This window comes from Enoplosus armatus, chromosome 22 (assembly GCF_043641665.1).
Source record: "Enoplosus armatus isolate fEnoArm2 chromosome 22, fEnoArm2.hap1, whole genome shotgun sequence".
Taxonomy (NCBI): domain Eukaryota; kingdom Metazoa; phylum Chordata; class Actinopteri; order Centrarchiformes; family Enoplosidae; genus Enoplosus; species Enoplosus armatus.
In genome coordinates, this window is record NC_092201.1 from 3,049,620 (window position 1) to 3,161,983 (window position 112,364).

Sequence of the window (112,364 nt, forward strand, 5' to 3'; positions counted from 1 at the left end):
CTGCTCTGACAAGATTTAAAAAAAAAAGTCATATTCTGCAACACGTTCAAATGAATGAGAGCCGAAATGAGTCCATTAATCGATCGACAGGAAATTTATCCGCAACTATTTTGATAATCGTTTTGTGTCAAAGTTTGACTGGATCCAGCTTCCCATGTGTGAATATTTGGCGGTTATTTTCAGTGTTTATGATCATGACGGTAAGCTGAATATCGTTGGACTCAACAAAACAACATGAACATCCTTCTGCAACCCAAGAAATAATGCATTTGATGGTTTGCAACTTGTTTGGGATACGAAAAGCGGTTGGTTAGCATTAGCATTGATAGCCAGGTATACAAGATGCCAACAGAGGCAGCTGAAAGCATCAGTACAGGCTACACTGTTTTGGTAGCCTTGACAGCGCAGCTACTCACACCCTAAAATTTAGAACTGTAAAAAAGCTAAAGGATCAGACCAGAAAGAAAGAAAAACAACAACATAGGATTCACTTTATTTCATACTTGTAAGTGTGAATTGATTAAAATTTGTAATAAAATACAGTCCCTGTTTGTGCCTCTCGTGTACTGTAATCATTTTGAAGTTTGAAACTTTACAGTGGAGTTACAGAAATCAGCTACAGCCATGTCTTCAAAAACATGCAACAGAGTTTTACCTCTTTAAAAAACACAGAATACAACTGGACCAGACATTTACTGGAAGCATCGAGTACTCAGCCTCCCCTAATGTGTACCAGGAGTTTCAAACCTTCAGCTAATTGTGGTCTGTGTGCTAACAGTAAAATAAAGCCTGGCTAGCGCTAGTTAGCATGGCTACCCCCCTCAGGTGACACTCGTCATCTTGTTGGCCAAAACAGACCAAAAGCACCGCATTCAAAACCTCAGCAGAAAATTGGAGTAAAATCAAGACATGTTGAGAAAAGATGACACGTCAGTAAGCAGCTGTTTGGGGAGTTACAGAGCAGAAACGTTACAGCAGAGCGCTCTGGAAAACAAAAAACATGATTTTCATAGGATGACCATATTACAGATACTGAACAGTGGCACTAAATATCAGTATCTTTATTAGCCTTCAAAAACCAATACTCTTCTGACTGGTTAGGGTCCCCCTCCCAGGCAGACCACTTCACAATCAAGCCTTCAGCCTGAGAAAGTGCCCCACTTCATTTGTAAAACACCCCCTGTGAATGATACAAACCGCCACTTCCCCTGTCTAAATCTCATCCTCTCCCTCAACAGGCCTCACCACTCACGGCCCCTCTGAAAGCCGCCGAGAGGGCCAGATTGATGGGAGGACGGCTCTCATTTGGTCCAGGAGAAAAGTGGCCAGTTTAAGGCCTGATACTGTATTTTAAACGCCACAGGCGTTAAAGAGACTGATGAGCCTGGTGGCGACGGCCTCAGCGGTGACCCTCCCCTCCCGGCTCGGTGCAAACCCCCATTGGGAGAACGAGAGGGAAGAGGGGGAACGAAGGAGGGAGGAGGGGAATAAATCTGCGTGGCGGCGGGAATCGATCGTTTCTCCCTCCTTCCCGCGCTATCTCATCTGCAGGGGCTGAGAGAGGCAGAGCGGTTTAAACGATCCTGACCTTGTCCGACATAAATAGTCAGAAAAGTCCACAGAGCAGATAGCTTTGTGTAAGGCTTGGGGGGGGGGGGGGGGGCAGGAGGGTGGAGGAGGAGAAAAGAGAGGGGAATGCATTGAGATAAGAAGGAGGGGGGGGTTGAATGAGATAATGCCCTGGCGTTACTACATCAGAGTCCGTGTCGCTCACACGTACAGACGTCGCCGTGGGAAACAGCCTCGGCCTCGCACCCCGTCCTCTGTCCTTCATCGCTATCACCCCCCCCCCCCCAGAAGAAGTGAGCCGAGAATGAAGAAGAAGAAGAGAGGAGGAGGAGGAGTGGAAAAGTCTTTCCCCTCAAAGCTCTCATCTTTCTTGCTGTGATTACCTGAGAGACGGATGGAGGGATGGAGGAAGTCAATTGGCTCCCATGAACACTCATTCTGCACTCCTGAAGAAGACGTGAGTGTTTTAAAGTAAGAAAGGAGCTCTTTTGTGCGGCGCCCCTCTTCTTTTCTTTTGAGTGTAATGCTGCTGTACCTGACAGTGGCGCTGCCCCGGGTAAAGGCAGAAATCTCTGCCTCCATTGTCACCTGTTCCTCTAATCATTTTCCGCCCTTCATGCCACAATGGAGGAGGGCGATAACGATAACGAGGTGAAGCTAATACAGAGCGGCGGCGGGGCCCCCGAACACAATGTTCAGATGTCTTCACTCGTTCGCACATACACACCTTTATACCTTTATACACTCCTTAATGCAGCAACGCACACACACACACACATTTAGTCTTTTTTCTTCAGTCACTCAGGCGCAGATGTTTGAGTCATTTTAGTCGGGTGCCAACCGTCAAATCTCCCACACATTACACACTTACACACTTTCTAAAACACAATAACAGGTGAATAACAGCGTATCATGTTTTTATTTCTCTGCTTTGTCTCGTTAGCGGTTTCTAACCGGCTGCTGGTTTCCATCCTGGTACTGGGGAGCAAAATGAGTCCGTTTCTCCTCTCTACACTCAACATTTGAGCCCTTATTTTCTCAGGTTTAGCAAAGACACTCTATAACAGAAGATGGCGCATTACAAGCTGCGCCAACGGTATGAAATCCTAAGTGGGCGCGGTCGCCCCTCCCCGCCGCCTTATTTTGCCGCTCGTTTTCTGTTCTCCAAAAACAGATAATAACGATAATAGTATCGTTAAGAAAAGAAACACACGTTTCATTTCAACTTTTAATTCACTTTTCATTCAGCACCAGCTCCTGACGGGTCCGTCTGAAAAACGCCATTTTAGCGTCAGAATGTTCAGAAGATATGTGGCTCGTGAAAAATTGCTCCAATATTTAATTCTGTGACTACGGGACGAAAGACTCGGCCACAATCTGTGCTCACGTTCACTTCTCCCTTTGCAGTGAACAGACTCAGGAGCTGCCACGGGGCCAGCGGCGAAACCCACGAGACGAGACGAGAGTTGAGCCGCTTCCTTTCTAAACATCTGACTCAATGTTGACCCACTGTACTTGCCATAGTTGTCTGTGTGGCGTTACTTTAGGGCAGAGATTCTCAGCCTTTTGTTCCACTGGTTTTGCTCTTCCCAGGTTTGAGAGTCACCTGGGGAAGGAAACCTTTATCCATATTGCAGGAAATCTTAAAATCATAAGCAGCTTGGGAGGTTTCAAGCTGGCAGTACATTGTGTATGATAATAAATGCAGCACAGTACACAAATCGTGTATAAAGTTTTATAATTTATATTGTTTTTTTTGGCCAAATCATATTGTTTCCTCTCGGCCCAGTAAAAAATGTTCCGAGGCCTGGTACCAGTCCACAGCCCGGGGGTTGGGACCCACTGCTTAAGAGAGTCCAGTGTTATCAGAACTGATAGAAATGATGGCCAAAAAAACAACCGAATCGTCCTTTAAGTGACGCATTTAACTCTCAGCTGCTTCAGTGCCCACAAGTATACAATCAATCAAATACATAGAAGGCGACTTGAGTCTAAGTCAAAGTTATTAAATTAACTTATTAACTTGGACTTTCAAGCTGCTGTTTCTAAGATTAAGAATAAACTCCGCAAGCCAAACTATTAATACAGCGTTGAAAGGATTTTTTTAGCTTTATTCTTTGTCACTTTAATGGCCGACATTCAGACCAGAAGGATTTGCATCCTGACTCTGACTCGCCTCCAAAGCTCTGCTACCAGGTAGAATACCCTGCAGCGTGTGACTCGTATCACTGTGTTAAATTTACCGTTTGCGTTGCAAGCATCAAGACAGAGAAGAAAATTATTACTGCCGAGATAACTTTGCAGACGTCGTGCTCTCCCGCCACGAAGGAGAATGAACCGAGAATGAATCTCTGTGCTTGATAAGACTTTTAACTGGACTTCCTGGTTCCCATTTCTCCTTTTCACTGGGACCCTGCACCACAAAATAAACATTAAAAAAAAAAAGACAAGAGAAACAGACGATCCGCTCTCAGCCTCCACAATCTATCCATTTTGACCTAGGCTCTGCAGAATTCCCAAAATGACAAAGCCCCCTCCTCCTCACCCTTCCTCACCCACGTCCATGTGACGTTGAATTGCCGGGGCCTCGCCAGCAAGGGGGAGATGAGAAGGTTGCTGCTCTCCGACTGCGTTTATCAGAGTCTGGCATCGCTGTAATTTCAGTGTTCAGATGCAATCGCTCCCCACTCCCCTCAGGAGTAAACAATAACAAGCACAAATACAATAGACAAACAAGACCTGCAGGACATGTATGCACACACACACACACACACACACACACACACACACACACACACACACATCTACATGCACACACAGATACACTTCGGACACACAAACAATAAACACAAACCCCTTCTGTCTTGTTTTGTCTTTATTTAGCAGTAACTGTTGACAGGAACCTAAACATCTAATCTTTGCATTAATATGAAAAACCACGAGCTCTATCCGAAAAGGCTGGACTCAGATCAGATATTGAATCTGAATATTGTGGCTCATTTGACCAGAACCAAACTCTTCCGCATACACTGAACCAGAGGAACACACTGTTTCACTGACGCGCAGGTTATCGTTTCATTTGTTATCAGACAGCGCAGCCTGGTGGACACTTCATGAACTGCAAACCACCGGCTTCAACTGAGGAGTGAGTCAATGCTCCCGTTACATGATGAGGCTACAAATGATTAAGAAATAACTGCTTGATCCCGGTCTATAAAGTCTTTTCCATTTGCACACGAGGGTCAGAGGTCAGGGTCATTGTTTCCTTAGCTGTGAGGATGCTTCAGTGTGTAACGGTTTGTTTTTATGACCCTCAGTAGTTACCTACCTTTGGATGCACTTCGCAAGACAAAGGCTTGCAATATTTACTGAATAAATGCAGACAAAGCAGGAAGGAAGTAGATTGGATTACTGACTGGTTGCTGCAAAGTTTGGACTTCTGAGCACGAAGAGCAACAACAACAAAAAGTTATTCTGATATTAAACTCAAAGACATTTGAGAAAGAAATCAGAATGATTTCAACCAGAAGTTAAATATTGTGTGAAGTCAATTTAAGTCATGTGTTTTCTGATATTATCAGATATACAAGTCCTGATTTTTGACTCTTATACTGTCTAGTAGTTTTCAGTAGTTTGAACTCATCTTGTCAGATTTATGTTGACTTGAAGATATTTAACCCAGTTTACTTTTTATAGTTCAGCAGCTTCTGCGGTTTCAGTTGCTAAAACCTACAATTAAGCCCGCCTCAACCCTCCTCCTGCAGAGTTGTACATCAGGATGAACCTATAGAGCTTTTATAAGTCTAGATACATCCAGGAATTTGGTTATTGTAACATGATTGAGCTCAAATGTCTTTTCATGGCCTCAAAAGATGCATTACAATAAAGTGGGACAAACAGTTGAACAAAAATCAGTTAGTATTGGATTTTCGATATAGGTTTCACAGCACTGCAGGAATTGATTTTATGTCTCTTACATGAGGCCACTGTGACTGAATGAACGTAACCGACAGCTCAAACATTGAACTGTATAACGACGGGGAGAAAGAAACTAATGTGGATTGGTTACATCACGGCAGATAACCAAACTACTTAATAAAAGGTCAGTATCGGGGTTGATACTGATGGATCAAGCAGCCCTAATAACAATCAGTCACCTTTTTAAGTGTGCTCCAGTAAAACAAAATGTACAGCCTCAAATAAAGATCTTTTAAAAACACATTACTGGCTCCACAAAGGCTCACAGCATTTATTGAAGGAATAATAGTGTTTAATATATTGAAATGCGTTTCTTCTATTTTGTCCATCCTCTCTATATTTACACCACTGAGGAAAAGAAACAACTGTAGTACAATCCACATTAATTCTTTACTATTGGCCCAAGAGATATGTTCTCCTTCAGCACCTCAACAACTTCATTTCTATCTAAACAATTCAAACGGATTATCTATTAAATGCCTTTAAAGTCATTTTTGGGAGGATGAAGTCCATAAGAGTGAAGCATAAACATTCAACTTTCTCAGTCATCAGCGTTTATTGTGAGGAAAGACAGATACAGGGACTGATGAAAGTATGAGGAATCAATAAGAGGTTTATTTTCTCCATATATTTTACAAATAGAAGCACAAATGTTCATAGACTCTCGACAACACCTGTCTGAAGTACTCTGAAGGGCTGTGGGCGATGGAAACGAGGATCTCGCCCGTTTATCTGTAAAGAAAGAAAAATTATGAAAAAAAGTGAGAACACTGAACATAAACAGGCCTTTCGACAGGATCTGAACAAGCTGGAGACTCTGATACACTCTGTGACCCTAAAGGGCATCTAGACTATTGATGGTACACTCTTCTACGCAAGATGCTGGTCAAGAAGGGATCCTAACATTACAGTCTACTCTACAATGTTACCTCCTTTGTTAAAACAAGCCTCAGGTCCTGAGTTCAGCAGAGGATGAGGAGGAGCAGATTAGGTCAGAGAGGAGAATTAGTCACAAGAGAATGTGACAGCTTTTGGAAAATTTAAAAAGACATGCATGGTTGAGAGGGAATCTTTTGAGGGAGAGAGACAAAAAAAAAAAAAAAAGGGAGGTCTCAAAAGGTCAAAACAAGTTTAGCAGAGTGATGGAGGAATATAATGAACGGGGTGAGTCACCGAGGAATAGAATAAAAAGACGGAGGGTGAAGCAGAGGGAAAGAAAATGGACTTACAGAGCAGCAGCTCCAGAGATGATCTCAATGAGCTCCTTGGTGATGACGGCCTGTCTGGTACGGTTGAAGGTGAGGGTCAGCTTGTCAATCATCTCAGCTGAAGGGGAACGAGAGAAGTCAGTCAGTCGACGTCAAAAGTAAAAGAACTGTATGAAATCTAGGAGCGTGGCGCAGCATCGAACGCTTCACACTAAATCATAACAAGATGTGAAACAAGATTATGGTCCATTAAAGTGACAGTAACAAAGTCAGACTTAATATTGGACCAAAACCAGAGTGCAACACATTTTCTACACAATGCAGTTTGTTTCAGTCAATACATCGATCAATCACTGAACACAATTGCCAAACATCAACTGATTCAGCTTCTCAAATGTGAGGTTTTGCTGCTTGTTGTTCTGACAGAACAAGCAAACCGAAGACGTCATCTTGGCCTCTGGGACATTGAGATGGACATTTTTACAATTTTCTGACATTATCCAACGTGAACTAGATTATCCAATGATAATCGGCATTCATCAATAATAATAAAAATAATCTGTAGTTGCAGCACTAATTATACCTCATGGGTATAGGGAGCACTTAACCAAAACTAATGATTTCTTTCATTGCCAATTAATAGTTAAGTATATAAAAATGTCCATCCAAGTTCCAAGACACCCAAGTGCTGTCTTCAACTAACAGACTAAAGAAAAAACAACATTGTAATAGTCAAATATAAATATACATATCAGCACATCCTTTCCCAAAACATCTTGATCTGTGAAACGCGTTAGCCAGGAAGTCCAGTGTCTTACAGGCGTTCTTGCTGGCGCTGTCCATAGCGGTCATCCTGGCACTCTGCTCACTGGTGGAGGACTCCCTCAGGGCCAGGTAGATGATGTTGACCAGAGTAAACTCCTGGTAGTTCCTCAGCACGTCAGCATCAATGTCATCATAGACACCCATGCTCTCTGTACACAGAACACACGTTCAGTATAGCGGTGGCCGGGACACCTGAAGATCTGTGTAAAACCTTTCAAACAACAAACCATCATACCTGCGTTAGCAACTGTGTCTGTGGAAAACAAAGGCTTCCTGTCCGTCTTGTATGAGATAACAGACCTGCATCAGAGAAAGGGGAGATTTGTCAAGACAATACAGTATTTGACCCATTTAAAAAAAACAGACGAGTCAATCTCTCAGCTTATGCAACTCAAATAAACAAAATCTGAAAGTATCGTACCTGAATTGGTTGAAGATGACAGAGCCCTGGTCAAATTCATATCCAGAGTTGAGCAGCTCGGTGGCGACGACTGAAGCGTCGCTGAAGGAGGGGGGCTTGCGGCCGATTTCCTTACAGTTCATTATGATGTGACTTCCATGAGTTCTGATGAGGAACAGTTGATATTATTTATTATAGGTCATTCTATCAACTACATTTAGATTTTTGCTCAATATGATTTGTGATTTAAAGTCCAATGGTGATCTGAATCAGGTTCTCAACTGTTTCATGCCCATAACGGTTCTCATGGGGAAGACGTAATGAAACTCAGAGCTTATCATCGTTTCACCCGCAGAGAATACAGTTATAGAAAAGACGATGAAAACTTGTAATATTAGGAAGAATTTAGGGATGAAAAGAAATTAATTTCACATCCTTTTCAAAAAAATCTGTATCAAAAACCGTCCATTAATCCATTAGGGTTCGATTGAGTAAAGCATGCTGAGCTTCCAGGCTTTTATGCTACCAGAGGCTGCTGCTACTAAACAGAGACATCAACTAAAGAGCTGCTCAGTAAAGCACAACACTGAACCAGGACCTGACTCGTGTCTTTGGGAGGAGGCTCCACTTCGATCCGTACCTGTGCAGCAGGCCTCTCAGCTTGTCTCCCACGTTGATCACCATGACCTCCTTGCCAGCGCTGGTCAGGGTGGCGATCTCACTCTTAATGGCCTTGGCCACATTAGAGTGGATGGCACCACAGAGTCCACGGTCAGAAGTCACACCAATGAGCAAATGCTTGCTGGCCTTCTCCTCCGGCACTTGGATGTCGGCCTTCTCGTACAGGGCTGGAGAGCAGACAGGACACAGTGGAATCTTAGTTCAGTCAAACAAAATTTAAAAAAACACTATCAAGAGTTAAATCCTAGTCATAGTGAGAGACAACATGGAGGCAAGGTGTACATACCCAGAGCACCAGTGCCGTAGACTCTGGCTGGCTTCAGCTGCCGCTCAGCACGAGCATACTTGGCAGCGGCCACCATTTTCATGGATTTGGTGATTTTCTGGATGTTCTTAATGGACTTCAACCGAATGGTGACTAGAGAGAAGAGAGGATATTACTCACTCTGACACCTGTATGGATTATACAATCAACTGCAATAATGTAAATGTGCAATCTGCTACACACATGAGAAAACAGCACACTGAACTACATTCACATATCTGGCAACTTGATGATCCTCTCTTTACTGGCAAACAGGCACACTTTGTTGAACACTTAACAACCTTTTGTGAATCACTATGATTCAGCATAGTGAGTTCGGCATCACTTATTTAAATATATTGTCTTATATCATTTCTTCTCCAGTTGCCTGCATAATCACCTTCCACCAAAATAGACCACAGTGGGTATCAGCCAGTGAAGCCGACATTTCCTTCAGAATGTACCAGATTTCATTCAGATATTGAATTTGGGGTGTAAATGTGATCAGTCTATAATGTGTTGATATGCTGTCGTCTCTTCACATTAAGAGAGTAGTATACAAATGTACTTACTGTCCTTCAGGGTAGCCATGTTCCTGACCTGCCCACTGTGAACAGAAATAGTGTATGTGAGCTTTAGCTGCAAACATTTAACATGCAACAGCATTACTGACAAAGTCTAACAACAGTAGCTTCTACTTAACGTCACGTTAGCATAGACTAACTTCAATTAAAAGTATTAGTACAGACAGTATAAAGTCTGTTGATTGCTAGCTCTGCAAGTGCGCTAGCATCAGTTAGCTTAGTTACTCTCTGCATAGAAAAGGCTTTGACAGTTAACCCTAGCTAACGACAATGCAGTTAGGTAACTTGCTCAAAGTCATTAATTGGTGACATGTTGTTGTTCTGTCTTTAGCTCTAGCTTCTCGCACAATGTCAGAACGTTTTAGCAAGTATGTCATCTTAGCTAGCATTAGCTTCTATCAGGCTGAACTTCACAGTGCAGCACACCGCTGTCATTCATTAGCCGCGGCCTCCACGTTAGCATGTCCTTGCGTTCAATAACTGCGTGCATTACAGACTTGACGTTACACATTCTAATTACATATATACAGCGATTACATACAAAGAAGGTACAATTAAAGATTGTTGTGAAGGTATTTAAGTATTGTTGAATTTACCATTGTGGGGCGAACACCAACGCGCTGGTCCTGGCGAACATGATTACTCCTATGAAGGTCAGACACGCAGGACTGCGCAGGCGCAAAATAAAAGCAAAATGGACGAATGCTGCTTTCACGGACTACCAAAAATGTCGTTAAGATGCCACCCACTCACATCAACGAAATCCACAGGAAAAACTTAAATGATCATTTTAGTGCTTTCATTTTTACATTATATGTCGAATAAGTTACTATATAAAAAGCCATTAAAACATGATACATTTAATTATATTCTTTATGTAAATTATTATAAAGTACACCAGAAGGCCGTTTAGTTCATGCTTTATTGACCGACTAAAAGTGTTACATTTCCCTCCAGACTTTACTAACTCTTGCTTTTACTCTTGCTTCCAAGTTAAACAGTGCGTCAACATTAAAATTATATATATATGTCATCCCATTAGACAGTAAACATGTCTGTAGCTGCTGCTGGGAGGTGAAAAGTGAAGAGCAGGAGAGTCGTCAAATTAATCATTTAAAATACACGCCTAAAAAAGGTAAAAACAAGCCCAACTTTGAAAACCCCTACAGGTCGTTTCAAAACACTTACCTTAGTTTTGAAGATATGTCCAGGAAACTCAAACACTCCTCTGTCCATCTCTTTCAAAGAGTTTTCCTGCTCAGCACAGTGAAAAAGATTTTTAACTTGTTTCCAAAGTTGCAATTCTTCAAATCAGTCAAGATGGCGGCCGGACGTGATATGTCTTCGATGCTTATTTTGTAGTGTCGACAGTTAGAGTTTTATAAGCAGATTCATCAAAAATCCATATTTTCATATGTAACATATTTATCTTGTGTATATAGGTTCTTTGCTAAATAAACAAAAAATTGCAACATGGGAAATGGATGAAAATATTCCTAACTGTGCAGCAGACAATGTTTTTCATTACATTACAACAGGACTTTCTCAAGCTTTCATTTATCATTGAGGGGAAAAAAACATTTTTAAGTTCTGCGATTTGAATGTAATCATCACTATAAAAATCACATCACATAGGAGCCACAAAGTGTAGCTAAGTTAAGTTTTATCCCATCATTTAATATAATGTTTTAGTATCTATCTAATAATGAATCAGTGACACGTTGGTAAAATACGAAGCCTACAATGAGTCCGTGAACGCAGCAAGAGTTATCGCGTGTTTGAAGCTTTCGCGCGAGATTATGACGCTAAACACGCGGAAGCTGTTTACGTTAGTAGCGAGAGTTCGTGGTTTAGCCGCGTTTCGAGACGGTTTTCTCTCATTTGAAGTGTTATTAACCGATAAACAGAAGGTCTTGTATGTTTATTGTAGCTGGTCAGAATGGGAAAAGCAGATTTTCTCTCCCCCAAGGCAATAGCCAACCGGATAAAATCCAAAGGTCTCCAGAAGTTGAGATGGTATTGCCAGATGTGTCAAAAACAATGCCGAGATGAGGTGAGATGTCCGTTAAATCTGACTTCCTTAGTTGTTATTATTGTTGTTGTTGTTGTTGTTGTTGTTGTTGTTGATTATATTATGAAGTCATTTGTCTTTGTTTGTTGACAGAACGGATTCAAATGTCACTGCATGTCTGAGTCTCACCAGAGGCAGCTGCTGCTGGCCTCAGAAGACCCAAACAAGTTCATGGACTATTTCTCTGAGTAAGTTCAGTTATTGTGTGTGTGTGAGTGAGTGAGTGAGTGTGTGAGAAAGAGAAGCATGTTAGTGGCGTACTTCAGATGGTGCAGTTCATTCTTGTTTCTTTTGTCCCAGTGAGTTCAAAAGCGACTTCCTGGAGCTGCTCAGCAGACGTTTTGGTGAGCACTGATTCCCCGCAGGTTAATCCAGATGTTAGCATAACAGCAGCTGTTTAATAGCAACACTGAGAAACTCTTTCAGGTTGTTCTTTTTCCTCGTCTGCAGGGACCAAGCGAGTGCACAACAACATTGTCTACAATGAGTACATCAGCGACAGAGAGCACGTCCACATGAACTCCACACAGTGGGAGACTCTCACTGACTTCACCAAGTGGCTGGGCAGAGAAGGTAAACGGAGCGAATGGAACTGGTTTCCTCCCATAACATCCACCAACACACCTTTTCTACCAGCCACAGTGATGTGAAACGTTCTACCTGAAACATTTAGGAAGGGAACTTCTCTTCTAGGAGAAAAAGAATTGCAGTATTAATACAATATTATTATACATTTGTCTTTCTGTCTCTTTAATTAAATCATTGAAATACAATTGATTTGTAGAAATGAAATGTCAGCCCAGATTTTTAGTATATAATTTTTGCCATCTGACACAATATTTAGAAACCAAACTGAGGAATTCTTTTGAATGAATACTAATGTGCTGAATGTTGCTGCTAGGTTTTTGTAAGGTTGACGAGACCCCTAAAGGCTGGTACGTCCAGTACATCGACCGCGACCCGGAGACCATCCGCCGCCAAGAGGAGCAGGCGAGGAAGAAGAAGCAGGACCTTGACGACGAGGAGAGGAGCGCCAGGTTCATCGAGGAGCAGGTCCGCAGAGGCCGCGGCGGCAAGGAGACGGAAGTGAGTACCGGCAGTTCAGCTGAACGAAGGTCAATAGAGACTTGACTTTTCAACACTAAAGTTATATTTTGCTCTGCAGGAAACTCCAGTTTACACAGAGCTGAAGCGTGAGAGTGAAGAAGAAAAAGGTCAGTTTTCTTCTTGCTTGTTACGTTTCCCTTTTACTTTTTCTCTCAACAAACATTTTCAGGTTAAAGAAATGGTTGCACATGTTTTTTCTCCTCGGTTATTACGTCTTTGGTATGTCATAATGAATTGGGGATCAAAATTTAGCCTTTAAGTTTTCATTTCTTATTATATTATATTCCGCTCACTCTCATGTTTTTCTGCAGTTGCTTTCAACATGGGCGCCTCTACATCTGTAGCCGGTCCTTCCAGGTTGAGGTACGTAGTTTCACGTTGCTAATTATGAAGCGGGTATCATGAAATTACTTTGTTTGAAACTGTTTGTGTGTCCCTGTAGTTCTGCCCTGGGTGCTAGTGCTCTCAAAGCTGCAGCATCAACCAAGAGGAAAGACACATCCTCCGGTTCAGACTCCAGGGCGGAGAAGAAGAAGAAATCTGCTCTGGAGGAGATCATGGAGGTAGAGAAGAGGATTTTATCTCGTTTTCTATATGAGTTTGTGTTCGTTCCTGACGGATGTTGCGATGCTTTTTGTTCAGATGGAGGAGAAGAAGAAGCAGCAGCAGCAGCCAGTCAGAACAGATTACTGGCTGCAGCCCAACATTGTGGTCAAAGTTGTCACCAAGAGACTCGGAGAGAAGTACCACAAGAAGAAGGCCGTCATCATGGTAACAATGCGCTGTATTTATTTTGGGTGAGTGTGTTAATGTGCGTGTGGGGCAAAGAAAGAAGACCTATATCCTTTTGTTGTAGGAGGTGCGGGACAAATATGGAGCGGTGGTGAAGATGATCGACTCCGGAGACAAACTGAAACTGGACCAGAATCACGTAGAGACGGTCATACCTGCACCAGGTGAACCACCAAAACCCTTTAATCCTCAAGAGACTGCAAAAAACGTTTTACAGATTATTGAATATCAAGAGGTGGAAACATGAGCTGTGTTTTTCATCTTGTTATCAAACCTCCGGCAGGTAAACGGGTTTTGATCCTGAACGGTCCGTACAGAGACACAGAAGCTCTGCTGGAGGGAATAAACGAAAAAAGCTTCAGCGCTGCGCTCACACTCGACTCGGTAAGTCACATGTTAGTCATTGGTTATTACATTATTATCTACTGTATCTATCTGTAAATGTTATGTACTTTGTCCTTAAACACAGTTTCCAGTCAAAAACGTAAATGGTCAGTTCACCCCAAATTACAAAAAGCATATTTTATCTCATATCTCAACATGCAGACAGTTGTGGTTTTGTTTTCCCAGATTTTTGATATCTAAGTCTCTAAGATTTCTGCCTGGTTTTGTTTGTGGTTCTGAAAAATCACATTCAAAAGATGTGTCTTTTCACAGTGTCCCTGAATGTGTCAACGGGGACACATTCCTGGAGAGAGAGATGTTGATGGTGAATTATTTTAATGTGAAATTGTCAATGATATTGAGCACCATTAACAAAACCTGGGGCAGATAAAAACTCACCACTGATGAGTGAGAAAATATGTTTTTACTTAATCTGTATGAACCAACCCTTTAATCTAAATCAGCGGTGGTTGAACTGAAATGTTTTCACCACAGTTTCATCTTCTCTCTTCTTTAGGGTCAACAGAAGGGGAAGAGAGTGGACATCGCCTATGAGGACTTCTCAAAACTGGCCTGACCCAGCGACCCCCCCCCCCCCTTTTCACCTCTGAGGGACTCTACTGTGTCAGAGTTACTTCCCCAAGATCCACCTGTACATATACACATCCCACACACACACACAGAGAGAAACTCAGAGTGAACGTGTTCAATCTGTTTTTTATTTTGTATTGACGTTCAAGTTGATCTTTGTCCACTTTTTCTCCAAATAAATTCAACAAAAGTGACTTCTGGTGTTCTTTGGAAAATAATCAGGAAAGAAACGTTTATGATTTTTAAAAGGAAATGAAATCAAGAAATGTAGATGCACACAGAGACATCAGTGGACAAAAAGTTACACATTGTCTTCCCTTCTTTCTTCTTCTCCTGTTTCTGTTTTAAATGGGTGTAATTTTCTTTATACCCTTGCTGGCCCAGGGGATTAATAGCAGCGCGGGGTACTTGAATGTGTCTCAGAGCGTCTGGAGGAAGCTGCTGAGATTTGGGACGATGTAGTCGGTGTAGTGACCATCGATGAAGCCCTTCCCACTGTTGTGTATGAACCAGCAGAAGACGTTTGAGCCGCGCTTCTTATCATGCCTGTAGTCCTTCTGCCAGCCCCTGATAAACACACACACACACACACACACACACAGTTTATGGTTTCAATAAGAAACAGGTTTGTTCAGATGTCAGTTTGAAATAAGACGTACCTGGTGACTGGCAGCCTGTTGCCCTTCACCTCCATGGTGGCCTCCTTCTTCAGAGGGTCGACTCCTTCGCGCATGTCGTACACGCTCACCTCAGGCTCTCTGGAGAACTGCCCTGGGAGATCACACACACACACACACTTTCAGCTTCAAATATATTACTTAAATGGGATCAGTGTGAAGTATAGGCTGTGGTTCAAAAATCAAGCTTTGTGGAGTTAATGTGTCTACTAAAGCTGCATCATCCTGTCACAAGAAGTTAACGTTTCATTGTCTGAAGGCTCGAAAAGGTTTGTCTTATTTCAACAAACATGAAATACCACTCAAGTCCATGATAAAAGATGATCTTCCACACACCTTGATGGATGATAGGACTGTAAACTGGGAGGTCACAATGGTCATATTTCAAAATATTGACTGTGCTCACAAAATATCAAATTGAGGCTAAAAGTGAAATAAAACAAGCTTTCTGTTAATTTAACATGTTATTTGCTTATTAGCCATGTTTCCATGGTAACAGTTCAAATGATATGAAAAATAGAGGAAAACATGGCTCATAATTTGTGGTTGATTGACAGGTGTCTCATCCTATCACAGTTATCACGTACCTATGAGTCCATGGACCAGAGGCGAGTACTGGTTGTCGTTGGGGATGTAGATACCGAGGAAGTCGACATTGATTGGATGTTTCTTCCAAACGCGGTGAAGTAGCACCATCACCTGGGTGTTGTTATTTATTGCGATGGTAACGTGAGAGTTCTTCACGATGGAGATCCTCACGCTGAAACACAGAAACATGACGACATGAGACCAAATGACCCCGATGTCGAGGCAGACGCTGTAATTACAGGCGTGACTGTTACCCATCCTGTGTGATCTCAGCCGTGGCCCCCCAGGTGAAGGAGTGGTTGTTCCTGCCGTCGGTCATGGCGATGTTGACGGTGCTGACGGTCACGCTGACACCATCAGGCTGGTTGTAGACTGAGATGATGCCGAAGTAGGTTCTCAGTTTGCTTTTGTGAGCCTGCTTAGAGGCAATCAACTGGCCGTTCACCACCACACCTTCGGGACAAGAGGGGGGGCGACACATGAAATACAAAGTCAGCACCTTTAATAAGAAAGGTGTTCAACATGGATCATTACTAAACAACTGAATCTATGCTAGAGATTATTAGAGGCCTCTTGTTCACAGTAATTTCCCTCAAACATTACCGTCACCCCCTCCACACTAAGAGCAGGTTGCTGCCTCTTGTTTAATTAATTTAAAGACACAAAAACACTGAAGTAATGAGTCCCCACCACGCCACAAGACAAGAAGGTGATGGATGCAAAAGATAAAAAGCCATCACTCATCCAGACATCATCTCCACTGCCGTGTGCTGTAAAGCGACCACGCAGGTCTCCCTGTGGACAAAACAAACGCCTTGAATGAGCCTTTAATCCAGTCCAGTACCTGTTCCGCTGTCAGACACCAGGTTGAGAATGTGACCTGGTTTGGAGTCGATGTTGAAGCAGACGTCCATGTTGCTCGTCGGCAGGTGGACGATGAAGTGCGGGTCGTTGTCCACTGGGAGAGAAACACTGAGCTCGTCACACGTTTACAGCTGGAGGACCTTTCAAGGCTTTATGGAGCTCATCAGAAGTGTGTGTGTGTTACCTAAGTTGACCTGTTGAGGCAGGGTCCACTCCTCCGGGCCCTGCCTCCCTTGACTCGGAGGGGCCGGAGTGGTCATCTGGACCCAGGGTGGAGGCTGGTAGACGACACGCACTGGAGGCAGACCAGAGGACGCCGAGCCTCCTCCTAGTCCTCCTCCTACACACACACACACACACGACGTAGCACAGAGGCAACCAACACGTTTCACCAGCAAATAAATATCTTATTAAATTCTTATTAATATTGTCATACATAACTACTTTATGATTTGGTGTGATTTTGGTGTCAAATAAGATAAAAGATAAAAGATGCTGCCGAATCATATCCATCCTTTAAATTTAAACCAAACGCAGTAAAAATGAGTTTCAGACAGTGGCATCCATCAGCAGTAAAAGGTCTTTTCCTGGAGGCACCTGAGCAGCAGCCGTGCTTGGGGTCCTTCGGGGAGTCCGCCAGCAGCCTCTCCGTGCCGTCCTCGCTCTCCACCAGCAGAGCGGTGAGAGGAGTGACGAACTGATGCTCCACAGCCAGCGCCATGATCCGCTGCGTGATCTTCCTCTTCTTGGCAGCTGTCGGAGCCAGAGACCTGCAGGGGGGCCACACTGCGGCATCAGACACTGACAATAACATAGATTCACCAAATGTTTCCTGTTAGAGGGGATATATATATATGTATGTAAGACACTGTAGGATTTCCAATTGAGGTTCTTGTTTTCTTGATTTTTGAAAACTGTTCCTTCTGATCAACCTGCCATGTTTTCATATGCTGCAACAGTTCGTCCTCTCACCTTTCAGAGATCAGCTGTTTGACGGTGATGTAGGCCCACAGCTGTCTGGCGAAGCCCGTGAACGAGTGCTCATGCTTGGCCAGCTCGGTGTCCAGCTCCGTGATGTCTGTCTCCGTCTCCAGGGAGATGTCCAGGCGGGACTGCAGGGCGAGATGGCACAGAGGAGGACGGTGGTAGCAGCTCTGTAGGCCTCACTTCTTCCCCTTACCCATGGCCTTTAACCCTCAACTTCTGATTTTGCGTTCATGTGACACATATTTTCCCAATTTGGTTGGTTGGCCCTCCGCTCCCATAACGCCTCACAATCAGGTCCAAGAGGAAATGAATCGAATAAAGATTTAGGAACTGAAGTATTCAGTGGAAAGTTGTCACAGGTGTAGTGATGTAAACATGGTTGTAAACACGGTTGTAAACACGGTTGTAAACCTGGTTGTGTACTCACGGCAGACGCGGTGGTGAAGCTGGTCAGGGCGTTGGTCTCGGACGGCAGCACCTTCCCGGCCACCACCAGCTCTGAGCCGCTGAAGTACTTATCGAAGCGGTTCTGGGTGACGTCTGACACCGTGTCCTCGGGGAACTGAATGGTGATCCTCCTCAGCAGAGGGGAGGAGACCTGGCTGTAAAACGTCTGCGGGGGGGGGGGGGGGGGGGGGGTGTAGAAGATGCTGTTAATCAAGAGACAAACTAGGAGAGTTTCTGCATGTCACAATAAAACATCCAACATCTTGTAAACTAAACCAACCTTTAATCCCCACTTTCTGTTTAAAGTAGAGAATTATGACCAGGTTCGATATTGGATTTAAATGAGCTAATAATGAGCCCTACGTTCTGACTGCCAGGGAACAATTGTACCTTTTAAGACAGTAAAGTTTGGCCAGTTCAACATCAGTGAGTGGCCGCCGAGCAGAAGATTAAAGGACTTGCACTCTCACTTGGACTCTTGCAATGGCACCTTTTGAATTTTTAACAATTGAACATATGGAAGCAGCAACACAGGTTAAGATTATAATGCATAAGATGGAGTCAGAAGATACGATGAGCTAATTCCACTTTCATAAAGGAAACGAATACGTTTCAGGTTTTTCGTCGGTTGAGAGGAGATGAGCACAAACATCTGAGTGATGCTGAGTTGTTTGCTGAAGTTTTCCTCAAAGCTTTTTCGTACCCGCAGCTGTTGTGCGGCATCGTGGTTAACGTAGATCCTCTGAGCCATGCCCCTGTTCTCCATGGCGATGCGCTCCAGGAAGTCATAGTCCACGTCGAAGCCGATGCCCAGCGAGAAGAGAGAGAACTCCTCCCTCATCACCCGCTTCACATTCTTCTGGATGGTGCTGAGCTTGATCTCACCTGCAAAGATCAGCGCACCATCTTACTGACTACAAAGATGAGACCGTGTATCATCTTACATTCACAATCTGTTGGCCTTGATGCGTTTTTACTCACCTCTTTCTTTAAGCGTTATAACTTTTTAAAAACTTTCAATCTGAGTTATTTGGGGATAAAAATCAGCAAACTGCAAAGGGAACATGAAACCGACTGATTGACTGTCGTCCTGCGGCTGGATAAGCTGCTAAACCTGACAGTAGAATTTAAATGTAAAGTCTTTTTAATAGCAGTTGAATCAGTCTTACCCACAGTGGGGTCTCCATCAGACACCAGAATGATCATGGAGACGGAGCGGGGGTCGATGAGCCCCTGATTGGACGCCTTCACCAGCATCTGAACTGCTCGCATCAGTGCCTCGTTGATGTTGGTACCTGGGGTCAAAGGTCAGTAAAATACAGCCATTAACAGACAGATTGTTTGTAGGTTATCAGAGCCTCCTACTTGATTCATATTTTCTCACACCTCCGTTGGGTTTGATGTTCTGGATGTATTTCTTGGCATCTGCGATCTGAATGGAGGAGCCGTGGACCAGGTCCTCGCTCCAGCAGCGCACATTGTGGTTGAAGTCAATGATGCTGAAGCGATCGTCTATGGTCAGGTCATCCAAAATAGCCTGCATGGCCTCCACTGTCTGTGAGACAAGTTTGGATTTAAATGCATTCTGCAGAATGACCACACGGCGGCAGCGTTTTACAAAGGAGGAGTGAAGAGTGAGCAGGGAGCAGGAGGAGGGCTGGAGAGGTCAAAGTCCCCGTAAACAACTATCTCTTACTTGCTTCATCTTGACTCCCCACATGGATCCACTGACGTCAATGACAAACACGATGTTTTTAGGAAGAGGTGAGAGGTTGGAAGGAGCGAAGAATTGGACAAAGTGGCCATCGGAGACCTGGACGAAACGGTGAAGGCTTGAGCGATCATCTTCAAACAGTTTGTAGCTGCATGCAACATTAAAACAAGTTAATAAATGAGGCACTTGGGTGACGGTGTGATACCTGTAGCTCCCCGGCATTGCTGTCCCTGTTCACGTCGTATATGACGGTAAAGACGCCGTCTATAGCGCTTTCGGTGCAGTTTGGACACTTTTTCTGCTGCTGCAGGTTGGGCTTGAAGACAACATGAGCCTGGGGACACGGACACAGTGCATGATACAACTTCAGGTGCCTGCCTACATATAAAACATTATCATTATTATGTCAGGGGGATGTTTTTGTTTGTAATGTTCTTTAAATATTTGTTCATTTTCATAATATCTCAGATTTCAGCAAAAGTTGGTGGTAAATTTGGTCACAAATCAAGGAAGATGAGATTCTTTTTGATGCAAATAGCGCCATCACGTGGCCATTTATAACAGACTTTACATTTTGGCTAATAATTCCTGGATCAGGACACACAAACATGAAGCATTTTTAAGTGTATTTTGTGTCATGAGTTTCTTGGTTAAAGACAAACATTTCACTTTTTTCAACATTTCTAATTTCATCCAGCGAATTTCATCCAAACTGTCCCCAAAAGGGGGCACATCCAGATCTGTAAGTCACATGACAAGACATTTAAATGTCCATAACTTAGTGGTTGTGAGTCTGACTCATTCATTCCTTTTACAAAGCCCTAATACTCCCACACGGGGTTCATCATCCCAACAGCTACGTGTACATTTCTAAATATGTTTTATTACTAAAATAAGACAATGGTGCAGCTTTGGCGTACGTATTGTGGCCCGCTGGGTCTTACCTTGTCTTTGGATGATGTAACTTTGATCAGGTCTGCAAACTGCTCTCCGAGGGTGTTTGGTGTTCGTACCATGGAAATTCCCTTCGGCTCAAAGATGTAGACATCCACCTAAAGAGAGACCGGGTCAGGGACGATTGCAAGAACACATACAGGCACGCAAAAAGACACATATGTGATGATGTTCTTACCTGGAACTGTGGCACCAGCCTCCCAGGCTGCACGTGCAGCGTGTGCTCGTAGAAACCCAGCTTCCTGTGCATCATCTCCTGGTAGTGGAGCTCAAACTCGATGTTACTGCCAGGAGGAACGTGGACTTCTGTCTTGAAGGTCTCCATGTCCTGGGAATTAGCCCTGTAAAGCAGAAACATTTCATTCAGTATGAAGCTGTTGAGCTCCACAGGGGACTGAAATCCAAGAGGCTGGTCCAGTACCTGACGATGCCCGCCGCCTTGCCTCTGGCTCTGGCCTGGGCGTACAGGTTCCTGGCCACCGTCTTCTCCTTCACTGAGCCCACAAACGTTATCCCGTTCACATTCCTGCGACAGAAAGTGTGAAAGGTTAAAACCCTACAAGCTCTATTTTAAAGGTCGTTAGGACGGCATGAAGCTGGGCTCACATGGTGAAGTTGGTGATGAAAGCTCGTTTGGGGATCTGGACGTTGAAGCCGATGCTCTGGGCTTTGGAGCCCGAATTGACCACCGAGCTCCTGACGGTGGTGTGGGCGAAGCGCGACGTGATGCGGCTCTCCACCTTGTAGCTCTTGACGGTGATGTCATCTCCACGGATGGCCTGCGCAGACAACGACAGAGTAACTGAGGGGGACATTAAGCAGAAAGGAGTTTCCGGAAAACTTGGAATTCTCTCCTTTTTATTCGGGGCTTAATTTGATTTTTTTCCATACTTTTCCCCCCATCTTAATATTCACGAGATGTCTTTCTCTCAGTCGTTTCTTACTGTTACTGTTACCAAACTGTGTTTATTCTGCATCTACTCGTCTCAACACTTCGCTGAAATGTTGACGCTTAGAACAGGCGAACTTTCCAAACCCAAGACTCCAGATGGAAACGTTAGAGATACCGTGAGCACAATTTTGCACATACTTCCACTTCCTGAAATTCAGCCATGTTTGTTGCAGTCTCTCTCTCTCTCAACTTACATAGAGTTAGGGTTGCCTGCACAACACGAGTTTCTAAAGTCCGAGATGTTCAGTAATTAAAGGAACAGAAGATTGATACCACTTTCATAACTGTTGACGGTAGATGCTTAGCTTAGCTTAGCATAAAGACTGAAAACAGGGGGAAACAGCTAGCCTGTCAGCCAAACAGCACCTCTAAAAATCACTAATTACCACGTTTTATATCTATATTAAATAATGCAAATATATACTGTATGAAGGCATTATTATTTATTTATCAGTTGGTTCTCAGTTACAGCAATAGTACATTGAGTATCAATATGCATATATGGTTGCTTTGGTTTATAGCGATTTAAATTATATGAAGACAAATAAAGGTAGAGAAAGACAGACAAAAAAAAGGAGGCAGCGCAGGATTAGTGCAGAACAAAGTCAACAACCTGTCAGTCATGGGAATCTCTTCAAACAGCAGCATATTGATTACTAGATAAGGTTAAACTCTGTCACACTGCAGAGGGCTCATACCTCAAAGTCTTCCTGCTCCTCGCTGGTCAATATCGCTCTCTGAAACACACACAAGTCATCAGCCTCACACTGTCTCAATCAGCTCTCTCTGCCAGAAGATTGTAAATCACAAACGCTTGTTATTAAGACTCAGATGACACAGGATCGCAATCAGGATCAGAGTAGGTTTGTTTGATGATGTGTAATCAGTAAGATGCATTCCATGGATCGATGATTGCAGTTATTGCAACATCACTGAGAGAAGCAAACTGAAAGGCTCGTGCTCTGTATTATACATGTGTATGAATAAGAAAAGCCCGGTGGTCTCACCTTGTGTCTCTCCCGATGATCCTGTAGATGTGACTGGTGGCAGAAAGAACATTTTGATGAAAATCATAATTAACCGTCAGGCTGGTAAAGTGAATGCGATTTTTATTTTCTGCAACAATTCAAGAAAAAGTGTATTTTTCATGTGATTTCACCAAAAAAAAAAAAAAGATTCTTAAAAAAACACTGACTTGTCAGCAGTACAAATGTTTTAAAGGTCAAAGGTCACAGCAGGTATTTAGATTCAAACTTCAGTGATCGTGAAAAAAAAGCACGTTTTAAAGGTCAGGGCAAGAATTTAGATTTCATTTAAAAAATGTATGTATACTCAAAATGATATACAGTTCACTGCTCTTACAATACTTGGTGAGAAAATAAACTTTTTCTTTTTGAATTGTTTTTTTTTTCTCAGTTTCACGTCATATGAAAATCAAAAAAATCCCATAAATCCAATAATGTAAGAAGATTGTCGGTGATTGAAATAAGCCCAACAACCACAAACAGATGCAAAATCCATGAATATACATCAGTATAAATGTATATTTCTAGTTTTCTTTCAATTCATAAATCACAGCCAATTTGATCCTTACTCTGATTTAAGATTATCAAGTCTAAACTGTAAATATTCTGTAAATACTTCAGAGACTTCATCCTTCTTTCAGTCCCTGTTAACAGCCTCTAACTCACCGTCTCGTCCTCCCATTCTCCATCTATCACGAACTCAAAGCAGCGGCCCCGTTGGACGACCAGGAGCCCCAGAAGCAGCAGCAGCAGACGCCTCATGTTTCCAGGCCTGTGGGTTCAAACACACATACCCTCTCACACACACATACAAAACAAAAAAACAGCGCTGGGAGACAGGACCGTCTGTCTGCAGGGAGCCTCGTGGAAACACAGCAGAGCCGAAAACTAAAGGTTAAAATCCACTGAACTGATCGACTCCCGGCCCCAGTCAATATTTGTTGTGTTTCATGTAACCTACGGAGGAGAAGGAAACTTTGAAACCTGACCTGCAGTGTGGGCAGGGTAAATAGGACAGATTTGACACATTCATAGAGTAAACAGAGGTTACAGATTGTTTTAAGATCCGGGGACAGACAAACTGTCCAACACGGTGCACATTGGGACAAATATCCTTCTGATGACACAGAGATGAACGTTATCACATGTCCCCAGCTCACATGAGACAGGCGTGATGTTGCATTTTGCTCAGTTGCTCACAAGATGGCACCAGAGTAAACCTGCTGAAGTCACGCTGTCAATTTTATTTTGACTAAATACTTGATTTTTAGGGAAATAATGGGCATGAAATTATTGGGTTGTTTTTTTTTAACTCTGTAACCAGAAAGAAATCATGTAAATGCAAAGTGTGAATAACCAGAAACAATAAAAGCTATATAATAAAAAGTGCCTAGCAATAGCTGAGCCCTGAGGTGTTTCAAATGTTTTCAAATTAAATAAACAAATGAAAGTATTTCAAATATATTTTCCTGTGTATATTTATGTCATGCGTAGTTTAGAATAACAGTAGTCATAGCTGAACTTTGCAAATGTATATTATTGATTATGACACTGACGGAAGGTCATGGTTAATGGAAGGGGCATGCTGCCTTCAAGTGCTCCTTGTAAACTCCAGTGTCTACAGTATATCACGCTGCAGAATAAGAATGATCGCTTCAATGTAAATAAAATAAGAAATGAAGGCTATGCATTGTAACACAGCGCATGAACAGCCTTCTAAACAGGCTCCATAGACTCCATCTATGTGTCCATATACCTCCTTCAGTGTCATTGTGAAGTAAAGATACTGTATTTCCTGTCACTGTCTGTCAATTACAAATCCAAATTTCTACAAAAACAATACAAAGAAAATCATTAAAGCTACATAGAGTAATGTAGAGTATCAAACTACAGCAAAGAAACACAGCAAAATGTTCAAATAAGTTCAAATAGCATGTAATCCTTATCGCTGCTCCTTCTGACACTTTTAGGGACAGGCTTCTTATTTCGGGTTTTAACTCGTAACTGCAAAGATTCCGACACTCCCTGAAGGCAGCAGCCCTAATTGCCGCTCACTCAGGAGTGGGACTGAAAACACTGCATCTCTCTCCTCCAGTGGGTGGGCGTATTTTCCTTCCCCACACCGTGTCACTCCTCCGTCCGGTCACTGGGATCTGGACTGACGGAGACTCGGAGACGCTGGAAATAATGTCCCAGTTATCTTCGTGAGTTTTACCGGAGGAGGACTTCAAGATGCTGCTGCTGACTTTACTGATGTGTTTCAGCCCGAGTGTACTGGGGCAACTGGAGGACTCCCAGTTTGGAGATGGCATTGACTCCGACCTCGCAGATTTTGATTTAGATATTGTAAGACATTTAAAACACGAAGGTGTTGCACATTCTGGTGTTTGGATTTCCTTCTCTGACTCCTTTGTTTTTGTACACAGGCGCCGCGCAGGGTCCCCCGGCAGGTGAAGACTATACTGACCAAGGTAAAGACAAGGTGTGAGTTGGGTTTGAGTCCAAATAATTATTTAAAATGGAGGATGAGAAGCAATGCCTTCTCTTATATCATTTGGCACAGCGGATAAATATTGATACCCTCTAATCTGTCAATACTAATATAGAGTTTATGGTGAATTGACCTCTCTGCCATGAAGGAAACAACTTTAAATGTTTTTTAATAGTGGCCTAGAGCTCATGACCTAGTTTAAGATATTTAGAAACAAATATTTTGTCAGCCGAAACTTGTGCGCTTCGGGCGTGACGCGCAGGAGATCCGCCAAGCGCGCAGATGTGCCAGAATATCTGTAATGAGTCTGAGCTCATGGGAACAAAGTCATCTGCCTCAGTTTGCTTCTTGTAACTATGGGGACATTCAGGTTTCCTTTGGATAATATATCTTGACTAATCAAAAACAAACTGAGGAATGTTCAATACGCGCAGCACAGCTGCGTAAAATCGTGCCAAATTACCGTTTTTAGTCCAGGTGATATTTGCGTGCTGGCGCTTCTGCAGTGATGGTGTTTTCTCGTTTCCTTTGCAGGAGACTAAACCTCACATCCAGGAACTCTCCATCAAGACCACCATCATCTCCCGCTACGCCTTCACCGCGGTGTACTGCGCCATGCTCAACCGGCACTCTGCTGCCTCCGAGGGCGTCTTCCAGTTCCAGATCCCCGCTAATGCCTACGTCTCCAACTTCACCATGTAAGAGTCGTGCAGGTCACCCGACAGTGGACCTAAAACCACAATAAGATGATCACAGCATGATTAGGATAAAAGTTTATTGTTATTTATTGTTAGGATATTGTATCATACAAAGTTTTCACCGAGATACAATCAACATACAAAGCAACAGAATAATAAACATACATTTCCCTATAATCTTCCTGTGAGCCCTCAGTTTTTATCTTGGGTCGCCCTCCCCAAGGGGCCTGACCTCCACTTTACAATTACTATTTAAATTCTACTTCTGGTGGATTGTCGGTGAAGTTTGACAAAGTTTTAGTGAAGTAATCGCTCCAGTTTGTCCCCAGAAATCAGTCAATCTGAGCAGGTTTGGACGTTTTTCTTTCATAGAAGAAACAGGATTTAGTGGCTGCAAGGATTTATGACGGTTGCTATGGAGATGTTAGCAAGAAGACAAGAAAGGGTCAAAACTTTCATGCTGCTGTTAAAACACACACACACACACACACACACACACACAGTTTCATTCATGTGCAGGACTGTTACCCATAAACAGGTAACAACAGGATTTTGTCCATGAATTCGGCCTTTTGTTTGAGAAAACCCAGTTGAAAACGTGACAATAGGTGGTCCTGAACATGAGCGCCGCTCTAATCCTCGACCTTTGACCCCGTGAACCAGGATCATTGGAGGGCGTGTCTACCAGAGCGAGGTCAGGCCGAAGGAAAAGAGGGTCAAACAGGAGAACGGCAAACCCAAGAACAAAGAGTCAGGCGATGCAAGGTAAGGTGTGTGTGTGTGTGTGTGTGGCCACTATGGCTGGCTGTTAATTACACAGCAGCACACGTTCCCCTCTAATATTCCTATTTTGCAAACAGAGATTGATAACATCCCAACTAAAACCTCTTTTACCACAACCAGGCGGACGCACAGAGGGAGTGTGTGTTCTGAATGTCTGAAATAAGCTCATTGCTCCAGAGACGACGACTGTCATATAAATCTGGGACCCAAGAAGTGACATATGGAAGAAGTGACATCAGGGTTTCCAGCTGTCATATGAAAAGAGACATTTCATTAAATGAGATTTAGTGATTCACTGACGCTGCTGTAAAGGGCAGAGCAGGGCAGGAAGGAAAGGAGTGAAGAGGAAGATGTGAGATTAGACAGCGGCAGGACTTCCATATTCATGATATCACCACTTGGACTGTTCACTTCGACACTCCACCTCTTCTTCCCTAATTTCTCCAGAATTTGTCTTCTTCGCTCATCTAATGTTTTCCTGTTTACAGCTGCTGCTCTTCTGATTTCAGTAAAAGATACACATAAAGTACATTCGTTAATGAGTAAAGTCAAAGTACAAACTTTTACATTTAAATTTCTCATGTTAAAGTCACTGCTAAGCAATTTCTTAAAACAGCAGTTTTGAGCAAATTTATTCAAACAAAAAAAATAATGCATTTGTTGGGGACTACTTTTAGGGGCGGATTAATCCACATTCGGTGCTCTAGTGAGTTTCTCCAGCAGCAGGACTGTTCATGTGGTAAAAGCCAACTTAAGTCACTATAAGTCACTTTTTACAGTTCAAATATTAATTTGAATGCAACCCACTAACCTAATCCTAAAGCATGTTGTGGAAAATTACTGACTTTCATCTGACAAATCCTCCAGTGCTGGCATTACTCACACTGTCTCCACTTCCCTCCGCTCCCCCCCCAGGCCTGAGCCGGAGGTGGAGGTGTTCAGGATGGCGGCCAGCATCCCTGGTCGGAACCGGGCCGTCTTCCTGCTGACCTACGAGGAGCTTCTGCAGCGGCGGCTGGGGCGCTACGAGCACGTGACCAGCCTGCGGCCGCTGCAGCTGGTCAGCCGCCTCAGCCTGGACGTCACCATCGTCGACCACTCGCCCATCGTGGACCTCCAGGTGCTGCCGCTCCGCAACGGCAGGAGCAACAACGGTGCTTCCAATACTGCAACTGGGCCCACTGCACCCAAGACACCAGGTTTACACATACATCTGATTACTTCATCAGTTATTTCTATTACATATTTGTTAATTTTGTAGTTTTTTTTTTATTTTATTTTGCTTTAATTGTTGTTTCCTTACTGCTGTTATCTTGATGGTGCTGCACCAATAATATTCTACACAGAGATCAGCTTTAGATCCACCGTGACAACCTTTTAAATCCACACGGTCACGGTCACTTTACATGTTTCGGGGATTCGTTCTTGAGCCAGTTAAAAACACAAACACACTTCCTGTCTTTGTGCCTCAGCCAAGCCGGAGCCTCCCGTCACCACCGTGATCAAAACCGAAAAGAACGTCTGCAAGATCACCTTCAGCGTCAACATCGTCCAACAGGCCAAGATCACCACCAACGGCCTCCTGGGAGACTTTGTGATCCGCTACGATGTGCAGAGGGACATGGGGATAGGAGACATTCAGGTGATCTCAAAAACAACAAATCCTTCGATAAAACCAGATAAGCAGCCTGTGAAAGGGCATAAAAATTGTTTTCATACTTTGTATGTGTGCACATCCAACTATACACGCACACACACACACACACTCATCCACCCACCTGTTAGTCATTCATTTCTCTGGTTTCCTGCCACAACAGTAACTCCGCTGCCAAACTCTGACAACTACTGCAACTGATCTCGCTGCCTGTTGCGTCTTTCTTTCCCAGGTTTTAAATGGCCATTTTGTCCACTACTTTGCCCCCAAAGACCTGCCCGTCGTGCCCAAGAATGTGGTGTTTGTGATCGACACCAGCGCCTCCATGCTGGGGACTAAGATCAGACAGGTACAGCAGCACACTCGGTGGATATCTGGAAAAACTGTTGTGAAGTTAAAGCTACAGGAGTGTGGCACCGATTGTTTAGATATCCGGTGTCACAGGTTTACAGATTAAGGTTTAGGTTGTAAACAACTGCATTTTTTCTCCTTTTAAGGCAGACATTAGTTTCAGATCATGCAATTATTGCTTTAAAGTAATCATTTGACATTCGAGGCTCGACTGCTGAAGGGCGTTGAATTGTTAAGTTGTTAAAAAAACAATCAATCCCAGAAGATAAATAATCAAACATAAACTGTGAGGAAACAATTAAGTAAATTTGGTGCCTTTAATTTCAAGTGTCAGATGTCAGAGCCTTCAGTAAGTACCTGAAAGCACCACAATGGAAAAGGTGCTTTTAACTGCATCACTACTCAGCATTAGCATTAATTTAGGCAACAGAACGTTAACTGAGATGTTGAGCATGAAAGCTGATTCTTGAAAAAAGGTCCATGTACTAGCTTTTTGTGGAGGTTTCCACTGCATCTCATGGTCTTCATCAGTGGATGGGGTTCTGCTGACAAAGATGATATGAGGGTTAAAATGTCTGGAAAAAGCTGGTAAGTGTCAAAAAGTTGTCAAACGTCAGTGATGGATTAAATCAAATGTCTCGTTGGGGAACTATGGTTTTGAAAAAGGTCAGGATTATTGTCAAATGTACAGTATTAGCAAGAAATGGGATAAAACACTGCCAACGGTGTCCTTTAACAGTATCAAAACTCAACTGTGGGGACGATCTATGCTTCATTATAATGCATTAGCTGAGGCTGAAAACGACGGGCAGTTTTCTGCTCGTGCTGTCCCTGACTCCACAATTGAATTTGGTCCAATCTGAGGGACACTTTTAACTGATGCAACAGCAGTTTTGGGATTTAGGCTGATACGTTTGGTGTATTTTCACATTAAAATCTTACCTATTGCAGCCAAAAGTTCCACCTTGGACCAGAATTACCAGATAATAAACTCACTCTCTCGCTTTCCCCCCCCCCCCCCCCCCCCGAGTGTGTCAGAGAAATTCTGATGAATTTTCTTGCAGAACTTCAATGGCTATATTGGATCAGAAACGCGACACCCCACCTCCTCACTCCCACACTGGAATATCAATATCAGACCCTTTTTCCTCCATCTGCAATAGCAGGATAATCCCCTCGGCCAGACTCAGAGCTGATCTCTGCAGCTGCCACAGCGAAGAGCACAGAAACAGAAAAGAGGAAGAGAAACTGGAAAACAGATTTTCACTGAGAAAGAAAAGAGACATACAGCACAAGGCTGCGCTGTGAGGAGGAGGAAGGTCAGTGTCTATGGGGTAATGGAACTTTTTAGACAACAGCACCCTCGACCCCTTGATCCGTCCCCCCACCCATCGCCTGCCCCCAGCGGGCCGCAGGAACAGAACAACAAGTGTGTTTTGATTTGGCTCCACAATAGAGGGTTTCACTGTAGGGCAGGCCGTGGTTCTGACCTCTGCTGTATACAGCCCGTATAGACATCTATAAACCCCTCAGCGCCAAATTATATCTGACACCCACGCACAGGGCTGCAGAGATGCTCCACAGCAGAGAAGCAGGACGACGTTTTTCAGTCTACGTACTTTGGCTCGTCTATTTCCTTACATGGATTTCTCATGCTCGACACCTTAAAGGTCTGGAGTCAAATTTCATAGTTACAGCTAGAAATGAAAGCAGTATAATACAATGATTAAAACCCATGAATCACCTGCAAGCGGCCAAAACCCCACCGTACGTATCAAACACATTTCACGGACATCTGAGAGAGAATCACACCAACGCAGGCTAAAACATAATGTTCTTGGAGGAAACTGCTGTTTTCTCTAGAAAAAGGTTTCTGGTGGATTATTGTGTCAGCATGAATGCAAGGATTGTGGAATATGGCATATGGAACCCATTCAAAGCCCGTTGGATAGACTGAAAGACGCGTGACCAAAGTCAAGCTATAAAAACGTTGTTTAACATACAAATGAAACAACAAACTCTTTAACATTTTAAGACGTAATTAGCTTAAGTGTTCAGATTAACTGATAAACATGCGCTCGCCACCACCCTCCTGGGCTCGATTCATGGGTGGAGTGTGTGTGTGTGTGTGTGTGTGTGTGTCACCACTGCTGGTCAAAAGGCCGGGCGTTTGATTTATGATATGTGTGTTTTGCTTCCAACCACTTTAGCTCCAGCGTTATAATACAATAAGCATGAGACCAGGACCACAATGTGCATTCAGCTTTCTGTTGACACAAGAGTGAGAAATCTTGTTGTGTCTGTTGTAAGAAATTCAACACACAGTTTGAGAAACATCACAACATCACAGTCTATAGGGTTTTCTCTCAGTAATCCATTAAAGCTGCATCTGTCCACCAGAGAGCTGCTGTCAGGAAGGTATGTCGAGCAGCGAAGAATTGTTGGATTGGATTCACATGTGGAAGGTTTTGAAATAATTTCTCGTTCACGCGCTCTTTCTTTCTCAGACTAAAGACGCTCTGTTCACCATTCTGAAGGACCTGCGGCCGGGCGATCACTTTAACTTCATCAGCTTCTCCAATAGGATCAAAGTTTGGCAGCCGAATCGCCTCGTACCGGTGACGCCGCTTACTGTCAGAGACGCCAAGAAGTTTATCTACATGCTGGCGACCACTGGAGGTGACACGCGATTGTCCTAATGGCTTGTCTTCTTCACTGTTCCTATATTTTGATAGAAACTTGAACTGACTCTTGTGCATGTAAATGTTTTATTCATGACTTAAGTGCACTGTTAGAAACTGTATACACATTTTCTGGTTTAATCTGGTTAAGGATCTAGGCAGAACGTGGTTATCTGCTTTGAATAACCCTTTAATGAGCTTTTCATTTTCTGGCCTCAGGGCTATAAAATCTATAAAGTTCGACTAATTCACTGTATTTCCATGTCCTTGACGTTTCCCTGAGCAATAATCTGTCATGGCGTCTCTTCACTGCAGGCACAAATATCGATGGTGCCATCCAGACTGGCTCCTCTCTGCTTCGGGATTACCTCTCAGGCCCTGACGCCGGCCCGAACAGCGTCTCCCTCATTATTTTCCTGACTGACGGACGGCCCACGGTCGGGGAGATCCAGTCCGCTGCCATCCTGGGGAACACTCGCTCGGCCGTGCAGGACAAGTTCTGCATCTTCACCATCGGGCTCGGGAACGACGTGGATTACCGGCTGCTGGAGCGCATGGCTCTGGAAAACTGCGGGATGATGAGACGCATCCACGAGGAAGCCGACGCCAGTGCTATGCTCAAAGGGTAAGAGGGCACTTTTTGTGTGCTATCACGTTTTCCCAGATGGCAACATGGCAGCCATCTTGGATTTGTAAAAAAAAAAAAAAAGAGGCGACCAAATGGGGATTGCTCTTTATCTCAGCTTCTAGATGGTCCTACACTCAAGATGCTGGTGATTAAGACCAGAGAAATTAAGAGATTATATCAGAAACTGGGTTCAGCAGATCTAAAACAGGCACGAAAGTGACCTAAGACTGGCTTAACAAAGTGGTCTGAAATCACTTTTTAAACCTGTGTTGTTTAGTCTGGTTGAATCTGGTTCGTAGTCCCCTTTGGTATGAGTCATGTGGGCAGATCTGAACTCAGCAATCGTACAGCAGACCAAAAGAACCGCACCGCTGAAACTGGTATAAAACTGGTCTGCAACTGATCTAAATCTGCTCTAACACTGGACTGAAAGAATACTAAAAGTAACCATTATAAAATGTCCCCATCATATATGTATAATCCTCCTCTTATTAAGCAATTAGCTTTCCTTAATCCCTCCCCTCCACCCCACTGACACGTCCCTCCATCTCTCATCGAGCTACGAGGGAACGACGACCGCAAATGTGACAGTGCTGACAACAGACCTCTTTAATGAACTTCAACATGGGACAGCCGCCCTCTTTCTCTCTCATACCGTTTTTTTTTCCTTCCTCTATCCTTCACACACAACCCTCTTCTCTCTCTCTCTCTCTCTTCCGCACTCGGACACACGAGGTGTTTGTTCAGTCGAGCAGGAATGTGTGTGTGTTGTGAAACCTGCATCTTAGTACGTACGTGGGGTTAACAGATAGACTCCACAGATAATAGCCCTCGTCCTGCTTGAACAAACACGCCGGCTAAGAGGTGAGGAGGTTTACTGCGGTGTGACAACAAGGACAGGACGAAGGACTTATACACACACACACACACACATTCACAATCTTTGCTTTATACACACTCTTTTATGAATGTGTGCACAAACTCTGAAGTGGGGTGGCAGTAGCTCCGAGAGGTTAGACAAGCAGATTTATGGCCGGAAGGTGGCTTGTTTGAATAAACAAGACATTTGATGAAATCTGTAATAACAGCCTTCTTTTTCTACCTCAAAAACTACCGCTGATGTGCCCCGGAGCAGAGTCAGAGTCTGGAGGTTAGAACTGCCCCCCAAAGAAATACAACAATCTGTACTGGTAATGTAATGGTTGTCGGGCGAGGTTGTTACAGCACCGCAAAACCTCAAAAGTGTCTGAGTTTAACCTGAAGACAGTTGTTTGAATGCTGGTTTCTTTTAGCCACGATCACAACCTTTATCTAACCTTTTAGACCCAAACATTAACCATAGGCACCTTAGAGAATTTACAAAATACCTTTCAGCTGCAATCCATCCCTGCATAGACGTCTCCTTGTTCCTTTCTAGGTTCTACGATGAGATAGGAACCCCTCTGCTGTCTGACATTAGGATCAACTACACTGACGACGCCGTCCAGTACGTCACTCAGCATCTGTTCACCAACTACTTCAACGGCTCTGAGATCGTCATCGCCGGCAAGCTGAGCAACCAAAGTGCAGAATCCCTCCACGTCCAGGTTACAGCCAGCAACAGCGACAAGAGCATCATTTTGGAGACCGACGTTCCACTGCGGCACCAACAGACTGAGACTGAGAAACATGTGAAAGCAGCCACAGCAGCAGTCGCGGCTGGAGCTACGGCTCCAGGGTCAGGGGTCACACAGGGATTAGGAGTTGCTTTGGGTTCGCTAACGGAAGACTTTGTGGAACGCATCTGGGGTTTCCTGAGCGTCAAGGAGGGGCTACGGTCACGGCTGCGCAGCCAAACTAGCAAGGAGAGGGAAGACCACATCCAGCAGGCCACCAATCTGTCTCTGACCTACCACTTCCTCAGTCCCCTCACCAGCCTGGTGGTGGAGAAGCCCGAGGTCCTGGCTGACGGCACCATGGCACCGACGCCCACCATCACCCCAGCAGCTGGTGAGACTGTCTCAACTGCCAACGAGCTGCCAGGTGACGTAGAGGACGGAAAGCCACAGAAACCCAACGGGACGCCAGGCAGCCAGACTTCAACCCTGGGCAACAAGATTGGTGAGGTTGCGTCTCTGAGATTTGGTTGTACAGGGTGTCCGAAAAGTCTGCTATCACGGGTAAAGTGACAGCACGAGGATAAAAACTGATGGTCACAATAACAATGGATCTTCTAAAACCATTCCTGCTCCATAACTAATGGGTGGTCATTTAACTGGGTCACCTTCGGAAGCCATTGTAACTGTTGTGAATCCAAGCTGACTACAGCTGTTGTCCTCTGCAAAGGCGCTAACTACAAACTTTTCAGAGCCACATTTCAAACCTACAAGGGGTGATACTGATTTTCGCTGGAGTATTCCTTCAAGAGAGCATGCAGGCCATATAACCATATCACTTTTACACTAATAACTGACGGACAAACAGTTCATGTCACTCATGTGGAAGATTTTAAGAGCAAGCATTAAATAATGGTCGCCCTCTGACTCAATGCAGCAGATAATTATTCTCTTCCTTGTAGGTAAAGTTGAAAGAAGACCAGCCAAGAAGTCCATCACCATCTCCAAAACATCAGGTGACTCCACATTCTCTCTCTCTCTCTCATGTAAACAGTTTTAACCTGCCTGTTTCATCTGATAACATCTGAACCCTATATACTGCGCGCATACATGCAGCGGTTACAAGACTCCATAAGGAGACTTGAAAGAGAGGAGACGGGGAATGTACAGTAGACTCTCTCTCTCTCTGCGCTCTCTGCGTGGGCGGCCTGTAATTTGGATGCTCGTCAGACGGCCGGCAGCTTCGGCGATGCCTCTGAACATGACCTGCAGAGAGGAAAGAACACAGAGGGTCTAATTGAAATACCAACACAAGCACTACGTGGCACTTTAAACATGCAAGTGCGTGTTCGTTAACACACACACACACACACACACACTGTTGGCGAATGAGTTAAGAGATGAGAAGTGGATGTTTGTGCATGTGTTACAGTAAAGAGAAGGACCCCATCAGAGGCAGTTAGTGAGGGCTAATGACCCTGTCATTACCGTTGCTCTATCATCTCCTCTCATCTCCTCTCATCTCATCACTCCTCTATTCATCTTAGCTGGTTCTCACAAGCCCGAGGAGACTCCGGCTGAAGATGTAAACTATCACACAGAACCCGGTCTGAGTCTGTATACAGAGCAACAGAAGTCCTAATTAAAGACAGCTACTAATCAAAGATTGTAGCTTAAGTTTGAAGGGTTTTTTGTTTCATTCATTTGGAAAATTAACAAATTTTCTTTGTAATATAAACAAATGTTCCACCTACCTCCTAGCTAGCCTATGTTGCACTAGCATCTGTAACTCAATTTCTCAAACAGGGCTTTTTTAAAATCTTTTAGTCTTTTCTGAAAGTGCAGCAGGTTTCCTTTCCATTTCAAAGCTGACTGGGTATCTAACTGCACCTCTTCAGCTCATTATAAACCCTGTTAAATGTCCTGAAATAACACCTTTGTGTCCTCAGTGAAAGCTACAGCCCCACTGGACAGTCGCCTAATATTTGGACAAGATAAACGACGAGTATCAGTCAGCAATTAGCATGCTACCATTGCCTAAAAAGTTTAGAATTACATACATACTTACAACTCCATCTTTCTGCATACTATTAAATAAAACTGGCTTCTTCTTAATGACTCCTAAATCGCTGGTTCGCCGTCACTTTGTAAACATGATGCTCTCAAAATGGGTCATTTTCATTTTTAAGAAATCTACTGTCAGGGCTACTTGTGATATTCCTGATTCTTGTCGCTGTGTTTTTAAAGGCCCCGTTATGTTTTTCTCTCTCTTAACCTTTAAACTACCTCAGCGGACGGTGACCCCCACTTTGTGGTGGAGTTCCCACTCAGTAAACTGACCGTGTGCTTCAACATCAACGGAGAGCCTGGACACATCCTGCGCCTGGTCTCTGACCACAAGCACTCTGGTGAGACTCATAATGCTGTTAAACCTCATTACACTAAAACTTATTTCACATCAAGATTTTCATTTTTTTTTTTGTTGGGTGGGTCATTTACGTTATGTGTCTCCAGGTGTGACAGTGAACGGTAAGCTAATCGGTGCCCCAGCTCCACCGGGCAGCCACAAACAGCAGCGGACCTATTTCAGCACCATCACCATCGTGGTGGATCGACCCAAACGTGCCTACATCGAGGTGACACCTAAGAAAGTGATCCTGGACGGGCGGGACAGAATGGTGCTGCCCTGCCACTCCACCGTCTCCGTGGACAGCGGCGCTCTGTCAGTGTCCATCGTGGGAAAGTCCAACGTGACTGTGACGGTCGGAGGAAACATCATGTTTGTGATCCTGCTGCATCAGTACAAGAATCCAGCCCCCTACCAGAGAGACCATCTGGGCTTCTACATCGGTCACAGCAAGGGGCTGTCACACAACTGCCACGGCCTGCTGGGTAGGTGCTAATGAGGGGCTGACATTCAATAATTGGCTGAGTGAGTAAGATAAAGGTTGTGAGTTGTGTTAAAATGTTTTTGTAATGATCCCGTGGGACGGTGAATACCAATCCAAATATACAAATACAGCCATTCGCTTGAGATATATACAAATGTCGGGGTTATCAGGCCAACAGTTCAAAAGGCACTGTTCTGTTGGACTCGGTTAGTGGGGTCAACATTAGTGTCCTCTTTGCTTTCACGTCACACCGCTGAGTAAAAAGCCAAAAAACATCATTTTGAGGAGATCACTGCACTTCCGACACAATTTGCAAATAGACCGAAACGTCTAATATGGAGAAAAAGAAGGCTCCGCACACTGAGGCTCAATTTAAGCCAAGATTTTGGTGAGTAGACCATCATCTGGGTAAATTTGCTGCGATGAAGATTTAGTGGTCAAAACCATGAAGTTATCCTTGAATTCTGATTTCTTGCCGCGGCTGAAAGTCAGAAGGAAATTCAGCATCCCTGTATTTTTGTGCAAAGAAATGGTCACATTGTTGACTTCTTAACATCAAGAGCTGCTGGCTGCCCTTCAAAGACTCACATCGAACTCGGAGACTAAAATAACTTGAAACCTTTGATTCGTTCTTTCAGGTCAGTTCCTGTATGAGGAAGTGGGACTGGCACAGCTTCCCGCACAAGGAGACATGAAACCCTCGTCCGTCCTGAAGGTGAAGGACCGCTCCGTGCCGGTGGTTCAGAAGAGCAGGAGGATCTACAGCGGGACTCAGAGCGTGGACTGCTGGTTCGCCCGCAACAACGCAGCCAAGCTGATAGACGGACAGTACGAGGACTATTTGATGTCGCACATGTTCGACACAGGGGACTGGACACACGGGACTAACAGAGTGTGAGACGGCGGCCACGAACTGTAGCTGTGGCATTTATTTGACTTAACTCATATTTTCCTCTGTATCCACATCACATCCAACAGAGTTCACATTTCAGTTTTCTTTTTACCTACAGTCTCTTTTGAATATATTTTTTTACTATTTCTAATGAAAATTAAATGTTTTTTTATTATATTGTGTGTATTGTTTTTTTACATTAATTGTAAATAAAACATTTAAACCCACATTTTGAGGTTGTTTTCTGAGACATAAAAACACATAACCACTGACTTTGTGTGTCACGTATGTCAGACGTGGCAACCAGCTGAAGTTCACACCTGGTTACCACGGAAACCAAGCCCGGTAACTAACCCCTTGTCCCAGCAGCAATGACTAGATGCACACCTAACGCACAAACACACACCTGTCATCAGCTGGAGGTCACAGGGCTGCTGGCCCCGCCCACACAGGTGTGCTCTGGCCAGGTCCCGCTCAGGTTGTCTGTCATCGCGCTGCCTCGCCTCCGGCCAGCGCAGGAATTCAAACACCAAAACATCGGTTCATGTGTCAATCATCTTTATTCATAGTACAGATTAAAGAGATACATTCGGTCAGGAGCACCGCGGCAGTTCACGGCCCGTTAATGACACTTCAGGACGTGCTGTGCCATTTTATACACATGATCATAATTTGGTTTATAAAAACAAATACATACGAGATACACTGGAATACAAAATTAAACATTACAGACGGAATATGTCAAACTAGATCTTTTGGCATTAAACCGTAGATGTTAACAGGAGGATGGAGAATATATTAAGAAAAGTACCTCAATCAAATACTGAATCCAGAGCTTATCTACCACCTGTAGTTTGGCAATAACTCTCAAAATTCTCCCATTTGCTTTACTCACTAAAAACTTCCTATTCCAATGTTGTTACCACAGATTGGACCACAATATATAAAGTCAAATACATATAAAATATTACCAGAATAAATAAAAGAAATGTGCCATAACTTGCAAACGTTTAATCCACAGCTACTGTATCAGCCCACTGAGAGTATTGCTATGAGGGAGTAGTGGGGACACTCTCATGGGAAATTAAAATCTGAGGTCTTGAGAGAGAATAAAGTCATAATATTTTGAGGAAAAAATAAAAAATAAAGTAAGTTTGAGAAAAAAAAATTAAATAAAATACTTAATTTTAAGAAAATGGTAACAACAATAAAGACATTTCAAGAAAAGGGTTGTTATATTTTGAAAAATACCACAACCACGTTCATATGACAAAACGTCATTTTAAAAGGAATAGTTTCATTTTCAAAAAAAGTATTCTCGATAAAGATCAATAACACACTGATATTTCTCCGTTAAATGTTAATCTACAGCCAGGACATGGTTAGCTTAGCTTAGCACAAAGACTGGAATCAGGGGGAAAATGCTAACCTGCCTGAGTGCAATGGTATAAAGTTGAGGAAGTCACTGCTCCCGACCAAGAAATAGTCCCCCATATAACTCCTCGTGAAACCCCACCATGTCATTTTTCCACTTCGTATTTTGCACAGATTACACATGCAAGATATAACACGTCAATCAGTGAGCTTTAGAGGCACTAGTAAGTTATGTTGCCTTTATTCGGAGCCAGACTAACTGTTTCCCCCTGTTTCCAGTCTTTATGCTAAGCTAAGCTAATCAGCTGGCTGTAGCTTCATGTTCAGCGTAGAGACATCAGAGAATGGTATTCATCATCCCAGCTAAAAATAAAATTGTGACTTTATTCTTGTAATATTACTACTTTTTCTCTTAAAACTGGGACTTTTTCCTCATTTTTCTCAAAATATTCAGACTTTATTCTGAAAATCTCAGGGTTCCCCCCCAACCAACAGTGGCTCCAATACTCCATCATATACAACAAATACACAAATCATTGCAGAAACATGGTGCGTCCTGGTCCTTTAAACCATTTCCTGCCCACATGTATTGTTTCCATGTAACCACAGATGTCAACGTGTTTGGTCCGTCATGACTGCAGCAGCCAAAAAAAATCAAGTGCGTGGTTTTAAAAAAAAAATAAGACCATTAACGAACTTTCAAACTTAAAATAAGCAGCCAGAGGGAGAATGTGCAGGAATGACTATAATTACAAATTAAAGAGGTGGATCTGAAGTGATTATATCAGAGACAGAGTAAAATCTTAGAGTACTTTTATATATACTTTACTCACTTGCTCCTCTTTGGAATATGATAGGCGATAAATGACTCTCTTTAGAGCAACATCAATCCCAAAAGTCCCCAGAGCGGAGAAAAGACGGATTTATTTCAGTCTTTGTCGTTACCACCTGCACATTTTGCCCTGCGGGCGCAGCGCTCCTTGATAGTCTCTCTCGGCACACGTTCAGTTGCGGTTGCTCTGATGTTCTCTTGCAGCAAACGGAGGCAGCAAGGTGAGAGGATAAAGACGCTACTTGATTTACATGCATACAACGAGTCACAGGAGTCCAGTTGTAACTATTCGCACCTTGAGTGCAGAGGAAGGCAGGTAAGGCTGTCGTGTTCACATTTACAGGTTATATGACCTTTAATTGTGCCTGCGCTTACAAGGAAGCTGACATTTAGACCTTTAATCAGAGGAGTTTTTTGTGTTTGCTCATATTTAGGCTCTTTAGAGTGTTTTGTCTGTTGTGTGTGGACAGCGGACGGACGAGTAGGAGGTCACATCACCTGGGTTTACACCATCACCCAGCTGGGTCTCAGTGGTCCTCCAGAATACTGCACATTAGGGACTGGCCCGACATCGCCGGGATCTTCCTCCCCCTCTGAAGCCTCGTCTGTGTCTGTCTCGACGGTCAGCAGGACCTGAGAGAAGACAAAAGATGTTAACGGATGCAACACAAGCAGCACGCTGAAGGTACAGGGAAGTAGTTATCCACTGTTGTACGTTTGGATTCTGCATCATCGACGAAAAGCTGGGAAACATCTCAGTTCTGCATTCCCAGCCTAAAGTGGAAAATATCCCGGTTTATACGGAGCCTGGAAGACGTTCTCCAGCAGCAGCAGGGATTCAAATCCCAAAGGAGCAAAATTCCACAACTATATGACATTTACGGCACTATAAACCTCCATATGTTGCTTTATATTAGGCCTTGACAAGATGATGAAAACACCCCTTTGAAGAGCAGAACAGATTCCGATATTGGGACAAAGACAGGGCTAGCTGTGTTCTCGCTATTGCCACTAGGGGCGCTATAGTCCGAATTTTCCGAATTCTACACATAGTAGCTGTAAAAACTTTGATAATCTGTAAACTTTTACACACCAGTTTTCAAAGGACAAAGTTATTATCCCACTCTCAGTAGTTGGATGACACCGCAATGCAAGAATCTGATCATCTCCACTATAACCTGGATGTCACAGGCAGCAGCAACAACAACAGCATTGTGACTATAGCTTGGACCACCACCCCCACCAAGACCTCATTTAAGTCAATGCCTCTCTATCCGTCGTCCTCCTCCACTTCGCTCTGCTTTCCATAACATCAGCGCGTGGAGACGAATCCTAAATGTCACTTTTATTCCCGGGATGAAGGCTTGATTTATGTCCGCCTGGCAGACGACCAGGGAAAAGGGAAGAGGAGGGAGTTATAAACACTCTCATCCCACTGAACACGAGGGTCGTGCACCCCAGCTGTCACTTGTCCTGAAGTCTGTCAGTTAGATCTGAGAGAGGGAAAAAAAGAAATGACCCGGGCTTCTGTGCTGTGTGGAGGCGGCGGCGGCGATTAAACTGATTCTCTGAACACAACAACAGGCCTGTTACAGTGTCATCAGTCCAGATAAACCAGAACTGAAAAACTCACACGAGACGAGTAAAGACTCATCGTGTGGGCATCCTCTCGGGCGAGTGGTTGCATCCCTCTTTCCCTTCGTTTCTCAGCTCTTTACTGCCTACAAGCAAATAAAAGCTGTAAAAATGATTCTCTGATTCACCTAAATTACAAACAAAACGTGTGAACACCTTTTGGACCACATTACATGGCCAAACGTATATGGACACCCCAAAAAGTATGTGGTAACTCAAAAATGACACCCATAATGTGAATGTTGAACCAAAACCACGTGCATTCATCTGCTGAGCTCTACTTTCATCCAAAAACTGATCCAGGGGGGCTTCTGCAAGGACTCACTTTTTGCCGTGAAAACAAAAAAAAAGTAGATACTGTACAAAAAAGAAAGAATCACATTTTTATTCTTAGGATATAAAAATAAAACCACCACAGGAAAACCAGGATCCACCAACACCAACAGTAACGAGGGAGGACAGGACAGTCTGACTCAGTATTTCTGGGACTGAATTCATCTGGGTTTGTTCCTCATTAGATCAAGTGTGTGTGTGTGTGTGTGTGTGTGTGTGTGTGTGTGTGTGTGTGTGTCTACGCTGTGCTCATCCCCCCCAAAACAACAGGTGCGGTTGACACCCAGCGTGACTGCGTGGGCACATCAACCATCAACACCCATTTTCACACACACATTAAAGTCGGGCACATTCTTGTTCGGGAACAGGCTTTAGCGAACGTTTTGAAAAGTAATCCCTTCAAAAGGCCAAATGAGTCACTCACAGAGCAGGAGGCTCAGTCTGACACCTCTCACTGGTCTGGGGAGCAAGAGTTTAAGGTTAATTGAGGGTTTTTAAAGTGTTTTGTTTAAACTTTTAGACATTTCAATGCTCCCTGGAATTTAATTCTGTTAAATGTTCGAGACATGGAGCTGGAAAAGATCATCCAATCTTCTTCTTCTACGGCTTCCAATAGAGTTCATAATTAATAAAGATGTTATTCTTTCTTTGTAATAAAAAAAAGGGGAATAAAAGCACTTTTTAATTTGAATGCAGTGGACGTTAACCTTTTTATTTTGAACAGAGAGCTTTCGTTTCTAGAGTTTGGACCACAGTCATGATGTGACCCCCTGTTTGTTCAAGTTCATTAGATCTGTAACTGGGATCTGATACAGAGATTATCTGTAGAACGAAGCAGGTGGTTTAATTACATAAGTGGCTGAAAACGATAAGCAGCTGTTCACCAGAGCTCACGCCGTCTTGTGGACTCTTTCGGTATGAATATCGGTTATTCTCACCCGCGACTCCTCGCTGTTCGCCCAGGGCAGTGAGTCAGCCTTCTTCACCGAGCTGTCGCAGGAGTCATCCAGGCTCTTCATCGTCTTGTACTTCCTCATCATCAGGCTGTCCACCACCCAGAACATGATGGACTGCAGGGGGAGCCAGAGAGACTGGGGGTTACTAATGCTGCAGAGATAAAAGACTCAGCCCCCTTCTGCGACAGCTGGATCATGACGGCACTACTCACGTTCACTATGAAGGGCACGATGAGCATGACCAGCACCAGCTCCACCTGAGGGTTCGCAATGTAGCCCAGCAACACCTCCTGCAACTGGAGCAGAAGAAGGGAACGTTTAACTCACTGACATGTTGATAACAGTCACTTTAAAGAAAAAGCTGCTGAGTGAGAAGAAAAATTAACTGCTCTTAGTGTCAATAAAGAGCTTTTGAATACCGCCATCTAAATGTGTCTATAAAACCTCTAATTTTATGTTATGTTTGGTATAAAAATGATCACAAACAATAAAGAAATACTTGTGTATTTATGTATGTATGTATTAGAATTTCATATGTTGAAAACATTTGATCGTTTCTACAATATAAGATCATAAATATGTTTTGTTTTTGCCTTACATGGTTATGGTTATTCATGTAGATTTTGTAGAATATTACACTTACATATCTTTTGTGTATAGCATGTAGGACACATGCTTATATTGTACTGTATTTTCATTTTATTGTATTTTATATCTAATTTACTCTGGTCTGTACATTTTTCAGACTATGTCTCTGTAACTATTAATAAAACAAATATTTATAATCAGAGTTTGTCAAAGAGCGCGGAGACGATCTTTAAACAAAAGAAGTATAAACAAAACAAAACTCCATCTATCTGGAAATAAATAAATAATACACAGATAAACTCCCTCTTTATTCATTAGAAAGGCATCTGTTGCTATGACAAGGGCTAATTTGAATAAACAAATATGATCCCCAATGTCATGCAAACAAACTGTCCTTCAAATACATTAACATTGCCTCTATGTTTCCATTAGAATCAAAAAGCAAGTCATGTTTTATCCTCCACTTGTTTATTCTCTCTGTAGTCTCGATGACTTTCATCTAACAGTGCTGCCAGAGAATTTCAAACGACAAACCAAACAAAGCCAGAGCCAACAAAGAGAAATGAGAGAAGATTGTTAAAATCTGCTGTTTTTTTCATGTAGTCTGGTTGACCAGACCAAGAACAGTTTGGGTTTCAGTTGTAGCGAAGGCGGGTTCATTTGTCGACCAAATCACATTATATTCTATCATTTCCTCCTGTGTTTTTGGAAAATCTACGAGATTTTTCCCCATGCAAAAAGTATGATAATGTCACAGCTTGCCATCTTTCCCACAGGACCTGAAAGCAGCAGCACAAGCAGCTGTACGACTCTCTTACTTTGGACCATCCGGGGACGAGCAGCACCAGGCTGATCACACCTTTCTCCAGCACCATGATGAGCAGGTAGATGCCACACTGACCCAGCCATGCTGCTGCCTGGGGAGGGTCACCTGGAGGAGAAGACATCAGTAAAGTGGCCATCTCATATAAACACTTCATTATAGAAGATTTCAAGCGCTTTGGGAACCTTCTACCATTTCAGTATGTTTTGTAAAGTAACAACGTCATAAGCTTTCAATAGTGGAGCGACCTGCAGAAAATAGTAATCTGGCTTTGCTTTATTTTGTGAAATTATTCATTCATCATTCAATTCAACATTTCATCTCATAGTATTATTTCATTTTGTTTTCTTTGAATTTTAGCTTCTACACGTCTCGGATTGGTCGTATTGTGTTCTTTGTATTAAATGTTTGCACGACACAATCAGTCTAAAGGTTGAGTTCATGGTTTCAATAAATAACTCTGCCTTCCCCTAAACCTTTCCAAAGGTCTGTTACACACCACAGCAGACACAAAGGGGGGCGAGTCTGTCATTAAGACAGGAAGAAGGCGAGGAGGAGGACACCCAGACAGACTGGAGCTCACCTCGTGCATTTTTCATGAATGCACAAACAATTTGTAACACACCTTTCTGAAAATGTTTCAAACACAAAGAGAGAATCAAACATAAACTTGACCATGAAAGAGAAGTCAGGTGGTGTTCTGAAAGTTGTTTTGGTGATATTTTCCATCACACAAGGAAGGAAAGCAGAAGAAGAAAAAAACCAAAAAAAACACCAGCAGAGTGAGTGTAATAACTGGCGTGGAGTTAATCCCTCTCTGAAGCCACCGGGAATGTTTTCCGGGCGGGGTTGCAGCTGGAGATGCTGGCTCTCCTCCCACGTCTACCTCCAGAGGGTCTTCAGCGCCCTCCAGGGGCGGAAACCAGAGCTGCATCTTACCAACATTTTCCTCACATTCATGAATACGACTCCTCAGGACTTTCATGTTTTAGAATGACCAAAGAAAAGCAGCGCAGAGCATTTTTTCACTCACCATATTCTCCAAACATGAGCAATGTCCACTCCTTGTACTCCACTAGTTTGGACACCAACTTCACAGCCAACCAGATGACCAGCATCCCCAGCGTGGCGTCCAGCAGGAAGTTCATCAGATACCTTTTAGTAAAACGGGGAACCTCGGTGAGACGCCCCTGACAGCAGAACCTCATCATATCATGACTTGTCAGCGTTAATCAGTAACTCACAGGGAGCAGGGGTCCTCTTTGGTGAGCGTGGACAGGAAGACGTTGGCAAAGTGGATGAAGAGAGCACCGATGGCCTGCTTGGATGTGTCAAAAAACCTGGAAGAAATAACATGGACTATGTTAAATGTCTGAATTTGACTTATTTATTCTATTGTGTTGCTAAATCTAAAAATGTCTTTCTAAACATGTTAATGTCAAGAAACCCCAAGATGACATTCACAGACTAGACAGCAGGCCAGTATGAGACAAGTATTTTGAAGGAAACTTGAAGCTTTTCATTGTCCCGGTTCATTTAATCAATCAAGATTAGGGTTTTACCAACATTTTCTGTATTTTAATAGTTTTTCTTCGTCCATGCAAGTGTGTAAAATGTGAGGATGTAGGACAGGATATGTTAGAAGAAGGGAAAAGAAAAGATTCTGACCAGATCCTCCACGGTCGTCTGATCCCTACAGGCTCCCGGAACCTCTTCACTGTCAACAAAACAGGAAGTCAATCAAACAATCAATAACGTTTCCCACTAGACTTGTGTTTAACCTGCAAAACCATAACATGTCACACAGATTCTTTGCAGTTTGTTGCAGAGAGTCTCATCTGTCTGCAGGGCTGCAGGGCTGCAGGGCTGCAGGGCAGCGAAGACAGATCACGCATCGTCCTCGCTATCACGCCACCACAACACTTCATTCCTCCCCACCGGGCTCAGGGTGAACAGACGCCCACTGTTCCTCTATCTCGCCATCTCACAAGGTCAGAGAATGTGACTCTGCATGTGAAAACAGGATCGAGGCTTCCTGTGTTTTACATCTGTAAACTTTTGATGCAATTTAACTTGGTGTTTAGTCTGAAGTATGAATAAATACAATATTTGAAACAGCATCCACAACTACATAATAGCACAGTGTAATTGTTCATACTTTTCTAGACTTCTTCCTGCACTTTTCAAACTTTTTAAGCCATTTAAAGTGACTTGATCCAGATTGCTTTAGGGCTGAAACGATTAGTTGATTATTCATCAGCAGTTTTAATAAACAGTTCATTCATTTAAGTCATTCGTCAAGCAAAAATGCTCAACATTAGCTGATTCCAGCTTCTGAAAAAAATTAAGATTTGCTGATTTTCTCTGTTCTGGACACACAACAAACTGTATTAAGTATATCCAACGTGTGTCAAATCTCTCACATGATAGACTGGAAAACAGGCACTGCTGGAACCAGACATCAGAGGTGGCTAACAAACTTTTCAAATTTAAATATAAAGCTTTACCTTAAAGAACTGTGGTAGCTTTACTGGATATTAAGCCTTTATCTGAATTATGTGAGTGCAAGAATAATGACAAGTCAACGGGAGGAAACTCTCAAAAATAGCTTTGAGGAAGAGGACTCTGAACACAGATCAGCAGAAGGGATTCATGGTGCAGGCTTGGCTGTGACTTGGCATACTGCCACTGTGATCATAGCTGAAAGGCTCTTAATGCTCCGCTGCACACAAATAATGTGGTGTAAATATTAACAGATGCATGTGCTTTGACGAAGAACAGCACTTGTGCTGAGAACAGGAAAGGAGGGGGAAAAAGGGGAGGGATATCGATTCCTCCTCTAATAAGTAACTGAGTGGAGGTTAGAGCTCATTGATCTCACACACCCTCAAGGCCTGGCCTAATTCTGAAACACTTCACTGCTCTGTGGCTTCAACTGCTCTGAACCCGCCTGCTTGATTAGCTGATGAAATCAACATGACTGCATTGACCTTTCAAAACTACACTCTAATTATTAGATCATATGCCAACACACTCGTGGAATATGTGAATACTACACAGGATGCACATATTCATCATACCCATGTAGCATTGTGGCATATCAGTGGCCTTTAAGTTACGCCATACAAAGGTTCATTGACAATATTAGCATTTTAACAACCTCTGAATTCAGACAAAAACATAAAGCACATATAATTCAGTAAACTATAGTATAAATGTAATCCAGGAAGCCATGATTGGAGTTTTTAGTGTTCCTACTTGACAAGTACAAATCACCCCCTTCAGCTGCTGCAGAAGCATTAAACATTGCCTGTGGTGCAAAACTGGTAAGACGCCCAACATTCTTCCGGTCAGCTGCCACAGAATCACAAGTTATTTAGCAGTCAATAGCCATTGTTCAGACTGAATAAATCCTCTCTGGCTGTAAAGGAGCATCTTGTTTTCTTGTTAAGGCATGCACTCAAAAACTGTGAAAGTGGCTGAAATTCTGATATATTTCACTTAACTTCAGACATCAACTCTGAAGTTCAAATATTTTTAAATCAATGATGACATATTCCTTGAACAGCAGCCAGTCTCTTTCGGTTTGCTGCATATTAATATTATGTACATAATATATATTACTGAATAAACATATGGAGATTATATCAGTATACTTTTGGCAAGCCTTTTGGTTATTAAAAGGACAACAACAACAACGAAGCCCTGGATCCAAAACCTGCCATTCTGCCATGGGGATCCTGACGACACTTCCTTTAAAAACATCGCAATTAGTGATGCTGCTTTGCTTACAGGCACACTTACCGGTGAGGTATGGTATACCTTAATTATTTATGGTCCATTCGGGTGTTAACGGCAAATTCGGTACGTAGGTATGCCACAAACCGCACGTCATTTTATTAAAATATGTATTGAAAGTAAAGATGTACACAGATCGCTACTGCTCATGGCAACTGTCTGTTTTGTGGACGTGGAAGACGTTTGCGGTGATCACAATTTAAAAAAGGTAAAATTCCATAATAATGTGTTTTGCTTCCAGCACATAATTCACGCCGAAATGAAGAGTGAACCTTATTAACCAAGTAATGTTTCAATAAGTGTTCGATTTGTGTATGTCTTCCTGTTGAAAAGCAAGGCAATATTAAATTAGCATATTTTTCAGTGGGATTTGGTGCCAAGATAATGAGGCTCTGTGGAACAAATGTCAACAAAACGCCACGTGGACCAGTGTAGACTTTTAAAAGCACGTTGTTGTTTTTTTTTGCAGTTTGTGTTTCGTGCATCCTCTCCCTGAATAAACACAAACAGACTGTGACAGTGAAGATGTTTTCAGGAACAAGAACTTCGAGGGTCTGATGGATCCGATACTCACACATCAGCGTGCTGAAGGCGACGACAGCGAGGAGTCCCTGGATCAAGACGCCGAACCTGTCCGTCAGAGCTCCGTTATCGCAGCCGTGAGGATTCGCCTTGTTGATGTCAGACATGTTCGTCACTTCAAAAACGCCATTCTCCAAGAACCTTTTCACCAAGAAGACCCCGCTGTATCCGTACATGTCCATGTCGACGCGACAAAAACAACGCCGAGACAAAAGCAGCGCTCCCTCGGCGGGCAAAGAAGGGCTTAACCTTTCTTTACTCGACAAAAACAAACCGCCAAATTTACACTTCCGGTGACAGATTCGAGGCAAAGTTTTCCTTCAGTGTTTCCAGAGGCCGATGCTACATCTCATGATGCAAAAGCAGACAGGGTAATCGATTATCTGACTCACATCCATGTTTGTGACAACGAAAACACGTACTGTCAAGTAGCCCGAACGGAAAGACTAGCTTCCGGGAAAAGAAATATTTCAAAATAAAGGACATCAGGAGCAGCTTGGCAGAAATACAAAAGGACAGGCTACAAACTGTCATGTCAACATTTTAACAGAATTTGGTGAGGCCTCTCTTCAAGCAAAAATATCTGTTTCGTTTCATTATTATTTAATAGTTGAAATGACAAAATAAATAACAATTATGGGCAGATGCAGGATGACTATGGAAAATTGTCTTGAATACAGATGACAATAGCCAATATTTTTTTCATTTTTAGGTGACGCAGTAAATGCAGTTTTTCCAAATTATCTGTTAATTATCACACATCACAGGACACATATCTGCTGTTTGTCCCTCGTGTTCGACCAGAGACGGGAAAGAAAGCCGTCATGTTTTCTGCCACTTTCCAAAACAAGTTTGCAATTTGGAATTGAGGAATATGACATCTCTGGTCAAATTACTCAGATTTCAATTGACTCTGTTAGCTTATTTTTCCAATCTTAGCAGGCTATTATCTGATTTCAGCTGTTACCTTTTGTATTGTTTTGTCTGCAACTGTTTATGCTGCTGTCTTGCCCAGGTCTCCCTTGCTAAAGATTTTTCCATCCTCACCTCACATCCTCAAATTAAGCCATCTTCTCCAACCGGTACCATCCATATCCTTTTGTTCCCCTCTTGAGCACGTTTTCCATAGTTTTATTTTGAAGTACTTAGACCTAACTTCCGGTCGTAGCTCGGCTACCTTGACCGCGCGGCTCCCGCAGCAGAATTCCTTGAATGTGCGCGAGGCCGCTTGAGAGCTTCACAGCCTTTTTTTTTTTGTTCGCGTCAAAGGCACCTGGCCGTGCGCGCGAGGGCCCACGAGGCAAATCGGTGCCTCACGTGAAGATGTAATAAAAGGAGATCTTGAGGTACTGTCGGTGAGTAATCGCGAGAGGTGATTCCTAATTACAAAATGATGTGATGTATGCCAGGTCAGAGACTTCAGAGGATCGTGTACCTGGAGCCTCACAGGGGGGCACAGAGCCAACAGGTGTCCCTTCAGTCTCCGACTCAGAGGCTGGTCTGTTTTGCTGTGAGACGACTATGTGCAATATGAAACTCACAGAAGTCAACGTTGTACAAATGTTGTGATTTGAATAAGAACTTGAAAATAAAGTATTTATTTGGGGGGGAAAAAATAAAAGAGAGTTTTGAGAGAGTGAGTTGTAAATAAATAAATGGCCGTTTATTATACAATAGATTTGGTCAAATTCTGCACTGAGTTTGGCTCTGAAATGTCACTTATAGATTGAAGAGCTTGTACAGATTGAGCCTGTCAACACATCCACATTCAGAAGAGCAAAACATCACCTGCGTGTATCCACGTTAACGTTATTAAACTGACATCTCAGGCAGCTGCAACTCAGACAGAAAGTGTTTCAACAGTAGCTAGAAGATCTTCCTCATGAACTGACCTGCTTTGTCTTAAATAATTCACATTTTTCCTCCTTATTGCCTGTTTGTGCATTGGGGCCAATGATTCCATCAGGTTGGCTGGATGTCTTGGATTCAAGCACGAATAGACACCCTAAATAAATAAATAAATAAATAAATAAATAAAGGAGTACAAAAACCTACACAGAGGACGAATAGGACAATAACTGTGAATCTTTTCAGCTTTTACTAAAAGGTTCATTGAAGCTTCAGAAGATGCTGTGATTCAAGAAACCTGCGTCCGAAACCTGAATCACTTATGAGTGCTGCCAAAACAAAAAACGGTCCTCTGCCTCGTGCAGGGATGCATGTGTGTGTGTGTGTGTGTGTGTGTGTGTGTGTGTGTGTGTGTAGCCTTTAATCCTTTCTCGCGCGCCCTTGGTAAAGCTTCTTCCCTGGCAGATTAATGGAGCACGGCGCACGCTCCAACCATCTGTTCCTCCAGCGGCATCACACCGGCACGAGCGCCTCTTGTCCTCTCTCTACGGGTCCTTTTGTGTATATTTGTGTCTTTACGAATCAGATCCGCCGCCGTTAATACAACACCGAACTTCCCGTTACAGGTTTCAAAATAAAATCCTTATTGCGAACAATTGCGCCACTCTTTGTCATAACGGCCGAACACTTATTTTGTAGGTTATTGCAAATATGCCCCTGAAACATTTGGCGATTTCGGTGTTTTAAGCCTTAAACCTTTTTGTCTGGTGGTCCCTTAAAATTAAGCAAATGTCTACTTATGATTTGTCTTTCTCAGATTGTTTAATTTGAAGGCTGTGAAGCGATCCGTCATTTTACTTTAAAAGAGCAAAACATAATTTGGCGGAAAATAAGTTTTCTTTGTGCCTCTTATCCCTTTAATCATCTGGTGAGCCCTCAGATTAAGAACCGCATGCCTTAAAACCACAATTTAATCAGAAATACCTCGCAGAGAACTCTTTAATTTCATATTTAGCAAGTGGGTTTAGGTTATTCATGTGGATCTATTTATTTATTTATCTCGAGTCGTTTCACGCTTTCCATTTTAAAGATGTCAGTTATGACATACGGTCTAAATGACTCTTCAAACATCCACATAAATTGATGATTTTACCCGCCCCGCCCCCTTTATTGCAGTTCACTTTCATGAACTTGGGCACTGTGGGGATTTTTAAGGGGATTCCCGGTAAAATAGACTATGTGTAACAAAACCATCTATGCCCAGTGATACAATGGACAAACAGACCTTTGACTTTATTCTGTCACACACACACACACACACACACTGTTCCCAAAGGTCAAGAGTGAACCTCCATGCTTAAAGAGGAACATGCTGCTTTAATTTCACTGAAGCCTAATTTAGAAATTGCCCCCAACAAACCTCGTGTTGTGACGGCGGTGATCGTGGAGCTGATGTAGGTTTCACTTTCTGAGAGGTCAGCTCGGGTCAGCGCCAGAAACCTTTCTGCATGTATTGCATCTCCCTAGCTGGGACTAACTCCCCTCGGCTCGTGGTGTTAATATCTGTCTGTTTAGAGGTGTTTATGGAAGCACGTGCCAACCCTTGAACCAACCGCCTGCCTGTCAAAAGTGGTGCAATGCGCTCCCACCACTAGAGGATACTGTTGACTTTGATAAGAGATGCTCCCTATAACAAATAATAACAAAATCTCAGGCGATTTCTCAAGAGCCGTCTGGAGAAAAGAGATCACAAAACAAACAAACAGGACGCCCAGTGGGACAGAAGGAAGTGGTCAGAAGAGCAAACGGTTATTAGAGATTAGAAATTATTCACGCACAGCTAAAGGTGCTGGGAGAGTTGTGTTGCTGCTGTAGTACTATATATTTCCTTAAGATATGACCACTTTTATTGTTATTAATGATTATTGGGGTCATAGTTTTCCTTCCTATTAATAATAAGACTGTAAAGTAAAAAAAAAAAAATATGGATTTTGGATCAAATGACAGCCTGTAAACACTAACAAAATACTGATTTAATGTATTTTTAGCTACCAACTATGACTAATTGATGTATATTGATGTATACATGTTTAGGTTAATACCATTAGGCCTATATTAGAATAAGCTTTAATCCGCATAAAATTGATGTTTCGTTGTGTAACACACGGTTTTTCCGCTGTGGTGTGTTTGGTTTTGTAGGCGTCGACTGAACTTCAGTTCTCTATTTATAACAGGCTGAAGAAATACTTTTTTTTTTTTTGCTGCTGAACTAAAATGTCTATGAAGGAGTTGGCTTGAAAATATCTGTAGATGTTTCTGGACATGCGCAGATGGGAGATGCCATATTGGAACGGGGGCAGCAGCAGCTGAAAGACGTCGCTCGCGTTGCTTTGCTCGGGCTCACGCGAACGAGGAGAAGAGAGAGAGAGAGGGAGAGAGAGAGAGAGAGAGAGAGAGAGAGAGGGGAGAAAAAAACAGAGGGGGTCTCGAGGAGGAGAGGCGACAAAAAAAACTTGGACAGGTAAGACAGGTGACGGCTCGAGCGGTCCCGGGAGGCTTTTCCGTGGTTGCTGCGTTTTGTTATTTTCGTTATGTCGACGAAATAAAGACGGGGAGAGTTATTTTTCTCCTCCTTCGCTATAAAAAACCCCGAAGTGCTCCCGAGGCGGTTTCTGTTGAACGAAAGAATAGTCGCGAGCGTTCGTTCGCGAGCCCAAGTTGCTCAAAGTGTCTCTCACGCGCTGTAATTAACAGCTTTCACCGGCGGAGAGGACGCTGTCTCGTGGCATTCGCGGTAATACGGTTTATTGTGTTGTTTTCTCCCGCTGTGTGTGTCTGTCATGTAATTTACTGTTTAGGAAATAACGTGAATTTTAATAATGTGCACGCAAAGACTCGGAGTGTCAGTCGGAACGTTATTTGAAGGTGTTTTGATGTTGTGTTTCAACACCACGACGCAATTTTGTTTGACGCGAACACGAAGTTGTTTTGTAGATTAACGCCAGAAATGACTTATTGCAGTCATTTGTCTACAGATGAGTCATGTGGGATTTTTTTTTTGTCACCCTTAGGTGCGTAAAAGCCATCGGAAAATACCGGACACTGCCAAAATGTCAAACCACTTTCAACATGGCGGGTTATGGTGTTCAGGGGGGAAAACTGCGCCTTAAAATCTTTGAACGAGGAAAAAATAAAATGATGGCAGATAACGCGCCCGGTTCTGTTTCTTTTGATGGACACACACGAGGTTTAATCAATTAAATTTAAAGTGTGCATTTGGCGATTCCGTGGGAGTTTTTTTCCGCTGCAGTTGTGAGTGTGCAAAGTACATGACCGGAGTGGCAGTCAGCCTGCTGGTCGGCTACACCCCTTACAGCCTCATCTTCCTTATGTGCACTTAACGTTTCCTCTTTCACTTTTATACAAAAATGCCCTCGCTCAGATACGATACTGCTGTTTCTAGATCACATTATATCAGATTAATATCGTGTTTTCTCCAGATAAAAACCGACAGCGGGGTGATTTAATTCCACCTTTTGCCTGCAATCTCAGATTAATATGTTGATGACTGCACAGCCGGACGATGTATTTTTCCCAGTTTATTGTTTCTCTGTGTGTAAATGTGCAATGATTAAGCAGATAATTGGATTGAACCGCGTGTATCTGTTTAATTATTTCTCTTTTGCGGGCGGTCTGTAAATCCGGGGGTTTACAGCTTTTGCATTATTCGAGGATTCCTCCTCCAGATTAAATTCGTCACCATAATGAACAGAAACGATAAAGACTGCACGTTATGGAGCCGACGATAGACGTTCACGTGCGATGAATAAATCATGCTTTTTAGACTTCTTGTTGCTCCAAAGATATTTTTTTCCCCCCATGGAGCTCCGAGTGGGGATGGTGGGGAGTGCAGCGTGGAAAAAAAAGGAGCACTTTTAAGGGGGAAAATGAAAACGTGGCTATACAGATAAACCATACATGATCTATTTTCTCCACTGGAGAGATCAATATGAGTCCTGCTGCACATTATTGATGTTTTGGACTGTTGGTTCTTTTTTCTTTTCTTTTTTTGCAAGAGCCACCCAACGGCCATCTTTTTATTATCATTTAGCTGTTTTTGATAAGGCATTGTATGTTAATCTCCTTGAGAATGTTTCCTCAGAAAGACAATCACACAGTGAGCAAGAGAGGAGGAGAGATAAGCAGAGAGAGGAGGTCACTTTACAGGAAATAATGAAGTCAGGATCTCTGTCTGTCTTTCTGTCTTTCTGTCTTTCTGCTGACAAAAACGTCTCTCAGCTGCAGGTCTTGCAGGACGTGTTGTGCACATGTGTGTGTTGTGGGACGTTGTTTCCAATCGTTGATGTTGAAATAAGAAAGGCTGAGGGAGTCTGCCCCCCACCCCACCCCCCACCCCCACCTCCTCCTCCTCCTCCTCCTCCTCCTGGCTGCTGCACTGTTTTCTTCTCCTGTCTTTTGGTGGTCCACCAGGGGCAGTTCCTGTTTGCAGTCCATCATTTTATAGTTAGCTGATCTCAGTGAGCGTCACAGGCTGTCGTAATTAGGCATGAAACACACATTGTGTGCACATCTATGTTAAAAAAAAAAAACCCTGTAGGAATCAAGAGGAAGAGACAGAGGACAAATTGTTATATCAAGGCCTCCTGTTGCCAAGAGGAAACAACTCTTGGATGGGTCTAAAAGAGGAGAACCTAATAGGGAGTAATGCAATAAAACCCAAGCCCATGCAGTGGTAGTTAATCTCCTAAATCCCCCATTAAATCTTTGGCATGGATGGGTTTAGGGAAAGGCAGGAGGACAACATGTGGATGCCCAGCGCCCCACCAGGGGCTAATCAATAAAAAAAAAAGAACCTCCTCTCAATCTGAGACCACAGGGGCACAAATGTCCCGCGTCTGGGATTAACTCAAACCAGCTTAATCCCCCGGTGCCCAATCTGGGCTGTTTCCTCCGGGACGCTGCAGGCCAGTAAGCTTCATCAAGTACAAATGCTGAACTCAACAATGGAAAAACTGCTCCAGAAAGTCTGCTTGTTTCAGAGTCGAACAGTCGACGCTGACGACCACTTTCAGAACAAAAGCCTGTGGATGGTTTTCTGTCCCTGAGGGTTATTTAACTTGTTTAACCAGTGACGGACCAAATCAAGAAAAACTCTCACAGCTCTCACAGGGAGCTGACCGTGTAAAAAAAAAAAGCTGATCACAGTTGACTTTTTTTGTCATGTTTATGATTAATTATAGCTTTTTTTTTTAAAGTAGGTTGAGGGATTTAGCTGTAACGTTTCAATTATCTTGTTTCCAGATAGTCTTAACCTCTTAAAACCTGCTGGATCCACCCACAGAAAGTCTCTTTCATAGGCCTTATAATGGGAGAAGCCATATTTGTTTTAATGCCTATGCCAATAAAATGAAAACGTTCTTTAAGAACTCGGGGGAAGTGTATTAACTTGATAAGAAGAGTACAAATATGTGACCTTTTTAAATTCCAGGGAACATCCAAAAAGTTTGGAAAGACAATAAATATGTCAGGGTGAATTTTGGGGAAATGAGCAACGCAGTCCATAAGTGTTTGGACCATGACACATTTCCTGTTTTTTTGGCTCTGAACTCCAGATCCAAATCCAGCAACATTGGATTTGAAATGAAACAGCTTTAAGGTTTTGAGTAATCGGTGTGGGACCAGCAGCCCCCCCCCTTTTTTTATGCATATTGCCTCCAACTTCTGGACAGCGCAGGAGGACAATGATATGTTTACAGCTCCTACACTTTTCATCTGATGTGGTTGTTAAAACCCTCAAATTACAGCTCAAAGTCAGCACTTTAACCGCACAGTCTTCAATGTGCAAGAGGCAAAACAACACAGAACGTCTTGAATGTCCAAGTATGTAAGGGCTGCACTGCAAGACCCCGAGAATACTTCAATTAGGGTTGCAATTAAGCATCATTTTCATTCATCGTTTAGTGTATAAAATAGTGAAAGCTCAAGGTGATGTCTTCAAATTACTTGTCTTCTGTGATCAATAGTCCAAAACCTTAAAAATACTCAATTGAAATTATATAAAACCAGTGAAAGTTTTGCTTTATAGAATTATACATTTTTCTGCTGTTCAATTAATTTACCAATCGTTTCAACGTATATTGTTTCTGCTTGATGTAACTATAAAAACATGGCATCTTAGGTTTTAATATGTCACTCAGTCTTCAAATATCTACTTGTGTGACGCAGTCAAACAGTGTGTGGGGGAAAAAAAACAGCCTCTTCAGGGGGAAGTTTTAAGGGGAAAACCAAGTTGAAGAGCTGCTGTGAACTTACTCCTCGCACTATTTGATACCAGCGTTTGAGTGCACTTTAATGAGTCCTAATGAGCGCTGTGGAGGACTGCCTGCTGACGACAGCAGTGTGTCAGTGCTGCTGGAGATTGTAGGGCACTTAGGCAAGAAACACTGACAGGCTGTGAGGGAGGAGAAGGGCGGCGGACAGCGTCATGTGAGCCAAATTAGCTCAGCTTGTTGTTTACGCAGTGGATGTTTGCTGGAGCCACTGTGGGACGTCAGGGGTCTGTGTGTGTGGGGGGGGGGGTGTGTGGGTGGGATGGGGGGGTTGGTTGTGGAGACTGTCACAGCTTTTGTGGCCACATAGTTCTGTAAATACACTCAGCTCAAACAGCAGCTTGAGCAAATTCTGTGCGTTTTAATTTCCTCAGGATTTCAAGGATCTTCTGGACGCAGGATCTGTTTTCATCAGAGGATTGTTGGATTTTATTTTTTTTTAATTTTTCCTGCCTGGGAACATCTCAGGATGGGTGGCTCGCCGAATCACAGAACACGGATATTTTCTGCTCTTTTGGATATTGATTTCAGAGTTGAGAGCGACAGCCTGATCCTGGAGTTGTTTTTGGCTTGATTGGGGGTCGATGTGTGAAGGCAGCGTGCCTCCGAGTTGATTGCCAGGTTGATGAAAGTGGGTGGAAGTCGGGGATTGAGTCACTGGTTGTGTGACTGCGTGACTTAGGACAACCGCCAGGCAAGTGACAAACAAGATCTGTTGTTGTGAAGATGATTATTTTCACATATTGTTGCATCGATTATTGATATTTGTCTTTTTCATTCTGTTTTTGCTTTGTGATTATCTGCTGTTTCTTTATTAAATAATAGTTTCTCTTAACATAAGTTGTAGGATTGTGACGCAACCCGGAGACAAATGTGTCGTCTTGATTTTTGTTATTTTTGGCTTATTGATTAAACCTTAATGATGCAGTACAGTGAGTGAAAGTGCTGAAGTATGAAGTAAGACCTAAAACAAATACTGTGAGTTCAACTTGAACTTGATTAGTCAAGCCACAACAAAATAATCTGCAACTATTTTGATGATCGTTTAGCCATTTCTTAAGCAAAACGTGAGTTTCTGCTTATATCATTGTAAAGTGAATATCTTTGGGTTTCGGACTGTTGACTGGACAAAACAAGACATTTGATGACATCAAAAAGGACTGGAAGGTGTGCTTTTTCTCAGTATTTTCAGACATTTTGTTGATTTTTGTAGTTGATTTATTAATCTGTGGGGTCACGAGATGCTGAATAGGTTGGGTCTTTTTATAGCGGAGGCGTCTTGCCTGAAATAAAGAGTGCTTGACTAAACAATTATCACATTTTTATGTTGTTTACTGTTCAAACTGTCATCTTGTAACTAACAAGATGAGAAGCATCTCAGTCTGTGTGATTGATTGATTGATCACGTCGTACGTTTGCTTCACAGTAATTAATCAGAGTGGCAGGCAGAACCCTCCGAGTTGTTGAGAAACGGAGAGACAAGCAGCTCAAGCAGAGAAAACTAAAGTGACGTTAGTTTAAAGCTTCTTTTTGAGCGATCACAAGCCGACAATGTAGGGAACAGCTGCTTTACAGGCACAAGAATTGTACTTTAAAGAAAGCAAGGAAAAATAATGTCAACAGTGATCTTTGCATGATGAAAAACTTGGAAAATGCTACTAGAATTCATATTAATAGCCTATTACCTTTTGTTATTTCAAGAAACATTTGCTAATTGATACATTAATTAGCTTACCTAATGGCCTCATTAGTAAACGGATTGTGTTTAATATATCATGATAGTAGTCCAACATCACACGGCTCAAGTCCTCGTACAGCTTGTATACGTCACAAATACATGTTTATGATCACATTTCCTCCGTCAGCTTCCACATTAAGCCACAGAAACGTTATTCTGCAGTTCTGTATTATTCTCTCTCCACGCACTCATTTGTCCTCCTGTTGTCTGGCTCGTGTCATTCCAGTTTTTCTACTTTGTTTGGCTCTGATTGGTTATCTGATGGAGTTTTTGCTGCGGCATGCAAATACAGGCAGCCGGCAGACAATATCCATAACCTGATATTACGGAGCGCAGGCTGAAGAGGCGGAGGCGGGTCTGCAATTAGACGGAATAACAGGCTGTCTGCTCGTCTTTAATGATGCTGAAAATTACTTTGAGTGTTGAAAACGGCAAGATCTTTGTTTTTTGTTTCTGTTCTTACACTTTGCCTCTGCTTCGGCTGCTTAAGGCTTATTGCTGCAGAGTTTTTATGCTCCGGACTTCCCCAGAGATCAGCTGTCTTTTCCCTGGTTGAGTTAAGGTTTCTTGGAGGTGGCATTCTTCTCTTTTTGCCCATCGTTTTGCCGTCGCTGTTCATGCTAACCGCCCACTTCTTCTGTTGTTCGTTGTAAAGAAACTGCAAATGCAAAACGTGTCATTTCCTGTCAGCCAGATTTGTTTTCCAAGGAAATTCTGAACAAATAGTGGGTGTTTATCTGAGCAAATGCCAAATCTTTTATGAACTGTTTGTAGTTTCAATCTTTGTTGCTGTTTGGGGAGCTGGACTGAAACAAATTGGACAGTTTTTCTCAAAACAATGGGCAGTTTTTATTATTTATTATTTAATATTTAATGAATAAGCACGTTAACTCTCGTTATCTTTTCTGTCCCAGGGCTGTCGAGGAAAGTGAAAGATGCAGTGAAGAAGAACTGACACGCCTCGGGTCAAAGGTTAACGCTCACCAGGAAGTGGAGGTGCAGGATGCAGTCTCGCACACAGGAGCAGCCACTGGCCCTCGCTGCAGTGAAGTCGCACTATCCGACCAAGAAAGAAGTGAACACAGGTGAGGCCCTGCTGCGTTTATATTTACCTTTTTTTTAAAGGGCGGTTCCAGGAAGCAGCCCTCATCAGTTCGACAGATTGGTGTGGTAGACATAGATCGGATGAAAATAGCTGATAATAGAGGAATTCTGGAAAGACAACTTCTGGATTTGGGAATGTCATTGTTTTCTCTGAAGTTCTCTCTGAAGTTTGCAGTAAGGCTATTATGCATGTTAACGGGAGCATTTCTATGAAAAAGGTTTCACACAATTTGAAACCACACACACACTGCATGCTATGTAAACCTGCACACCGGTTGACACAGATCATTGCACATCGACACGTCGGGATACGCTACTGGCCGATATCCCAGCACCGCGGATCAGCACATCCCAGCAACTGACTACCTCCTCTGTCCGACTGCATGACACGATCAGTGTGCGTTACAGGCATTGATTGCTGCGCGTCACGCCACGTGACAAAGCCAGTGTGTGTTGCACCTCAGTACTCCAGAGATGTAGCAGCCCTGATGATACGACGCTCAGAGCTTTAGTTCTCTCAAAAAATGTTTTATAGTGTGAAATGAAAAGAAGAAAACTTTCTTTTTTTTCTTATTTCCATTTGGGCTGAATATGTTTTGAGTTTTGGCACTACAGTTCCCATCATGCAACATTACCCTCACAAATAGAAAGCCAGTGGAGCCAGTGAGTTAGCTGTGACCTACACCTTTTTAGCCTTTATTTCTTTACATGTTGGCAATAAATGTCTGTTTTTGACAGTAACTAGTTATAAATGCTGAATGTTTCTGTACAGTATATGATCGTGAGCTGTCCAGAGATGTTATTCAGGTATAAAACACTCAGCACCGTCAGACCTGTAGCAAACACGGCCTCTCTTGCTAGCTACTATAGCTAGTAAGCTCATCGTCTCACAATGGGCAAGTGTTGAATAGCAAAAATAGCAAAAGCGTAAATTAATGGAGCATTCTTTAATTGAAAAAGTAAATAGTGTTGATTCCAGCAGCATGTGTGTGTCACTGTGTGTGTGTTCTGAAATGGTGTGATATTTGACACAGAATGTGTCAGTTGGGTGTGAAGGGTTAAGCTCTGTTTGTTAACAAGTGTGTGTGTGTGTGTGTCTTCATTAGAAGAAGCGAGCAGACGTTACGATCCATCAAAACAAACTCCATCAAAAACATCAGCTTCCTACCATCCCCTCTCATTAGACAGAGCAGGTTCAGTCCCGCAGTCTCCACACTGAGGAGTCTCCAGAGATGCAGCACACACACACACACACACACACACACACATATAAGACCTCAGATGCATCAGCCTCCCACAGACAACGCTAACACTTCTCACCTTCAGGAGAAACATTAGTGGCATGACATAAGAAGACTTGCAACATGTCGTGCACACAAACACTCCAGATCATTTCCTGTTGTGTTTTGGATCACTTACATCCACAAAGCATCACACCTGTGTATTTAATTGCCACCCTTAAATAAAAAAAATGCATGTTTAGCCTCAAGACAAGACGGCTCTTTTTCATTGCGGATGAGTGACGGGTGATTTCGTTTATTCAGACGCAGACTCCATGGAGGAAGAGGCAGAGTTTAACTGGGAGGAGTACATGGAGGAGACGGGGGCTAACGCCGCCCCTCATACCACCTTCAAACATGTGAGTGACTGATCTTCACCTCGCACTTTAATCCCATCCCTCTGTGATCCTTTAAATACAGCCTCATAGATAAGTACCATATGCAGAAATCCTTTAAAGACACAGTGGAGAGAGCCAGGCCTCGGCATCGCAGCGCTCTCATCGGCTTTGTTGCCCCGATGACGCACAAGTTGTCAGACGACTTTTGCCGGTTTTTGAAAACACAATCGAAGGTAATTGTTGCTGCACAAAAGAATAGGTACCACAGTGTTTCATTCTTTGCTTTTATGGAAAGAATATTTTCACTAAGCAAATGGTGACAGAAATGTAAAAAGTGAGTCAAATTATTAAGCAAAGTCGTGGTTATTCACTTTCTTAATTTCAATCTCAAAACTACGTGTCTGTTTTATATTTAGTATCTGATAAAAGCTCTTTCCAGGGAATCTATTTGGAAATTATTAGAAAATTCAGCAGAATTAAACATTTCCATTTTCTTTCCCAGCATGAAAGTCAAAAACATGTTTCAAAGGACTCTCCACGCTGCCAGAAATAAAAATCCTGGTGGGAAAATACAGGTTCCAAAATTACTAGAAGCTGCTTTAAAAGTGTGTCAGTTTTTAATTGTAGAATATAAACTTTCCCCGGCATTGCTAAAAGCCCTGAATCACCAGAAAACATACCGAGGACATGCCCTCAGTGGTAGCCACAGCCCTGCATGAGACCAAACTCCATGCGTAAAACAAACACTTCAAGGGCTAATTTGGTTAGCTTTTAATTACAGCTTTCAATGATTCATTCACTTGAATAGAAAGTTGCTAGCACGCAGTTTTATTTAGTTATCTCAGAGATCTGAGTCAGGAAACTAAGCTGTCTAGAAAACTGAATCATCAGATTTAAAAGAAACTGGGGCACAACTTGTTTAAAAGGTAATCTACGTGATCAGGTCGATGCCGCACAGACTGTGGCACGAAATGCAAAGGTGCGTTTTTGGCAGCGAGTCTGCCGGCCGGCTGCGCTCTGCTCTGCTCTGATTCGCTGGGTTGAAACTCATAACTGATACCAAAGTGAACTGAAGCACAGCCTGCCGAGTCACTTCAGACAGACAATCATAGTCCAGGTCAGCTGAGAGGTCAGCTGAGCTGCATGTTGCCATCACCAACTGGGCGGCCGGTTTAACGTGTCAAACTCACCTGCTTAATCTCTGCCTGCTGCTGCTGCCGCCGCCTCGGAGGGATCGCACACATCTATAGCAGCAAAACAAAATCTTTTTTCAGCTGAAACGTTCCTGCTCAGTATCTGATTTGATTGACCTGATAGCTGCTGTATGTTAACACGACACGTGGCTGCAGAGTAACTGAATTAAAGGGTTTTTCCAAAAATAACACTGAATCAGCCGATTGATTTTTCCAGTAAATGTCGTCGTTCTTCATGCTGATACGAAGCTCAGCAGAAGTGCTGTGGTGCCAAAATGATGATGAATTTATTTTCTAATGCAAAGATAAAGTGGATAGAATACATTCATTATGGCCAGGTGTGAAATTGACTCAGTTCTTTTCTACTTTTCAAACTAAACACACAGAAAACAACAAAGTTTAGAAGTGAACTGGTATCTTTTTTAGCACCAAAGTACCAAAAGTTGGCATTAACTGCATGATCACGTCTTTATGCTCGTTTATTTAGCCTTTGATCAGATATTTCCTGATTTTAATGACTTATGTTTTTGTAATTTCACACTTTCAGCACAGTTATTGTGCGGCTGTTGTCTTCTGAGTCTCCGGAGGAGCTTCATCATGTCTGAGAAACATGACTCATGTAACATCATTAGAGTACAAAGGTTTAAGAAGGAGCCTCCACTGCAAACACGTGGGTGTTAATCAGTTGGGGAGGGTTTAATGAAAGGCACTGTCCTGTTCAGGATCCAGTGTTTTTGGTGCTAAAAATCAGAACACCTTGTTGTCTGCTGCATCAGTGTTTGTCTGCAGTGGGTTGGTTATTACATATTGATGGTGTTCAGCCTAACATTGATTAAACTCACAGAGCTTCAGTGTGGAGAAAGATTCTTTTTTTTAGCCCCTTTAAGAGGAAAACAGGGTTACATTCAGGACTTTTGTGTAATAACGGAAAGTTTTTTTTTGTAGAGAAACATGTTTAGACTCGGCAAACTAGATATCAAATGAAGTATTGTTTTGGTAATCTCACCAGTATCGACAGACGCTTTGAGCTGCAGAGTCTCGAAGAGTTGTTTGTTTCTGCTTTGTTGGGATTTGTGGCTTTTTTTTTCTTCTTGTGCATTCGTGTCCAATTGTTTTACTGTTTATATTTGTACTGTCTTGTTATTAGCTCTTCTAACCTGAACGAAAGGTGCCGTACAAATTAAGTTTGACTTGAATGACGTAAAGCATAATCTTGTTTCACTTCTTATCCACACAATAGTTCTAATTAAGTGTTACTAACCTGCTGCAGTGCCTTTTTTTATAAGAGCTCTGTTTACTCGTGCCAGTTTTCAGGATTTCTGTGCGTTCACACGTCTGAACCAGTTTCCTCAGGAGACGCAAAACGTCCTGAATATTACTCAAATAGTGTAGATAGAGCCGTGCTGTTTATGTGACAGCTGTGTGTAAACAATCCTTAATTAATTTCAGTAAAATGTCTGAATTTTACAACTAGGGCAGTGATACTCGACTTGTCTGGCCCTCGATAGGGTGCCAGGCTGCCCGTTGTCTAATTCCCAATGAAAATAAACTGATTCACACAGGGGACTTCTTTTGTTTGGTATAACAGTTAGTAAATGTTCAATAATGTCCTTGGCTGTTACTTGAGAAGTTGGATATTAGCCTGTCAGTGATCTGTGCAGTGCGCAGAGGCGGTCATACTTCAAAAAGGTCACGTAGACCTGACCCGCTCGGGACACGTGGGACAAGTTTTCCTTCAGGACTTTCAGGAGAGTGCTGATCTTTTCCTAAACCTATCCAAGTATTTTTGGTAAACCGAGCCAAACTACGACTGTTTCACAACATTAACCACGTGTTAGAAAGGCTTTCTGGCAGAGAGGCCCGAGGACTATTAATGTTTGTTTATTAACTGGCCCCTGGCCTCGTGTCATCTTGCAAAAGTGGCCCCCTGGCAAAGCAAGCTGTGGATCCCTGATCTAGGGTATTGTGGGTAACAGATTATTGATCTGGTGTTCCTGTTCTTGAAGTGATGCTTTTCAGCATGTAATTACAGCCTTTCCAGACGTTTCCGCACACACTTGAAGTCATTTACCCCCCCCCCCCCCAAAAAAAAAACCTCAGCCTTGTTACCAAACAATTACAAGGCTTATCCTCCATTAACATGTTACATCACAGCAGAGGGCCAGATGGGCAGAGTGCAGCTGATCCTGGATGCGACGGTCTTTATCCTCCTCAGCTGACTCTGACCGGCGGAGCAGCTGCCGGCAGAGCGGCCTGCAGAGGTGGAGACGTCTTTAAGGTTTAAAGAAGTGTGTCGGCGTTTCAGCTCCTTACATCACTCGGAGCGATGAGCGTAATAAGTGCGAGATTAGAATACGTGGGGTTTTTATGAGCGAGCCCCCGATGTCGGACAAACTGCCTGTGTGGTGATTTGAGCCGCTGAGGTCTCTCGGGAAGCTAAATTGCCTTGTTGGTAAGTGGATTGAGTCACTGGGAAACAGACCATGAATTCCCCAGAAAAATGTGATTCAGTAAAGTGCAGCCCTCATCTCTCTCTCTCTCTCTCTCTCTCTCTCTCTCTCTCTCTCTCTCTCTCTCTCTGCCTGGACAAATTGAAACAGTGATTTCTCTTGGGCCTGCACACACACACACACACACACACACACACACACACACACACACACACACACACACACACACACACACACGCGCGCAGTGTTTGCTGCCCGTAGCTCTCTTACATAAGCCAGCCAGAGTGATACAGCACGTTTGCATTGTTGTAGCAGGAAGTCACGGGGCCATTTGTATTGTGTTTATTTCTAAGATGTTGGCTTTTTCCATTCACTTGCGAGTGTGTGCGTTTGTGCGAGTGTTGAATGTGAACATCCTGTTGGGCTTGTTGTGTTCTCAAGAAATTGTATAGCAGCCTGTGGCTACGGTGGAAACGCATTATGCTGTGCTGCATTCACTGTCGTACAGATTTATCACTTTTCTCTGCACAAGGACGAACTAGAAGAAAGGCTGTAGTTTAGTGCAGAGGTTTTGTTTCTGGCTGTTTTTTTTAATTTAATTATTCTTGATACTAAACCTGTTTTTCTGTCGATACTTAAAACGAAAAATCTCAAAATTACTCACCTGCTGCTAAAACTGTCAGTAAAATATTGTGATATGAGACTAGATATTATTTTTGGTTTTGGTTCTCATGATTGGGGCTGCAATTATCAATCTCTTGATTCTTTTCTTCAGTGGAAAACCCTTAAAAAAAACAATCACAGTCTCCTAGAGTCCAAAGGACGTCTCCGACATGCTTGTTTTATCCAGAAAACGGTCCTAAACCCAAAAATATCCAGTTTCAAATAATAAAAAATAGTGAAAATAAGCAAAAATCCTTACATTTGAGAGGCCGGAGCCAGCAAATGTTAGGCATTAAATGACTTATATAATTACACGATTATCAGAAGTGACACATTTTTCAAAGATTTCTTAACTGCTGTAGTTTAGTGGAATATTAAAGGGGTACTACAGCAATTTGGTATTGCTTTTCCATAAAGCAAAGGAGAAAACAATCTAAAACAGTAGTGCCAGTGATGGAGATATCCACCTGAGCTGCATATTCCCCCAAATGCAGCTCACTACTATCTTTTTGTTCAAAACTTGTGATTGTCTGATCCATTGTGTTCCTGCTGCTTGCTGAGTAAAATGTTATTATAACTTAAAAACTACAAAAGGCTGTAAAAACAAAAGACAGAATATTCCTTTGATGTCCTGTCGTGCCCCCCTCAGGTGGAGATCAGCCTGCAGAGCAGCTTCCAGCCTGGTATGAAGCTGGAAGTGGCCAATAAGAGCAGCCCAGACACGTACTGGGTGGCCACCATCATCACCACATGCGGCCAGCTGCTGCTGCTGCGCTTCAGCGGCTACGGCGACGACCGCAAGGCCGACTTCTGGTGCGACGTCATGACAGCCGATCTGCACCCGGTGGGCTGGTGCACCCAGAACAACAAGACCCTCATGCCCCCTGAAGGTAGGAAGAAAACCTTTGACACGGGCCCGAACCTGAACCTGGTCTTTTACTCGCACTTGACAAGGAGAGATCAATATCAGCTAATTCACACATCAAATGGACTTCACTGAAAGGGCATGAGGTCTCTGATGTGAAATAAATAAATAAAAGCTCTTATCATGAATACAATGGAAAAGGAACCAATCGGAAAACAGTTAAAAACACAAGGTTTCACTTTCCTTGTTTCAGTCATGAAGTCAACAGAATCATGAACTAATGTTACTAAGCAACACACAGTGCTTTTTGTATCATGATACAATCAATCAATATCGACTGAGGGTACAGAGATTTATTATACTTCATTAAAGGCTCTTTATTTTCAGCTTCTATGTTTATATTTAACATTGGAAAACAAGTAAAATAAAGAAAACAAAACTTACATACTGGGATTTGGGATTTTGGGCAATATAAATAAACCTGACTTGACTTAACAATTTTTTTGGGGCATCTTCTGCCTTTTTTAAGCATAAAATATCAGAAAGATGGAGACTGACATCTCGACTTGGACCGGGGACGTTGCAGTTCGTGGTTGGCGCTGTAACCTTTAGGTCACCAGGGTTCCCTGTTAAAACAACTATTTTTGAAGCAAACCAGATTTTCAAACATCTGTTAAAAAATGAAAATGATGAGCTTTATAATTATATTTTGTCTCGCAATGATCATACGCAAATATGAAATGGTGAATTAAAAGAGAGAATATTATGCTCAAGTATTTAATCTAATTTCATGGGATTGTGAGTGCAGACTTTGTTTTTCCATCCTGAATGTAAAGAAATCTGATTGAAAACCTTAAAATCTTTGGCATGAAAGGACAAAAACACTTCTATTGAGAAGAGTCAATTTCTTTCAAAGCAAAGTTTAACGATGGGAGTTGTTGATGTGAGTCTTTGTGCGTTAAGGTCAAAGTGAGTGGAAAGACAGGTTTCCCTCAAAGAGCTTTGATTGTCAAGACGGCCCAACTGCCATTTATCTAACTGACACTTCAAACCCTCTCCATCACAACTCAGCCAGGCTGAATGCAAGACGGGTGGCCTTCTTTTCTAAAACCTCTTCTACGCCGGGTCTCAACCTCTCTGAAATAAAGCGTCGTCCTGAGCTTCTCCAGCAGCCGTTCCTCCTGCTGTCACCCTCACAGTGTCTCAACTTTTCCAAAGCTTTTACAGAGGAGACATTTCCACCTGCAGCCGGCCCTCAGATAGATGACTCGCCGTCCCCGGCCTTGTTCAGACCATTTATTTTTCTCGACACTTCCCCGCTGATGGATAGCACGTGCCTCTGTTGTTGTGGAGACGACCTGGATATGTTTCCACCTGACTCGGGTGTCCTCGCCCTCACACACTATGTCCTTTTCACTCAGCGCCGGTCTTTTCACCGACTTCCTCTTTTTTTGCAGCAGCAGATGGTTTATAAAATGTCTGTATTCACAAGCTGCTTTATTCACGTCTCAGAGGATTATCCATCAAGCAGGGAAACAACAGATTGACTTTGCTTTCAATATCGCAGCAGAGAAGCTTTTTCTTCTGCTCGTTTTGCTTTTGTGTTACAAGTCACCAAACATGATACGAGTGAGGAAAAGCTGCAAGTAATTATTGTTTTCTCCATTAATCGTCCATAAAAGCAAAGAAATGTCGATAAAAAATCACGATCTCCACAAGCCCAAGCTAACACTTCAAAACCCAAAGATATTCAGTTTACATTCATAGAAGACAAAGAAATCCAGCAAATGTTCACATTTAAGAAACTGGAACCAATTTCAAAATCGTTGCCAATCAAATTTCAAACAAAGACTGTTTGTCTGTCCAACAGGATTTAGTATTAGTTTCTTCAGGTGTGCAGTTTTTAATATGTTTACATTCAGCAGAGATGATTAATGTGGCTCTACTTTGTGTTTTCTTTCAAAAAAGTATTTTAAAAACTAGCAAATGATCAAATTGTTGCTGTTAAATGAAACTTTGATGTTTAGTAAAGTAACTTCGTCTCATTCGTATACAAAACATTTTAATGTGCAAATACATCAATAGGAACCATAATGCTTTGTATATTACAATTTTTATGTACATAACAGGGAAACGTTTAAATTGAATGTATCTGCAAAATGTTCACTGTCAACACATTTTATTTGTTTTGCCTAAAATATTCGCTTGTGGCAAATAAAGTCAACGCTGACGCAAAGCACTTCATCAGTATTTAACCAAAACAACAATCCTAACTTGAGTTTACCAACGTTAGTTTCAGCCGTGTAAATCTAACTTTCACATCCGGGTCTTTAATGTCCTGAGGTTTGTATGTCCAGCCCCCCCCCCCCCGACCTCCTTTCATCTTCATCTGATCCAAAATAAAATAATCTCCCTGTCAGGCATAAACAAAACAGCCATGCCATAAAGATAACGCACATTAAGAACATATTTGTCAGAGGAAGTAAGTAGTATATAAGAAAGACTCACTCAGTTCGATAGTAAGTTCGATCAGATTTACATCATCCCAACAACTCAAAATACTAAAAATAACTTTAAAACAACTTTTACTCTTGTGTGTCTGAATGAGATATTGTGTTTTACTTCAGTACACTTTTCTATCCATCATACTTGTGTTTGATCATAAGTTGAGAAAAGCTGAAGTTAATTAAGAAATAAGTCGTATTTTTAAACTCGCTAAATTATGTTTTAACTGACTGAGCTTCCATTAACCGTCCCTTCCCGCGCCTCTCGGAAAACTCATATTTCAAACGCCTTCCCTTTTTTCTTTTAATGATGACTGACAGCTGACACCGCCGCATGTTTAATGATGCAAACTGGAGCTTAAATCATGTAACGAAGGCAGCTCAGTGTTCCCTGAAGAGGCTTCTGCAAGACACTGTCAATTTGTGAAAAAAAAAAAAAAGTACTTCATTTCAAGGCTTTGCATCATGTTATGCACATTTCCGTGTGTGTGAGTGTGTGCTTAGTCAGCAGGAATATGAGCGCAGAGTAAAGAGGGAGTGTGTGTGTTTTGAGTGCTTACACCTGTGTTACAGTTACCTGTTTTATTTGTTTCCTTTTTTTGTTTTTTTGTTTTTTTTTTGTTTGTTTCTCAGATAACATTTACCTAAGAAAAGGTAAGCCGCTCTAACAGTGCCTCTGACTAACTCGCCTGCCCGGCTCACTAGTGGCTAACATGAACTCAACACTGTGTCAACGTTAGGCCTCAGAGCTGCATGTACTGTGTGATTCCTCCTCCTCCTCCTCCTCCTTCCTCCTCCTTCCTCCTATGACCTCTCTACAGGAAATGTCCTCACACAGCTCAGTTGTCATGCCTTGCCTCCTCTTGCATGTGACTCCTTTTCTAGCTGAGTGAGTGTGTCTTAGCAGAGTGATAACACACACACACACACACACTCACACACACTGTTAGTGCCTGCTCCAGTAAGACCAAGCTGTGCTCGTATGATAACTAGTGCAAAACGCAGCAGCTCAGTGACAAATGTGATGCTTTGATAAACAGGCCTCCTCTCCTGTGCAACAAACAAACTGCGTCCTGCATCAGAAAAGTCTGCGAGTGTGAAGCGAAGAGAGGTCACGAGTTAAAGACCTGCCGAGTGTAAAATTGTCGTTAGCAGATAAAATCAACGTGCGTCACCAAACTGGCCAGAAACCTTTAACTGCTGACGTTTGATCCAGTCTGAAACAGCTAAACGTGCGCTGTCTCTGATAAGGAGCCAGTTCAATCAATGGAAAACATTCGTTTTTTTAATATAAAAATGTTTAGAAAAATGTTGAATTACATTATGCAGGGTGCTTTGTTGAGACTTCCCAGACTAAATGTTGTAAAACTACATTTTAGGACTCACTGTGAATTGCAGGAATACTCAACTTGCTTTGCCCGGGGGCCACTTTTGCAAGAGGACACGAGGCGAGGGACCAGTTAATAAAGAAACACTGGCAGGCCTCAGGCCTTTCTGCCAGAAAGCCACATTAACATGTGGAAATAGTCACAGTTTGGTTCAGTTTAGACACCAAAACTACTTGGTTAGGTTTAGACAAAGATCATGGTTTGGGTTAAAATAATAAGTCAACGCTGGCTTTTGGTTTCACACGGGACACAAACCCGTCATTGTTACAGAATGAAAGAAAAGATTTGTAAGAGTCAATTTAACTAAAAATCTGGTGACATGAAACTGAGGGGCTGTAATTTTTCCACCCTGAGATCTTCAGATGGTTTTACTATGGCGTGTACATTAAGCAGTAGCACAGTGGATTTCAAAACCCCCAAAATGTTGACAAATTTACAGGCCTCCCTCCCTTTCAGTAACCATCTCACCAGGATTTGTTTCCCCTCCCAGTTCAGGAGAAGGTGCAAAACCTGAATTCAGATTGATTTAAACAATTGCTTCAATCTGACAAACCACATAAAACAAACACACCTAAATCCCTCGTCAAACTCGCTGACTCACTCATGAAACTCACCCACACACAGTCTCCTCCACTTCAGATGCTCCTCTGCTAACTGATGCGTTCAGCAGAGCTTTTCAGCACCTGTCTTAATCAGAGTCTCCGTTAGCATGAACCTGCAGCGCCGCGAGCTTTGCTGTTGCCTAATTTGCTCAGTTTTAGAAATTAAAAAGTAATTTGAAAGACAGTTTAAAAGGGTAAACTTTGTTGATTTTCCCTCCCCACCTATAATGACTCAACGCCCCTCCTGCAGTTGGATTATTAGACTCTTCATATGTTAACTCACGTCATGCTAAATTACAAATTTATAGGTTTAAGATGAAAATAAAGAACCTGTTTTTGTGTATTTATTATAAAGATTATTAGATTTTAAAGAGGAAATGGCATGAAAAATGGAGCAAAAACAGATGTTAAATATACCTTTTTCTCTATGAGATTCTGGCAGGCAAGCCAAAAGGTTAAATTTAGACAGAGGGAACATAATTCAACCTACTATACATATTTATGGTATTTTGGAAATACCACATTGGTCGGGCTCAGCTTGTTCAGACAGAGTGGAGTTGCTGCTGTGAAGTCTCTCGTGTGCAAGTGTAGGACACATTCATCCATTCATGTAAAGAGCCTTTTAAAGCGACATCACAAGTTTGGTCATGTGGCAAGGAAGCCGCTCGCTGAACAGATCCCAACAGAGATCATTTGCATAATGAATTCACCACACTGCTTCCTGCCAGAGCATGCTGGAGATGATGCTCTGAGATAGACCTGTCTATCTGCTCTGCTCTGTGTGCCAGAGTTTGGCTGCATTCAGGCTGACAATAGCTTTGTGGCGAGAAAGATACAAAAGGCTGCTTTAGTTTGGGTGTGATCCCCGAACCCTGAAGCATTGTGCATTGATAGCTCTGGTGGGAAATGAGTTAAGTGTTGGGTTAGCACCACCACAACACCATGTGTACATTATCAGTGTTTGACAGGAGCAACTTGAGGTACATGTGGACATGAGGAGGCGGGGATCGAACCACTAATTAGTTTGATTTGTGGACGACCCGCTCTGCCTCCTGAGTCTCAGCCGATTATGTCATTATCAATTCATGCGGAGATTGTTTTCTTGATTAACTGAGTAATAATTTGATCTATAAAATGGTTAAAAAGTCCTTAATTCCTAAGGACACTGGCTTCAAATTGCAGTCCAAAAGCCCAAAATATTCAGTTCAGTATCAGATAAAAGAAGGAAGAGCAGAAAATCCTCACAAACGAGGAGCTGGAACAAAAGAATATTTGTCATGTTTATCGTTGCAGATCGACTCGTTGAATAATCAGCTAATTGTTTGATCTCTGCTGTGTTCACGTTCGTTTAATCAACCTTGCAGTAGAGAGAGATGATGGAAAGCTTTGCCTTGTCTCACTACTGAATAGGAGACTATTGTCATGCAGTCGTTGCCGTGTAACCGGAGCTTTGCTTGTTTGTTTTCTTCACGGCAACAGAGTCAGTAAAAACACATGCAGACCAATCACAATTCTTGTGTTCTCGATGTGGTATCTCCACAGCTGCTGTACTCCCATTTTTGAGGAGTTGCACGTTAGCTGCAATATAGTAGTTTAGCATCAGTATAGTAACCTGTAGTTTAGCTGCAATATAGTAGTTTAGCTGCAGTATAGTAACCTGTAGTTTAGCTGCAGTATAGTAACCTGTAGTTTAGCTGCAATATAGTAGTTTAGCATCAGTATAGTAACCTGTAGTTTAGCTGCAGTATAGTAACCTGTAGTTTAGCTGCAATATAGTAGTTTAGCATCAGTATAGTAACCTGTAGTTTAGCTGCAGTATAGTAACCTGTAGTTTAGCGGCAATATAGTATTTTAGCATCAGTATAGTAACCTGTAGTTTAGCTGCAATATAGTAGTTTAGCATCAGTATAGTAACCTGTAGTTTAGCGTCGGTACAGTAACCTGTAGTTTAGCGTCAGTATAGTAACCTGTAGTTTAGCGTCAGTATAGTAGCCTGTAGTTTAGCATCAGTATAGTAGCCTGTAGTTTAGCTGCAGTATAGTAACCTGTAGTTTATGTAGTTTAGCGTCAGTATAGTAACCTGTAGTTTAGCATCAGTATAGTAGCCTGTAGTTTAGCATCAGTATAGTAACCTGTAGTTTAGCTTCAGTATAGTATAGTAACATGTAGTTTAGCTTCAGTATAGTAACCTGTAGTTTAGCATCAGTATAGTAGCCTGTAGTTTAGCTGCAGTATAGTAACCTGTAGTTTAGCTAAAGTATAGTAGTTTAGCTGCAGTATAGTAGTTTAGCTGCAGTATAGTAACCTGTAGTTTAGTGTCAGTATAGTAACCTGTAGTTTAGCTAAAGTATAGTAGTTTAGCTGCAGTATAGTAACCTGTAGTTTAGTGTCAGTATAGTAACCTGTAGTTTAGCTAAAGTATAGTAGTTTAGCTGCAGTATAGTAACCTGTAGTTTAGCGTCAGTATAGTAGCCTGTAGTTTAGCTGCAGTATAGTAACCTGTAGTTTAGTGTCAGTATAGTAACCTGTAGTTTAGCTAAAGTATAGTAGTTTAGCTGCAGTATAGTAGTTTAGCTGCAGTATAGTAGCTTAGCTGCAGTATAGTAACCTGTAGTTTAGCATCAGTATAGTAGCCTGTAGTTTAGCTGCAGTATAGTAACCTGTAGTTTAGTGTCAGTATAGTAACCTGTAGTTTAGCTAAAGTATAGTAGTTTAGCTGCAGTATAGTAGTTTAGCTGCAGTATAGTAGCTTAGCTGCAGTATAGTAACCTGTAGTTTAGCGTCAGTATAGTAAGACACAACACCTTATTAACAGCTAAATGAAGGTGGTCAGTCAGTCAGTGTGACAGGCCGCTCTAGTTTGGGTCACATTTCAAACCCGTCCCGCTGTAACCTCTAGATTTGCACAACCTCACAATGTGACTGTGTTTGTAGATATTATAACGAGTGCGTGCGTTTTCCTTTCGGTGTGATTTAATTAGGCTTCATTTATTCATTCATTTTTCAGTAGTATGCCACTTGAGTAGGTTTCTCATGAATGGAGAACAGAATCAAAGGCAGTCAAAACACACACACACACACAATAATACCCACACACACATCTTCACTATGTGTTCCCGTGGGCCTCTTTAGCTACTTACCACAAACACATCACTACGGTAATTCGTATTTACACAAATTGCTCTAACATCCCCTGCCCTGTCATGAACGGGGCTATAAAAATGTTAACAATATGGCGCCTGAAACTGTACCGGGTATAATTCAGCCAAACACAACGGCGAAACGTCTCCCAATAAACACACAAATTGCGCCGTGTGACATTTCACATGCGCCAGCGTGCCGCAGTCATTATGCTCATAGCCTATTTGGAAAGCCCATCAGTTAAAGTGGAAGTAGGTAATTGTTTGAACTGACTTGGCTTTCTACCCTTGTTGCGTTCGGGGCTGTTCATCTCCATGCCAGCGCATAATGACTGGATAAGACAGAGGGGGAATCGAGCGTAATTTGCTCCCATTAACTCTGATTAGAATCTGTTGCACTGCTGTGATCGTGGCTGAAAACACAGAGACGATTTTTCTTCTTTAATTATAACACTGATTGTCTGAAGCAAAGCTTTTGAATAAGCCTCGTGCACAGAGCCGGGGTTGTTTATCGGGAAGAGGAGCTGGCAGAATATGCAAATATCAAGTTTCATACATGTAAATTTATATTTGTTTTTTTTATGCCAGATATTTGCTTGGAGACTCCAGCCAGCTTTGCTGCAGCCTGGGCCTCTGGGAGAAGGAGGGAGAGGAGAGGGGGAGGGATAGTGTAGTGGTATCAGGGAAGAGGGGGGGGGTGTTTTGAGGATCTCCTCCCTCAAGGTTAATTATGCACTTATTGTTATGTGAAAGTCAGGCTTTCACCTCTACATGTCTGCTGCCTTTGGGATGGAAATGAAGAAAAATAGATCATTATTTATATAAAAAAAAAAAGCACTACAGTATAATGAAACTGCAAGCTGTGGGAGGGAAAAGGGGGGAGAAGGTAAGAAAAGGAGTGAGAGAGGAGGGGGGGGAGGTGGAAGTTTGCATGTTTTAGCTTCTGCTGCTACCATTCGGCTGAGCTCTAAATGGCTTCATGACTAATCTCGGCAGGATCTGTAAAAATAGTTTATCTATTTCTGCACACCCGAGATCAACAGAGGAGTGTGTATACAGTGTGTGTGTGTTTGTGTGTGTGTGTTTGTGTGTGTGTGCACTTACAAAGTCCAGCAGCAGCAGCAGCAGCAGCAATGGAAGAAAACAGTCTCACAGGAAAAAACACTATTATTAAACAGGCGTTCAGAGGGTCCAGGTCGCAGAGGCGTTCGCCGTTCACACTCACCTTCTCGGGAAAACAATTTGATTTATTCGCCAGCAAATTCCACAGTTGTTGATTTGACTTGACTCCTGGAGTCCGGAGCCTCTGGAGGATTTATTGATTTGGTCTCATAAGTCAATTATGTATTTAAAATCCTGAGCAGCCTCTGCGGAGTTAACTGTCGGCTATATTTACTCAAACCTCTGATTTAAAAAGGGATTATACTAACTATAATAAGAACGTTTTAAAGCTCTTTTCCAAAACAAACTAAAGAACCACACAATGTTGAAGTTAGTGGGGATGTTTGACAGTCTTCTCCTTATATGTTAATATTTAGAGCTTGAAAACGTTAATGTAAATGTTAAATGTTTACATATTGAGAGAGAGAGAAGGCTTGTGGGAATATGTTGATGTGTAATAGATCTGTAATCTGCAGTGGTTACATCACTCGCACTAGCCATCCAGTAAACATTTGCGGGGACGTCATTAATTGTACAAATATGGATAATTATGGAAGCACGTTGCGCCATCTTATCTGGTAATTATAACTTCTGTGTGTCATAATTACAACATCCAGTAACAGGTGTAACAACTTGGACCTGTTTATTGCCACAGCAAATTCTTTATTTTGACAGCGGTGAGATCTTTTCTCATGATTAATTACTAGAGAGATAAGGCCTCTAATGTTTTATTTGCTTTGGTAAATGCAACACTTAGATAATAGGACGGCCTCTCCTCGAAGGCATTCTCGGTGCAGACATTTGTACACAAGAAAAAGTGGGAGAAATAGTTTGAATCATTTCCTGCCTACTTTCATCTCTGGCCAATCAGCTGGTTGTCTGTCAGAATCTGAAACTGCAGGACGCGGTGACAAGCACTTCATTTGAAGCACACTTTAAAGTGTTAAAAGCAACTGTAATCAGTTGAAGTGTTGTCACTGAAAGTAGCTGAAGTGTCCTCTGAATGGCAAGCACTGAAAGCATAAAAATGTCAAAATAAAAGTGAGTGTGGTAACGAGTTCTAAAGTAGGAGATATGCAGCAGGAGCAAAAAAAACCCTTTTAAACATCTCAGTTGAGAACTACTTTAAAATACTGTTGTGAAATAAACATCTTTTTTTTCATTATTTAAACTTGTCCTCTAGTGATATAAACTTTTTAAAATGCCCACTTTTGCTTATAAAAAAAAAGCTTGTAGTTTATGTTTTGTTTTTTGTTTTCCAGCTGTTTACTGAAGACTTGGAAATGCCAAAAAAAATACAAATAAGATCTTGATGGTAAATAGACGAACGTGCTCTCTTTACAGTGGAAGTTTACACCCACCAAATAAAACAGAACAAAAACAATGTTAGCTCTTATAAAACCACATCACACAACCTAAATTCAGAACCTATTTTCATTACGTGCAGGATGTTTCAGGACTACATTTCCCTTTCACTTCAGCTTGATGCTAATTGCTGCTGCAGGGAATGTCCGTTCACACAGCGAGTTGTAGTCATTCTGTAACTGTGACTCATTTGGCAACGTTTCAGTGACTGCAACAAGTGTCGGAGTTAGCGGAGGTTGTTTTTTTGTGACTAACAGGAAAAATATGCAGGACACTGAAGGCCGCTCAGCATCTTCCCTGAATTCCTTGGAATGTAAGCTCTGTGTTTTTTGGGGGGGAGGAGGGATAAACAGGAGGCTGATATCAGGAGGCAAATGAAAAGATACACGAACGCAGGAATTATATAACTCTGTTGCACTGTGGGAAACAGGAAGCAGACAATAACCACATGTCCCCATGCAAATCTGCTTGGCCTTTTTAGCATGAGGCCGGGGTCCACCGAGCATGTGTGTGTTCTTGGTCACATTGTAGGGACACAAATCTGCTCAAACTGGTCACACTGTGGGGATTCACCTCCTGTGCGGAGACGAAAAGCTGGTTCCCACAAGGTTAAACGTTTCTGTCCACAAAATATTAGGACACAGCAACGTGTATCGACTGCACACCAGGCTGCCTCAGGGACAAAAACTCTATCTATTATTATATTATAGGTCAAGTCGTAAGACCAAGTCTCAAGTCTTCAGCCTTTCAGGTCTCTGGAAGCTACAATATGTTAACTGAGACCAGGTCAGCTTCATTGCAAAGGGTCTGTCTTGTTTATTTTTCCAGAATTTAACTTGAGAACTTAGATATAAGATTAGATATATGCGCGACAAGGCGGAGATATTTAAGTTACAGATAAGTTAAAGGGAGTCAAGTCGCACAGTGTCCAAGTTCAAATCAGGTTTCAAGGCCTCATTTTTGTGACTTGTGACAGTTTTTCTGATTATGAGCCGTAAAGATTCTTTTAAAAGAGCAGATTGAGACCGACTGCAGAGGACATGCCCATAAGTGGTACAACTTGCACTCAGTTGCCAGTTTATTAGGTACGTCTGGCTCAAACTAATACAACAGTCCTGCTATAAATCCAACGTTTATGAGGGCTGTAATGTTCAGTATTTGTTGAAACAGTTTTTAGACGTGTTGATTCAACTGTTTGTAGTTGAACTGTATTGCATTATACAGAGAGGTGTTTCTGATATTTAACCTACCCTCTGATATAAATGGGGTGGACAAAATGTTAGAAACACCTTTTCAGATTTCATGACAAATGTGAGGAAAGCCCTAACATGAATACATTTTAGTTCTGCTAATCTTAGTCATCTACTGTAGGTATGTAACGTATGTTTTTGTTCTTTAATGTCGACCTGAATCTGACATTTTTAAATTCTGATGGGGGGGCTGCTGTCATATGTGGTCTTGACACAAAACCTAATTGTTGTGGCAGCGTGACCTCCGCCTCAACAGTCATTTTGAATTCATGCACCATTTACTGCTCGCAGAGGAAGTTACACGTCACCTGATGACCTTTTGATATCTGAAATTCTGAATGAAACCTGTTTCTGTTCCCACCACTGATCTCGCATCTCTGCACCGAAATAGCCACTACTGCTCCACAAAGAGCCATAAATAAAAGTTTTAGCTTTGTTTTATTTTGTAGCAGCTGTTATTCTGCACATTATCATTTAAATGACACCGTTCAACACGACATCAGTCAGTGTTTTTCATTTTGATGTGTTTACTTCTGCAGAAACCTGCCAGATGTGACGTCTTTTCTTACTTTTCTTTTGCATACGAAAACCTAAAAATATATCGGATCCCAGCCATAAATCAGAATTGAGCATTAATTTTTGCTGTGTGAATGAAGCCATCAAGGCTTTTCCAGGGGGAAAAAAACACTGAATATTTAATTTTTTCTCACTTTCTTTTGCATAAAAATGATCAAACTCTGAGACATTCATTGTTAAAGCCCTTCACATCACATAAAAAAAACAGTATCTGCCGTGAACAACTTGTTTAGTAAAATGCTGTGTGTTTGTGTGTGTATATGCATGCACTTACTCATGCATGCAGTTCTCTGGTGACTCCACTGCAACACACAAACACAACAGCGTGCTCACTTTCCACACTTTGATTGTCTGTGTGTTTCTCAGTCTCGGCTCTGTCCTTTTTTTCTTTTTCTTTTTTCTTTTTTGTCTCTTTGCAGCCATCAAGGAGAAATACAGCGACTGGACAGAGTTCCTCGTTCAGGACCTGACCGGCTCCAGGACGGCACCGGCCAACCTGCTGGAGGGGGTGAGTGTCTTCACGTTGACATTATCTCATCAAATACGTACGAATCAACAATCTTATTTTCTACAATTCTAAAACAACTCAAATCAAATTTTAACAGTGTGATTTCTCCTCACTGAATATGCTTTTTTTTTGTAGTTGTTGTTGTAAAATGCTAAATAGGATGCAGCAGAGGCACATTTTGGACATGACTTGGTTGTTTTTTTAGACTCTGTGTGAATCCTTCCTGCAATAAAAGGGATGTTTTTCATTTTTAGTTCACTGTAATATGCAGCACAACTGACTGTTATGACCTAAGTCACTATCTGACTGAAACATTGTGGGCATTTCGTGAAAACGGGCAGCAGGAAGATGAGAGAGATGGGGAGTGACATGCAACAAAGGACACTTGGGTTCATGAAGGGCCCTTTAACCCCTCAGCAACCGAGGCGGCGGAGGGTCACATGACAATATTGATACCAATCTGGCTGTTTATATATAACTGAACAAGCACAGAATAGCACACACCAGAAAGAAAAGACCCACTGATGCAAAAAGAAAGCGCTTAAAAAAGGGTGCAAAAAAGAAAACCTGCATCTTTAAAACTGATCGTCTGTAGACTGAAACATTTTCATAACTACTTACTACTAATACTTTCTCTAAGCAAGTAAGATATCCACACCTGGATATCTGTGTGGTCTGGTGCGGTTGAACCAGGAGAATAAAGCTATTAGCTCGGCTAATAGCTTTATTATTCAGGCTGTATAACCTCAACTTCCTCTTTTGTTTCCACGGCTCGTACTGTAAAGAATAACAGAGGCTCCGCCCTCTGAGGTTTGACTTAACCAGTGAACCAATGAGATGATCTCTGTGTCCAAGACATTTTAGAATGAATGAAAACTCTCCCTATGCGTCTCTCTCAGCCTCTGAGAGGTAAGAACACCGTGGATCTGATCGTCGAGGACTCGGTCTTGGAGCTTCAGGACGTCTCAGACCCCTTGCTGTACTGGCCCGTCCGAGTGATCCAGAACGTCGGAGGGAGGCTCCGTCTCCGCTACGCCGGCCTGTCTGACGACCATCAGGCTCAGGACACCTGGCTGTTCTACCTGGATGTCAGGCTCCGCCCGCTCGGCTGGGCTCTGGAGAACCGTCTCACCTTAGAACCGCCCACAGGTGATCCTCTGATCTGCTCACACCTTTTCATTTACTGTCGGCCTGAAACTGCTGCAGGGGGAGCTTTGATTTTGCCACAACTTAATTACAGTGTGTGAGAAACACAATGATACTTAATGAGCCATTTTATCTTGTTTTTATTTAGTGATTTATTAGAAATGCTATTGTTTCTGAAAGCCAATACAAATATTCTTCCACTGAAACTAACCCAACATTAAGTGGTGATATTATCTTTAAATCAGGGCTGCAGCTATGTTTATTATAAATTAACCTGCTTTGTATTTTCTTGATTAATCTCCTAATAGTTTGGTCTATAAAAATCCAAGGCGGCATCTTCAGATTGTTTATTTTGTCCGACCGAAGAGTCAAAACTCAAATAGATTTAATATTGGAGGACTTAAAAAAACAACAATGCAGTGTGTTAGCACCAAACAGATCCAGATTAAATGTTGAATAATGTCAGTGTTTTTTTGTAAATTTAAAGAGATTTAAGTATAAATTTAAAGGGAAAATCAGGAGTTAATGTAACTTAAAGTAATAGCACAGTAAGAGTCGTCATTAAAATCTTGATAACTAAAATTGATCCGTAACAATTGCCGGTTTACACAAGGTATTCCCATCATGTCAGCAGTTAAAAAACGTTGACTTCATGTATTTGAACACCCCTCTTAAGGTGTCAGTGAGACAGGATGAACTTTTCATCTTTCCTCTGCAGGACTCCGGTCTCTGAAGAGCGCCCCTGACTGGCAGGAGGCTCTGGAGGACGCTCGACTCAACGGACAGAAGAGTCCGCTGCCGCTCGAGGTGTTCAAGGTGAGTTGCTGTAGTTCACACACACACACACACACGCACACACACACACGCACACACACTTCTGCTCTCCACACAGTGTGTGTGTGTGTGTGTGTGTTGGCTCAGAGCCAGACTGCAGGACCACCAGGGTGAGATGAGCTGCTCTGTTGCTACCATCACCTCTATTGTCTGCGTCTGATTTATGATATGAAACTGAGATAATAAGTGAACGCAATAGTTTACTGTTCTGTAATTTCCTTGAAAGAATTATGTAATTTGGTACCAATTATGAGTAAAATCGGAACGTTCTTGAAGGAAAAGCTCCATTTAAACCCAAGTAAATATCTCCTAGGCTGTATGTTGAATTGTAGACTTGTTTGAAGGTAAATTTTTGTATGTTCAGCTAACCTGCTGTGCACTAATAGACTCTCAGTTGCACAAGCAATTAACTGGATCTGTACCAACTGAACGCCCCCCCCCCCCCATAATTACCTCCAAATTACGAAGTTATATCTAGGAAACTTAAAGCGTCACAGGGTAAATCATGATTGAACTGATTTAAGTTGTATAAGGATTAAGTGTTCAGTAATACATCATGCTGTTTTCATGTTTTTCGGCTTCAACAATTAAAATCCCTCTTTCAAATTGTGCTCTTATGCACTTTCATTCATACAAGGCTCTTCTGCCATCATTTGCATTAGAAAGGAGATCCAAAAACAAACACTCCTGAACTAGAACAACAGAAACAAGTCTCGTTAAACAAAACACACACTGCTTCACCAAACCTGACAAGCAAACCAAGCGAGATTACAAAAGCAACGTTTGGTTTTATTTTAAAAACGGTTCCCACAAGAATCTTTGGAGAAAATTGTTAAATCATTATTTTTTCATTTCCTTCAAAATCGCGCAGCCCGAACTGTCGACACACCCGCCGTCTGTTACCGTACGTCTTTCCTGAAACAAAACAAAAATGTACGTCATACAGGAAGTGGTGGGTATTCGCATAACAGAAGAAGAACCGGGTGTTTGCATGCGGGGGCTGATCAAACAAACTAATTCCAGAGAGGCAAACCTCATCATCAAATCCCAGGAATAAAAGACGTCACAGCACTAGACACAAAAAAAGCAAGAATTCCTATTTATTTTGGTCTAATGATCACCACCACCCAGAGATGATGCTTCATCCACCTTTTCATTAACTACTACAGAGGGAATAATCCTTTGCCTCGTTCATTACATGCCCACCCAGCAGGGTTTGCGTGACCTACATTGTCTTGCATGTGTGTGCATTAACAAAAAAGTGGAGCACATTTGTCTAAAAGTGTTGACTTTACTGTGTCAGGACCATGTAGACCTGCCTAAGCACTCCTTCAAGACGGGGATGAAGCTGGAGATGGTTTCTCCGCGGGAGCAGCTCCAGATCTGCCCTGTTTCTGTCACCAAGGTGAGTCACGCTGAAAACAATGTCTTATCTGAAAAGAAAAGAAATACATGAAGCAGACTCCTCCCTCGAGCATTCCTCTGCTGCCTTTATTAATGTGGCTTTGGATTCTTCACGTGTTTCTGCCAAGAAGGTAGCCTTGTTCCTTTTTGTTCTTTTATCTCATATGTGTCGCATTAAAGCTGACTTCTGTTTTCACATGTAGGGATATCACGTCATTGTTTCTGTGTTTCCTACTGTAAATTAGGATTGAACATGTTACTGTGCTGTATTTGTAGAGACTTAAATAGGTAGAGTTACGTGTGTTATATGTCACGTAATGATACAAGGAAACTCACTGTGTGACATCCAAATGAAGCTGCCAGTTATCAATATTTTGTTCCAGTATCCAGTAGTTTAAAAATAAAAATAGGAACCCTAATTTTATCCCAGCTCACTGCAGATGTTTCGAAAAGATTGTGACATTCTGATTTTCAAACACAAATAGGGAAGTTTGGTAGATGACGGGTGCTATATCAAAATGAGGAAGTGTATGTTGATGTGTTTTCCAAAAAATACTATTTCAAAAAACCCCACAGGCACCTTAAAATATTCTATTTTAATTTTCATGAAAACATGAATTCAGCTGATGATTGTCTTTCAATATTAAGTAGTAAGTATTCAAAATGTTTCAAGGTATTTACTGGCTTTAAAAATTGAATATTATTCTATTTTATTATTTATTCGATTGTTATGGCCCTTGTTTGCTTCCATACTAGACTTAAAGGGGTCCTCCAGCACTTTAGTACTGCACTTCCATAAAGTTGGGGGACATACGTGACTCAGATTAAAGAGGTTGAAAAACACTGGATCCTACATTTCCCAAGATGCACCTCCATACCATCTGACTTCCCAAAGCAAGCGCCCCTTTAACAATAAACTGAAGATCAGTTGATTAAAATCTGTCTCCTCCTCAGGTCTACAATGAGGTCTACTTCCAGGTCACGCTGGATGACCTCTCCCTTGACACTAAGCCGCGCTTTGTGGTGTGTCACGCCAACTCACCGGGCATCCTGCCCGTCCAGTGCTGTCTGAAGAACGGGGTGGGTCTGGATCGGCCCCCGGGCTACGAGGGCCAGGACTTCGACTGGGCCGACTACCTGAAGCAGAGCGGGACAGAAGCGGCCCCTGACGCCTGCTTCCCTGACGTAAGACTCGGGGGGGGAAAGTCCTGATTTTCATCTAGACCAGACGTGCTTGGTCCTGATAATTAGCGCTGTCAACTGTTTGGAGGTTGTTAAAAATGTCACCAAGGGAGAACTAAAGATCCTGCACACCCACAAGATATTCTGAACAAGATATTTCCATGTGTGTTTTCCGTTGGAAAGCACCAAAGAATAAGTCTCACTCCCAAACTTACTAACTGCACAAAGACGAGCTTCACGCTTCATCTTGAGCGTTCTACCTCCATGTTTGGGTTTCACCAGAGAAAAGGCCTCAGGGATCAGGACTAAAGGGTTGTTTTGTTCTTTCCCACCTCCGATAAAGACCAACCAAACTGTCTCCGCAGCTCTGGGAAGCAGATTTAAGACCAAATGTTGCCGCGTACTACGACCCATTTCTACAAAACTAACCAATCAGAAAACACATGAAAAAGTACAAGAAAACATAATAATTGCTGCTGCATTTTTAAAACAGGCGAGCGGTGCAGAAGGATGATGACATTTTGTTTTCTATTTACAACATGTTTAGTTCCTTTTTTCTAATATTTCCTAATGTCTTGCGTTGAATTTCTCCACCTTGGTGAAGCCTGGTGAACTGTGCCAACACCAGGGACACGCAACAGAGTCTGATGTGTTATATTTTACAGATCTATTATTAATTCGATTATAATATCTGACACAGATTGCGATTTTATTTGACCCTTGTGGCGCCGTGTACTCTGCTACTGCACCATGTATAACAGCCTTCAAGGAAATCAGGGTTAAATCAGTTGGAATATCTTGTAGTTTGAGTCCAGCTTTAGGTTAGATCATTGTCCTAAATGTTAAATAAACTCTCTCTGTCTCTGTCTCTCTCTGTCCTTTACCCTCCTCCACCTGTGCATGTGTGTGTGTGTGTGTGTGTGTGTTCAGACATGGCAGAACAGAGGCTTTGCCAAGGACATGTGGCTGGAGGCGGTGAACCCTCACCGGCCAGCGGAGGTGTGTGTGGCTCAGATCACACAGGTCAGAGGACGCCTGCTGTGGCTCCGACTGGAAGGTACATACGTGTGTGTGTGTGTAGGAAGGATTAAGTGTCGGAGGATTAAGTGTCATAGGACTCCTGCTGTGTCTCAGAAAAAACAGTGTGTTGGTGTGTGTGTGTGTGTGTGTGACAGCGCCTTCACCCCTCCTCTCTCTCTGCTGTCTACCTGTCTCCAGGTGTAGCGAAGCCCCTGTCAGAGTGTATCGTGGACGTCGAGTCCATGGACATCTTCCCTGTCGGCTGGTGCGAGGCCAATGCTTACCCTCTGACCCCTCCACTCAAACCTGTCTGTATGTACACACACACACACACACACACACAAAATCTACACCTATTTACTTGGGAGTGACAGCTTAATGCAGACTCTGTTTCTCTGCAGGCCAGAAGCAGAAGAAGATAGCGGTGGTCCAGCCAGAGAAACAGTAAGACAGACATTTATCTATCAACACTCATCCCAGGTGGAGTTTGACTGACGGCCTTTTGAAGGCTGATGCTGATATATTTTGGAGCTGAAGCTGTTTTAAGCTGATATTCAATAGAGAGCCGAAATCTGGTCCCTTTTTCAAGCCAGCATCTGTTTTATTAGCCAGACGATATGCAGACGACAGATTAAAGAAAAATGTGAATCAACTCAACACAATTTACACATTTAAATTACTAACTTGCTTTGCCAAATACAGTTAATTTCAGAGGGTAAGAGTTATGTTTCTGTGCTACATCCAGAAGTCGTAGGGAGGATTTCAGGTTGAATAGTTGTGCGTATAAATCTCAAGTAAAACATCAGTGTCAGTGTTGATATTTCTATTCACTATTCAACAAAATCTCCCAACTTTAATCAAGTGTTCTGAACTTCCTTATTAAACCATAAAAATGTTAATTATGCATTATTTGCCAGAAGCAGCTACTAAAGTAGAAAACTAGAATTGATGATGCCCTAAAATGTGAGTTTTGCAAGCTCGTAATATTTATAAATAATAACATTTACATGTTGGGCAAAGGATTCATTTAAAAGATCAATTAAAAACTGTAATAATGACTTAAAGGTATCATTATCAGGCGTCCCTGGCTTTACCACTGACCTACACAATTTATTTTTTTGATTGTTAAATTATTTTGTAGGTATTAGAGCTGAAATAAGTAGCCAATGAATCGATTAATCACTCGACAGGAAAAGAATCGGCAACTAGCACTTTTGATAATCAATTAATTGGTTGTCATTTTTCAAGCAAAAATGCCAAATATTCTCTCAGCTTCTCAATTGTGAAGATTTGCAAAAACAAAGTTCTGCTACACAAATTTTAATTCTTATCTCCGATCTTTGGTTTCATTTTATCTCTTTGGGCCTCAAAGATGTATTGAGAGTGGAACATGAGACGATGTGACAGAGGGTCAGAGGTTTAGAGGTCAAAACTTCTAGACTAAGTCTAAGCCTGTAGTCTAAAAGTTCACTGTAAACTAAAAACATGAAGGTTCTGGGACAAAACAAGACATTTGAAGACATAAACTTGGTCTATGGGAAATTGTCACAGGCCTTTTTCAGTATTTTCTGACATTTTATAGAGCAAACGATTATTAGTATCTGTCACTGCAGCCTAACAGCCGTCTGTTCCCCTTTGTTTTCTGTCTTTCTACCTGAGAGCCAAAAAAAAATAAAGATTTCCTCAGAAAACCCTCGAGGCTTTTCTCCCTTTTCTGTCACTCCAAAGCCATTAATTGAAAGAGTGGCTTTTTAGAGCAGAAATTGCCTTTCTGGGGCGCTGATTGATTTTGCTGACAAACGACACCCCGTCGGCTGGCAAACGCAGCCCCGGGAGTGCGAGGTGGAAATGGCGGTCGGAGAGCAGCAGAAATATGAGGTCTTCAGCTGCACTTTGTCAGCTCTCTCATCTAACCACAAATCCCGTTTCTCACCTTCAGGGGAATCCTTTCATCAATAACCCCCCCCCTGCTGCTCTCTAACCTGCTTCTAAATCTGAGGGAAACTGTAGCAGCTGTGGTGAAGATCGATCGGTTAAACGAGCGATCATTCGGTTGCTCTGTTGTTTCCTGTCTGGATGATTTCATTGATTAGTTTGACTGTATTGATTGCCTTTTCCTGCAGGTTGGCTCCGTCCCAGCCGGTAGAGACGACGCCCGTCAACTACTGCCAGCCCATCGCCATGGATCCAGGTAATCAAAAGCCACGTTACACATGATTTATCTCCAGTAATTAATGCTAATGAGCTGCTGTGATGAGAGCGGAGGGGGAGGCCCGCTCTACACTCGAAAACACTTTGTGATGCTCAGTATTTACTTTGTGTTTTAAGAGTCTCATCTTCATTATAAGTCCTTTTCAGACATGGAATATGGAACATTGATGGCTTCATTTATCTGTTAAAGTGATGGCTTTTTACGTGCACACGAGGTAAATGTTCTGTGAAATGTTCTCTCACAGGCTGCATCAATGATGGACTTCATTAACAACCATTCATAAATTCATCATTTATTGCTCACACAAGGGTTAGGGTTAGTATTAGTAAGTATTGAATGACAAGAGGTTAAGTTGGGACTGTCCTGCATGTAAAACTCTGGATATTCATTTATTCATTCATGCAGCTGCCATCAAAACTAATAGAGAGGGAGTGCTGATCGAGATTGGGCAGATCAATACCTGAAGTATTGATACTACCGATTCTAAGTCTTGTTTTGATTATCAATGCTAGCGTCAATAGGATCTGCCTCATGTTAGATCCTGTTGTGGGCACACGAACAGGGAACTTACACACACATTATTAAAAAGTTTGGCCTTCATAATAATTAAGTGCTGAATGTGTTACAGTCCTCCTTAAAAGAGACAAACATCCAACACAAACTAGCGCCATCTTGGAAATGTCGCAGAAATGTTAAACGGTCCAGCCGAGTAAGTTCGCCGCCGTGGCTTCCACGTGAAAGTGAAGCTGCCGGCTCATTCCTGTAACGAGGTGAATGTCTGAAAGAGGCGGCGCCGTAACTCTGTGTCGTCTACACGGAGGTGATGAAGGTCGAGGGAGAGCCTGGTGACAGAATAATGTTGTGTGTTCGTGGTTCCATTCAAAAGATAATTAAAGAACACAAAGAGCAGCTACGCTGAGTCTCACTTCCTCTTTAGAGAACTCTCACAACACAATATACTATAGAAAGTATACACAAATGTGCTGCTGCAGAGGAAATATCACTAAAGCATTAGAGAGCTGAAACATGTCTCAGATTTTACTGGAGCTCTACTAGGACTGTATTTGGCCAGTTATCAGCTGGAACAAGAAAACTACGCCCACAACAACAACAACAACATGGAGCCAGAAATCTAAAACCAGTGTCAACTTTACAACTTGAGTCTTATTCTTGCAGTTTCGTCCATTTTCTGGTTTTCAAATTGAGACACAACTTTACAACTAAGTGCGTGTGGCAGCCAACCACACAGCCTTCAGGTTAAACACATCATGTTAAACCATTTATTTAGAGGTGAAAACGAAGGTACACGCTGACATTTTCACCTGCTGTAAACATCTGTAATGACTCTGACCTTTAGCGGGTGCTTCAGCATGTTCTTTGTGCCTCGTCTCTTCCAAATAAGTGTGTAAGATAACGGAGATTATTTGGGTTTTGTTTGAAACTATCTGGTCTGTTTGCCGCAATTAAGCCGCAGCAGCCAGTGGCACCGCATCCCAAGACTTCAGTAAATGTAAAATATATTAAAGATTTGCAACACAAGGCCCGTGTAAAAAGCAAAGTTAGGTGTATTTTTGGAAGCTTTTTTTTTTTAAACAGATCCTGGAAGATCCAGTTTTGTGTGTGCGGTGGATCTGGATGTAAACAACATGTATGTTCGAGCACAAAGAGGGCGGTGTGGGCTCAGCGTTGTTTCCAGCAGACCCTTGCCCTCTTTTCCAAGTTCCCTGTTTAAAAACCACCCACTCGCTCATGCATATTAATCACCTCACCTAATTACTATTCACCCCTGGCGGTGTGGTTCCAGGTGCCGGCGGTAGTGAGGGGCTGCAGGAAGGGCGGAGAGCAGCATTGTTCTGTCGACCCTAATTAATCTCTGGGGGGGGGGGGGCGACTCTCGGCCCAGTTTGCCTCACCTGTGTGGCGAAATGTTTAGGGGTCACATGCTACTGATATACAAGAATATAACAGCAATGAAACGTACAGTTTGTACATTAAAAGGACAAAAACCTGTTTTTTCTCAATCAGCTTCTTACTCAGAACAATGAAGACACTTTTCTGCCAAATCAGTAATAGTTCTGGTTATTTCCCATTTCTATATTTTTTGTTTTTCTTCTTACTGGGTTGGAGTGGGTGAGGCTCAGTTGGAAGAAGGTGACCCCACCCACACATTTCTTTGCAAAAGTCAGGATTTGAATCAAACTCCGACGGCAGCTGTGGGCTTGTTCGCTCGTTAGCTGTCAGTGAAATCTGATCAAAACACACCCACACAGTCCTGACGAAGCAGATTAGTGTCTTTTTAAATAACACCTAAATATGTTTTAGTCCAAACTTTAACTGTGATTGTTGCATGTTTAGTAATTAATATTTAAAGAGTAAACTGTCAACAGGCTGCGTATCCTGGGACTGTATAGATATATCTGGTCTGCAGTCACATTCATTCATATTCAGTGAAATGTTTTTACAACAAGTTGTTGTGGTTGTGTGTCTAAGGGCCTTTTAAACTTTTAAACACTGACCTCTAAACTATATTCTGCACCAAGACTGCACAGATCAGGCGACGAAAGCCTGCTCAACCCTCTGCTGTCCAAGATTAGATTAATAGAATAAATAGAAAAACTTCTTTGTACAGTGTGAAGTTATTTTTCCAAATGTAGTAGTCAGCGATGTAGTTTAACCTATGTGGCCTTTTAGTGTGTAGTCCGTCTGAGAAGTGCTGAGCTGACACTAAAGTGCACACCAAAGCCTGAATCTTCAGTCCAAATAACTGAAGATTAAATTTTACTCATAGATCTCAGACCCTACAAACCACTCTTCATACAGTATTTGTTGTATGTGATATGTTGTTAAAGTACTTCCTTGTTTAATATTTGTTTTGTTTTTTAAAGAGGTGATTATTGACCTGAGCCATGTTTGCCCTTTTTGTTTCCATGCTGGTTAACGTTCCCGTTTATGGTCCGTCCTCTGTCCCAGGATCAGCTAACGGCCGATACTGCTGCTCCAAGATTTTCGTCAACCACCGCTGTTTCTCGGGGCCGTACCTCAACAAGGGACGCATCGCTGAGCTGCCGCAGGCCGTCGGGCCCGGAAAATGCACGCTGGTCCTCAAAGAGGTGGGCTCATGTCAGGAGCGGTGGGGGGACACGGAGAGGAGCAGGTTTAATCAAAGAGTTACACACTTTCAAAGGGAGAGGAGGGGCGACAGAGATTGAAAGAGGGAGGAGGTGAAAGATGGAGGGCGAGACAGCGATGTCTTGTTAACCACCTGCAGTTTCCCAGCAGTGCCTTCATTTTAATGTGAGGAGCTGTCAGTCAAGTTTGTTTACACATACACACCGCCACTACCGCTTAGCAAAACAGCCTGTTAATTTCTCCAGAGACCGTGTGTGTGTGTGTGTGTGTGAGCGTCCACGATGAGTAAAGACTGGTGTGATCTGTGTTTGTCTTTTTTGGTTTTGTTCCATCATGTTTGAGCGGCTACTCTGATTCTTCCTGAGAATTTCTCAGTTTCTTCTTCTTCTTGTTTTTTTTTCTTAATCTGAACTCTTTTTCTTTTTGCCTCCAGCTGCTGAGCATGCTGATCAACGCCGCCTACAAGCCCGGGCGAGTCCTGAAGGAGCTGCAGGAGCTGGAGGATCAGAGCTGGGACTGCCAAGAGGAGACCCTCAAAGCCAAGTGAGGAAACCAAAATACAAAGAAGTGCAGGAGATCGTTCACCAAAATAGGATTAATGTATTGTGAACCGTAAAACATCCGACTATCATCCACCAGCAGCAGGCCTCACAGACGAGCCTTCCTCTCTGTCCCTACGAGTCCATTTCGCACCCCTGCACTGAATCTTTAATGTTATTCTTTGTTGCTGCAGTGGTTTGTATGAGGTCTGCATTTTCTTCCACTGCCGGCTGCACGGAGCCAAATTATTCCACAGCTTCGGGCTGCACGCTCAGTGTTTTCTAATCAAAAAACTGCCCCGTTTTTCTGGCTGAGACGAGAAGGAGTTGGCCAGTCGTGGGTTCCAGTGAGTCACCTGTGGCGGGCTGCAGAGCACAGTGACCACACTCATGCATGAACGTTTTGACAACTCGACAAAGAGAGTTGCTTTTAATTTTCTGCCCAGAGAGCCAAGTCATGTCTGACTCTGCTTCAGTACACAGTTCAGTTCAATTAACCAACAGCGGAAACTTCAGTTTCAACACAAAGTAACTCAGTTAATCAACAGAAATTATTCTGATCACCTATTAAACTTGTTTCAAACATTTTCCACTTCTCAAAAGTGATGATTTGATTCTTGTCACTGTTTTTAAATCACTGTAAAACTTAATATCTTTGGGTTTTGGACATGGGTCTGTTTTAATAGATTTTGTACTAAAAAGACTTGATCTGACTTACGTAGATTGCTGAAGCTTCTAATAAACTTTGAAATACATATTTGTCCCTCATCACTTAGATTGAAAGCGCATGAGGGAGTATAAACAGGATAAAATAATCAAAGCAAGAAAAACCTGTTTCTGTGTTCACATCGGCGTCTGACTATTGTTACTTAAGACAGACTTGAAAAACGAGCCAATCCTTTTAATGCTGGATATGGTTGTAGTAAGAAAATGTAATATTTATGTACCTTAAACCAGGAATCATCAGGTTAAATGACGTGTTTTTAATCCGACATTTTTACAATTTTAAAGCCATTTGGAATATTTGGTGACCTTTAATTTATTTTTTTACACGTTTGTGCCAACTCATACACCGTTCTTAATGTGTAAAATGTCTTATATAGTTATTTATTTTCAACAGAGGGAAACTTAGCTCAGTGTTTGCTTTATTCTTTCTCTTTCTTGTTTATTAAAACCTTATTTAAAACCTGAAAAAATAAAAATAAATAAAAACTGACCTTTTTAGGACCAAATCTTATTGAGGATTTAAATATAATCTCAGCTTTAATTTGTGTCTGTTTTGAAGTTCTTAAGAGGTCACTGGTTCAGGTTCAGTCGAGCGCTGACCGACTTCATCAGGCCGCAGGTCAGATTTGTCCTCAGACCAGCTCACCTTTCCTAACCTTAGCCATTAGAGGGGAGATTGCTGCTGCTGTACGGCCCTCATCGACTAGACGATCTGGATTCACAGAACGGCCCACTGTCACATCATTACTGCGCAGACAATCATCGTTCACTGTCCAGAGCTTTGATGGATCACAGTTTAATTATGCTTTGTTCTCATAAATAAAAGTGTAATCACGGGCTGACAATGTCACGACATCCCCTCCCCCCTCCCCTGCTCCCTCTGTCTTTTCTCCCAGATATAAAGGGAAAACCTATCGCTCCACCATCCGGATAGTCCGCCTCGCAGACCAGATCCCGGACTTCTGCCGCAAGGTGTGCGTGAAGCTGCAGTGCTGCCCGAACCTCTTCAGCCCCGTCCTCGTCACCGACAAGTGCCCGGAGAACTGCTCGGTTCAGACAAAAACCAAATACAGTGAGTGTCTGTAATTAAACGCATCACTTCCTCCACCACAGCTATGGAGAGGACCTGAATCAAAGCTCGGGTGTATAATTCCCTCTGATGAGCGGCTAAGATTTGTTTTGGGTGTATTGTTTTCGACATCTGCTGTGCGTCCGCAGCCTATTACTATGGGAAGAAGAGGAAGCTGTCCAAGCCGATGGGAGGCGAGGAGGCGGCAGAGGGAGACCTGGCCAAGCCGACGCGCCGCAGGAAGAAGAGGAAAGCTATCTTTGTGCAGAAGAAGAGACGCTCGTCTGCTGTGGACTACACTCCTGCTGGCTCACCGCAGGTCAGGTCACACTCCTCTTCTTCACCTTCCGCCTCGGCTCTCCTCTTCCTCTCTTATATTGTGCGTTAACTGGCGTCCTGTCGGCGGCGGCTCACGCAACAGGCGGATGCCGAGCGTGCAGTCGTGATCGAGCGTGTAAATATAAACATCCCTACATGTGACGGAGGCAGGAAGAAGGTGGAGCGGGAGCGTCACAGGCAGGAAGTGAGTTTTCATTTAGCTTAGACTTTAGTTTACTCACTCGTCTTAATTTACATCTTGGTCGCTCCAGTGAAAGGCCCTCAGGTTTGGGTTTTATGTGTGAAGTGTGGACTGTTTACTGGTCAGACTGGTTGGCAGAAATATTAAGTGACTGAGCTGAGTCACCTGCAGATTATTTCCCTTGTCTTGTAGAGCTGAAACAATAAGTCGATTAGCTGATGAACAAATATCAATATATGAAACAAATATTAAACTATTCATCTGAGTCATTTTTCCAGCAAGCATTCCCAAAGATTAGCTTGTTCCTGCTCCTCCAGTGTAAGTATTTTTATTCATTGCAAACTGAATATTTTGGGGTTCCCCTTGCTGTGGGAAACTTTTTGCCATTTTCTGCCATTTTCTAGACTCAACAAACAATTAATCAAGAAAAGAATCGGTAGATTACTCGATCAAGAAAATAGTCATTAGTTGTTTAGCTGTTTTAAACCTAAACATATTATAAAAAGCAGCAAACAACCAGGTCATGTTTGCGACTTTTGCTTGAAAATGACGTTGATTGAATCAGAAATAAGCATCAAATTAGTTTAATAAATCCATATCAATGCATTTAGGTTCAGCTTTCATCAATTTTGAGAGAGTTATGAATCATAAACTTCATATTTAATAAACACCTCAACTCAAATATTAGTATTTCCAGGAATATATTTGCTGTTTTGCTAAATAACTACTTGAATGTTTTGTACATTTCTCTTTACCGTAAAAAAAGACGGTGAGGATTCGATAAGAGACTCTAGCGAAGATTAAAGAGTCTGGGTTGGATCCGGCTATCAGAACCCTCAGTAGCAAACGTATCTAACTCCTATCTAAACCATCGATCCCTGACCTAACGTGGAAACGTGAAACCGAGGACAACATGAGTCACGCCTAACGTCACTCTCAAGGAACTTCAGACTTGTCTCACCTCTTGTTTCTGTCCGGCTCAAATGTCTCCTCCTGTGTGAGACACCGAGGAGCTGCAGAGTGCTCGGGTTTGACCTTCATTTGAACTCTTTGTCTTTTATCAAACATTTTATAACAAAAGATTTAAACAACATATTGCAGAAACGTTCGTTCGTGGGGCAAGAAACAGCTGATTCTTATAGCAACTGGCCAAACTTACAGTAAGAAGATGCTGACGCCCAATTGTGATGTGATTGATGATTTAAAACTGATTTAAAATACTGAAAAGTGTCTAAATATGTGCGTCTGTCTCCTAATGTGAAACTGGTTCATGATGGCGATAGTATATCTAAAATATAAGTTTGAAAGTCTCATATAATTCATGACAGATCAATTTCAGTGGGTTGCTAAATAAATAAAAATCAGCACATGAACGGATGCCTGCACCTCCCCTCTCTGACTCTGAGCCTCTCCTCCTCCTTCAGGACAGTGACGAGGGAGAGGAGGATGAAGACATGGCGTTGCAGTCGGGCAGTGAAGGCACCAGCTCGGAGCCACGCGAGGACCACACCGACGCCTCCTCGGTTGAGGTGACCAGCAGCCGCCCTCGCCGGGCCGCCGCCCTGCGCCGGGCCTTCAGCGTGGGCAACACCGCGGGAAGCCAGGACGCCCCCGAACGCCGCAGGAGGTCGACGCGCTCGCTGTCGGCCTTCAACCAGAACAACAACAAGTACCAGCCGGCCAAAGGACAAGACATACAGGTGCAGACGGAGAGACGGCACACTGATGGAGGTTCAGCCCTCACAGTGGTCAGTAACAAGCGACGACATCAATCAAGTGATTTGGTCATTGGCAAGAACATACAATACAATAATAATACATTTATCATTCAAATCTGTGACTTCTGGGAGGCGTCTGGTTGGTTTTTGGCTCTTATTTTGTTTGCTATATTACATTATACTACGTAACTCTGACCCTGTAACATATCTGCCCAAATACTTTGCCAACGCATATTTTAACCACAACAAAAAAGCCACTACGGCCCAAAACTAAGTGAAGAAGGTTACATGGAGACATGTGGTCACATTAACAGTGAATGTACACTATGATTTACAGTGTGTGTGTGTGTGTGTGTGTGTGTCAGGTGGAGGAGGAGGAGGGTCAGCTGGTTTTGGACAGAAATCCTCTGGAGTGGAGCGTAGACGAAGTCGTTCAGTTTATCAACTCTACTGACTGTGCGTCTCTGGCCAACATCTTCCAGGAGCAGGTATACACACACACACACACACACACACACACACACTTAGTCGTGAGGACGCTTATTGGCATTCCTCACCACCTTACCATCACAACAACATGCCTAACCCAAACTGTCTCCCCAACCTAAACCTGACTCTAATCTTAATCCTAAATCTTAACCCTCAAGCAGCCTGACCCGACAAAATGTGAAATCACTTCGCAAAGAACTCCTTTTCAATTGTTCAGATCTTCTCTTAAGTGAGAAAGAGGTACATTTACTCTCTCTGATCCAAATGTGTGTGTTGTTACAGCTCAGACATCAGGAGGTCAGTCACCACTATGATATGTATGATATATTGATTAGATATTTCTTCAGCGCCTGACGTCAAATGAGCCCCACGATGGTTAGGGTTTATTACTTTCATGTTTGTTTGATAAAGACATTAAAACTGTGGGAACTTTGATTATTAAAATCAATAATGCAATAGATTTGGGTGAAATTTGGATTTAAAAAAACCACATCTGCTTGTTTTTTATTCTTCAGAGGCTAATTTGCATTTTTTTCCCCCACTTTTTTATTCTCATTACTTTTTATGACCAGAAACATCTCCTAGGCTTTACCAAATAGGTTTCTATAAACTGCAGTAAATGGCATCTTTTTGCAGCATGAACATCAATTCTTGGATGCGTAAGGACATAAAACAATCTGTAAATTACCTTAATCTGTAAAATTACCTCCTCAAAAAAAAAAAAGGAGTAAGGAAAAGTTTAAGCTGAAAAATACAAGTAAAAAGCTAAAAAAAAACTCTTCTTCTCTCTTTAAATATGTGTTTGCTCCTTCTTCCTGTGCAGGACATCGACGGTCAGGCGCTGCTGTTGCTGACTCTGCCCACCGTACAGGAGTGCATGGACCTGAAGCTCGGCCCCGCCATCAAACTGTGTCACCAGATAGAGCGCGTCAAGGTTGCCTTTTACAGACAGTATGCCAACTGATCCAGGAGCAGCAACAGCAAGCCACCCGCTGAACACCCGGTCAGCCGGAAGAAGTCGCGCACGACCGGGAATGTTGGATTAGGAGCCTCCTGGTGGAAACCTTTTGGAAGTTTTTTGTGGATTTCCAACTTGCAAGAAGAAGGGATGTTTTTTGGAGCAGTTGCTTTGGAAAGACACAAAGTTACAATAGGAGAAGTCGAAGGATTCATTTCTGGGATACTGTCGGTGTGAAAATGTGATGCAGCACCCAGAAAAACTTCCTGCCTGCCGACTCCGGCAGAACAAAACACACAGGAGTCAATCCGTGTGCTTTACTGATCTGTGAAGAAGTTCTTTTGAGAAGCCGAGAAGTCGTTTCTGAAGACATTTGTGTTTATTTCTTGCTTTTCATTTCCATTTTATTTGTGATAGAGGAGCATTATAGCATTTAAGTTAAAAAATAGTTATTAACCACACAGAGTTTTCCCTTTTTTGTGTGTGACATGATTGGTTCTGAAGAAAATATTTGAAAAGTATTTAACAAACCGAGAAGTAATATATTTGGAATATTTATTGTTATGTTTTAATTTATAAGGAGTAAACTATCTATTTGGATGTAGAGAAAATAATCGAACAGTTATATCTTAATGTCAACATCAACTCCTTTTCCACTGAAACACATTTCACATAAACCGGGATCTGCATTTATTTACATTTACACTTCAGTTTGTGTTTATAGAGGTTAAAACAAGGTGTCACACACGTTGTTTGGGAAAGTAACTCCTCCTCCTCCTCCTCTTCCTCCTCCTAACTCTTCTCATTGTTGAAATCACATGAAACAATCATGTAAGCTATTTTGTGTCCATCTATGCAAATGTGTTGCAGATATTTTTGATAAGTAAGAAAATAAATTTCTATTGATTTTTTCCCTGTGTGTCATGAACTTTCTTTCACAATACGACCATTTGTCCAAGCAAAGACGTAGTTATACTCGCAACAGATACAGTTGGAGGATCTGAAGCAAAAGTAGAAATGTCCCCAGATTACAGGAGGAAGTACTCAGATCCCTTATTTAAGTAAAAGTAGCAAAACCACAGTGTAAAAATACTTAATTGCAAGCGTTATTAGTACATTTTACTTGAAGTATCAAACATGTGTCATAATTGCTCCTCCAATGTTATATATGTTACATTACTGAAAGCATTTAATGTTAAATATACTGTATGTGGTGAAGTAAAGTACATGTAGAATGTAGCAGAAAATTAAAGTATTCAAAGTACAAGTACCTAATAATAATAATAATAATCAAGTACATTATTTGAGAAAATGCCTCTAGTTACTTTCTGCTGCTTCAATTTATGATGAATTAAGTGAATGTGGAACACGTTGGTTGATTATTAGCTAATAGTTATCAGATACAATCCTAATCATTGATAACAGATGAACTAACATACTGCAGTTATGGGGTGGCTCCGCTCATTTGAAAGAATAGAAATTATAGTTTGGTAAAAAAAATAAAAGAAAATACAGATTGTGAGGCTGATTTTTAGTATATTAATTGTCACAATAACTAATAAACTACCAGCTCTGATAGGTGGACTGCAGAGGACGCACCACCCACCACCCTGAGTCAGTTTTAACACCTTAACACTGACATTAAGAGTGTGTGAAAACTGGAAAACAAACGAGCAGACAAGTTTACAAAGACAATTACATAAAACCCAGTTTATAATCCATTCATAAGAACATATTCAGAACACAGAGACAATGAATGATGTTTTTAAATCACAGATCTACTTATGTTTCTATACCCCGTCAGTAACAATAAAAACCGGTTTCTGCAGAAGGAGGATCAAGGGTTAACAAGTACATGGTGAGATAAAGGAAGTCAGACCTCACTGTGGTTAAGAGAACAAAGTCACAGTTAAAGAGGAACCACACTTCTCTCTGCTGCTCTGTCGAAACAATATAACACTAACATTGTTAGTGCCGTTTATCTCCATCTCAACCGTTTAGCTTTTCACTGGCTGTAAATCAGTGATTCTTGAACCCCAGGGACAACGTCTGCAGTTGCGTGAAAAGGTTTTGGAGTAGCTCGACCAATTTGAAAAAACTGAATTAGGATTCCATTAAAAAAAACATATATATCCCCATAATGAGTCAGTTGTAACACCTGAAATACCCGACAGCGCATGAAAACCATGAATGTATTAAGTTCTTACAATACATCCACGGCGAAAACTAGTTAAGTTAGCAAGTTAGCAGAGATGTCTAAACAGTTAAAGATAAAATAATGAATAAAAGGTTCAAAAAGTTAGCTAAACATTATTGATAAATGGTTAAAATAGTTAGCTAAAAGTAATATAGTAGTAGTGCAAACATGACCAAATAACCCAATCTTTGACAGTTCAATTGTATGAAAAACAAAATACTGTAATAATATCCAGTAACAACCATTTTAAAATCGATTGGAATGAACACCAGCGTACACCAGCGTACACCAGCGGAGCGGCGACCAGCCTGGAAATCATTTCCATTATTATTGTTTTTCCAGCAGGGCATGTCGACGATGGGCCTGCCGTCCATCAGTCAACAACTACAGTCCCTCTGACGGTTCAATTATTATGTTTCTTAATCTTTTAATGGTAACATGTCGGGTAATTACTGACTAATATATGAAGGCAGAACAAAGACCAAAGTCATAAAGTTGTTATGTTTTTGAGACGTAAACAAATATAATTCTATTTTGATATGTGAACACCACTTGAGTAATAGTAGGATGTCAAATAATGTAAATCATGATGGTTTATAAAATGACTTTTCTAAACCAACTCTGTGGCACAAAAAAAAACCCAAATAGCTTTGACAGACACTAATGTATTCCACAAAAACCAGACAGTGCAATTACACATGAAATGAGGCGCTGTTTTCAAAACAAGACAAAGCAAAATGCCATCGAGAGTAAAAATAGAAATTGAAGTGTGTAAACAAAAGCTGCAATTTATCTCTTTTACTTGAAATAAAATGTCTTTTCATACAAAGGGTATCAATGCAAGCTCAGAAAGCCATTCCTCTGTTTTCTCTACACACACAAGACACTTAAAAAAACACATCCTGCCATAAAGTTACAATCCTTCATTCAAAAGATCCAGAATTAGTCATGTTTATTAAAGCATTATTTATACAGGGTAGGTTGCTTTTAAATAAACGGAATAATAAAACAAACAGAACCGAATGATAAAAAAAGGAAAGCTCGACCAAATTATCTTGACTCAAAGTCTACTTACTAGCTTTTTCTGGAGCTTTCATTGACATTCATTGTCTGCATCAGTGCAAAGAGTTTCTCTAGCAGCAAACTAGATCAATTTCCTCCAGTTTTGGTTTGGGGACCCTGAAGCATCAGTCGAACTAGGAATCATTTGAAATGTATTGATACGGGTGCTGATATAAAATCTCTCCTCCAATCCTATTTTCCCATTTAAGGAAAACAAAGTTCTATGTTGGATGTTGTCTAAACACAATCAGCTGTTTGAGACTTTTGATTTATCTCAGAGGACCCTAACCTCTATCCCCAAATAAACGTGATTATGAATCTGACCAGACACGTGATGCAGGTTTTGATACTGTACTTCACAGCAGAGTTCAGACGAGAGCAAAGATGAGGTACAAGATACAAGTGGCTTGGATTGTAACTCATCTGTGCTTCGCTTTGGACAAACGCATCTCCCAAATGAATAAATGTAAATGTAAAAAAGACACAATTCATGCTGCTTTAAAGTTGTGAGGAGGTACAACAATCCAGTATTTCACGAGAAGAAATTCCAAAATATCAGAGTATTTTTCTTCTTTCATCTTGCAGCTCATCAGATTTATCTGTTGACCCCTTAAGAGGGTGCCGACCCCCATGCTGGGAACCACTTTCTTAAACCATTAATCAGGGTGCAACATCAGATTTGGCTGATATTTATATGTATGCTCTGCTCGGGTCTCGGTCAGATGTGATTCACATTAAATACATGATAAACTTTCCGCTATCAGTTACATTTTACAAACGAAAAATGATCGGTGAGAGAGAGAGAGAAAGAAAGCGAATGTGAGACGACTGAACAAATCATTGCTAGTAGCGAAGAAGAGGAGCAACTTTTGGTTTTCCATCCTTGACCACGAACGCCAATATTTCAATTACAACAATAAAATGTGTAAGATCTGATTCAAACTTAGGGCTACAACTTGCCGCCGACACCCATGCTGATCTTTTTAAGGAGTTATCTCGGGGCAAACGTGATAAAAGAAAATTACATTACGGCAGCGAGTGTGACAGCCTCTAGTTCACGAAACAAACTGAAATGGAAAACACAGTCAGCGGCAACATTAAAACTCTGTGTATGAGATGATGGAGCCATTAGGAAGGTGTTTTATTGGCAGAACAGTTCCTGGTGGCAAAATAAAAGAAATGACTCCCCCCCCCCCCCCCCCCTTATGTGGTGATGATAGCTGTTTCATGTAGCAACATAATTGGAAGTAATGCTGTGTTAGTCATGCATGCAGCACATGGGCCTGATATGCTGATTCATTTGCGCTGCTCCCTGTAAAACATCAGCCAATAGAAATTCATAAAGGCAGTGATTCACATTCAGAGTGTATTCAGCAGCGAGATGTGTCGTGCCTCACCAGCTCTCTGTACGGGTGCAGCTGAATTAATTTAATAGCTTTCTCTCTCTCACACACACATACAGACGCTTCCCCAACTCTGACACTTTGTATTGAGTCACTCTGAAAAGCTGCTACCTTATACTGTTGCCTGGCAACCTCATATCAAACGTCCGCTTTGCATGATCCCCCCCCCTCCCCCCGCCCCCTTGTTGTTGTACGTGAATTCAGACTAAGTCATGACAGCAGAGGAGTAAACAGACAGTTTGATTTAAAGGGAAGCCCTGAATGGGAGCAGACGGGGAGCGTATGTGTTCATATTCGGCTGCTGTGGTTTCAACGCTTCGACAGCATCGACAGGAGATCAGATATCTCGTCAGTGTCGTTGTCAGACTGACGGATCAAAGCTCGTCTTTGTCTTTGGTGAAGGAACAATCCATCAGTGAAAGACGCTCCAGCAGATAATCAGGCTCCAGCTTTGATTTTGGACCATGTTTCTTATTCCTGTGGGGAAACCAGCCAATCAGACAACCCGACGCATCGTCCAAATATTTCCAACAGATATTTTGTGTTATACAGCGGACTTATATCACTTTCAGCGTATATGTCCGCAGATAAGTAACAAGAAATCGCAGTACAGAGAAGCCAAAGATACTGTACGCTGGTTGCGCTTAACGTTACCTAAAAACGTAGTAGTTACTACATTAAAAGTACTTTCGGGACGCGGGTGAAGCAAAAGCAAAGGGACAGCTTCGTCTGTGTAACTGTCCACTTTAATGTCCACTCCCACTGGTGAGTAGCTGCTGAACATAGTGGAGGATTTAGCAGCTAAAGAGCCAGAGATTTCCCTCTTTTGTCAAAAAGAGTAACTTTCTGTACGTACTCTGTTTATTTTGAACCTTTTCGATGAGTAAGGACACTCTCACTTGCATTCTTGCATGTTTCTGTGATGGATATATAATCCTGACTCGTAGTTACTGAATATTTTTGAATCTAAAATAACAATCAATCAATTAATTAATTAAACTTTATTTGTATAGCACCATCAAAGAGTTCCACAGGGGACTGAAAGGTCTGCCGTAAAATAAACAAACAAAACTATATAGCTATAATAACAGTAATAGTAGTAAAAATGAATCTTGACTCTACTAAATCATTCTGTTGGGCTGTGGTGTCAGCAGCAGACGTCTGTGGAGGACAGTATGTGGTATCTATGACACTGTTGTTTTTCTTTCTTTTCTTTTCTTTTATTGACTGGAAATACATTTATATGGCACCCTCCTCCTACAGACTGAGCCCACAGCTGAATGGAACAAGCTGGTGCCCCCTCGCTCTCTGTGGGCGGCCAGAGTCACTCTGGGTAATGTAGGAAATCACAGACTGAATATGAAATACTGAGTGGTTGTACCAAAAAAGTTCAATTGATTCCACTGTTAAACCTCCTGTTTAGCCTCTTTAAATTCAGATTTTGTGCCTTCAAACTGTACTTTTTCACTAATTGATAATATCTCATGTAAAACTGCATTTACAGATCTTTTTCTTTTCTTTCACTGCCTCAGTTCAGCTGCCATCGGGTCGTTATCCTGGAGCAGCTCAGCGAGGAGCTTCAAGGACTCTGCTGTGGGTGAGTCTGAGAGGAAAAAAAGGTGGGAGGCGGAGGTTCAAGAAGGACAGGAGGAGTGCACCGGAGGACGAGTGAGGGGGAGGGAAAGCAAGCGAGCTGAGGTCTGGTGGTTGGAAAGGAGAAACAGAAAATGTTTACTGATGCATCAGTTTGTAGATAGAGAACGTGAGGCTTTTGTTCTGCCTGCCTGACCACCAGACTTCTGCCCCTCTGCCTGACGCCTTTTTGGGTAAGTTTGTTTTTGACCACAAGTCAATGTGAACTTTTACCTAAACCTGCTTTGTGTTCAAACCTGGTTATTTACTGAGCCTTCAAAACAACAGTAATAATCTCGCCACCAGTCTTTCCATATGTATTTTATATTCATTCGCGTGGATAACTAAATTAATATCCAACAAAAACCTTTATGTACAACATGCGAGCAAACAGGAATTAGTCCCAACTTCACATCCAGTCATTCAAGTGAACACTGCAGCAGCAGAATTTGCTCTCTAATAACTAAATCTATAGGTAGATTTGTTGTGAGAAGAAGGGGCGAGCATCTCTCCCTGACGCCAAGTATTTCGCAAGCACTGAGGCCGTAAACATCCTTTCACGTCTGAATCAAGCCGTAAGGAACATTAACGTAAGAGTCACTTAAGTGTGAGTGACGTCCGCCGTATTCTCAGTCTGAAAAAGGCTTAAGACTACAAAACATGGTGAGTGGGCGAGCAGGTGAACCTTGAGTTGAGATTGTTTTGTTGGCAGCTGTAAACTGTCAACACATTTATAGTCTTAAATAAACTACTTCAGATCCACTCAGTGATGTCCATCTTTGATACGATGCACATAAAGTACTTTGATTGATCGCAGATGTTTCGCAGAATTGATAAGCACTACTCTCAGAGCGTTAGTATGATCACCATGACAGGTTTCAGTTTCACTGTTCTGTACATGTTCTGGTAAATCTTCCATCCAACAACACGTGTGCCACGGTGTTCACTTTATTAGTGACGGTACACAATAATCAATATTTAAATGTACCAGAATGATACAAGGAGTCTAACATATTAACCTCAGCTTACATGCTATATTAAACTGTGGGTAACCATAGCAACAATACTTTTACTCACATTACCACCTGTGTCTCGCTGCTCAAACTAAACTAAGCACGTGTTAAAATGACCACAAACACACTTTAAAGAATGGATGATGATTCAAACAAAGACCTACTTTTTATCCTTTGGTATGTGGCCAGTCACAGTGACATATGTTGATGACCTGATATAAGTGCTGGCATGATTAGATGAGGATAGAAGCTGTTGTATTATATATACTGTAAACCCCTTTGAGGCAAATATGTGATTCATTATTATTTATTCATTTATTTTGGACTGTTTGACGTGACTTGACTCAATAAGTTGATTAATAATTGAGTCGATCAACAGAAGATTATCTGCAAACAGTTTTGATAACTGATAAATTGTGAAAATGATTTATATATTTTTTTTAAAAATATAAAAATATAATATATCTCCTAATATTCCATAACATTAGAGGAAACACGCATTCATTCTATTGCCGATTTTCTGGAAATTCGGTACAAATTTGCATTAAATTTGGATGGAAACTTGCCTCCTGTCAGCACTACAATCACTGAAGATGCAACATTTCGGTCATATTTGTACCAGAGCCACAGGCTACAACAACCAGGTCAAAAAAAAATAAGTCAAATGGGACGCCTGCATGTCGTTCCCCATCTCTCTCTTTCCTCGTTTCAAGTCATCTCTCTGCTGTCAAATCTCTAATAAAGACATAAAATACCCAAAAATATACTTAATATACGGAGACAATTACACCATCAACATCTGATACAATTCACTCATAAAATATGAAAACAGAAACTCGAAAAACGGGAAATAATGGGTGGGAAATGCTAAATAACTACTAACTTACAAAGCAGAAAAGGATCCAATCCAAACGTCATCTTATCAATCCACAAATCTACAATCATCAATCGTCATTATATCAACTCGTCAATCCAATCAGGAAGTTAAAGATTATGTCACTCATGACCGACAAGACAGAAAAAAAAAAGGAAACCAACAATAAAAACAAGGTCAAAACAAGTTCCCACACATTGTTATTCACAATCAAATTGTCATCAACCTTTCTGAAAAACTGAATTGACGACAGACAAAACACAATTTACACTCCAAACCACCCGGGTGTGTGACAGGGCACAGCTGGATGAAGGTAATTTCAGAGTGAGTGAGTGTGTGTGTGTGTGTGTGAGTGTGTGTGTGTGTGTGTAGGTACAAGTGGATGTGGGGGAAGGCGAGGTATATGGTTAACCATAGACTGAGCTCTCTGTCTCTCTCACACAAACCATCACTTGCATTGCACTGCAGACTTGAAATCTAGGTCATGGTAACACACACACACACACACACACACACACACACAGTTTTTAAAGGCTCGACAGAGAGAGAGAACAATCAGAAGTGATGAAGACGAGGCTCGATCTGTCAGCTCACCACTGAACTACTTCAGACTGTTCCCTAAACCCTTATAGCAGAAATCCACCCTCTCTAAAAACGCTGTTTGATCTAATCAGCGTTTCGGCGCTCGCAGCCTCTCACAAGTTGTTTTTTGATGAGGTGTTGCAGCCTTCCTCTCTGTTGTAGCCAGCTTCTCTCAACCTGCCTTGTTTGTCTATGACTGGCTGCTTTTTAGCACAAGACAGAAAATGTGTGAACTTGTTGCTGCGGTTTAGAAGTGTGATCAGAGCTTCAAGTTTGTTTGTTTTTTTTTAGCTGAGAAAAAGTCACTCGCGTCTTAAAGTTTAGGGCAAACATGATGATTATGCTGATGATGCAGCATTGTATGTATCATTTCAGCTAATCAGACCACGTGGGAGTGAGTCTGAGGTGAAGGTGAAACTATATAATGCCTCCACATCATGTCTATCAAGAATATATTTGAAACGATGTTTGATATTTCCACTGAAACCTGGAACGTCTGCGTCACAAATATGAAAATAATAGTCATGGAAACAGAACCAGTTTGCCAAATTTAGAATACTATTACTTGAATGAATTAACAGAAGACATTTGTAATTTTCCTGCTTGCTTCCCCCCAAGTGACAGAGGGTCCTCAGTGGGGCGGCTTTGAGAATGCTTTTATAAATAAATAAATGAATAAATAGATAAAAAGTGGGGACAATGGTGAACAAATTGAAAAGGAAATTCAATGTGCTAGTGAGTATGCACGTTTCCATACCCTTGCTTTTATGCGCATTAAAAACCTGAGCGGGAACGCCATAAATTTGACAAATCTATTTCTTAATACAATGTTTTACAGGCCTCCACTCACCAGAAAGCCCCCAAAAAATAAAGAAGAAGAAGAGCTGAGCTGCAGGGGGAGTTATAGTGTTTGATCAAATATGTAATCTTGTCACATACTCTTAAATATTACTATATAAATGTAGTTTACATTTTAATTTGCAGCTTAAAACTTGCAAAACATTTTAATGGAAGATAATCAAGTGTTTGAGCACAAAGGTCATTCTTTACCTTTGGGAACTAAATAATGAAGGCGTAAAGGTCCAGTTACTAGTCTTTTTGGAGCTTTCAGCTGCATCTTACAGAATGCATTTGGCTCAGATGTAAAAACGTGTGACTTAACCTCTTTAATCCTCGTCCCACAGTCCAGCAGCAGACCAGTCGGTACAAAGTCATGCTGTGCAGCCAAACACTGTTCAAGGCTTCAGAACGTTATTTTAAATTCTAGTGGAGATGCAGAGGTTTTCCAACATACCAAATATGTTAGGTTAAACATCTGGAAAATGTGTATAAAACGACAGAGATCAAGATATGTAGAATATGTCCTTTTAATGGAAAACATCATGTAGATTCAATGAAGAGCTGATAAAGAATAAATATGTGATACTGGCTGTGATATATAATGTGATTTCAACCTTAAAGCCACTCAAAGGTAAAAAAAAAATATATAAGGGAATTGGATGTTAAGGGATCAAGTGTTCATTGTTAAAATTTTACATGCTTATTTTATTTATATTGATTGCTATTTAGCCAAACGTGTTAATCTGGGCACTACTTTGGGATTTTGTGCTCCGTTTGTGAAAGTCAGTGAGGGTCGGTTGGTGTGTGTGTCACTTTTTCACTAAACTCAACTTGAGATTTAAACCAGTATCTCTACAAATGTGTAACATGTGTACGTGTTGAAAATCAGAGTTCAGAATAAGAATCCCTCCGTGTTTCCTACCGAGGGACCGACAGTAAAACCTCACATTTACTGCTGTTTTACAGCAGATTGTGAACAAAATGCATAATTCAGTAGCTGCAATGGAAATCTCTCCATGTGATCCTCCACATTTGGCCTGTATCCACAGGAATATAAAAAACACACCAACAAATGGTCCCAGAAATTCAAAGTGCATCTTCAAACAGTCGGCTCCTGCAGACAGAGTCCAAACTTCTCCACATTCCTGCCCTCTGGGAATAATCTGTCTTTATTTCTAATGACTTACACTGAGAGATGCATGTATCGCCTGCATCAACAGATCGCAATCTGAATCCAGCAAGGCATGTCTCATAAATTATGTGCTCCCTGAGCTTTTGATAAGCTAATAGACGTCTGAGTGGAGGCAAATTGATGCCGTGCTCATGTGATTCAGACAGAGAGACACGATTCACTATTGATTAATGTTTAGCGGGGGCTGAACGGTGGCCTATCTTGAACATCACACCTCTGTTTATACGACAGAGCACTTTCCTCTCTATTGTTCATTATTCATTAGTCATCTGGACTGCCTGTGGGACTCCCTCCCATCTGCTCGGCTCCATTTCCATATGCCTGGCTCGACCGAGCGAGGCATACATCTGATACGTGGAGAGAGAGTGAGAGGGGGAGGCAGAGGGAGGGTATAAATTCATCTCTTTTTGCTCCCTTCATCTCTCTTTCAAAAGGTAATGCATTGGTTGATGCTATCACTGGGGGAATTGATGAAATGATAAAACTGGAAATAAATTGCTGCTTTGAACGGAGACAGCAGAGGACTGGGACAGAACAGGGCCGGTGTGGGAAGAAAGAAAGTGTGTTTGAGTGCTGCGGGTGGGCGGCAGGGGAGGGAATTTAAAAAGAAAGAAAAAGAAATGTATAATTAGGAGTTGGCCGAGCAGCCTGCCTACATGGAAATTCACGTTGAATAATCTGACACAGGAAATGCTAAAAACAAAAAAAGTTTTCTCAATCTGCAATTTCAATATAGGTTTTTTAAACCTACAAAATGTAGGTAAAAAACTTTATTAAGACATAAAATGGAAGAATGGAATGACTACTTTGTGCTGTAAATTTAATATGCAAAAACCCCCCCCCCAGAAAATCAGTAATTGAGTTCCAGTGTTCCTGCAGAGTTCGATATTTCTGCTAAATTAACATTTGCACCAGAGCTTCTCAACGTGGAGCTGCTGGATGCGTAGATGGAGCTGTGAACTTGAGCGTTTGATATCATTTGTGATAGAAAATAGATTTAATTTTCTCTCTCCATGCTCTGTGAAATGGAAGGTAAAACCAAACAGCTTCCTGAGAGCTCAGTTATTTATCTTTTTATTTAGAAATGTGAGGCGCACAAACAGGGCAGACTTCGAACATGAGACGCTGAACTCTACAGAAACCCTGACAAATGTAAATAAAGGACTATAATAACCTTGGCTGGCTTGTTGTCTGCCCACCGGCAACTTTTCCCCCCTAACCTATTTGGTCATGTTTCCAAGGTTGCATCCACAGTCAACGGCCATCTTATTAGACTTTGGACCGACTACCATGGTTGGCAATGCATTTGTTTGTGTTTATTCATAGGGGAGAGAGCACATCAATCAGCATTGACATTTAAAAAAATGTAAATGTGCTGGAATTCGCTCAACAGCTGATTTGCTCTCTCTGTTTTGAAGCCTTATTGTCTGTATTTGTATTTTTTTTTAAACAGGTGGGTAAATGATTGGGTTGTTTAGATGTTAATAAATGCAGAATCTGAAAATGTGAGGTCAGCCCTGATACTGTAATCACATGTGCACACTTGGGTGAAACTACATTGACGTTTCTAATAGGAAGCGACTCCAGGTTGAGGTTTTTCCTTTGCCTTCCAGTGTAATATTGATCTGTATGACACATACAGTAAGTAATCAATCAAACCGCCTCATATCCATCATATCAGATGTGGATGACAGTGACTGACACCATATCTTTCATCAAAAACAAATATCTTTCTTTTTCTTTACAGTAAATACTGAAATTAGCGACACCAAAATGGGAAAATACAAAAAACCTGTTAAATTATACAGAATAAAGTAAATAAAAAATAATTTATGTATTAACGTGATACAGGTTAATCAAACTATCTACCTATCTTTGAAAATAAAATCTTTAAATGCAAAGTAAACAGCAGTTTACGGTGCAAAAAGTAGTGGTACAGTATTTCCGGAGTATACAGTACATAAAGTGTCCTAAAATGATAATACTTGAATAAAGTACAGTGCCTAAAACTGTTCTGAGTAAATGTACGTACAGTTACTTGGACCTCAACAATCACCACACAGGCACAAAGTCAGTTTGACCTGAATTCGAGCAATAAGACGTCTGAAGTGGACCCGTCAGCCGCCTCGCCGGTTTGTAAAGGAAGTGAGTGGATCATCAGAGATGGTAATGTCATGTCGTCCTGCCACAGTGAACTGCACCATAGAGGAGGCTTAGCGCTGTGTGTGTGTGTGCGCTCGGGGGCAGGGCTGTCAGTAATGTGAGACCAGACCCGCGCTGATGGTCGGGGGGTCCGTCTCTGGAAGGTAGATGAAACACAGCTCTCCTCTTCCTCACTGCGTCAGGGAAATTCAAAACCTCGCCGGAGTTCACAGACGACACATTAGCATGCAGAACAAACTAAGACCGGAGCGATACACAGTATATCTGGCTGATTTTATTCAATATCAGATATCAGAGCGTCGGTGTCATCAGCTTCTGATATGAAGAAAGTTTCCTTCTGAACGAAGTCGTTTTCTTCTTTGCACTAGTTGTGATTTAACTCTTGGTGTTGACAGAGTGTCTCACAGACGCTCCTCAACTTTAAATAAAAAGCTGAATGTAATTAAGATGTTTTTGTGTCTCATTACAAAAGACAGAACTTCTCAAGTTCCCAGATAAATGACACAAACGACAATCAAACAATCATTTCAGCAACTAGATCCAGAACACTACAGACATACACCTTACAGAAGTACGAGAACTACGGATCAGATGATCTAAATACTGTTTCAGAGGATTTTTCACCACAAACAAAATATGTAGTTAGTTACGTGATATCATACAGACACTGATAGAAAGTAACAGAGTAAATCTACTTTTTAATGTACAAGCACTTAACAGTAGTACACATTTGAGGTACCTTTTATGCTACTTTATACCTCTACTTCACTACATTTCAGGGACAAATATTATACTTTTGACTCCACTCCATGTATTTGCTGTGGTTACTTTCTGTACATGAAGTATTTAAAATTAGCTCCTTTTCAACCAGCAACAACTTGAAATATGAGTCAATGAATCAATAATGACAATCCATCTAATAATAATAATAATAATATATTGTATATAATATACTGTATATGATGTATTCTGCATTATGACATATACTTTTACTTTTGATACTTACTACATATGTAGTTTTGCTTAAGTAAAATATTGAATGCAGTGCTTGTTATTTACATTGTGGTATTATTACTTTTACCTGAGTAAAGGATCTGACTACTACTTCCACCACTGCATGCAGAGATGTGTACGTTGCCTGTAATAAAGTTATTTATGTATCTCAAATACTTCTTTCTTATTTTTTCTCTCCCTAGTTTTCTTTTTCTCGCTGTTTATTTGCTTCTTTCTGTTGCTCTCACATCCCCCTCCCTCTCCATCCCACCAGTTGTCCTTTTGAATCGTACTGTATTCCACACAGCGAAGACTGACCAGATGTTTAACGCAAGGCATTGCAATTATCACGCTCTATTTGTGAGCACATGTGTACGCACACAGTATGTGCGCTCAATGTGTGTGTGCGGCTTTGTTCTGTGGTCGTGAACTGGCCTGTTCTCCACCTGACCAAAATCAATGTAAAAACTAAAACATTTTACACCTGCATTTAAATGTTGTGGTTATTCTTTGCTCTGAAATAGCTGACTCATTTCCTGTTGTGTCTCCATTCTGCATCATCAACTGTCTCTTATGCATCAGCTATCTTCACCGCAAGTGTATGCAATGTGTGTATTGTAATCAGGTAGGTGTGTGTGCGTGTGCGTTTCCTTTTAATTTCATTTGTAGTTTTCTTTTCCTGGTCGGCTTATAATAATCCATGTGCTGGTATGCAATATGAATGTGAAGAGAAGACGGGGGGTCGTGTGTGTGTGTGTGTGTAAAAGATGGAGGGTGGAGGAGGAGGAGGAGGAGGAGGAGGAAGAGGGGGGTTACTCTGGATTGGTGCAGCAGCTGGTTGGCTGCTGGGCTGGTTTCCATGGCAACGCGTGTAAAAAGAGTACAGGCTCCGTCCCTCAGTCCCGTATTGATGCTCTGTACAAAAGAATAACGTTTTACAATTACATGCCCTCCACTCTCTGTCTGTCTGTCTGTCTGTCTGTCATTAATCCTTCTCTTAACTCAAACTGAGAGTGATTTATCTGAACTGTTTCTTTTTAAAAAAAAAAAAAACCCATCTAATTGAAAATGGGTTTTATAAATAGACAATATGCAAGACTCTCATCATCAGTCTAAATCAGTATTTTTTTCCACTGATCGCCTCATCCAAATTCAAATTCTCCACAGAAAGGGTTACTGATTAGATAGAAAAAAAAAACCCTTTGCTGGATTTGCTGCTGCTCATATTCAGCTTTTGAAGGAGGATTAATTTATTGCGATGCATGGGGAAACCCACCAAAGCACTCTTGTGGTTCTGCCCACAAAAATTGTTCAGTATGTTTGAAAAACCACCTACAGAGGGACTCTACAAGGAAGTGATATCGAGTCACCTTCAGACCTGCAGACAGAGTCATATTATCTCTCCTTGAAAATACAGTTTGATGATTTCTGTTGAAAAAAAAAACGATTTTGTTCAGACTAAATGACCCTCGAACAGGTCCTGCTTTAAAAACTCATACTGCACACAACAGGGAACCCACCTTTTCACAAAGACACTACATATGAAAGTCAAAAAATATGTATAAAATGATGCAGAATACATACATTTAAAGTTGAATTAAGTGTGTCTTTGCAAAGTAGTGGAAGAAGCTCTTGACTGATGCTTTCAAACAGTGTACTTAGTGGAAAGCTCGGGTAAAAAGATTCAGGTTAGAGGATGTATTACACATTTTCTAACATCATTTTTTAAAAGACCTAGATAGAATAGAGGTTTACATGTAGAACAGTAAAATGGATAAACACAATGCTGTGAAGACTGTCAGCCTTGAGCGACCTCTGCACTACATGCAGCAGGTTGGTTTTGGCAGGAAAACTGATGGATTGCTTCACAATACAGAAGAGAAAAAGAGGGGCGCTGATCTTTGCAAACAATCCAAAGACCTGCAGATGTTTTGTCAAAGTTGGAAGGATTTAAAGACTGAGAAAACATAAGTATTAACAGATTGTCTTCATGTAATAAAATTACAAGAATGGAGGAGGGGCACAAACCAACTGGATTTATGGGAAATGTGGTCTTAATTTTGAAATACAATATCACTGGCACAAAACAGAAACTACAATTTTTTTGGGAGGGGGGAGTTGTTCCTTTCTTGTTTGGGGAAGCATATTACATTACATTTATAAATATTCTGCATTAGCAGTTTGCTGCCAGCACATTTTCTTTAACATTCGAGACAGAGCGTTCATATTGTGCAGACGATATCTGCAATAATCCTGCAAATGATTTGAAAAATATTTAAAATGATTTAAATCCCAAAAGAAGTTTCTTTCAGCTCATAGTTGAGGTTCTGAAAATTCAAATCAGTTTTAAAACATCTAGTACATGACGGGCTACAAGCCAGGAATAATACTGGCTGTTAAAGGAACTGTTCTGTTCTGTAGCGGGAAATATAACACTACAGCCCATTGTACAGTACAGCGGAGGGCATTACAGGACATTATAGTCAAGTATAGGACAATAGAGTGGAGGACATTAAATGACAGTAGAGTACAGACTCAGAGAAGACAGTACAGTTAATAAGAGGACAATGTAGGACAGTAAAAGACAATAAAGGACAGTAAAGGTTTGTACGGTACAGTACAGGGCATTACACGACAGTAAAGTACAAAACAGTAAACGATTAGTAAAGTACAAGACAGTACAGTAGAGAACAATATATGACAGTACAGGACATCAGAAGACAGTAAAGGACAGTACCAATACAGTAAGATACACTACAACATAAATAAGGACATTACAGGACAGTAGAAGAAAGTATAGGACAGTAAAGGGAAGTACAAATACTGTAAAATACACTAAAACATAATTAAGGACAAT

General features: G+C 41.9%; 6 protein-coding genes across 8 annotated transcripts; 3 read left to right on the forward strand and 3 right to left on the reverse strand.

Annotated features, from left to right (window-relative positions):
* Positions 1-6,140: 6,140 nt before the first annotated feature.
* Positions 6,141-10,217, reverse strand: atp5f1c (ATP synthase F1 subunit gamma). Of its 2 annotated transcripts, XM_070928802.1 has the most exons (9): positions 10,146-10,217; positions 9,538-9,572; positions 8,948-9,079; positions 8,621-8,828; positions 8,002-8,145; positions 7,816-7,880; positions 7,574-7,729; positions 6,777-6,873; positions 6,141-6,279 (listed from the first exon to the last, which is right to left on the reverse strand). In XM_070928802.1, the coding sequence occupies exons 1-9, from the start codon at positions 10,184-10,186 to the stop codon at positions 6,276-6,278; spliced, it is 882 nt and encodes a 293-aa protein (XP_070784903.1). In that variant the 5' UTR covers positions 10,187-10,217; the 3' UTR covers positions 6,141-6,275. The 2 variants fall into 2 exon arrangements, with proteins under 2 accessions (XP_070784903.1, XP_070784904.1); XM_070928803.1 differs by lacking the exon at positions 6,141-6,279 and having other exon boundaries at positions 6,773-6,873.
* Positions 10,218-11,417: 1,200 nt separating this feature from the next.
* Positions 11,418-14,679, forward strand: kin (Kin17 DNA and RNA binding protein). Its single transcript, XM_070928646.1, has 12 exons — positions 11,418-11,602; positions 11,714-11,808; positions 11,921-11,964; positions 12,071-12,193; positions 12,522-12,706; positions 12,786-12,834; positions 13,039-13,090; positions 13,170-13,290; positions 13,370-13,498; positions 13,584-13,683; positions 13,803-13,903; positions 14,421-14,679. Exons 1-12 carry the CDS (start codon positions 11,489-11,491, stop codon positions 14,478-14,480), a joined length of 1,173 nt encoding a protein of 390 aa, XP_070784747.1. The 5' UTR covers positions 11,418-11,488; the 3' UTR covers positions 14,481-14,679.
* A 31-nt stretch (positions 14,680-14,710) lies between these two features.
* Positions 14,711-23,464, reverse strand: itih2 (inter-alpha-trypsin inhibitor heavy chain 2). Its single transcript, XM_070928647.1, has 21 exons — positions 23,369-23,464; positions 22,685-22,717; positions 22,376-22,414; positions 21,332-21,504; positions 21,147-21,251; positions 20,904-21,066; positions 20,716-20,823; positions 19,977-20,105; positions 19,754-19,870; positions 19,444-19,612; positions 19,227-19,352; positions 18,761-18,942; positions 18,038-18,223; positions 17,596-17,735; positions 17,221-17,393; positions 16,808-16,957; positions 16,604-16,717; positions 16,014-16,212; positions 15,759-15,931; positions 15,154-15,265; positions 14,711-15,061 (listed from the first exon to the last, which is right to left on the reverse strand). Exons 1-21 carry the CDS (start codon positions 23,462-23,464, stop codon positions 14,914-14,916), a joined length of 2,835 nt encoding a protein of 944 aa, XP_070784748.1. The 3' UTR covers positions 14,711-14,913.
* Positions 23,465-24,934: 1,470 nt separating this feature from the next.
* On the forward strand, positions 24,935-37,444 carry itih5 (inter-alpha-trypsin inhibitor heavy chain 5). Of its 2 annotated transcripts, none has more exons than XM_070929098.1 (14): positions 24,935-25,048; positions 25,129-25,173; positions 25,728-25,891; positions 26,555-26,656; positions 27,590-27,879; positions 28,144-28,316; positions 28,561-28,677; positions 31,187-31,358; positions 31,676-31,985; positions 33,406-34,088; positions 34,546-34,599; positions 35,875-35,991; positions 36,098-36,475; positions 37,113-37,444. In XM_070929098.1, exons 1-14 carry the CDS (start codon positions 24,935-24,937, stop codon positions 37,370-37,372), a joined length of 2,979 nt encoding a protein of 992 aa, XP_070785199.1. In that variant the 3' UTR covers positions 37,373-37,444. The 2 variants fall into 2 exon arrangements, with proteins under 2 accessions (XP_070785199.1, XP_070785200.1); XM_070929099.1 differs by having other exon boundaries at positions 27,590-27,873; positions 28,147-28,316.
* A 2,632-nt stretch (positions 37,445-40,076) lies between these two features.
* tmem110l (transmembrane protein 110, like) lies at positions 40,077-48,469 on the reverse strand. Its single transcript, XM_070929236.1, has 8 exons — positions 48,280-48,469; positions 45,576-45,624; positions 45,152-45,247; positions 44,941-45,062; positions 43,903-44,015; positions 42,709-42,792; positions 42,479-42,610; positions 40,077-40,205 (listed from the first exon to the last, which is right to left on the reverse strand). Exons 1-8 carry the CDS (start codon positions 48,467-48,469, stop codon positions 40,077-40,079), a joined length of 915 nt encoding a protein of 304 aa, XP_070785337.1.
* Positions 48,470-52,565: 4,096 nt separating this feature from the next.
* sfmbt2 (Scm like with four mbt domains 2) lies at positions 52,566-96,467 on the forward strand. Its single transcript, XM_070928889.1, has 20 exons — positions 52,566-52,656; positions 59,138-59,308; positions 60,872-60,966; positions 65,901-66,141; positions 78,522-78,610; positions 79,510-79,759; positions 80,475-80,572; positions 81,894-81,995; positions 82,949-83,179; positions 84,107-84,233; positions 84,395-84,508; positions 84,598-84,640; positions 86,320-86,387; positions 89,379-89,518; positions 89,971-90,080; positions 91,699-91,874; positions 92,021-92,190; positions 93,816-94,139; positions 94,475-94,597; positions 95,422-96,467. Exons 2-20 carry the CDS (start codon positions 59,227-59,229, stop codon positions 95,560-95,562), a joined length of 2,724 nt encoding a protein of 907 aa, XP_070784990.1. The 5' UTR covers positions 52,566-52,656; positions 59,138-59,226; the 3' UTR covers positions 95,563-96,467.
* The last annotated feature ends 15,897 nt before the right edge of the window (positions 96,468-112,364 follow it).

Coding starts and splice junctions, on each gene's coding strand:
- itih5 (XM_070929098.1), top strand. CDS start 24,935: ATGCTGCTGCTGACTTTACTGATGTGTTTCAGCCCGAGTGTACTGGGG. Junction 25,049..25,128: donor CAGATTTTGATTTAGATATT/GTAAGACATTTA, acceptor TTTTGTACACAG/GCGCCGCGCAGGGTCCCCCG. Junction 28,317..28,560: donor TGGGGATAGGAGACATTCAG/GTGATCTCAAAA, acceptor TTTCTTTCCCAG/GTTTTAAATGGCCATTTTGT.
- atp5f1c (XM_070928802.1), bottom strand. CDS start 10,186: ATGTTCGCCAGGACCAGCGCGTTGGTGTTCGCCCCACAATG. Junction 9,080..9,537: donor CATGGCTACCCTGAAGGACA/GTAAGTACATTT, acceptor TCTTCTCTCTAG/TCACCATTCGGTTGAAGTCC. Junction 6,874..7,573: donor CAGCGCCAGCAAGAACGCCT/GTAAGACACTGG, acceptor GTTCCCCTTCAG/CTGAGATGATTGACAAGCTG.
- tmem110l (XM_070929236.1), bottom strand. CDS start 48,469: ATGGACATGTACGGATACAGCGGGGTCTTCTTGGTGAAAAGGTTCTTG. Junction 45,625..48,279: donor CGCCTTCAGCACGCTGATGT/GTGAGTATCGGA, acceptor TTTTGTTGACAG/TGAAGAGGTTCCGGGAGCCT. Junction 44,016..44,940: donor GCTCATGTTTGGAGAATATG/GTGAGTGAAAAA, acceptor CTTCTCCTCCAG/GTGACCCTCCCCAGGCAGCA.
- sfmbt2 (XM_070928889.1), top strand. CDS start 59,227: ATGCAGTCTCGCACACAGGAGCAGCCACTGGCCCTCGCTGCAGTGAAG. Junction 83,180..84,106: donor CTGACGCCTGCTTCCCTGAC/GTAAGACTCGGG, acceptor GTGTGTGTTCAG/ACATGGCAGAACAGAGGCTT. Junction 90,081..91,698: donor GAGGAGACCCTCAAAGCCAA/GTGAGGAAACCA, acceptor CTTTTCTCCCAG/ATATAAAGGGAAAACCTATC.
- itih2 (XM_070928647.1), bottom strand. CDS start 23,464: ATGAGGCGTCTGCTGCTGCTGCTTCTGGGGCTCCTGGTCGTCCAACGG. Junction 19,353..19,443: donor GAACATCAAACCCAACGGAG/GTGTGAGAAAAT, acceptor CTTTGACCCCAG/GTACCAACATCAACGAGGCA. Junction 16,958..17,220: donor CAAGCACGGCTGCTGCTCAG/GTGCCTCCAGGA, acceptor GTGTAGGAGGAG/GACTAGGAGGAGGCTCGGCG.
- kin (XM_070928646.1), top strand. CDS start 11,489: ATGGGAAAAGCAGATTTTCTCTCCCCCAAGGCAATAGCCAACCGGATA. Junction 11,809..11,920: donor TTCATGGACTATTTCTCTGA/GTAAGTTCAGTT, acceptor CTTTTGTCCCAG/TGAGTTCAAAAGCGACTTCC. Junction 12,835..13,038: donor TGAGAGTGAAGAAGAAAAAG/GTCAGTTTTCTT, acceptor GTTTTTCTGCAG/TTGCTTTCAACATGGGCGCC.